General features: G+C 48.3%; 4 protein-coding genes and 2 long non-coding RNA genes across 13 annotated transcripts; 2 read left to right on the plus strand and 4 right to left on the minus strand.

Annotated features, from left to right (window-relative positions):
• Positions 1-1,267: 1,267 nt before the first annotated feature.
• Positions 1,268-8,171, minus strand: C23H22orf39 (chromosome 23 C22orf39 homolog). Of its 3 annotated transcripts, none has more exons than XM_008966645.5 (3): positions 8,037-8,171; positions 7,750-7,917; positions 1,268-2,076 (listed from the first exon to the last, which is right to left on the minus strand). In XM_008966645.5, exons 1-3 carry the CDS (start codon positions 8,169-8,171, stop codon positions 2,026-2,028), a joined length of 354 nt encoding a protein of 117 aa, XP_008964893.1. In that variant the 3' UTR covers positions 1,268-2,025. The 3 variants fall into 3 exon arrangements, with proteins under 3 accessions (XP_008964893.1, XP_014198703.1, XP_008964892.1); XM_014343217.4 differs by having other exon boundaries at positions 1,268-3,690; XM_008966644.6 differs by having other exon boundaries at positions 1,268-4,766.
• Positions 8,172-8,237: 66 nt separating this feature from the next.
• Positions 8,238-8,960, plus strand: LOC134730129 (uncharacterized). Its single transcript, XR_010111805.1, has 2 exons — positions 8,238-8,697; positions 8,814-8,960. It is a non-coding gene; the product is annotated as an uncharacterized LOC134730129 (long non-coding RNA).
• A 1,340-nt stretch (positions 8,961-10,300) lies between these two features.
• UFD1 (ubiquitin recognition factor in ER associated degradation 1) lies at positions 10,301-39,539 on the minus strand. Of its 3 annotated transcripts, XM_003814045.4 has the most exons (12): positions 39,409-39,539; positions 35,802-35,934; positions 35,400-35,432; positions 32,035-32,156; positions 28,199-28,329; positions 25,526-25,598; positions 18,399-18,467; positions 17,181-17,246; positions 16,915-16,962; positions 16,008-16,096; positions 15,087-15,168; positions 10,301-11,115 (listed from the first exon to the last, which is right to left on the minus strand). In XM_003814045.4, exons 1-12 carry the CDS (start codon positions 39,409-39,411, stop codon positions 11,041-11,043), a joined length of 924 nt encoding a protein of 307 aa, XP_003814093.1. In that variant the 5' UTR covers positions 39,412-39,539; the 3' UTR covers positions 10,301-11,040. The 3 variants fall into 3 exon arrangements, with proteins under 3 accessions (XP_003814093.1, XP_034805127.1, XP_054961584.1); XM_034949236.2 differs by lacking the exon at positions 35,802-35,934 and having other exon boundaries at positions 39,409-39,512; XM_055105609.1 differs by lacking the exon at positions 39,409-39,539 and having other exon boundaries at positions 35,828-35,935.
• An 18-nt stretch (positions 39,540-39,557) lies between these two features.
• CDC45 (cell division cycle 45) lies at positions 39,558-80,919 on the plus strand. 4 transcript variants are annotated; one of them, XM_034949235.4, is made up of 21 exons: positions 39,795-39,897; positions 40,152-40,340; positions 40,479-40,538; positions 41,274-41,366; positions 43,000-43,137; positions 44,182-44,325; positions 54,643-54,698; positions 54,823-54,918; positions 56,297-56,345; positions 57,702-57,763; positions 59,413-59,463; positions 65,692-65,811; positions 67,731-67,862; positions 68,111-68,209; positions 68,844-69,005; positions 75,070-75,208; positions 75,286-75,369; positions 76,849-76,967; positions 77,139-77,215; positions 79,155-79,220; positions 80,788-80,919. In XM_034949235.4, exons 2-20 carry the CDS (start codon positions 40,290-40,292, stop codon positions 79,217-79,219), a joined length of 1,797 nt encoding a protein of 598 aa, XP_034805126.1. In that variant the 5' UTR covers positions 39,795-39,897; positions 40,152-40,289; the 3' UTR covers position 79,220; positions 80,788-80,919. The 4 variants fall into 4 exon arrangements, with proteins under 4 accessions (XP_034805121.1, XP_034805123.1, XP_034805124.1 ...); XM_034949230.4 differs by lacking the exon at positions 54,823-54,918 and having other exon boundaries at positions 39,558-39,897; positions 77,091-77,215; XM_034949232.4 differs by lacking the exon at positions 54,823-54,918 and having other exon boundaries at positions 39,558-39,897; positions 77,136-77,215.
• A 2,843-nt stretch (positions 80,920-83,762) lies between these two features.
• Positions 83,763-85,594, minus strand: CLDN5 (claudin 5). Its single transcript, XM_014343226.4, is given in 1 exon segment — positions 83,763-85,594. A coding segment is annotated over 1 exon segment (912 nt). The 5' UTR covers positions 84,814-85,594; the 3' UTR covers positions 83,763-83,901.
• A 27,908-nt stretch (positions 85,595-113,502) lies between these two features.
• Positions 113,503-130,662, minus strand: LOC130541138 (uncharacterized). Its single transcript, XR_008955183.2, has 5 exons — positions 129,953-130,662; positions 128,689-128,803; positions 120,339-120,539; positions 119,891-120,012; positions 113,503-115,903 (listed from the first exon to the last, which is right to left on the minus strand). It is a non-coding gene; the product is annotated as an uncharacterized LOC130541138 (long non-coding RNA).
• Positions 130,663-141,286: the final 10,624 nt, after the last annotated feature.

The raw sequence follows: 141,286 nt of genomic DNA on the forward strand, positions 1-141,286 counted from the left end.
CACTGTAACCTCAAACTCCTGGGCTCAAGCAATTCTCCTGCCTCAGCCTCCTGAGTAGCTAGGACTACAGACAGACACCACCAAGCCCAGCTACCTTTTTTTTTTTTTAAACTTGTAGAGATGGGGTCTTGCTATATTGTCCAAGCTGGTCTTGAACTCCTGGCCTCAAGCAATCCCCTTATGTCAGCCTCCCGAAATGCTGGGATTACAGACATGATCCACGGTGCCTGGCCTGATAGTGTGTTTTTTAAAAATTTTTTTCTAGAAGGAATGGAGGCAGGGTTTTACTATGTTGCCCAAGATGGTCTTGAACTCCTGGGCTCAAGTGATCCTTCCACCTCGGCCTCCAATAGTGCTGGGACTACAGGAGTGAGCCACCATGCCCGGCCAATAGTCTTCTGATGTGAAATTTAGTGCCTTTAATTTTCATGAAGTCCAATTTATCTATTTTTTTCTTTTTAATGTTGATGACTTTGGTGTCATATCCAAGAAACTACTACCAAATCCAACGTTGTGAAGATATTCCCTATATTTAATTTTAAGCTCTTACAATTTCGGTCAATTTTGAGTTAACTTTTGTATATGACGTTTGGTAAGGGTCCAACTTCACTCTTGGATATCCAGTTTCCAGGCATCAACCATTTGTTGAAAAGACTGTCCTTTCCATAGCCTGGGCGATCCTCTTACCTCAGCCTTCCAAGTAGCTGAGACTACTGCTTTTTTCAAAAAAAAAAAAAAACTTCGTTTTAAAACTCTTATCAGTCCTGGATAAAAATGTTGCCTAAGGATTCTAAGTCCTTTGGCCCCACCTGAGACAAATGCTAACTGGAACCACTTTTCATGACCTCCACTGCTGCCTCTGAGGTCCACGTCATCGTCAGTTTTTGCCTGTTCTATTGCAGTGGCCAACTGATCTAACCACCCCACCCCTTCTCCGCACAGCAGCCAGAGGTCTCTAGAACAAGGTCAGGTCAGGTCTTCGGCTACCTGCCACCCAGAGAATCTCATACCCAGATTCCTGATCACAGCTCACAGCACCCGCTCTGGTCAAAACATGGTGTCAGGTCCCTCTGCCTTTGTGGGTCCCTTTCTCTGCCTGACAGGAGTTGAGCCTCTTCACCCAGGTCTGGGCTCAGACACTGAGGCCTTCCCCACCTCCCCGCCCAAGGTAAGTGTCCAGCACAGGTGCTTGATAGCAGTGTTTTTTTAAAACAGTAGGTTTCATCTGTTAGGTTGTAAAATCAGTTCGGTAGGTCATGGCCGACAGTTTGTTTTCAACTTTTTATTTTGAAGTAATTATAGATTCACAGGAGGTTGCATAGGAGGTTGTCTAGGGAGGTCCTGGGTACCCTTGCCCCAGCCTCCCGCAATGTTAACACCTTGTACACTACAGCACAGCATCAGGACGCAGAAATTGACATTGGTACAGTCTACAGAACATACTCGGTTTCCCCAGTTACATCTGTACTCCTTTGTGTACCTAACTCTACACAATTTTAACTTCATGTATAGCCCTGTGTAACCACCAGTCAGGCTGACAGATGGTTTTCAACACCACAGGACTCCCTCGTATGAACCACCCCCTCACCATCCCTAACCTAAACCCCTGGTAACCTTTAATCTGTTTTCCATCTCTATAATTACATTATTTCACCAATGTTACATAAATGGAATCCTGCTACATGTATGTTTTCAAGATTGGCTGTTTTTGCTCTGAAGAATTTCCTTGAGTTTCATCTGAGTTGCTGTGTGTACAGCAGTTACTGAAAATGGCACTATATCACATACAGTACGGATACATATTGTTTTGTATTTCAACAATAATATGCTATATATAACAGTCTATGCCAGATAATAATGTAAAATACTTATTATTAATATGGGGTTTTATCCAAAACATTTATTTTTATTTTTAAAACATTTATTTAGAGACGGGGTCTTGCTCTGTTGCCCAGGCTGGAGTGCAGTGGCACGATCATAGCTGACTGCAACCTCAAACTCCTATCCTCAAGTGATTCTTCTGCCTCAGCCTCCCAAGTAGCTGAGATTACAGGTGTGAGCCACCACACCTAGCACCTGTCCAAAAAGTTTGAAAGATATTGCTCTTATTACAGTATTTGTTTTCTTCATACCACCACCATAAAATACCAAACTGCTTCAGAAATTACCACCATTTTATTTTTCTTTATTTTGAGACAGGATATCGCTCTGTCACCCAGATTGAAGTGCAGTGGGGCACAATCATGGCTCACTGCAGCCTCAAACTCCTGGGCTCAAACGATCCTCCTATCTCAGCCTCCGAAGTAGCTGGAACTACAAATGCATGCCACCATGCATAGCTCATTTATTTTTTGTAGAGATGGGGTCTTGTTACGTTGCCCAGGCTGGTCTCGAACTCCTGGGCTCAAGCAATCCTCCCACCTCAGCCTCCCAAAGTGCTGGGATAACAGCTGTGAGCCACCACATCCAGCCACCGTTTTAAATTCCTATTTATTGATGTTTAATGTCTGTCTTTTACCCAAACTACAACAGAAACTCTTTGAAGACAACTTGTCTGTTTCAAAACTGTGGTCTTATAAGCCTCAAACCCTGTCCAACATGTGGACACTCAGATGTTGTGAAGGAATTGACACAGAAACAAATGCAGGAACATCCTGTCCAGAGAGATTATCTGTTGATGTGGAACTTGAGTAGTGAAGGAGGCGGCAAAATATGATAGTCACACTACAGAGGCAGGACTTAATGCTTCCTAACAGAGCATGCAGCCGCACAATGCTAAACAAGCAGGTGGCAGGGAGCGTGGCTGCACTGAGGGGAGGCCCCTCATGGACTGGGGTGCTGGCTGGCATGCCCTGGCTTTTGCTGCACTCTCCAGCTCCGCCCCAGGAACCTGAAGGCAGCTGCTGCAATCCCAGGCATCACATGCAGGCTGCAAATTCATTTTATTATTTTATCTTTGACACAGAGTCTCACTCTGTCGCCCAGGCTGGAGTACAGTGGCACGATCTCAGCTCACTGCAACCTCTGCCTCTGGGGTTCAAGCAATTCTCCTGTCTCAGCTTCCCGAGTAGCTGGGATCACAGGCACGTGCCACCATGCCCAGTTAATGTTTGTATTTTTAATAGAGATGGGGGGTTTCAACCATGTTGGCTAGGCTGGTCTCAAACTCCAGACCTCAAGTGATCCACCCACCTTGGCCTCCCAAAGTGCTGGGATTACAGCAGACTGCAAATTCAGATGCCCCGTCCCTGTGTTTAAGAGTAAGAAAAACCTTGTAGATCTCTAGCAGTCTTCCTCTCTTCCCTCACTGGGTGGAAATGCTCATTATTAAACCAGCCACAGCCATGCTGGAGGCACCCTGGTTGCCTTAGACACATCAGTACTCCCCTGATGATGGGGGAACGCTGGCTCCTCTTTAGATGCTCCTGCTCTTGGGATCCCGTGAGCACAACCCCCACCCCCACCCCCACTGTTCACAGACACAGACAGGGGCTCTTAGGGAGCACAGGAGAAAACACACTCAAGCAGGGAAATACTGTTCTTTAATGGACACCCTTCTGACGTGATAGATTATTCTGCCCCAAAGAACAAATTAAAAGATATTCAACTTGCTGCCTGTGTCCAGGAAGAGAGCAGGGAGGGTGCTGGGCACAGACCCAGCCTAGCCCTCAGCATCACACAACAGGGCCACTATAGGATGAGAAACCATTCTATTAGTAATAAACAGACCTCTTCAAGAAATAGTGTTTTTGGTGGTTCATACATTTTAAAACACTTAACAAGAGAATAAGCATACAAATTTCTAATACTGTCCAGGTACAACACTGTTACACACAAAATCTAACAAATGTGAACTTAATTTTCAGCTTCTATTTGAAATCAGATGAAATGGCTTTTGATACATTAACCACCAGGGGAAATTTTGAGGGAAGGAGTCCTTAATTCCATATGTCTTGGACTTGGATTTCTTCAGCTGAGTCCACAAACCCTCTTCATGCAAGGTTGTGTGTTCTGTAGCTGTGTGCATTTCTTAAAAACCAGAGTCTCCAGGGGCCGACCTGGGAGCCTAAGAAGTGAAGCCTGCTGGTGCAGAGGGGCCAGCAAGCCCTACCTGCTCGGCACACCTGCCTGCATGTGCAGTGGAACTGAGCGAGTGGAGCAGAGTGTGAGCACTCACAATGCTCACCAAACCTGGGACGTGGCAGGCAGTTTCCTAAGGACTAGGAAAGACATTCACAGTGGCACAACTGTTTAGCTACCTCATTATGACCCACCTGTGTGTCCACACAGGTCAGGGCTACCCTTCAGTTTACCTGAGAAGCCTAGACCTCAGGACCGCCATCTCCTATGCTACCATGCCCAGCCTGACCTGGCTGCTCACAAGTACCTGCCATAATGCTTGGCCTCCTGGAAGCTCTAAAGCGGTGCAATTGTCCTGCAGAACATCGCAGTGTCAGGGTATCCTGCATGCAGGTGGGGGGTGGGCAAGTAGGGCTAGCAATGTCCTGCTCCATGTTCCTGCGAGCAAGAGCTCACAGGGACCCACCAGACTGTGTAGGCTGGTCACAGTCCCCAGGGCTGTGCAACAGCAACTTGAAACAGACTGAGGAAGCTGCACAGGCCAATGGCAGGGATGCTTGTCACTCGTCCTTCTCCTGCGGCAGAGGGAGATGCCAGTCTGGAGGGGGGCTCTGCCTCGGGGCCCACACCAGGATGTGCTTCCGTGCAGCCCGGACTCGTGCCCGCTCGCTCTCACAGAGGGATTGCTGTGCAAATAAGACTCTAGTCACTCCCCAGGCTCTGAGCACCCTCAAGACCCCTGTACCTCCCCCCTCTCATCACCCTCTGAAACACAGATGGACAGGCAGGGCCTATGGTACACACCACTCTGCAGCACAGCTGCTTCCACCTACTATACCTTGGCGATTCTTCCATATTAGCGCACAGAGATGGAGATCATTTTTTTTCTCACAAGCTACTGTGAAAAACTACTGAATAGGTCATAATAATTTGAGGAATTTTTAAATATCTTCTCCTGGACCTCAGGGCTCAATGGCTCTGGTTGACCTCGTGAGTCTGGGGCATATTCACCTGCTGAGAGTGAGCCTGGGGGTGCTGGGTGGAGAGGAGAGAAGAGTCTGAGAGAGCAGCTGTGGGGAGCTGCAGGGAGGAGCGTGTTAGGGAGAAGGGAGGAAGACGGGGAAGAAATACATGTCCTGGGTATCCTGGAAGGGTGGGAAGAGTCCAGAGGACAGACCACCCGCCTGAGTGGTGCCACAAGTGCCACTTAACCCATCAGCTTCTCTTGGCTACTGTCTCCCAATACAGACACAAGTCAGTGTATCACAACATGGGTGACCTTTGCTGTCGGCCCTTGGTAGGTATCAGGTGCTATGTGAGCCTCTTTACACAGATAACTTAATCTGTCTACATGTCTGTCTTTGTTCAAGCTCTATTGCCTCAAATAAAATATTTTGATCGTGTTTAAAAAGCTATCAGAAATGTAGTACAGAATATTAAAGATTCCCAAATGTCCATTCCCAATGCGGCAGTTAACAGCTTCCCTGATGTCTTTTTTTGGTCCACATTTTAGAGCTAACATGTTTCCCTAAAGATAGGATAATCTTTTGCTGGCTAGTCTACTTCCTGCTTTCTTTTCACTAAACAATACACTGTAGGCACTTTTCCATACCCAGGGAGATGACCGACCATTCTTTTCAAAGGCTATCTGGTATTTCACTTTGTGGAAAAAGCTATTTGGTCAAATGTCTATTAGTGAAATTTAGGTTGTTTTCAGCTTTTGCAGTATCAAAAACATAATTAGCATTCTGAACTTTTAACTGTACACTGTTATCCAATTACTTCCCTGGGATAAAGTTCCAGAAGTAAAACTTAAGGTCAAAAGGTATGTATCTGACATTTACATAATCAGAACACCTGACACCCCCACCAACACTGCACAACTACCCAGAATTCTTCAAACCTCTATCAACACCACTTTCTGCTGTTACTGTCATTTAGACTTATATACCTGACACCTGGCCATTTGATTTTTTCTTTTTTTTTCTTGAGAGGGAGTCTTACTCTGTTGCCCAGGCTGGAGTGCAGTGACACGATCTCGGCTCATTGCAACCTCCGCCTCCCAGGTTCAAGCAATTCTCCTATCTCAGCCTCCCGAGTAGCTGAGATTACAGGTGTTTGCCACTATGCGTGGCTAATTTTCGTATTTTTAGTAGAGATGGGGTTTTGCCATGTTGCCAGGCTGGTCTCAAACTCCTGACCTCAGGTGATCTGCCCACCTCGGCCTCCCAAAGTGCTAGGATTACAGGCATGAGCCACCATGCCCAGGCTTTTCTCCTTTTTTATTATTTTTATAAAGATGGAGTCTCACCATGTTGCCCATGGCTGGTCTCAAGCTCCTGGGCTCAAGCGATCCCCTTGCCTCGGCCTCCCAAAGTGCCGAGATTACAGGTGCCCACCACCATGCCCAGCTGGCTTTCTTTTTTAATGAATTGCTTCTTTGTGTCCTTTGGCCATTTTTCCATTCTGAAATAATCCCTATATTTCTTATTGATATATATATAACAGCTCTTTATACACACACACGCACATATATATACATTAAAGTTATCAATCTCTTGCTATATAAGCTGTCAGCTTTCTTACTTTTTTTGACTTTGACATATTATGGAATAGTCATCATTTTCTTTTATACAGCAGTCTGGTTTCCACATCAGTTCATCTCTTTCAGATCACTGTATACACTTAATAATGTTGAAGTGTTGATCAGTCCCATTGATTCTCATTCCTTGGCACTCCCCATGAGCCTCGCACCTTTCGGCTGGCTTCTCTCCATCTCCTCTCCCACAAGGGGTCCACCGTAGCACTGTATTCTACACTACAGTGTGGGTGCCAGGAGGGCAGAGACTCTTCTTATCACTCGTGCATCCCCAAGAGCACCCAATGTGGTACATATTTGCTGGACGAAAAAACAACTAGGACCACCTCCTTACCGGTCTCTCTGCTCCTGTAATATATTCTCTACACCCTAGCAAACAGATTGAACTTTTTTTACCCTCTCTCTTTTTTTTCCCCCTGAGACAGGTCTCCCTCTGTTATCCAGGCTGGTGTGCAGTGGTGTGACCATAGCTCACTGCAGCTTTGAACTCCTGGGCTTAGGCGATCCTCCCGCCTCACCCTCCCAAGTAGCTGGGACCACAGGTGCACGCCACCACACTTTGCTAACAGACTGATCTTTTAAAGATATAAATCGAATTATGCCTCCCAGCACACTTTAGACTAAACTCTAAACTCCGTATCAAGGCCCGCCAGGTCCCTGGTATACCGCTCTCCAACCATCCACCTACCCTCTGCTTCAGGAACCCAGGCCTTATCTGTTTCTCAGCGGTGTCTACCGGGGCTGGATGAAGGCTGGCTCCTGGTCACTCAGGACTCAGCAACATCACCTCCTGCGTAGGCCAGCTGATGACCCTAACACCGGACGGCTGCCCTCTTCCCTCTCTAAACCACTCTACACCCTCCTCGCTGGTCTCCTCCTTTGTCTTTCACGCCCTCTGAAAGTCCTGTTGATATGCTAATTTACACAATCTCTCAAAAGAAAGGAAGCGTGAGGAGGATAGGGACCCCGTCAGTCCCCGGCTAGGTCGCGGGGCATGGGGCGTGGAGGGGTGGGGAAAGCTGGGCCCTGCAAGGCGCTCCGAAGCGCCGCCCCGCTCCCTCCCGGCGCACCTGGGCCTCGGCGCTCCGGCGCTCCTCCCAGTCGCGGCAGCTGGCCAGGTCGCGCTGCCACTGTTCGCAGGCCGGCCGCTCGCCGTGGACGTAGTAGTGGTGTAGGAAGTGCCTGGCGCTGCGGCAGAGCTTCCACTCGGCGCGGTAGGCCTCGCAGGGGCGCGGCGGCTGCGGCGAGAGGCGGCGCCTGAGCGGGGCCCGGCGGCCGCGCCCTACGCCCCGAGCCAGTCCCGTTCCCTCCCTCCGGAAGACCCCGGTGGTTCCCGGCTCCGATCCAGCACACTCACCTGCCAGCTGCTGCCGTCCGCCATGTCTGGGCGACCGGCGCGCCAAGCCCGCCCCTCAGTCCGCCAGCCAATGAAGAATGAAGAAAACGGCACCTCGTGATCGACTGACAGAAGAACTAATGAGCACCGACACATTCAATTACGTCTTCGCCCCCTTCTTCGAGAAGCGCCGACAAACAGGACGAGCAACCAATAGCAACCGAGGGCGGCTGCGGCGTGCGCGGAGGGCCGGGGTCGCAGGGTAAATCCGGGGCGAGGCCTGGCGCGGAGCCTACGCGACCACCGCGACGACAGCGCCATTCACTCAGGGCCAGGCGGGCATCCTGGGCCGCGCAGCTACCTTACGTCAGCCGCCTCTCAAATCACACGGCTCTGGCCAGTTCTTTTCAGCAGCTTTATGAGATTTTCTCAAATCTCAACAATCCGGTATATTTTCAAAAGTACATACTGAGCATCAAGGTGGTGCAGCGAACCTCCCAGATCTGCAGCTCCAGCAGTCTTGCTTGAGCGTCCACTCAGGATGGAGGTGAACTCGCAAAGTAACTGAGATTGGTTGGGCATGACATATGGTGGATCTAGGGTTGAATGACCTCCCCAGGGAACGCAGGCTTGAAGTGGAGGCTGAGAATGCAATCCGAGTACAGCCATAGGCCGGTCAAAGGTATGGAGGCGGTGTGTAGCAGGGGTGAGCGGGGTAGGAGTGGCTTGGATGTCTGTAGTTCTATTCTAAGGGTGCGGGAGACATGTAACATTTACCTTATTCGTTTTTCGAGACAGGGTCTTGCTGTGTCACCCAGGCTTAGTGCAGTGGCGTGGCGTGTTCATGGCTTACTGCAACCTCAAACTCCTGGACTCCGAACAGCTGGGACCAAAAGCATGCACAGCCTCACCAGGCTAATTTTTAATTTTTTTTTTTTTTTTTTTTTTTTTTTTTTTTGTAAAGATGGGGTCTTGCTAAGTTACCCAGGCTAGTTTGGCCTCAAGCGACCCTCTCACTTTGGCCTCCCAAAGTGCTAGGATTATAGGCGGAGCGCCAGTGCCTGGCTGGGACGTTTATAAAAAGGAGCAATGCACAAGAGGCAACAAAGGCAAGTAAAGAGGAGGCTGGTGGGCTTGCAGAAACGCCCTGCAGTACCTATGCTGCGGTTCTCCCACTTCACTGATAACAAATCCTCAGTATCCACTGATACAAATCCTGGGACTGCTGGGCCAGTCCCAGGAATGACACTGGGACAGACTCCCTGGAGGTGGATCAGAAAGCTGCAGTTTTACCAGGGGTCCTGCTGTTGAGGCAGCCAGCTCAAGGACCAAGCCCAAATAAGACACTGAGAGGAAGGCTGCAGGCCAGGGTGCAGGAGTAATGACCAGGATCAGTGCTCCAACTGGCCCCACTGTGTCATTAAAAGGCTCTGCAATGGAATCCATCCTGGTCCAGGCAGGGGAGTGTGCCTCCAGCAAAGGACCAGGCGTTTCACTGCATACACAGCAGGTGTTGCTTAGTGAAGACAAAAACCCAGAGCCAGAGGTACTGTAACATTCTTCATTATGCATAAAGTGACAATCTGTTAGCTGATGTGATCCTGCAAATGAAGGCTGTCTACCCACCAAGCGTTTCTCCCTCTGCTAGTAAAACTGAGACTTTGTCAGTGGAGGCTCAGGTAAGTCCCCACAGTGCTCATGCCTTCCAAAACCACGCCCATTTCCAGTGATGATGGTTTGTGCCACAGGCCAAATACTGAACATCATGACACTCATAGACACTCTTCACTGAAGACGTGGATAGACCCTGGGGCCACCATTCTCTCCTCTCTGGAGTGTTGGAGGGGCCCTGACCAGGGCAGGACCCCCATGCCTGGAAGCAGGGTTAGCCCTGGCTCATGGGGGACCCTGCTGGGCTTAGCCATTGCCACCTAGGGATCAGGCAGCCTTGTTTCTTCCTACTTTCTCCAGGAGAAGCCCCAGAGGGACAATTTTCTAATGGTGAGATGGAACACGGAGCACCTGCCAACAGGCCTTCAGTTATGGTCAGAGGCCCAACCACCAGTCTGTGTTAGTACCTAATCAAACATTTAGATTTAGGCTTTAGTTATTGCCTGTTTTTACTTGAAATTCTTGGCTTAGAATTATTCCCAATGGGGCCAGGCACAGTGGCTCATGGGAACAAATTTAAAATAATCAGATTAGCATGTCAAAAGATCTCACGTTATAGAAAGTGAAGATCTAAGACCAAATAAATACGGATAAAAAATAAAGACAGGCCAGCAGAAGCTTGGATGATTTAATAAATTAAAATTGGGAGTTGGGGAGTAGGGAAGAAGGAGAGGAACATCGCTTTAGCATTTGTTCATTCTAACATTCACATGTTTGCTTCTCCATGGAGTTGTTTCACTATGAACAGATTCACTAAGGAGCCAGTTATGTCCATATGAAATGAGAATAAAAGTGCAAACTCATTCAGATCAGGTTCTTCTGAGTGGTGTTTTTGAAAAAAATATGTAAAATAAAAATAGAAACATTCTTTGTCAAATACTTAAATTGCAGCCACAGTAGTGGGACAGCCACTACTTATAGAACACATGTCTATTTAAAGCCTTTTTTTAGGCCAAAGACTGACACCTATGCAATTGACGTAGGAAAAGAAAGGATAAATGAAGAAAAAGAAAGAACACTTCATGTTAGACAATTTAGTCACCTTCATAGGTTTTGACAGAATTAGGGATGCAGAATTGCTCCTGCTGAGGCAGTGGGAGCTCCCCTCAAGCTGAAAGCGTGAAGAGGTGAGGAGGCAGCTATCTACTTTGTCTTTCCCCAAATCAAGCATACAACTACAAAGTCCTGCTGCTCCACTTCCAAGTCAAACTTGATAATTCTTAGGTAACTCTAAATAAATCTTAAGTAACAGAGTATTCTCTGATGAGGCTCGTCCCTGTCAGTGCCAGTAACTAAAAGCCAAGATGTTGCAAATGATTCTTTTATTATTTTCCAATCAGCCAACAGTCCTCACTTAGGGCTTTCTTCCCTTTTTACGCAACGATTGTCCTTCTCCAGAGAAAGCGACGAATCTGCCTCCAGCTTCATCCTAGGTTTGAAGAGAAGATACTATTTTCAGAAACTCCCTGGAGGTTTACAATAAATGCCTTACTCTATGGACTCACGTACCATCCACATTACTCATAAGAAATATCTCAGGCTGGACACGATAGCTGACACCTGTAATCCCAGCACTTTGGGAGGCCTAGGTGGGAGGATCACTTGAGCCCAGGAGTTCAAGACCAGCCTGGGCAACATAGTGAGATCCCATCTCTACCAAAAATAGCTTGGTGTGGTATGTGCCTATGGTCCCAGCTACTTGGGAGGCTGAGACGGGAGGATGGTTTGAGCCAGGGCCATAGTGAGCTATGACTGTGCCACTGCTCCAGCCTGGATGGCAGAGCAACAGAGCAAGACCCTGCCTCAAAAAAAAAAAAAAAAATCTGTAAGTTCATCACCCAAAAACATTTCAGGTCACTTTTCTGTACATGCTTAAAGAATTGTTTTCCCACTTAATTCTGAAATCTCATGCCAATAAACTTCCTGTCTAGTATACTCCCAAGGCTACAGAACTGAATTCTGTAAAAAAGAATTCCATCATGTAGGAGGGCCAGTTTTCTACCAGTGGACATTGCTGTGGTAAGCAGCTTAATGTATTTGCACACAACTCTGATTTTTTAGAGCTCAAATTCCTGGGTCAAAGTGTGTACACACTTTTAATGCTTTTAACATATAGAGACCAACCAGCCCTCAGAAACATTCCACTAAGCTATCCTTCCATCAGCAGAAAGAGGGATTGTTTTTTCCCAAGCCTTTGAAAACTGCACATATTTTTTTTCACATGCTTTTATTGCTAGTCAGTCTGAGGCATTATCTCAACTTTTCCCTAGGAAGAAGAGGATTCTGGAATGTTCAACACACATCCCTGCACCTGGCTCCCCACTAACTGTAGCATGTTATACCTGCAATAGAGCACTGTTTAGTATTTATGTGGTCACATTCATGTAAATTTGAGTCACAGCTGCATTTAGTCTTCCTTTGCCGCACAGCCTTCCATTTATCCTGGTGTCAATAGCTGTGTTTGGCTTCTTCCTCTATTCAATCACAGCCTGCATTGCGTGGAGTTCATCTGTTTTGACAAACCTGTGTCTCCTGGGCCTTCACCCTGCCGTACCTGGACTGGCCCTTCTCTAGGTGCCGTACATGTTAGTGGGGGCTCCTTATTTCCTGGATTCTATGACTTTCTTATTTCTACCTTATTCCTTCATTTTAGTGAGGGACACCTCCTAGGAGCTTCCTGAGAAAAGATGCATGAGGATTATCTTCCTGTGAGTTCCTTTTTTCTACTCTCATATTTCATTGATAGGCTGGTTGGTATGTTAGTCTGCTAGGGCTGCCATATAAAATGCCAAAGATAGGGTGGCTCAAACAACAGAAATTTATTCTTCATAGTTTTGGAGGCTAGAAGTGCAGGATCAAGGTGTCAGCAGGTTTGGTTTCCTCTGATACCCTTTTCCTTGGCTTGCAGATGGCTGCCTTCTTGCTGTGTCCTCACATGGCCCTTCCTATGTCCAAATTTCCTCTTCTTAAAAGGACACCAGATTGAATTACGGCCAACTCTAATGGTCTTATTTTAACTTAATTGCTTCTTTAAATGGCCCTATCTGAGTTACTGGGGGTTAGGGCTTCAACACAGAAACACTGGAGGGACACAATCCAGCTCATAAGAGTTGGTACAGAATTTTAGGTTGGAAAAAATTTCCCCTCAGAATTTTGAGTATATTGCTCCACTATCTTCTAGTTTCCTCTGTGTCCTGCTAAGATGATGTCCCTTTTTTTGGGAGACAGGGACTTACTGTTACCCAGGCTGGAGTGCAGTGGTGTGATCTCAGCTCACAGCAGCCTCCACCTCCCAAGGCTCAAGTGATGCTCCCAACTCAGCATTAAAGTAGCTTGGCTAATTTTTAAAATTTTCTGTAGAGACAGGGTCTCCCTATATTGCCCAGGCTGGTCTCAAACTCCTGGGCTCAGATGATCTTCCCGCATCAGCCTCCCAAAGTGTTGGGATTACAGGTGTGAGCCATGGCGCTTGGCTGATGATGTCCTTAATGCATGGTGATACCTCTGTTCTCTCTCTAGAAGCTTTAGGATCTTTCTTTGCCTCAAAGTGGGGCTATTTTCATTCATTTTGCTGGAACTCAGTGAGCCCTTCAAATCTGCAAAATTGTGCCCATCTTTGGGGAAACTATTTCCCTGATGATTTCTGCTCCTTTGGTTTCTGTGGCTGTTCTTCCCACAAATCCTCTATTATTTAGATGCTGGAATGGAAAGCTTTCTGACTGTGGCCTTCACTTCAGAGATAGTAGTCTAGAGACCTACTGGAGTCGAGCCTCCAGCCTTCTGGGATGGGGGAGGGAGGGTAATGCAGCTCTAACTGCTTAGTAACAGAATTCTGTCTTTAGTCCCTCATTTCTAGAGGTGCCTTTTGAGAATTCCACAATCTACACAGAACTGCTTCTAGGCTTTCTATGGTCTACTAAGGTACCTGGGGCTTCCAAAGCCTTGTAGTTGCCTCCTCTTCCACTGTCTTTCTTACCTCATGACCTTTAGCCACAGCCTTAGTGGGGCTGCAGGATGGAGTAGAGCTAAATATGTCTTCAATCCCATCTTTAAACATATACTTCTTAAATACGTATTTATGGTCAAACAGGCCTGCTGTGCCCACTGGCCTCCCCTGCCTTCTGTAAATTTGCAACAGTCAGGTCACAGTCAGCCTGGGGGACGTCCCATGCTAAGGTCTTAGGTCGGAGTCAGGCACTGGCTTTTAGTGAGAAAGGCAGCCTGTAGCTGGTGAAGCCTGGATGGTGCCTGAAGGAGGAGCTGGAGGGTGAGGTCTGACTGGCCACTATGTTTGCTCCTCTGAGCCTGAAAGGTCCCAATGCCCAATGCTGTTTCAACTTGAACATTTGAGCCCAGAAGTGGTTGTGAGTAGGACCAGGTGTGCAAACTTCACAGTGGTCTCTGTCCCCAACCACCCCAAGTGCTAGAGAAAAGAGTTCAGTAATTGGGATGGCTCCCATGTAGCAGCTGGTCCTGCATGGGTGGCTCAGTACATCTGCCCTCCGCCCTAATCCTGGATCCTCAAGGGTCCAATCCTTTGAGAAAAGAAACCAGGAGAGCGATGGGTCTGAAGCGCTGGTGTTGTAGAAATCCTCATCACACAGAGGTGACTGCGTTCCAGTTGCTGCCAGGCCTGGCCACACTCCCACAAAGTGCCCATGTCTACAGGATGCTCAGCCCTTGCCTTCCTCTGTCCCACCACCACCCTGCTCAGCTAGAAGGTGCTGCCTATATTTGAAGTTCAAGGTCTCTGTTGGAAGACGAAGCCCACCCAGGGCACACAGTTCTGTGATAACAGAGCCTGGAGTCGGCTCTAGAGCAAGACAGAGCTCCTGACCCCCATGCTGCAAGTCTTCTGTTTCATACACCCCACACCAGCTCTACAGAAAAAAACAGGACACCAGGGAGCAGAGGGACCCTAGGAAAGGGAAAACATGACAGACACCCTCATGTGGTTTGGCTGCGTCCCCACTCAAATCTCATCGTGAATTACCACGTGTTGTGGGAGGGACCAGGTGGGAGGTAACTGAGTCAGTGGGAGGTAACTGAGTCATGAGGGCGGGTCTTTTCCGTGCTGTTATCGTGATAGTGAATAAGTCTCATGAGATCTGATGGTTTTATAAGTAGGTGTTTCCCTACACCAGCTTTTTCTCTGCCTGCTACCATCCATGTAAGATGTGACTTGCCCCCTGCCATGATTGTGAGGCCTCCCCAGCCATGTGAACTGTAAGTCCATTAAACCTCTTTCTTTTGTAAATTGCCCAGTCTCGGGTACATCTTTACCAGCAGCTTGGAAACAGACTAATGCACACCCCTACTCAGAATGCCAAGAACTTCAGTCATCACTAGCAAATAAATCTCCTCATTACCAACCAAGGAAATACAAGGAAATACACTCACCTCTTCAACCTTTTTGACAAGGGGACGTGAATTTCTGATGAAAGTTATCTTACCAAGTTTAAATTCATAATTGGGAATTCCTCTGTAAGAAGAGACAGAGACAGAGAAATGTTATTTCCAGGAAAAAAGGACTAAAATTCATTTTTGACCGTCAAGAGGAACGCAGAAAAGATGCTGCTGCACCCCACCTGGGCCCTTTGGTGCTTCCTGGCATCCTCCCAGGAGGGAAGCAGAAAGTAACTGACTTCTTGGTTTGGTATCAATATTGGGTATAGGGCCAGGGGCTTTAGGCTCTGTACCTGTCTATGGAGAGGGGTCATCTGAAGGATTGGGAAGCCCTCACTGTCACTGTCCTGAGCTTCACAGAACCCCCTGAGGTGGCTAGACTCTCACTCCAGTATTCTGATTTCACACACACAACAGACAACTGACACACCTCAGCCCTGCCCCTGCCATCATGGCCACCAGAGGAAGGGTCTGCTGTGGGTCCCCGGACCCAGCAACAGAAGCACATCTGAGGTAGCTCCTCAGGGAACTTTCAGGGGAACTGAGATAATGTGACCTGATTAATAATTCAAAGTCACAAAACAGGAAAATAGGCAGATCACCAAATAGGGACCAGAAAGGTTTTGAGTAAGAGACAGATCTGATCAGACGCGCATCTTAGGAAAGCCAGTGGGGGCAAGAAGAGGCTGAATTGGGGGTATGGAGAGAGGCTGGACCACAGTGGTACTGGGGGTGGCACTGTGGAAGGAGGGACATGTTGTGCTCCACCCCACCAAGGAGAGCAGCTAAGGGTTTTAGTCCCTTGGGAGACTACTGACCCAGGCTTTGTCTCCAGAACTGGGGTGAGGCTGCCCGACCCCAGCAGGCTGGCACAGATCCTCCTCCTGTCCTGGAGGAGAGCCAGGACAGACCTACCTTTTAATATCTCCAGGCTTGATTGGGGAGGGGCTGGGCTCTACCCCTTTCTTCTTTCCATCCAGTCTATTGCCAGATCCAGAGAAAGCCTAGACAGGAAGTAGGTGAGTCATATAATAAGCCCAAGTGTGAGGACGATATGTCCTTTGCTTGGAGATCACTGCAGGGATGTGAGCTGGGGGTGCTGTGCAGACCCCTTCAGGACTGAAGCCCTGACTCCTCAACTGCTGGGGTGCTGGCAGCTAAGAACTCTGCCCAGTTCCTCAGGGGGTGGCCATGAGCTGAAGACAGCCACTTGGCCAAGGGCAGCCAGCAGTCAGTATTGGGTTAAAAGACCTGATCCCTGCCTCTGCAGGGCCACCCAGTTCAAGCTCTATGGGTGGACTAAGGCTACTGTTGTGACTGCCCCATAGCTCAGCTTCCCATCATTCTGCCCTCTCTGCTGCTTCCTGGCACCTCCTGCCACCTCAGTGCCCACACATGAACCACCTCCACCTGTTTCCCATGGAGCCTTGCCAGTGGTTATGCTAAGGGTCATGTTTGCAACCTACATGGTACAGGCAAAGAAAAAAGGAAACATGATTTACAAGAGAGAGAAAGCAAATGTGGTAACTTTTGGTGAACCTAAGGGAACAGTATATGTCTACTGTACTATTTAAACTCTTCGGTAGGTTAGAAATTCTTAAAAATCTGGGCTGCCTTATGGGGCTGTTGGGAAGATTCCAGGAGAGAGTGGATACAAAAGGGTTTGGTAACTGAGCGAGTGGCAGATTTGCATGTGCACAGGTACCCAGAGGCCTAACCCCTGCTGATGTCCATCGAGCATCATGGAGAACACCTTGAGTGAGTGCTCTAATTTCAAGGAGCAGAGGGCACAGCAATATAAGTCAAGTGGTCTGGTACTCACGCGGAAGCCCAGCTCTCCAGCATAGCCACTGTGGTCGGCTTCACCTTCCTGATAGGGAAAAAGAAAAACAGGTGAGCTCCTCAGCGGGGACACCCAGCTTCCCTCTCACCCCCACCCCCGGCTAGGACGTCCCCCGGAAGCATGGCTGGAAGGGACGCAGAGGATATGACTACACCAACACTAGCAGAGGCCACCCACGAGCCACTGCCAGGAACTCAAAAGCAGCATGCAGCAGGACAGCAAAGGACACTGAGGATAACACTTACTGTCGACTCCTCATGCTGGACTTGTCTTTCGGGTTCTTTGTAGCCCAGGGGAGCATCAAAGTCCACCTGTGTTTCCAGGATTTTAAAAGTAAAATATTGAGACATGACCACCCTTGGCTTCCTTTTTTGTTTTTAATTGAGACAACTGTAGATTCACATGCAGTTTTAAGAAATAATACAAAAGATGCCTTGTACACTTGCCCAGTTTTCCCAACGGTAGCATCTTACAAAATTACAGTAAAGTATTGCTGCCAGGATATCAACACTGGCACAACCCACTGCTCTTATTCAGATTTCCCCAGTTTTACATGTTTTTGTTCATGGGTATCTTTAGTTCTACACAATGTAATCACTGTGTGGGGCATGTATCCACCACAGTTGAGATGTAGAACAGTTTCACCACCACTAGGATTGCCCATGTTGTCTTTTTATAACCATACCCAGCTGTCTCCCAGCCCCCTCCACCAGTCCTAAGCCCTGGCAACCACTGGTCTGTCTTCCATTTCGAAAGTTCTGTCACTTTGAGGATGTTATATAACGAAGTAACTTTTTGGGATTGGTTTTTTTTGCTCAGCAGTATTCCCTAGTAATACAACCAGGATGCTGTGTGCATCAGCACTTCATTCCTACTCAGAAGGTGCAGTACGCTTCCTTAGCTCTTAAGCATATTCACTCCTCGGCTAGGCGCGGTGGCCCACACCTGTAATCTCAGCACTTTGGGAGGCCAAGGCGGGTGGATTACCTGAGGTCAGGAGTTTGAGACCAGCTTGGCCAACATGGTAAAACCCCGTCTCTACTAAAATACAAAACTAGCCGGGCGTGGTGGCACATGCCTGTAATCCCAGCTACTCGGGAGGCTGAGGCAGGAGAATCGCTTGAACCTGGGAGGTGGAGGTTGTAGTGAGCCAAGATCGCACCACTGCACTCCAGCCTGGGCAACAGGAGTGAAACTAAGTCTCAAAAAAAAAAAGAATATTCATTCCTCAACGGGTCAGAGCTAACCATGGCAGCACTGGCAGCAAACTCTGTTGCCCCAACTGGCCCTGAGATAGATCACAAGGTCACAGTCTCCTCATGATGTTCTGACAGCATCTTCCTCCTCTTTACCCAGAGTCCCAGGGGCTGTTTGATGCCCTCCTGACACCCTGGCCTGCAGTGGTCACCAGCTGCCCATCCTCCCAGGGCCCAGGCTCACTGTAACTGGACAGAGCCACTCACGTTCATGTCACACTCAATGATGGACACTGCCTTGTCGGGTTTGGTCTCCATCACACGCAGTTCGTAGATCTGTGGGGCAAACACAGAAATCAGTTGGATGGTTTCCTGGCAGCACTGGAGCTGTCGCTGTCCATGTTACCGTGGCTCTACTGGCTCCTGCGAATGACACAGCATTCATGCCCATGACACAACCTACAGCTGCACTTCTTGCTGTGACAACACTGCCATAAGGGACAGGCTGCCCTGTGCCCATCGCTGAAGAGATGCTGTTCCCCAGATATGGTTCAAATTAGACAAGGTAGTTATACAGCTAACTGCAAAAGACACTAACAACCTTTAACCTGGAAAGTTCACTTCTGGAACTTTACTATTTATTTTATTTATTTATTTTTAGACAGAATCTCGCTCTATCGCCCAGGCTGGAGTGCAGTGGTGCGATCTTGGCTCACTGCGACCTCCGCCTCCAGGGTTCAAGCACTTCTCCTGCCGCAGCCTCCCTAGTAGCTGGGACTATAGGCATGTGCCACTACACCTGGCTAATTTTTGTATTGTTGTAGAGACGGGGTTTCACCATGTTGGCCAGGCTGGTCTCGAACTCCTGACCTCAGGTGATCCGCCCACCTCGGCCACACAAAGAACTGGGATTACAGACGTAAGCCACCGCACTCGGCCTTCGAAATTTATTCTAAGTAAATAACTAGCTATACCCAATGAGAAAATTCTAAGAATGCTCATACCAACGTCACTAATACCACTGTACAGATGCTCCTTGACTTACGATGGAACCAAGTCCCATAAACTTATAAGTTAAAAATGTATTAATATTCCTAACCTACCAAACATCATAGTGCAGCCTGCCTTAACCATTCTCAGAACACATACATTAGCCTACAGTTGGGCAAAATCATCTACTATAAAGCTTATTTTATAATAAAATGTTGAATAACTCATGTAATTTATTGAATACTGTACTGAAGATCAAAAACAGAATGGTTGTATAGGTATTCAAAGTATGGTTTTTACTGAATGTGTATCATGTTTGCATCATAATAAAGTTGAAAAATTCTAGGTAGAACCATGGTCAGGGACTGTCTGTATACTCAAAATGCAGCTGAATTATATTTCTTCATATGTAAATTTACAGTTATACAATGGTATGCTACGCAGCCAAGAGGAAAATAATTGTAAAACCAGTCATGTTGCTTGTGTCTAAGATGACCTCACCTATGTAAAAAAGGCACATAAAAAATGTCCAGAAGCAGGGCCGTGCGTGGTGGCTCACGCCTGTAATCCCAGCACTCTGGGAGGCCGAGGAGGGCAGATCACGAGGTCAGGCAAATGAGACCATCCTTGCTAACATGGTGAAAACCCGTCTCTACTAAAAAATACAAAAAATTAGCTGGGAGTGGTGGCAGGTGCCTGTAGTCCCAGCTATTCGGGAGGCTGAGGCAGGAGAATGGTGTGAACCCAGGAGGTGGAGCTTGCAGTAAGCTGAGATCGCGCCACTGCACTCCAGCCTGGGCAACAGAGCGAGACTCTATGTCAAAAACAAACAAACAAACAAACAAGCAAACAAACAAACTCCAGAAGCATAGAAATTAAAAGTGGCCCTATCTACTTTTTCCTGCATCATTTCAGGTTCTTTGCTTTTATCTAAAGTCTGTCTTGCTTTTTTTTTTTTTTTTTTTTTCGAGATGGAGGCTCGCTCTGGCACCCAAGCTGGAGTGCAATGGTACGGTCTTGGCTCACTGCAACCTCCGCCTCCCGGGTTCCAGCGATTCTCTTGCCTCAGCCTCCCAAGTAACTGGGACTACAGGTGCATGCCACCACACCCAGCTAATTTTTGTGTTTTTAGTAGAGATGGTGTTTCACTATGTTGGCCAGGCTGGTCTTGAACTCCTGACGTTGTGATCCACCCGCCTCAGCCTCCCAAAGTGCTGGGATTACAGGCATGGGCCACCATGCCCGGCCAGTATGTCTTGCTTTTACAACCATTTTAAAAAGTCTGGATAGTCCCACCATTTAAAAAAAAAACCTAAGCAGGGCCAAATCTACTTTTAAAAGTGTCATAATTATTGAATAGACAAGGAATAAAAAAAGGATCTGTCATTGTGTGGATATACTACCACTTATCCACTGAGCATCCGGCCTGTTTCCAATCATTTTGCTATGTTAATGACACTACTATAAACATTCAAACATGTCTCCTAGGGCTTGGCTCATGCTTCTCTACCGTTTTCATGTTTTCAAATTGCAGGCCACAAACAATCAGTGGGTCATAAAACCAACAGGGCTGCAAGCAGAACTGAAAAGGAAAGAATTGGAAGACACTACCCTAGAAGTACTATTGCATTTAGTAAGGATAAATATTCCTGTGACATTTTCCATTTACTTTTATGTATTGGCATAATATTAAATACTTTTTTTTAAAACTATGGGACCAATTTTCTAGGTTGGTGCTCCTCAAACTACCTGGGAAGACCTAGTTTTTAAAAATGTGCAGTCTGCTGGACTGCCATGTGGTCCTCCTGCACAGAAGCAAGACACAACACACACCAGACGCCCAGAGCTCACCAAGACAAGTAATGGTTCTGTGGCCATGTGTGTGGAGGTTATGACAATGCCAAATTACTATACGTTTCTAAACATTCACTTTAGATTCCTGCTTCCTCGAGGCCCTGGCAACCACCATTCTTTTTTTTTTTTTCCTTGAGGCAGGGTCTTGCTCAGTCCCCCAGGCTGGAGTGCAGTGCCATGACCCTGACTCACTGCAGACTCAACTGATCCTCCCGCTTCAGCCTCCTGAATAGCTGTAACTAGGCACATGCCACCACCTCAGCTAATTTAAAAATTTTTTCATTAATTTTTTGTAGTGACAGGATCACACTGTTACCCAGGCTACTCTCAAACTCCCGGGCTCAAACAATCCTCCAACCTTGGCCTCCCAAAGTGCTGGGATGCCAGGTGTGAGCCACGGTGTCCAGGTGATTCTACTTTCTGTCTCCCATGAGTTTGACTACTCTAAGTACTCATGTAAGCGGAATGTAGTATTTGTCTGTCTGCATCTGGTTTATTTCACTGAGCAGAATGTTCATCCATGTGGTAGCATGTGTCAGAATTCCCTTCCTTTTTAATGTTGAATAATATTACATTGTATGTGTGTACCACATATTATTTACCCATTCATCTGCAATTTATTTTTGACTATGGTGTGAGTTAGGAACTCAATTTGTTTTTTCATCTTAGGAATAGTCAATATCCCAGATTCCGCAACCCCAGTATCTCCTTTGCCTGGTGATATCAATGCTGCCTCAGTGGTGGACCAAGATTCTTTGTATATAAAGCTTTCTTCCACTGGCCTACTTGTCTACTCCAGAACCAATGCCATATGGTGTCTTAACTACTGGAGCTTTATTACACTCAGCTGCCATATAGAATCTTCCTTATATATGACCAGATTCTTTTGTCAATATTTTATCTACAATCTATGTATCTGTATCAAGTGACAATGATCTGTAGTTTACCTTTCTCCTATCCTTGTGTGGTTTTGGTGATCAAGGTTATACCGACCTCAGAGAATGAGTTGGGGGATATGTCCTTTCTCTATTTTTAGAATATCCAAGAGCAATTTATTGCTTGAGTGTGAGGAAGAACTTGCATATATAACCATCTGGGCCTGTGTTTCCTGGATTAAGATTTTTCTGATTGAATTACTTGACTGGCTATACAATTATTTAGGCTGTTTTTTTTTTTTCTTTAGTCAAACTTCAATTACACTTTTCTCTAGGAAATAATTTATCAATGTCAAATAAGTTGGCTCATTTCTTAGTATAAAATTTTTCAGTTTTATCTTTCAAGGTATTTGCTTTATCTAAGTCATTTTATATGTTTTTAAACATTCAATATGCATGTAGACTTTTCAGGGTTTGCTTTTTTTTTGTTTGAGGCAAGGTCTTGCTTTATCACCTAGGCTGGAGTGCAGTGGCACGGTCACTGTTCACTGCAACTTCTGCCTCCCGGACTCAAGTGATCCTCCCACTTCAGCCTCCCAGGTAGCTGGGACTACAGGTGCATGCCACCATGCCCAGCTAATTTTTGTATTTTTTGTCGAGATGGGGTTTTGCCATGTTGCCCAGTCTGGTCTCAAACTCCTGGACTTAAGTGATCTGCCCACCTCAGCCTCCCAAATTGCTGGGATTACAGGTGTGAGCTACCACACCCAGCTTCAGCTATCTTTTTTATTAACTTTATTGAATTGTAAACAGAGAACACTTTAATTCTAAACAACTCTCTCAAGAGAGTAAGTCTAGGCCAGGCGCGGTGGCTCACATCTATAATCCCAGCACTTTGGGAGGCTGAGGCTGATGGCTCACCTGAGGTCAGGAGTTGGAGACCAGCCTGGCCAACATGGTGAAACCTCGTCTCTACTAAAAATACAAAAGTAGCCGCAAGTGGTGGCACATGCCTGTAGTCCCAGCTACTCAGGTGGCTGAGATGAGACAGGAGAATTGCTCGAACCCAGGAGGTGGTAGCTGCAGTGAACCAAGATCGCGCCACTGCACTCCAGCCAGGGTGAGACAAAGAGAGACTCTCTCAAAAAAAAAGAGAGTAAGTCTAAAGACTTACTCTTTTCCAACATTTTAGATGTCATTTTTTAAGCTTCATACATTAAACATTATTACTGCTTTATATGGCAACATTTACCCTGGATTCATATTTGCCAATTTATTTATTCCCTATTCCTTCTTGCTTTCCTTCTAGGATAATGCTTATTCCTAAAGTACATGCTTTTAAAATTCCATTGGTAAATAACCTCTCTCAGATTTGGTTCATCTGAAAATATTTTCACTTTGCCCTTATTCTTTAAGGAAGGTTTTGATGATAGTTACTTGATACTGGCTGTAACTGTTGCTATTCAAAGACCTGCTACTTGCTGTTCTTCTGAAGGTACTGTGTTTTCTCCCTGCTTACCTCTCTGTATTTGGTATTTTCTACCTGTAGCTTATTCTGTTTGTTATACATTATAAATTTCCTGTCATGATGGGCTGACCACCAATTCTAAATCAATTTCAGTTACCATCTCTTCAGATTATTGCAATTCCTCCATTCTTTCCTACTGGGATTGCAATGGGCATGTTTGACTTTCTCAGTGTCTTCAACATCTCAAGCTCTCATATGTTCCATCCCCTTGCTCCTCTGTGTGAAATTCTGTTATTTCTTCAGATTCATCTTTCATTAACTCTTTTATAGCTGTTGTTTAACATTGTTTTTCAAATCTTTCTGGTTATTTTTGATAGCCTTTTGTTGCTCGCTATTATAATTCCATTTTAAAAAATATCTTTGAACATTTTATATCTAATTATTTTACATTTGTATCTAGAAATTCTAATGCTGATTTCCTTAGGGATCTAATTTTTATTGTCTCTGCTTTGGTGTAGTTTAATTATGTGTTCTTTGCTTGTTCAATTGACAGCAATCCCAAAGACGTAACTAAACTGGAGTGCTTTTTCCAGAGAGGATCTGTTTATTTCTCCTGAGACAATGACAACACCCACCTCTGTGGGTATTTTACTGCTTTTAAGGGTTCCAGTTCAATCCTGATCTCTGACTCAGATCTCCCACTAGAGCACTGATATGGCCATCTGCCCTCAGGGCAACCCAGCTTAGAGTGTTTAAAATTCTCTATAAGCACAACAGTACATTAATCAGAAGGGCCCATTAGAGGATCTAGTTTTCCCTACTTCTAAAAGTGGAAGTTCAAACCTGTGTTTCAATTTTACATACACTCTTATATAATGTACCCTCCCTTACAGTGCAAAGTATCAGTACTATCCTTTATCATCAGTTTAGGAGTTATATTTAGTATTACTACTTTAACATTAAAAACAATAACATTAAACTGCCTGTAATTAATTATAAAAGCTTAGAGTATTCAGTTAAGGTAAACGATACCTAAAATGTTCTCCACAAAGCTAAAGGGAACAAGATTATTTCTTAGTTTGTTAAAAGGAAAAAAGAAAGTGTGATTCGAAACCCAAGGAACTGAAAAATAAGGTCAGATGCCTCAAATATGAGGAAACTGCCAGAGAATAAGCTGGATCCCTGCACTGACACCAAGGGAGTAACTGGCTAAACCACAGGCAGCTGTGACACAGCTGTGAAGGCCCAGTCCCCGAGGGGACCAGAGAGTGCTGTGAAGGAGCTAAGTGCTAGCTTCAGGGAAAGCCCAGCCAAGCCAGGCTGTGGTCACTCCTGAACACTAAGGCTAGCCCTGGCAACAGCTCTGTGGGAGGGTCAATTGTCAACAGTCACAGTGAACAGGGGCACCCATATTACTGTGCTCCATGCCTGTGGTGGGACAGCCTGATGGCAGGATTGCCAACTATTACATCCTCCTGCAGGCATATTCCCATAGGTAATAGGAAAGTGAATGCTTTCTTGAATTTTGGAGTAAGTCCTGTCATTTCACTTTACGGTTAAATTGTCTAGATCCAGACACCTAAACAGCATAAAATCAGGGATGAAAACAGAGGCATTCAGACCTGAGAGACTTGTGTCAGAAAGGTCAAGCCTAGAGAAGCTGCTAAGTGAAAACGGAAGCTGAAGAAAACAGGAGGTGGAGGAGGATGTGGGCTCCCAGGAGGAGAGGTGAGCCTAGGAGGTGTTGCCCTAAGGCAGAGCCAGGCTTTGCTTCTCAGATGCCACACAGCACTTGGCCCCACTGAAGGGCCTGTCAGCTTCTGTGGGGCAGGTATCCCAAGGACAAGGACCCAGCAGGGTTGTTATTGTGTCTCCACAGCCCTGCAAAGGGCTTAGCTCAGATTAGAGGTGCAGTGGGGACCTTTCAAACCAAGACAGAACCAGCAGCCTTGCCACCAAGGTACACAGAGGTATGACTAATAAGTCTATCAATGTTCCCCTGTAAATGCAATCTATCCTCAAAACAGAGTTACCAAATGAATCAGGGCTCTAAATATGAACCCGGGAAAACTTAATAACCAAACAGTAGGCAGTAATTAGGTGATAAGATCCAGGCATACGCTGCTTAAAAAGAAGCCCCATTCAAACATTAGAATGGACACTGCAAGTGGCTCTTGTCAGGAATGACCTGCATGAACTGGGCTCACCTTTTCATTATAGTTGATGGCAATCACATCCCCGGTGGTCAGACAGGCAAAGTTCCTAAGTGCGTTTTCTAATCTGCAGACACATTCTGTCAAGGCAACATGGCAAGATGGATACCTTAATCTGAAACAAGTTTCCATGAGGGGTTAGATGATTACTGGTAGGTAGAGACTGTACCATGATGGTACTTGAAACACGAAGCTTTTAATACAATAAAGTACTACTTGGCAATAAAGAAGGATGGAACTCCTAATATGCAATAATATGGATGAAATGCCAAGCTGGGGTAACAAATGCCAAGCTGGGGGAAGGGGAAATAACCAACCACAAAAGGGCAGTGAGATTCCATCCACATGGAACCCTGAGAAAGACAGATCTATGAGGATGGGAGGTAGCTGAGAGGTTTCTGGGCCAGGGGATCAGGTGGGGACTGACAGGAAAGGACCTTTTGGGGACATGGAAATGTTCTGATTATATGGGTGTATACATTTTCAAACTGGCTGAACTGTGTGCATTTTATTGTATACAAATTATACCATGGGATTTTTAAAAATCCTATGGGAGTACTAAAGAACAAAAAAGATTTAATGAGTCAGATAGGTCCTCTCAAAAGTTCCTCAAAATCAAAGATGCTTTCATTTATACTTGTTGTTTCTATCTTTTGAGCTGATAACTTTAGTTAATAGAAATTAAAATAAAGAAACCAGCAAATACTTTTTATAACAGTAAAACTGTAGAACCCAAATGCCCACACAAGGAAATGTCTATTCATGTGGAATATTTTACCATGTCTTCCTCATCAATTTGCTGAAGGACTTTACATAAAAAGGTCACATGAAATGTGGCTCCAGAGCCTGCCACTGTGAGTCCAACTTGAGGGTGAAAGGGTGAGGCTATCTAGGTTCACCTCGCTTGGTCAAACAGCTTTCCAGAACCAGAGCAACTTTGTGAAAAGCGCCTTATGTGGTGGATGCTTTCTTTGCTCCCAAATATGAAGTGCCACGGTACGAAGTGCCCTTCCCTCCACTCCTCTAGTGACCCTGCCAGGGCATCTTCTCTGACTTCCACTGCAGCAGCTGGAGGAGCAGAGCCAGAGCCCTCAGGCTGAGAACACGAGGCCTCTGCAGGCAGGGCGGGCTCCCCATATGGCCTCTGCGTACTCTGGCGCCTGCTGCAGCACCAGCTTCCCACTTTCTCTGCTCGGTGCCAAGACTGCTTTCATCCAGACCTCAGCCAGACCAGAAAACACCAGGCTCTCAACTGATGGAAGTGACGCCCTTTCTCCACACACTAACAAGTTAATTGTGCTGACAAAATAGCATCTGAGATCAACCTGATAAGTCTGCATTGGGGCAGGGCGCGGTGGCTCATGCACGTAATCCCAGGACTTTGGGAGGCTGAGGCAGGTGGAGCGCCTGAGGTCAGGAGTTCGAGACCAGCTTAGGCAACATGGTGAAACTCCGTCTCTACTAAAAATACAAAAATTAGCCGGGTGTGGTGGTGCACACCTGTAATCCCAGCTACTCAGGAGGCTGAGGCAGGAGAATCACTTGAATCTGGGAGGCAGAGTTTGCAGTGAGCTGAGACCGTGCCACTGCACTCCAACCTGAGCAGCAGAGTGAGACTCCGTCTCAAAAAAAAGTCTGCATTGCAACACATGTAAAAACCCTGAGAAAATGGGCATGGCCCATTCCTGGTCACTGACAGCCAAACAAGCATGTCTAGGTCAGAGCTCTGAAGGACAAGTTAACTAGCTCTTCCCATAGGACATCCCCCTGCCTGTGGGACAGGAGGCTCAACAAGGCCATCGTGTCCAGAACATAGGCAGCAAAGAATATACATGGCCCATATGCATCCAGAGCACACCCAGCAGTGCCTTGCTCCTAAGAAAACATGCGGAGAGAGCGCTACCGGGAAGGGAGGCAGCTTTTCTTAACTTCCTATCTGTCTGTGTTGTTCAACTGTTTGTTTTTTTTTCAAGTATGCATTAAAAAAAAATAAAAAAAAAGAAGTAGAATGGAGTGGCCACTCTTATGCCATGATCGTAACAGGAAAAATCAGGGCCATGGAGCTAGAGATCTTGATTGGTGCACACAGCACCGTCCCGTACCTGCACTGCCTACTTCCTGATGCTGTCAACACATACACCTGGCTTAAGTTCAGAGGTGAACAAAAAGAATCCACTAGAACCTGATACCTCTGCTTTCTGCTTGGTGACATAGAAACTGCAGTCATTGCTACCTATTGGCCTGGAGTGAATCAGCTCTCAGGCTGGCATGCAGTGAGGTTGACGGGCCAGTGCACAGCTGGGCGGAGGTACTAGGGAGCCACAGAAGGGGCTGGAGCTGAAGGCAGATAAGCTGCTCCCTCCTTCCACTGGACATACTGTGCATCCTGGCTTTGTGCCAGGTGACACAGACCAACTGAAAGAAGGGCTTCATTGTGGTCTCCAGGAAGTGTCTGGAAAGTGACAGAGGTGGCCCAGACAGCACCCAGTGCACTTGGCCAGGGCCACGCAGATGTGCTAGCTGAACCCCATTATTCTCAAATCACAACTTGAATCACAAATGTGTGATCCCCAAAGCAGGCACAGATTCAATACAGTACATGATGTTTAACAACCGCCAGCACACTCTCCTTTGTCTAGAAGAACTCCACTTATTTGAAAAAGATACACGGCTTTGGGGTTGGTGATGTCCAGGAAGTCAGGGCTCTGAGGTTGGAATTTGGAGTAGGTGGCCACTTGAAGGTTGACGCTCTCCACCTGGACCAGGCCGCCTTCTTCCAAGAGTAAGTTCTGCATCATCTGAAAGGAAGAAGAGGCTACATGAGACTCCTAGAGATGAAGCAGCCTCCACAACCACTGCCCCCTATACACTGGGCAGGCCCGTCTTACTTGGGTCCTTGGAAGAGGAACCTGAGGCAAGATAAGTAATTCGTGATACTATGTCAGGAAGGAGGGAAAAATCAAGTGATGTGGAAGGAAGAAGGCCAATAAAGGGGTGCTACTGAAGCTGTATAGCTCACAGTGTGAACGCATCTCTGCAGGGCTGCCCGGATTACTCACTAGCTCCAGGCTTCCCAGGGGCAGAGCATTTTCCTGGAATAGTCACTCACTGTACTTCCAAGCTGTCCCACAAGCAAATTATAAGGCCCTGCGTCAAGTAGGGCTGCACCTGAGGTAGGACAAAAGCAGCACAAGGCAAGGCTGACCTGGCAATGGAATGGCCCACCACAGCTGAGGCTGCAAGATGGTGACAGACCCCAGAGGTCTCTGCTAAGGAGGTTATAAAAATCTAACAAAGCCTCCACATGTCTCTATTAAACAACCCAGCCAGGTAGACAACGGCTGAGAAGTGAGACGGAAAGAGATAAACAATGCCCATGAGTACTGGGTGTGCAGGGAGTCCAGACTCAGGTCAGAGGCTCTATGTCTCTTGCAATGAAATTTTGCTTGTCTTATTTGAAACCGTCTTAAAAGGGGTGTCAGACATATACACCAGTAGAAAGAGCCGTAGAAGAGAGCTCCCACGCACCGAGCCCTGACGGTTGGACAGTGCTCACGTCGTGGCTCAGTCCATCGATCAGCACTACCTCACACCCAGTCCCAAGCCACACTAGATGCCCTGAAGCAAATCCCAGGTATCACATCCCTTCAAGAATGTTTCATCGGGAGTGGCAGTGAGAAGGTGACTTTAACAGCCAAGGGAAAAGGGGGCTGAGGGCTGTGTCACAAATGAGAGGGAGCTCATGAGGAGGGAGAGGCATGCTGAGGCCGAGGCTGTGCCTGGGAAGCCGTGCCTAGGCCATGAGTGAAGCCTGAGTGGTGGGCCCTATGGATAGGCTTGCAGAGGACCCCATGCACTCACGCTGACAGCTGCTTGTCAGGCTAGTAAAGGCAGAAATAGAGGGTGGTCACTCTACCAAATGCCACAGGCAGGCACAGAAGGATGCAGAGGTGACTGGCTTTGGTAACGGGGGTCTGGCATCCCCAGGAGTGATGTTCTAACAGGAAGTATTCTAAGGCTCAGAGTTAGCCAGTCGCAGGCCAGACGCACTGTCCCTGGGTAGATTTTTGTGGGAAATTTGTCAGCGAGGGGAAGGATACTGGGCTGCAATCGCAAGCCTGAGGGAAGGCTGGCCAGGGGTGGGGGGTCGCTTCCTCAGCCAGAGGCAGGACACTGCCATAGGTGATGTGAGGAGGAGAGGCAGAGAGGTCAGACTAGGGCTTGAGGTGAGAAATGGGCTGCTGGAAGAGGCCTGAGAGCACTAAGCAGGCAGGGGGAGCTGATGCCTGGCCCTCCCCATGCAGCATTTTAGAGCATACAGCACAACGGGCAGCCGAGTAACCACATGTCACAAACAGCTAGTCCAGGGCTCGGATCTAGGTCAGCAGACGAAGCCTTGGCTACAAGGAAAAAGGCCAGTACCTATTCCAGGCTGGCTCGCCCTGAAGAAGCTTGGGAGCATGGGTGGGATGGAGTCCACCAGCCAGCCCAGAAAAAGCACTGGCTCACATGCCCTCCAAGACAGCAGATGGGGTATACCTGTCACCCGCCTGCCCATGCCAGGAGCTGGAAGGCCAGCTCAGGGGAAGAGGTGGCCTGATGGCTTCACACCCCAAACCAGCTCCAGGCTACCTAAAGAGGCTTTCCAGGGGAGAAAGGGTTCAATTAGTTTCCTGGTCTAAAGCAGTCCAACAGCTTGGACAAGAGGCCACCCAAACTTCAAGTCTATGGGTTAAAGGAGAACCTTCGAGGTACAGTGTATCCCCAGCATCACCACCTCCTCTTATAGGTGAGCCACAGAAGGGACTGGGGAAGTAGTCACTGCCTGACACTTCAGCTACCTAGAGTGGCTTCAGTGACCAGGTGTTCTACCGGATGAGCACAATGTGGCCTCAGGCCCTTGGGGGCACCTGCAGACAAACACAAGAATAGCAAGGGGCTGAGCAGCAAATACTGGGGAGGGCACGTGAGCCAATCTGGGCTTTGAGGCATAAAAGCCCCCCAACAGGCCAGGCTGGGCAGGCCTGGTCAGCTGAGGTGAGGAGGCAGCATGGGAAGGCCAGGCACTAGGAGGTGCAATGGGAGTGCAGGGCTCTTGTCGGGGAGACACTGGCCAGGCCCAGACCCTGGGAAGGACCCTGGGACCCAGGCTGAAGAGGACGCCACTACCATGGCAGCATGGGCAAGGTCACCTGCTACAGCAGGAAAGAGACCTTCAGAATTTTGATTCATATTATTGTTGTTTTTTTTTTTTTGAGATGGAGTCTCGCTCTGTCGCCCAGGCTGGAATGCAATGGCATGATCTCGGCTCACTGCAACCTAAGCCTCCTGGGTTTAAGCCATTCTCTTGCCTCAGTCTCCCAAGTAGCTAGGACTACAGGCACGTGCCACCACACCCGGCTAGTCTTTGTATTTTTAGTAGAAACGGGGTTTCACCATGTTGGCCAGGCTAGTCTCGAACTCCTGACCTCAAGTGATCTGCCCACTTTCGCCTTCCGAAGTGCTGGGATTAGAGGCGTGAGCCACCGTACCTGGCCAGAATTTCAATTCATATTTAATCTCAGAAAATATTAGTTAAGGCCATCCCTTCTGAACGTCTGGCGGCCACCATGATAGGGCATCAGCAGGAGAGGTGGGCTGTGCTTCAGACCACCTCCCTGGTGGCAGCCAAGCAAGCACTCCTGAGAGTTTCCAGCCCACAGCTCACTGCAGGGTCTCTCAGTATGCCTGATGTAATCCAAGCACAAAGAGAAGGACAAGCAGGTCCCTTTGTGAACTTCCCTAATGTGCCAGAGCTGGGGAGAGGAGTGAGGAGAAGAAGGAGCCAAGTGGGCCACAGCTACCTGTGTGGAACTCTCACTGCTGCAGGCTCCTCCCTACAGCACTGGCACCGTTCTGCTCACTTCTCTGAGGGGTACAGCCTTGAGGGCAGGCTCTGGTGGCTCACACGCCCTGGATATCCCAGCCCAGATCTGCAATGACATCCTTCAAGTCAACTTTCCAAAGAGAGCCTGCTTGTAAGGAAAAAGACGTCACTCCTATGGCAGCTCAGTTGAGAGATTTGGGAGACTAAGTCAGAGGTAACTAAAAACATGTATGCTGTGACAGACTACTAAAAGTAGGGGAAAAGCATAAAAACCTCAAACACCCTACTTACTAGACCACCTAAAAAATACTGTTGCTCCATTATTTTTAAAAACGCCTCACCCAGGAAATCACAGATGAACAGTTCAGCTGTGGTTTCTGGACAACCAGCTGCGCAACTATCAAAGAAAAGGCCACTCCCACAGCACAGTGGCCCACAGGTGCGTCCAGAGCCCACCAGCCCGCATAAGGCACAGTGCACTGCTCTGGATCCCTTCTCTCTCGCTGGGTCGGCTCAGGCTAAGACGCTGAGCAGGAGGAGTAGGCGGGGCCACCTGCTCCAGGGCCAGGACTCTCGAGTGCAGGGGATGTCTCTGCCTAAGTGGCTGCTCTCTAGAGACCCTGGCAGCCCCACTCACCCAGTGTGGGAGGTAGCAGATGCCCTCATCAGCCACAAACTCCAGCACGCCACAATGCGTCATGCGGTCCGAATTCTTATTGGTCAGTTTGAACAGCATGGGATAGGTAATGTTAAGTCGGCCTGAAAATAAGAGAGAGACTATGAGGCACAACTCCTATGAAGGGACACCTGTTCGGCCCATGCCTTCCCATAGAAGGAGCCTCCCCACAATCCTGCCCTCAACCCCACACTCCTCTGGCAGATGAATCCCCCTCTGTGAGAGCACAGTGCACGGCTCAAGGAGGAACCTGGCAACTTGGTAACACAGCACTGGCATAGACTTGTGATTTTCTGAAGTCAACATTTTAAAAAGTGATGTGTTCATTCATTTATTCATAAATAATTTCAGTGCCCACCATGCCCTGGACAAAATCCCGACCTTCAAAGGTTTCTAGTTTGAAGGTAGAAACCTTCCAACAAAGAAAACAACCACAACCAGATGCTGCAGGTGCTGTGGGAAGAGCTGGCAGGAGGGGGCAGAGCTACTGGGCTAGGCTCCTGGAGGCCGAGTTCTTTAGGCTGGGCACTGGGCGGGCAGACCTGGGAGGAAATCCAGGCAGAGGTGGCAGCCTGAGCAAAGGCGTGGAAGGGAAGAGGAGCCCAGGCAGTTCAGAAATGGTGGATAATTAGGCAAGACAGGCCGGGGACAGGTGTGCGAGTGGTTGGGAAGGGGAGGGGCACCACACGGGGTAGAACCTAGGGCCTGGGCCCAGCGGGCAGTGTGAGCTCTCAGCAGGGTCATGACATAGGACGCCCCCTCTCTCTGATGGACCTTGAGGTGTGGGCTGAAAGCAAGGCCAGAGGCAAGTAAGCTGGACTGGTGACGTGCTGACCCAAGAGGTGCACAGGCACATAAAGGAAGGGCTGGCAAAAAGAGGCAGGAAAACCCAGGAGACACAGGGCCCCCGGGAGAAGACCGAGAAGGAACTGATGGTAGTGATGGTGTTTGCCATGTGTAAGGCCCTTGTTCAGTCTTCCCGGAACAGTCAGGTAGGTACTATCATTATCCCCTTTTATCTATGGGGAAACTAAGGCCCACAGGTTAAGTAACACGCCCAAGACCTCACAGCACACAAGTGGTGATGCCAGGATTCAAACCAAGGCTGCTGGCTTAAGTCCAGGGATTCAACCATCAAAGCAGAATTTAGCTTGTTAGTTCAGACAAATATTCCAATAAAAATCACACTTAGTGTTAGGAAGTAACGCAGATTCCATTTGAGATCTCCCTAAAAATTCTAATAAAGCAAATCAAGTTAAAAGCTTGGGCAGGAAGCTACAGAGAACCTCTGAGAGTAGCATGGAGGTACAGTAGGGGTGGGCACTCCCTCCTATCACCAAGGGTGACTCTCACACTGGCAGTAAAGGGGCCAGGACCTCTGTCCCGGTCCACCTCTCAGCTGCAAAGCCATGGAGCTGACATACAGCTGGTCCACAGTAAACTGGACTGGGCTCAGCCAAGGGTCTGAGATTGTTGCAAGTGAAAGAGACTCCAGTGTCCCTCAGTCCACTGACTCTCAAACTGCATTTTGTGACTTAGAGGCTCCCAGTGCCCTGGGGCTCCCAGTCCCTCTGTACCCCCTCACTTCCTCAAAAAAAAGCAGAGAACCTCATTTTATGAATTAGAGGACTTCCTATAAGATTTAGACAGAAAGAGTTTCTCCCATCACTTAAAAGATTTGAACAACACTGATCTGAGCTACACCTCAATGACCCAGCCCGAGTCTCTTCTGGACACCTGTGCCAAGGGTCACCCCTGGTGTCTGGCTCCTGGGTCAGCATGACTTGAAAGGAAGACCTTTTTAGGGAGCCTGTTCTCTCCTCTGTAATGACAGGGTCTTCGTGAGAACTGTGAACTCCATAGCTCTGTTGACCTACTGGTTGAGCTGAGGCCTCCACTGGGTATAGCCACAGCCAGTGCTGGCTCAGGGGCTACCTCCACCTTGTGGTTGGAATCGGATAGCTTAGGTTGTCACAGACACTACAGTACTTCTGATGCACAGACACTGTAGATATCCCCAATTAAAGAAGAGGACATTGAGGTTCAGAGAGGTCAAGTTGCTACTCTGGAGTCAGGCTGGGCAAAGAGCCCGAGGTGAGTCACACCACAGCCAACATCTGTTCTCTGCTTGCTGCCACCAGAGGCCCCCAAAACCAAGCATGAACCTGTCCTCCTGGCCAACCCCAGTCTCCTGCCTCACACAGGAAGAATTCACACCAGAAACACTCTTTAAGTCTGGAAGGCGATGACTGCATCCTTGATTGGGTTGTCCATGATAGGGATTTTCTGTGCCTGTGTAGTATGGGGCTAGGGCATGGGTTTCCAGGTTGCTCTCGTGGGATAAGGGGTCAGAGAAAAGGGAGGAAGAATGTGGCCACTCTTAGAACCCCTGTGGGCCTATCTCACTCCTGGTAAGAGGCAGGAGCCCAGCAAGAGGAGTGGCTTCTGGATGGAAGACAATAGCTCAGTTTTTGATATGCTGAGGATGCGTTGGTGCACTGGAGATTAGAAATGGGGGTCTGGGCCGGGCATGGTGGTTCACGCCTATAATCCCATAACTTTGGGAGGCCGAGGCAGGCAGATCACCTGAGGTCAGGAGTTCAAGACCAGCCTGCCCAACATGGCGGAACCCCATCTCTACTAAAAATACAAAAAATTAGCCGGGCATGGTGGCGGGTGCCTGTAATCCCAGCTACTCGGGAGGCTGAGGCAGGAGGATCACTTGAACCTGGGAGGCAGAGGTTGCAGTGAGCCAAGATTGCGCCACTGCACTCCAGCCTGAGCGCTAAGAGCAAAACTCTGTCTCAAAAAAAAATAAATAAATAAATAAAAGAAAAGAAATGGGGGTCTGGAGCTCAGGAAAGATGCTTGGTGAGGGGATGAGGAACCTGCTCACAGCGCCCTCTTGTGAGCTGACCAATTCTTCCTTTAGGAAAAAAATCTAGTGAGCCCAGCCAATGGCATCAGCTGCCCTGGCACGGTGCAAAGCACTTGATACTTGTACCTTCACTTAATTCTGACAGAATACTGAGAACAGTTGGGGGGTGGGTGGAGGTGGTGATCAGGAAGGGAAAGGGAACCCCCTTCACAGAGGAGGAACCTGAAGCACCCAGGGCAGTGATGAAGCTGAGGTTCAGGGGGCCCTGGCCTCGCCCTAGGTACCTGTGACCCAGGTTCTCCCAGCCCAGCGCATGCCCTCCAGGGACAATGCACAACCAGATGCTGACAAAGGGCACTGGTGTCTGGATGTACTGAGGAGCCCATGCTGACTCTTGGTGTCCATATGTACATTATCTAAGTCCTTAAGTCACTCAGAAGATACTTACTGAGTTGGTCCAGGGCTGAGGGCGGCATAATTACTGTGGAAAGAACATTTAAGAAATATTAAAAAATAAAAATAAAAAGGACAGACCAAAGGCAAGATGCAGTTTCTTTATATCTAACAAAAAGCCTTAAACTGTTTTTAGGGTAGCCAGAATGTCCCAGTGATCTTTCATGAAGAATCTTACTTGATGTAATTTATTTTGGGAACTGAATGGTTATCAGCCATAAACCTAACCATAATTAGCACCCCACCCCAACAGAGCAAGTCGGGGATAAATCCCAGCACCATTTTCACAGTAACGCTAGCTTCTGACTCCCACATGCAAAGTAAGTACTGTTGAAGGCTACAGCATTGCAGACTTAGGGCAGGAAAAGTTACTATTCAAATAAAAACAAGCACATACTCTTCCCTCCTTTCTCCACATCTGACCTGTCATTAGGCCCTGCTAGCATGGACACAGAGAAGCAGCGGTACTGTGTGGAGAAGCGGTTTTGGAAGACCCTGGGAATAGGGTGGTCGAACATGTTGAAAGAGAACTAGAAGGAGGAAAGAGAAACAAGTATTAAAACAAAGGTACATTTCTTCATGTCAAAAGCCAAAACATGTCAGAGTAATTAATGCTACTAAACATTGTCAGAGAACACAATGTACTGAAATCTTCAATGTAATCTTACTAAATACAAAACAGGCCATGCCAAGCCTGTCCTGAACCTTTTTCAGGGCTGTGCTCCCATCTTCATCCTCAGGATCAAGGCCCAACCTCTTGCATACCTCAGAGACTTGTACTGACAGCCCCACAGACTCCTGCCTGGGCTAGTTCCTCTGCCTTGAACACTTTTCCTATTATCATTAATCTAAACAATATTTGTTAATTGAAACATCTCTTTATTGAGTGCCTACTGTCTGCCAGGCTCTGATACGAGCACAAGGGAAGCACCACTCCAGTGATGTCTGTCCACTAACAAAATAGATACCACCCCTGTCCTGGTGAAAATGACACTCAAAGCAAGAGAGATATACACTCAAAGCAACGGACACACACACATGTGTGTCTGGCAGTTCTGAAGACAAGCAGCAGGGTAAGTAGACACAGGGCTCCTGGGAATGCTATTTTAAATAGGTGGTTAGGAAGGGACTCTGCACAAAGACCTGAATGCTATGAGAGGGAGCCAGGCAAAAAAGAGGGAAAGACATTCCAGGCAGCAGGAAGAACAGGTACCCAGTGGTTGCACCCCTTCCCCTGGGTTCCAATTACCATCCTTTCCTTTCCCTAGGAAGCCTCTCTTGCTCTGCTGAGGGTCAGGTCTAGTGCCTCTCCAGTGTGCTCTCATAGCACAAAGTAGGTACACGTTACACTATGTTATGATGCTTTCTTACAGCAACAAGCAAAGCTAAAACATGATGCCATTAAAAAGATAAGATCCTAGATCTTAAACTGTAGACTAAGATGAGGCTTAGCAAACATGTATCAATTTGAAGGTTTTCTCAAAGTACAGTATTCCTCCCACCCCCACCCCCATATCCACAGGGGATACATTCCAACATCCCCAGTGGACGCCTGAAACCACAGATAATACTGAAATCTATACATACTATGTTTTTTCTTATACATATCTACAATTTTCTTATACATATCTACAATAAAGTTTAATTTATAGGCTGGGTGCGGTGGCTCAGGCCTATAATCCCAGCACTTTGGGAGGCAGAGGCAGGTGGATTACCTGAGGTCAGGAGTTTGAGACCAGCCTGGCCAACATAGTGAAACCCTCTCTCTACTAAAAATACAAAAATTAGCCGGGCGTGGTGGTACACGCCTGTAATCCCAGCTACTCAGGAGGCTGAGGCAGAAGAATCGCTTGAACCCAGGAGGCGGAAGTTGCAGTGAGCCGAGATCGTGCCACTGCACTCCAGCCTGGGCAACAGAGCAAGACTCCATCTCAAAAAAAAAAAAAAAAAGTTTAATTTATAAATTAGGCACAGTAAGAGATTAACAATTAATAATAAAACAATTACAACAATATACTGTAATAAAAGTTATGTGAATGTGGTTTCTATTTTAATATTTTTGGACCATGGTTGACCTCGGGTAACTGAAACCACCTAAAATCTCACAGGAGGATATATATTCAAAAGAACTGGAGGCAGAATCAAGAAGAGATTTTTGTACACCCCGTATACATAGCACAATTATTCATAATAGCTAAAAGGTGGAAGCAACTCAAGTGTCCAATGACAGATGAATGAATAAACAAATTGTGGTATGGTATATACATACAATGAAATATTATTCAGCTTTTAAAAGGAAAGAAATCCTGTCACATGGATGAACCTTGAGGATATCATGCCAAGTGAAGTTAAGTCAGTCATTAAAGGACTTATATTTTATGAGTCCGCTTCTAGGAAGTACCTAGAGTAGGCAAATTCATGGAGACAAAGTGGAACAGAGATTGACAGGGGCTGTGAGGAGCAGGAAATGGAGAGCTATTGTTTAATGTGAGCAGAGTTTCACTTTTGCAAGATGAAAAAGTTCTGAAAATCTGTTGCTCGTGAATGTACTCAACACTATTGAACTATAGACTGAAAAACGGTTAAGATGATAAAAATTTGGTTTTTTTAACCACAACTAAAAAAAAATCTGTATTAGAGAAAATTTCTTGACTTGATTCCAAATATATATTTAGTAGAAGGAATGCCACCTACTGACAAAGCAGTTTACTAGCAACTCCAAAATTAGCAAGCTGAATTAGCCATCTCCCAAAATGCAAACATAGCATGTTCCCGCCTAAAATCTGGGATGGTTCTTTACTCCCTGGCACTCTAACACAGTAATTTCCAATCTTTTGTCTTTCTTCTTTTAAGCAGCATAACTGTTCAACTAAATCTTGGCCAGAACCATAACACATGAAATAGCGTTTCTGGGTGAACAAGGCCAGAACAGGGTAGGGGCTTGCTTCCCTTGAGTGCTTCTCACTAGTCAACCTATGTAAGCCATTTCTTCTCTTTGAATATAAAAGGTAAATCCGCACAAAGGGGCAACATACTTAACAACCTGCCTGCAGTTTACCCATGAACCCGACCTTCTGCCCCTTCTTTGCTGCTCCCGATTCCATCTCTCACTTTCCTTTTCAATCCCGAGACCTAGCACACTGCCTGGAACATATCAGGTATTCTTGAGTGGATGAACTCAAGAATAGAAATAAGCCAGGGTTTGACAGTGACACACTTGGGATAAAATCTAACAATCATTCCTTGTCTTTACTAAAATAAACAGGTGACAGGAAGACAATACCATAGAGTGCTTTGCAGCCAGACAGACTTGGCTTCAACTCTCCACTCCCTACTTCTGTGACTCGAATAAGTACCTCTGTAAACGTTAGTTTTCTCATGTTTAAAATCATCATCATCCTTGCTTCCAAAGGGATTGTAGGGATTAAAAGAAATAAGCCGCGATGAGGGAGTACAGGTGTTAAAAGCTGTGTAACAGGAAATGTACCAGCAGGTATTAGCTTCCATCGTTATCATTACCGAACACAACACCGCTGTACAGATTCGAAGGCACGAACCCGTAGGCACGGAGCTCACGGAGCTGGGGCAAGAGCTGGGTGTCCCCCAAGAGCGGGGATGCCCGCTACGGATTCTCCCTGGGGAGCGCCTGATTCTGTTCCCATCCCCAGCAACCTTGCAACTAACTTTGGGTTTATGGAAACCTGTTGCGCGTCCAGCACTTGGGAAACCCGTGAATGGACACAAACCTTCCTTTCTTTCGTCAAGGAGGGCAAGTCCGGCTGAGACGGAATGCGAGCCACGTTCAGGACCGGCGGACGCGACCACAGGCGGTTAGTGGTCAAGGGTCCTGCTTGTGCCCGGTGCGGCCGATGAGCCTGCAGGCCGGACTCAGGCCCGGGTGACTCGGCACCTCCGCCGCCGTCCCGCCCCGCCCTGCCCCGCCGGGCCCTACCTCAGGCCCCCGGCCAAGGCCCAGCCCCCGCCCGCTGCCCGTCAGCGCTTACCATGATGGACACCACCTGGCAGACTCCGCTCCTCTCAGGCAATGCAACGAAGAAACCCCGCCGACCGCTCTCCCAGCCGCCGCTGCCGCTGCCGCCGCGCCAAGCCGGTACGCCCCAGAGGCTCACCGGAAGTGCCGGACCCGAGACCCGGAGGGGGGGTGCCCGGGACAAAGCGTCGGCTGCAAAAGAGAAAAGGCCAGGCGAAGACGCTAGGCTCTAAAACACCCTCAGTAGAAGCACTAAAATGCCCTTTCGTGATTTATTTCCCCTTTTATAGGTACTTTTAAAAGTTATTTTAAATTACGTGTTGACAGTATTCCCCTCCAGACGAATTTAGTAGGGCCCATTGTCCTTACGACTACACTACCCACAATGCACTACCCAGACGGCCTCTGCTTCAGCCATCGAGGACTCGGGCGGAACTAAGCTACAAATCCTTCTTCAAACCACACCAAAAACCTATTGCAAACGTAAATGCTGCCCCATTGGGTATGTGACTGAGTTTAATGTATGGTTAGAAGTATACTTTCCCTGAGGGTTCCCAGTGGGAGGCAGTAGGCTTCTCTTCCCAAAGTAAAGATGTCCGCCCAGCGTCGCGTTTCTGGGTAAAAGCGAGTCAGAGTTGAAGGGGGCAACAGTGTTTGCGTTCGGCCTCAGAGGTGACGCTTCTTTGGGGGCGGGCTGGAGTTTTCTGGCCGTGAATGGCAGAGCGCTAATGGCCGCCTCCAATGTGGCCCAATCAGAAAGAAAGGAAGGCTGGGAACTAAGAAGCTATTGGTTGGTGATCCCTGGACCAATCGGAGGAGCCGTGATTTGGCGGGAGTCTTGACCGCCGCTCTTGGTACCTCAGCGCGAGCGCCAGGCGTCCGGCCGCCGTGGCTATGTTCGTGTCCGATTTCCGCAAAGAGTTCTACGAGGTGGTCCAGAGCCAGGTGACGCCCAGTCCGGGACCCCCGCCGAGGCCTTGCCGGTGGGGAAGGGATGAGGGGGAGCGACCGTGGGTGACCGGGAGGCAGGGGAGGGCCGGGGTTCGGGTCGCCGCGTTCAGCCGGTCTGCTCTTCCCCGATAGAGGGTCCTTCTCTTCGTGGCCTCGGACGTGGATGCTCTGTGTGCGTGCAAGATCCTTCAGGTGAGTTCTGCGGACCCTAGGAGGGCGGGGCCGGCGCGAGAGGTGAGGGTGCTGCGTGGGGGCGCAGGGCGGGCAGAGTGTCAGGATGGGTGCTGAGGGCTTAGGGTGGGAGAGGGAGCAGGGCAGGAGGTGAGCAGCAAGTGAGAGGAGAGAGACTCGGAGGAGAGGTTGCCTCCCTGTCCCAACGGTGTGGGGTGGGATAAAGGATTAAGTAAAAGGTAAAGAGACTAGTTTGTATTTTTGCAATAAGCTATTAATATTAATAGGTGAACACAGCAGTTGCATTTGGGGGAAACTTTGGATCTGTAGTGGCCTCTCAAATGGGGGATTTGAGAGAGAGGAATCTGTGACAACTGTGGGTAAAGTCGTGTCATAGGTGTTGCTGGGAATATGGGAGCCCCTAGTCTATTAGGGAAGATCGTTAGTTTGGTTTTGAATAGGGCATAGTATTTACGTTGTTTTGGTCAGGCCCTTGGATCAGGAACTTTTCAGAAGGCCTGGAAGTTAAATCGGCATTTCTCCCCGATGTTTTACTTTGGTAATTTGCAAAATTCACAGAATGGTATGGTAAACGCTCATATCCCTAGCACCTAGCTTTTCCCGTAAGCATTTCACTAACTTTAATGTTATCCCGTGTCTTTTGTCTCTCAACCCGTCTAATCTTCCTCAGTTTCTTTTCAAGGTAAATTGCTAATGTCCTAAATAAGATAGGCTTTGAAAACACTCTCTCTCCAGGCCTTGTTCCAGTGTGACCACGTGCAATATACGCTGGTTCCAGTTTCTGGGTGGCAAGAACTTGAAACTGCATTTCTTGAGCATAAAGAACAGGTATTGAAGATGCGTTTTAGAATAACGTGGCTTTTTACTCAATTGTAATTTCTTGACACAGCATTCTATTTCCACGATAGATTAAGTGTGTATTTAAGTATCAGCTACATTAGGCAATATGGAAGAGAAAAACATGCTGTATATACTGGTGACTTACCACGCCCAAGTTGTAGAAGCAAAATTGACAGCAAAAAAAGATAATGAATGTGGATAGCCCCAACTTTGAACTTGTTTTGCAGAAATTTGATTGTAAGGTGCTTGGAATCTAGCAGTTTTAATATGGTCTAGTTAAAATTATTTTATTTTATTTTGGTTTATTTATTTATTTTTATTTTTTTTGAAACGGAGTCTCGCTGTGTCACCCAGGCTGGAGTGCAGTGGCACGATCTCGGCTCACTGCAAGCTCTGTCTCCTGGGTTCATGCCATTCTTCTGCCTCAGCCTCCTGAGTAGCTGGGACTACAGGCACCCGCCACCACACCCGGCTAATGTTTTTGTATTTTTAGTAGAGACGGAGTTTCACCATGTTAGTCAGGATGGTCTTGATCTCCTGACTTTGTGATCCGCCCACCTCCGAAAGTGCTGGGATTACAGGCATGAGCCACCACGCCCAGCCTTTATTTATTTATTTTTGAGACGGAATCTCGCTTTGTCACTCAGGCTGGAGTGTCATGGTGCAATCTTGGCTCACTGCAACCTCTGCCTTCTGGGTTCAAGCGATTCTCCTGCCTCAGCCTCCTAACTAGCTGGGATTACAAGTGCCCACCACCACGCCTGGCTAATTTTTGTATTTCTAGTAGAGACGGGGTTTCGCCACATTGGCCAGGCTGGTCTCGAACTCCTGACCTCAAGTGATCCACCTGCCTCAGCCTCCCAAAGTGCTGGAATTAGTTAAAATTATTTTAGAATACACTACTATTTTATGTTATTTCTCTGAGAAAATGCATCCTGGTTTCCAACTTAAAATCCAGGAACAAATTTAAACAATAGATGCCAGGATTCCTCCCACCTCTGCATGGGACCAAATGAGAGATGGGACATTGTACACCCCACAGAGAGGGGATGGGACATGGAAGAGGGTCCCTGGAGTCCCTAGCCATATCTAGGATTGTTTTGGCAGAGACAAATCCTCTCCTGATGTTCCTGTTATTATGTCAAGGACCCGCACCAGCTTGGTATTTATAAGGAAAGAAAGTGCTATAGTGATAGAGTGTGATAAAGGACTTAATATTTAAGTACCCATAAAGTATTTGCTAAAAACTTAAACCTGTACGATGCCATTAGCCTGGAGAGGCACGCAGCATAGTACTGTGAGGTCTGGAGAGACCCAATCACGTGCTCGAAGTCTTGTTCTGCTCCTCATTAGTTTCTTGAGCCTGTCCATGAGACTTGGGCTTGCTGAGTCTCAGCGTGCTCCTGGGGAAAACTGGGAGCCCCAGGGCCCACCCTGCTGTGTCACCATGCTAAAGCACTTAGCATGCCAGCCTGGCCATTTTTTGGAGTCCCTTGCCACGTGGGCCTCGCCACATGTCAGGGACTGAGTGAGTTTAAGCAGAACAACTCAGAGGCTTAGTGATGAAGGAAAAGGGGCCTCCTCGATATAGCTACTTTACAATATCTTCCCTTTTTTTCAGTTTCATTATTTTATTCTCATAAACTGTGGAGCTAATGTAGACCTATTGGATATTCTTCAACCTGATGAAGACACTATATTCTTTGTGTGTGACACCCATAGGCCAGTCAATGTCGTCAATGTATACAACGATACCCAGGTACTTTTTGTGCTATGCCCTCAAACTCTCTGTACTTTTTATTGCCATGTACAATGTCTCACCTGGTGTTCTTGGTAAGGTGTGTGTCTGACTACCCTGTGGGACTGGGAACAGCCTGAACACAAGAACTTGGTCTTTGTCATCTTTTTTTTTTTTTTTTTAAGGAGAAGCTGGAGTACACTGGCACAATCATGGCTCACTGCAGCCTCAAACTCCTGGGTTCAACTGATCCTTCCTGCCTCAGCCTCCTTAGTAGGTGGGACTACAGGCACATGCCACCACGCCCAGCAAATATTTGTTTTTATTTTTGTTGAAATGGAGTCTTGGCCGGGCGCGGTGGCTCACGCCTGTAATCCCAGCACTTTGGGAGGCCGAGGCAGGCGGATTACGAGGTCAGAAGATTGAGACCATCCTGGCTAACATGGTGAAACCTCGTCTCTACTAAAAATACAAAAAATTAGCCAGGCATAGTGTCGGACGCTTGTAGTCCCAGCTACTCAGGAGGCTGAGGCAGGAGAATGGCATGAACCCGGGAGGCAGAGCTTGCAGTGAGCCGAGATCGTGCCACTACACTCCAGCTTGGGCGACAGAGCGAGAGTCCGTCTCCAAAAAAAAAAGAAAAAAAGAAAAGAAAAATCAGCCTGGAGTTGCTTTTAGACAGGAGTTTTAGTCACCACTTAGGGGTTACACATCTTCATGTCCTATATCAGACAGAGGCCAAGTTGTGGGGCGTTCATTTTATTGGTGTATGACGTAAGAGGATGCTGTGTTTCCAGACTTAAGTAGACTAGATGGTTCTCAAAGAATTGTTTTCAGATTTTCATAATTTCTGCATACCACGTATGGTGTAACTCTGGTGCCTCACTGGTAATGAAAACAAGAAAATTCCTTAGAAGCCTGGAACTCTTGTTAAATAGGTAGCTATTTGTATGAACAGGAAACTGAGTCAGCTTATTAGGAAATGATAAGATTCTGCAGAAGAACATATTGTATAGTTTTCCGTAGAAAGAGGAGAGGCTTAATTCCTTTTTGTTTTGAACTTAGATCAAATTACTCATTAAACAAGATGATGACCTTGAAGTTCCCGCCTATGAAGACATCTTCAGGGATGAAGAGGAGGATGAAGAGCATTCAGGAAATGACAGCGATGGGTCAGAGCCTTCTGAGAAGCGCACACGGTTAGAAGAGGTGAGTTTGGGTCTCTCACAGCCATCCCAGAGGAACTTGTACTCCCAGAGGTCGGAGGTCATCCTGAAGCCTGCCAGGCCGAGGTGTAACTGAGGGCAGTGGGAAGTGGAGAAGTTAGCAGGCATGGATGCTGACCCTGGGCTCTGCTGTCCCCTGGTTATGTGGCCTCAGGCAGGTTACTGGACTTCCCTAAATAGTGGCTTATCTGTCCAATAGGATCCTGTCAGAAGAAATGAAATTTAGGACAGCTCAGCTCTGCGGCTAGATAGCAAAAAAATAATGTAGAGAAGCAATAAATAGTGTAACCCCCACCCCTTCCTTTTCTACTGTCTTCTAGCATCACTTACTGTGCAGTCACTGCAGAGGAGCAATGTGGGTCTGCATCCCTTGGCCAGGCCCAGTCCCAGACAATTACTGCAGGGGAGGTATCTTGTATGTGAAGATACCAATGGTTTTCACCATGTGGACCTTGGGTCTGAACTGCTTAGTGATCTGGGGCTGGGCCCAGTGGCCTACCCAACACTACGGCTTCTGCAAGATGTAAAATGACAGGCAGAAGGTGGTTGTTCCCATAGCACAGAGGGCCATGTGATGCTTTTGAAGATGCCCTTTGGCTCCTGATCTTGGTGTGTGACCTAGAATTTGCCCCCGTAATGTTCTCGGGTCTTTCCTTCATCCTCAGCCTGACATTTCCCGGTAATGTGCTTTTGGGAAGCCTTTTTGAGCCATATTTGAGATGTTCAAGACATTCTCCATTTGGGGAAGGGGCAATGCCCTTCAAACTGAGGCATGCTTCTCTCTTCTTTCTCACCTTTGTCACTTTCACTAGGTTTGGGTGTCTCATAGGGAACCTCTTGGACCCACTGTTATATTTTCTTACCTCTTGCCCAGCTCTTTGTTCTATTTTTTGGAAGACTTTTTTTTTCTTTTTTTTTTCCCCAGACAGGGTCTCTCTCTGTTTCCCAGGCTGGCCTCAAACTTCGGGCTCACTCGATCTTGCCACTTCAGCCTCCCAAGTAGCTGAGACTAAGCACATGCCACTACACTCAGCTTGGTCTTTATCTTCTAATCTTTGATTTGTGAGGGGTCCTTTTTGTTCTCTGAATTTTTTTTTATATAGCATTCTTTTAACTATCGATGAGCTGCATTTCATTGGTTCCCAAATGTCAGTATCCAGTGGGATTTCCCGGGAAACATTCATGTTCTACAGATAAGTCTTGGAATTTTCCACTCTGACTAATAAACAAATATTTTTTAAGCACTTACTATGTGCCAGGTACCAGTTAGGCCCTGGGGTGCGGGGATGAGAGCAAAGTCCTGCCTTTGCAAAGCTTTCCATTGGGGGAGACAGATACTGATCATGTAAATGAGCACGATTACGGAAAGCTTTCAGGTACCAAACATGAGTTAGCAGGGGATGGAGCCAAGAGGATTCCTGGGCAGAGCATCCATAGACACTGCAGCTCTGAGGTGGGAAGGAAAGTTTCAAGGAAGGCTTGGCCAGCAGTGCCAAAGGAACAGGCAAATGAGAACAGACCAGTGGGTTTGGCAACAAAGAGAAGGTAGGTTGTCTTGATGAGATACAGGAAAATAATCAGCGTTTCCTTTTACATACTTAACACATCAATTTGGAATTTGTGTTTGTAAATGTTTAACATAATATTCATGGATTATAATAGGCATAATTTCCCACCAACTTTTTATTTTGAAATTTTTTGAAATGTATACAGTGGTTGAAAGGATAGTACAGTGAATATCTATATACCTTCAATCTAGAGTCAACAGTGGATCATGACTGTAGGTGGTCTCAGCTACTTGAGAGGCCAAGGCAGGAGGATTGATGAAGCCCAGGAATTCGAGAACAGCCTGGGCAACATGAAGAGACCCTGTCTCAAAAAAAACAAAAACAGTTTTTCACATTTGCTTTCTTTCTGTGTATTCTTTTTTCTGTATTATTTGAGAATAGATTGCAGAAACTGATATTCTTTTTTATTTTTTATTTTGTTTTTTCTTGAGATGGAGTCTCACTCTGTCACTGAGGCTGGGGTGCAGTGGCACGATCTCGGCTCCCTTCAACCTCTGTCTTCTGGGTTCAAGCGATTCGCCTGCCTCAGCCTCCCAAGTAGCTAGGATTACAGGCATGCACTGCCACACCCAGCCAGAAACCATGATATTCTACACAGTCTTTCATAAGCAGCTCCTAAGAATAAGGACATTCTTCCCCATAAACACAATGCCATTGTCATACATAAGAAATGAATAATATCCTAATGTCATGTAATGTTCAGCCCATATTCAGGTCTCTTTAATTGTCCTCAAAATATATTTTGCAGCTATTTTTATTTCTGAACTATTCTCCAATCAAGATTAAGACATTTAGCTATTCCTCTTTACTGTCTTAACCTAGAACCATACCTTACCTCTTTTTTTTCTTTTGTTTTGTTTTTAATGACATTGAAGGCCAGTTCTCTTTTCTAATATTTACTACTACTTGTTTCTTCATGGAGTACTTTAACTTGCTTCTCTATCCCTGCATTTTCTATGATCTGTAAATTAGGTCTAGAGCATTGATTTTAATAACATTAAGCATTCTTGAGAAGAATACTTTTTATATAATTAAAACCTGTGCATGATTTATAACTAAGTATGTGTATATTAGAGGTATATATATATTTTTTTGAGATGGAGTCTTGCTCTGTCGCCCAGGCTGGAGTGCAGTGGTACGATCTCGGCTCACTGCAAGCTCCCGGGTTCATGCCATTCTCCTGCCTCAGACTCCCAAGTAGCTGGGACTACAGGTGCCTGCCACCACGCCCAGCTAGTTTTTTATATTTTTAGTAGAGACGGGGTTTCACCGTGTTAGCCAGGATGGTGTCGATCTCCTGACCTCATGATCCTCCCACCTCGGCCTCCCAAAGTGCTGGGATTACAGGCGTGAGCCACCGTGCCCGGCTGCTTTTTAGAGGTATATTCTTAGAAATATTTTTACCAGCCTGGTGTGGTGACTCAAGCCTGTAATCCCAGCAGTTTGGGAGGCCAAGGCGGGTGGATCACCTGAGGTCAGGAGTTTGAGACCAGCCTGACCAACATGGAGAAACCCTGTCTCTACTAAATACAAAAATTAGCCAGGAGCAATGGCAGATGCCGGTAATTCCAGCTACTCGAGAGGCTGAGGGAGGAGAATTGCTTGAACCTGGGAGGCGGAGGTTGTAGTGGGCCAAGATCACGCCACTGCACTCCAGCCTGGGCGACAGAGCAATACTCTCGTCTCAAAAAAAAAAAAAAAAAAAAAGAAATATTTATACCAGACTGGACAACATAGCAAGACACTGTCTCTACAGAAAAATAAAATAAAAATTAGCCAGGCATGGTAGCATGGTCACATAGGCCCGGCTACTTGGGAGGCTAGAGTGGGAGGATGCCTTGAGACCAGGAGGTTGGTTGAGGCTGCAGTGATCCATGATCACATCACTGCACTCCAGCCTGGGCAACAGAGCAGGACCTCATCTCTTAAAAAGAAAAGAATGAAATATTTTTATTAATAGGGGTGCACATTCAAAGAGGTTTAGAGACAATAGGTTATAAATAATTGTTTTAAGGAGTTCTGCTATAGGCCGGGCGTGGTGGCTCACGCCTGTAATCCCAGCACTTTGGGAGGCCGAGGTGGGTGGATCACGAGGTCAGGAGATTGAGACCATCCTGCTAACACGGTGAAACCCCATCTCTACTAAAAATACAAAAAATTTCCCAGGCATGGTGGCAGGAGCCTGTAGTCCCAGCTACTCAGGAGGCTGAGGCAGGAGGATGGTGTGAATCCAGGAAGCAGAGCTTGCAGTGAGCTGAGATCCACCACTGCACTCCAGCCTGGGCAACAGAGCAAGACTCCGTCTCAAAAAAAAAAAAAAAAAAAAAAAAAGAGTTCTGCTGTAAAGAAAAGAGGAGACATGGGGTCGAGAATCATTTTTACTTGTCTTTTAAAGGTTGGATGTTAGAGCTGGACCCCAGCAAAGATGAGATTCCGCTATAAAAATAACCATAATTATACTTAATCTACAGGTGCTATAATATCGTGGCTCAGGTCACGGGTTTCAAATTTTGTATCTGCTATAACAGCTTTGTGACTGTAGGCAAGTGACTTAACCTCTGTGTGCCATTGTAAAATAAGGAGAATAACTAGACTTAATTGTTTTGGTTCCTACTGATGTTTAACAAATTACTCCAGAACCTAGCAGCTTAAAACAACCTTTTCCTTATGCTCATGGATTCTGTAGGTTAGGAATTTGGGCAGAGCCCAGTGAGGATGACATCTTTTTGATCTGTGATATCTGGGCCCTCAGGTGGGGACTCAATGGCTAAGAACTGGAAGCATGGCTCACACATCTGCTGGGAGGGCTCCAAACCAGGACTACTGAGCCAAGCACCTGCAGGGTCTCTCCATTGAATGTGACTTCCTTACAACATGACTGCTCAGGCTTCCAGCATGAATATTCCAGTCACCCGGGCAGCCACTGCATGGCTCTCCCGACCAGCCTTGGAGTACCTCAGCATCCTGTAGCCACAAGGGAGGGGACAGGACCCCACCATGCATTGTGGCAGGGTCAAAGAAATCTCAGGCTGTGGGAATTTTGTTACTTTATTGAGGCATAATGTCTACACAATTCACTAGGTGGTACAATTCAATGAGATTTAACAAATGTATAAAGATGCAACCACCATCCCACCATGATAGAGAACAATTCCATTACCCGCAAAAAGTTTCCTCACCAGGACCATGGCTTTTTTTTTAATTAAAGTTTTTCTTTTGAGATAATTACAGACTCACATGTAGTTGTAAGAAGTAATATAGAGAGATCACTTATATACTTTGCCCAGCTTCCCCCAATGGTAAAATCCTGTAGTATAATATCACGGTCAGGATGGGAGGCTAAGGCAGGCAGATCACTTGAGCCCAGGAGTTGGAGACCAGCCTGGGCAACATGGCAAAACCCTGTCTCTACAAAAACTACAAAAATTAGCCAGGTGTGGTGGTGCACACCTATGGTCCCAGCTACTCGGGAGGCTGAGGTGGGAGAATCACCTGAGCCCAGTAAGTCGAGGCTGCAGTGAGCTGTGAGCACACAACTGCATTCCAGCCTGGGCAACAGTGTGAGACTATCTCTAAAGAAAAGAAAGTCTCCTTTCTAAATTTATAAATCATGTAATTTTTCAGTTGGCACTCTAAAGGTTAGAAATCATTGTGAAAGTTCTGCCAGAAACTGAATATGTCTATTCCATTTATGCATTCAAAAACTGCCAAAGTAACCCATGGGTATTGCTTTAAAAAAAAAAAAAAGATACAGAACATTTCCATCACTGTAAGGATCCCTCTGTTGCCCTTTTATAGCCACACCCACTTGTCTGCTGCCTGGTAACCACTAGAGAGCTCCATTTCTGTAATTTCATTTCAACAATATTATGGAAATGGAAATGGAATTATACAGTATGTAGCCTTTTGGGATTGGCTTTTTTTCGCTCTGCATAATTCTTGGAGATTCATCCATGTTTGCTTGTATCAATGGCTCATTCCTTTTTCGTCCATCAGCATTGTGCAGTTTTCAGTGTATAAATTTTCTGTTTTTGTTAGATTTATACCTGCATAAAAACAAACAATATTTATTATTTCTGTGTGCTAGCCATAAATACATGGACACCAAAATTTAAAATACAATATCATTTGCAGTCAGTCAAAAAAATGCATAATCTGCTGTTGTTGGGTAGAGTGTTTTAGAAATGTCACTTACATACTGAGAGTTGGTGGTGGTGTTGAGTTCTGTTTGCTTGCTGCTTTTCTGGCTAGTAATACTTTCAACTCTTCAGAAAGGGACATTGAAGACCCCAACTCTGATTATAGATTTGTTTGTTTCTCCTTCCAGTTCTATCACTTTTTACTTCACGTATTTATAGCTCTCTTGTGCACACACATTTAGGATTGTGGTGTCTTTTTGGTGGATTGACCCTTTTATTCACTTAGTGTCCCACTCTGTCTCTGGTAATTTGCTTTGCTCTGAAGTGTGATTTATCTGATATTAATATTGCCACTCCTGCTCTCCTTTGATTAATGTTTGCACGATATATCTTTTCACATTCTTTAGTTTCATTCTGCCTATATTGTTACATTTGTAGTGAATTTTTTAAAACAGCATACAGTTGGGTCATATTTTTAAATCATGTTTTTTAAAGCCATTCTCTATCTCTTAATTGATAAACTTAGCTTACTTACATTTATTTTAGTTACTGACACGTTAGGGCTTAAGTCTGACATTTTATTTTCTGTTTCCTGGTCTCTGTTTTTTTTATTCAATTTTTTTCTTTTTCTTTTTTCTTTTTATTTTTTTTTGAGATGGAGTTTTGCTCTGTTGCCCAGGCTGGAATGCAGTGGCGCGATCTTGGCTCACTGCAACCTCTGCCTCCCAGGTTCAAGCAATTCTCCTGCCTCAGCCTCCCGAGTAGCTGGGACTACAGGCACGTGCCACCACGCCCAGCTAATTTTTTGTATTTTTAGTAGAGATGGGGTTTCACCTTGTTGGACAGGCTGGCCTCAAACTCCTGACCTCAGGTGATCCGCCCACCTCAGCCTCCCAAAGTGCTGGGATTACAGCCACTGCGTCCAGCCTGTTTTCTTTCTTTTTCTTTCCTCTAGTGTTTGTGAGTGTATCTCCTTGTATAGATTTTTTAGTGGTTGTTTCAGGTTATTACATTACATATCCATAATTTATCACAGTCTGCTGGTATCATCGTTTTACCAGTTGAGTCACATGTAGAAACCTTATCTTCTTTTTTTTTTTTTTTTTTGAGGTGGAGTCTCACTCTGTCACCTAGGCTGGTGTGCAGTGGCACAATCTCAGCTTACTACAACCTCTACCTCTCGGGTTCAAGCAGTACTCCTGCCTCAGCCTCCCGAGTAGCTGGGACCCCAGGTGTGCGCCACCATGCCCGGCTAATTTTTGTATTTTTAGTAGAGATGGATTTCACTCTGTTGGCCAGGTTCGTCTCAAACTCCTGACCTCAAGTGATCCACCTGCCTCAGCCTCCCAAAGTGCTGGAATTACAAGCATGAGCCACTGTGCCTGGCCTTGTCTTCTCTTAATGTCTTTTACTCTGCCCCATTTATAATATAATTTTCTTAAATATTTCCTCCACATATACAGTGTTATAATTTTTGCTTCAGTAATTAAGCATAATTACAAACTCAAGAGGATAAGTAAGGAAAGCCTATTGTATTTACCTCATTTTTGCTTACTGTATTTTTTTCTTCCTTTCCAGTATTCTAAGGTTTCTTTTCCATTTCCTTTCTATTTAAGAGTCTCCTTTAACCGTTGCTTTGGGGGAGAGCTGCTGGAGATAAATTCCCTTAGTTTTCCATCTTTGAGAATTTCTTGATTTTTTTTTTTTATTCCTAAAAGGTACTTTTACTGGATGTAGAATTCTGGGTTAATACTTATTTTCTTTCAGCATTTGGAAAATACTGTGCCACTTACTCTGGCTGCCGTGATTTCTCATGAGAAATCCTCTGTCATTCAGGCTTTTTCCATATCATGAAAGTCTTATTTTTCTTTGGCTGTTTTTGAGATATTTTGGTTTGTTTGAGTGTTCAGAATTTAATTAGGATGTTAGGATGTGTCTTGGTGTGGATTTGTGTCTATCCTATTTGTTTCTCTTATTTTTTTGAGACAGAGTCTTGCCCTGTCGCCCAGGCTGGAATGCAGTGGCACGATCTCAGCTCACTGTAACCTCCACCTCCCATTACCCAGCTTCTTGAATCTGCAGGTTTATGTCTTTTTTTTTTTGAGGCAGAGTCTCACTCTGTCTCCCAGGCTGGAGGACCTGCAACCTCTGCCTCCTGGGTTCAAGCAATTCTGCCTCAGCCTCCTGAGTAGTTGGGATTATAGACATGTGCCACCATGCCTGGCTACTTTTTTTGTATTTTTAGTAGAGATGAGGTTTTTCCATGTTGGCCAGGCTGGTCTCAAACTCCTGGCCTCAAGCAATCTGCCCACCTCGGCCTCCCAAAGTGTTGGGATTACAGGTGTGAACCACCACACCCAGCCAGCAGGTTTATGTCTTTTGCCAAATTTTCAGCCATTATGTCTTCAAGTGTGTTTTCAGTGCACCCTCTTTCTCCTCCTCCAGGGCACTGATGACGTGAATGTTAGCTCTTTTGTTGTAGCCCCACAAGTCCCAGAGGTTCTAGTTTTTTTGGTCTATTTTTTCTCGGTTGTTCAGACTGGTTAATTTCTGTCTTTCTGCCAGTTTACTAATTCTTCCCTCTGTCCCCTTCATTCTGCTCTCGAGCCTATTTGCTGAGTTAATATTCCAGTTGTATTTTTCAGTTCTAAACTTTCTTCTTTATATATATATATTTTTTTTCTTTCTTTCTTCCTTAAACTTTGTTTAGAACACTTGTCTCTTCTTTAGATCTCTTATTTCTTTGCTGAGGCTTCCCGGCTTTCATTTGTTTCAATCGTTTGTCATTGCTCGTTGAAGCATTTTTATGATGGCTGCTTTAAAATCTTGGGCAGATAATTCTAACAACTCTGTCATCTTGGTGTTGGCATCGGTGGGTTTTCTTTTTTCATTCATTTTGAGATCATCCTAGTTCTTGGTATGATGAGTAATTTTCAAATGAAACCAGGAGATTTTTGTATTATGTGATGAGATTTCGTGTCTTCTTTAAGTCTTCTGTTTTAGTTGGCTTTCTCTGACACGGCTCCAGCAAGGAGAGTGAGTGATGCCAGGTAGAGGTAAAAGATCAGGTTCCCCACCTGATGTCTATCACCTGGGGCAGTGAAGGTCCAGGCTTCCCACTTTGCTGCCTCTTACCCTCCTAGCAGGGAGGGGAGGAATTTCTCATTACTAGAAGGTGGGGGTGGAAGTCTGGGTTCTCCCACCATTGGTTCTCCCACCCAGAGGTGGGGTGTGGACTTGTCACCAACCAGCAGGGGTTGCAGTCTCAGTTCCCTCCTTGGCCTCTCTGATACCACCAGACAGAGGGCTTGGGGTGCCTTGCTACAGCTTCGCAAGGATGGGAGCCTAGGCTCCCACTGGGCCTTTGCTGGGGTGGATATGGATGTTCTTGGTGGTATTGGCTAGAGTAGATGGGCTATTGCCTAAAAGCTTTCTGTCTTGGGAGGTTGCTCCTTCCCAGTCCTTTGACTAGACAGAGCAGCTTTTGTGGGGTTTTTTTGTTTTGTTTTGTTTTGTTTTGTTGTCTGCACCTGTTGGTATTTCTAGGTTGCTGGCTTTTCAGCTCCAAGTCTGGCATATATGAACCAGAAGGAAAACTCCAGGAACACTGTGTTGTTCCTCATGTCCCAGAGTCCCTAACTGCTCTGCCTTCACCTCTACCTTTCAGAGTCTTACTTTGTTTTTTTTTTTTTTTTTGTTGTTGTTGTTGTTGTTTGTATGTTTCTGAGGCAGAGTCTTGCTCTGTTACCCAGGCTGGAATGCAGTGGCACAATCTCGGCTCACTGCTACCTCCACCTCCTGGGTTCAGGCGGTTTTCCTCCTCAGCCTCCCAAGTAGCTGGAATTACAGGCATGTGCCACCACGCCCAGCTAATTTTTGTATTTTAAATAGAGACGGGGTTTTACCATGTTGGCCAGGCTGGTCTTTAACTCCTGACCTCATGTGATCCACCCGCCTGTCTCCAAAGTGCTGGGATTACAGGCATGAGCCACTGCGCCCAGCCTTACTTTGTTTGTTTGATCTATGATGTCGAAGGGTTTCCGGTATATTTAATGAATGTATGGGGAAAAACATATCTACTCCATTTTCCCAGAAGCAGGAGTCTCGGGACCATGGATTTCTAAACCTACCACATTATTCCATGCCTTTGTTGTGAAGATTAAACGAGGTTGTGCCTGTAACATTAGAATAGTTCCTAACGCATGGTAGAATATAAGAAATGTTAGCTCTCATCCATCCTGATGTGGACGCTGGTACAAAGTGGGTGTGAGCTTACCTTGGATCCCATAGTGCTGTGGGTGACAGCAGCTAGGGTGGATGAACACAGTTTTGCCTGGAGCAGGTGCTTGGGAAGCCCCTACTCTTTCTGCCCATGGTGTCTGGAGAGCTGGGAGCCAGAAGGGGTCACAGCCATCCCTTGCCTCCATGCCTCTCTTCCGTAGGAACAGGCTGCGCTCGGGGCACTGGTGTGACCGTGTTCTCTCTCAGGGGTCTGGGCCTACTGACTTCTGCCAAAGTGGAACCTTCTTGGGCTGTGGGAATAAATTCCTGGTGCATTTGCTCCACCTTTTGTTCTCTTTGTCCCTGTATCAGGAGATAGTGGAGCAAACCATGCGGAGAAGGCAGCGGCGAGAGTGGGAGGCCCGGAGGTGAGTCTGTGCTTCCAGCTGCTCCCAGCACCAGAAGCCCACTTGCCTGGGGGTCTGTGGTGCCACCCATACCTCTGACTTTCTGTCTCAGGATAATTTATTGAGTTTAGAACCTTTGGGCCAGTGGCTCTGGGAGTGAACCTGTGGCCGCTGCGTTGGAGAAGAGCTCCAGGTTGTTCCCCGGTCCCATGAGTGACAGGACAGCCCCAAGGTCTCCCAGGTACATGCCATCCATTAGAGACCATGGCCCTGGCTCTTTATTTTTATCAAGTTTTTCCAATGTAGATACTTTGATTTACAAATTATTTATAAGAAGTGCTCTAAAATGAAAATATTGGAAAGGTTATTCTAGCTTGAAGTGAGCATGCAGCAGTGCCCTTGAGGTGGGTCCCAGGGGAAGCCCTTGCTGGATCTCTCATGGAAGGTCTCCCAGGCCATCCAGCTGATGTTCCCCCTGTTTCAGCTGAGGGCATGCACTCCTGCCGCTGCTACAGGAGGAAGGCTGCCCCCTCGGATAAGGACAATGTAAGACAGGTGTGGTGGCTCGTGCCTGTATTCCCAACACTTTGGGAGGCCCAGGCAGGAGAATCCAGGAGAGTTCAAGGCTGCAGTGAACTATGATTGTGCCATTGCACTCCAGCCTGGGTGACAGAGCGAGACCTTGTCTCTAAAAACAAACCAAAAAAGGATAATATAAAACCATTTCAGGAAGCATAAGGAAAGAAAAGTGAAAATAATCCATAATCACACTGCCTAATTCAAAGAGATTCTGGGTTTGGGTTTCTATTCCTGGGTTATACATACTTGTGCATATTTTACATGATACATCTGATTTTGCATCTTTCTATTTAATATAACCATTTAAAATAGTTCTGAACAGGCTTTCTAAACAGCCTAGTACTTAATTGGCAATTTCCCTTCTTTTTGAAATGTAGGTTACTTCCAATATTTTGCCATTATAAATAAGGCTTCAGTGAATTACTTTGTGCACACAGCAAGTTTTGTCTTGCTTTTTCCTTTGAATTGTAATTATGGGACAATTTCTCTGAACTGGAATTCTGAACTATACCACTTTACATCATACATTGCCACTGGCAGTTTGTGTTAATTTCCCAACGTTACACATATACATTCTGCTAAAGAGTCAATAAGTGGCCAGGTGTTGTGGCTCATGCCTATAATTCCAATACTTTGGGAAGCCAAGGTGGAAGGACTGCTTGAGCCCAGGAGTTTGAGACCAACCTGGACAACATAGTGAGACTTTGTCTCTATTAAAAAATTTTTTTAAAATTAGCTGGGTGTAGTGGCACATGCCTGTAGCCCCATCTACTTAGGAGGCTGAGTTAGGAGGATCACTTGAGCCCAGGATGTCAAGGCTGCAGTGAGCTGTGATCACACCACTGCTCTTCAGCCTGGGAGACATAGCAAGAACCTGTCTCAACAAAAAAGAAAAAACCAAGAGTCAATATGTGAAAACAAATAGTACCATGATTTAATTTGTATTTCATTGAATACTGAAAAGTTTAGCATTTTTCCAAAATATTTGGCTTCCTGTACTGCTACTTCCTGTTGAAGACCTGCATTTTATGTCATTACAGAAGAGACATCCTCTTTGACTACGAGCAGTATGAATATCATGGGACATCGGTAAGTATGAATAGGTGGAACTCACTATAAAGTTCTGACTCCAGGGGTCAGTGTCTTCAAATGTGAAGAAGAAACGTAGATTTTAGAGCCACAAAAGCCTGGTTTGAATCTGAGCTCCATGTCTTCCCCCTGTGTGACCTTGGGCAGGTGTTGCAAGCTCTCTGAGCCTTAAACATCTCCTCCTCTGTAAAGAGAATAATCCTCATTTCAGAGGTAATTATTAAGATGGTCGTTTGCACCCAATAGGTGATCAAAGAAGAGCAGCGTTTATTTTTGTTCATCAAAAATACAGAATGAGTTTGTACCAGTCTCTGTGCGAGAAGATAAAATGCTATAGACTTATAACGGCCCATCAGTGTGTGTCTTTTACAAAACAGAATTTAGTGTAGAAAACCTACTATGTCAATAGTGTTGAGCAGAGCTCAAGGCCTTAAGGAGCCCTAGAAAATAAGTTTCAATAAAACATCCTGTATTTAGTCTTAGAATGTAATACTGGGACCTTGAACTCTAAGCACCGTATTTCCAGTGTCCCTTTTATTGTCAAGGTTCCATTGTCCTTTGAAGGATCATCCTTTTGCTGTCTCTGCTCAGTCCTTGCTAATGGAAAATTCTAAGCAGTTGGTGGGGAGGGTGCTGATGCTCGCTTAGAGAAGATAACTCCCTCCAGATATATGGGGCCAGTTCCCTTGGAAATTCTCTCCCTGGAGGAAGCCCGCATCTCACGGCAAAGGGGATCTTAGGGTCTTCTGGTCAGACACCAGTCTTCCTCAAGGTCTTTTACCAAATAGAGACCCTCTGCTTACGGGAGTTAAATGCTCCGATGTGGACAGCCCTGTTGGAAAGAGAGGTGCTGAGGGCCCTCCCTCTTTAATATTCAAATAATTGGACCCAGGGCTCTGCCTCACCTGGCCTTCCTGGGAATGTGTTTGAGGACGCCAGCCAAGCAGGAGGAGTGTACGGATGCAGAGCCAGGCAAATGATGGGGTCTCCTGGCCTTTGGGATTCAGTGCCTGCCTTGGGCATCACTGAGGAACACAGGGAGATGCAAAGAGGCCCCAGCCAGTGCTGCACCCAGGCTGCCCCTACCAAGTGAATTCTTCCCTTGCTACAGGATAAAGTATACAGACAGTAATGATTTTAGCTAGCAAAGGAGTTATTTTCAGTCTTCCTCTTCTCAGTTTAGCGTGTACTCATCCCACATGTCTGGCTGGAATCCACCCACATGCCCTGGCCAGGTAGACCCTCCATCCACAGGGGTTTGCCAGGGCCCTTCTGGCTCAAGTCCAGTCTGGCTGCATGGCCCAGCCCCAGCACATGCCCCTCCCATGAGCCTTAGACTTCTCTGCTTCCTTACAGTCAGCCATGGTGATGTTTGAGCTGGCTTGGATGCTGTCCAAGGACCTGAATGACATGCTGTGGTACGTAGCCCCTGCGGCAGCTGTGTGGAAGTATTTGTTGCCTTGGTCAGTGCCACATAAGCAGCTCTGTCCTCCCACAGGGAGGGTGTTTCCTTTGTCCCCACCAGGAGTGTCAGATGCAGCCCCTTTCTGGGTATGTGTGTGATTTTGGTCTTTTTCCTAACTGTGAAGCTCTGGGAGCTTCACACAAACATGGGACTTGGAGTGTCGGAGAATGCAGAGGAAGAGAATACAGTACAGCTTCACCCTCCCCACTCCTGCTGCTCAGCCTGTACTCAGTAAATTCAAGTGACAGGAGTGTGAGGTTTGAAGGAGGCAGCCTTTGCAGTGGCTCACATCCTTAATCCTACATCCGTAATCCCAGTACTTTGGGAGGCCGAGACAGGAGCATCACTTGAGTGCAGGAGTTTGAGACTAGCCTGGGCAATGAAGTGAAACCCTGTCTCAAAAAAAAAAATTGGCCGGGCATGGTGGCTCACCCCTGTAATCCCAGCACTTTGGAAGGTCAGGAATTCGAGACCAGCCTGGCCAACATGGTAAAACCCTGTCTCTACCAAAAATAGAAAAAAAAAATTAGCCGGGCGTGGTGGTGGGTGCCTGTAATCTTAGCTACTCAGGAGGCTGAGGTAGGAGAATCGCTTGAATCCGGAAGGCAGAGGTTGTAGTGAGCCGAGACTGCGCCATTACACTCCACCCTGGGCAACAAGAATGAAACTCTGTCTCAAAAATTAGCCAGGTGTCATAGTGTGTACCTGTAGTCCAAGCTACTCAGGAGGCTGAGGTAGGAAGATTTCCTGAGCCCAGAAGTTCAGGGCTGCAATGAGCTACAATTGTGCCATCGTACTCCAGCCTGGGTGACAGAGTGAGATGCTGTCTGCAGAAAAGGAGGCAGCTCTTGCTAGGCATCCTTGCAGTCCTGGCACACGGTGGCAAAATTTGATGTAGGAAGAACCATCCCTCCTCTGAGTCCGCTGTGCGGGCTGCACCTGGCATGACCGAGCACAGTGGGGCCCAGTCACTCTTGCCGTGGGCTGGCCGTCATGCTGGGGAAGCCAGGCCTTGCCTGGGTCTCAGGTAAAAGATGAGCCTGAAGATGGGAGCCTTGAAGGCCCACCAGAGGCCTAAACACTGCTACTCTACATCCTGCTACTTTAAGCTGCAGGATGAGTAGATGTGAACACAACTAGGGCCCCCTGTGCTGGGGGCATGTGCCATGAGGGGCTCAGAGAGATGAAGTGATACCAGGGTCACCAACAGCTCAGCACAGGCCTCTGCCATGATACTGTATCAACTCCACTCCGAGTGTTGGGGTCAGGAGTGCAGGACAAGAGCAGAGCGTGGCCTAGGAGTGGGTGGGAGTGCTGGCTCCTATTATAGCTGCCATGGCTGTCCTGGGAGGTTTTCCTCCTCTGAGTACCTAAAGCTCCCACAGTGGCAGACAGTGCACTGCGAGGCCCCAATTACCCTTCTAACCTCTTCACCTCAAGGAGAGAGGCCACCTGACTGAGGCAAGCCAGGGTCTGGCCCCACTGGCAGGACACTCCCCAGAGTGCTGAGCTTGGGCCCGTTCCATCATCTCACTCCATCCCCCAGGCCTCATTGAGCCCAGGTGGGCTATAGGCCGGCTCCACTGCCTTCTCTTCCTCCAGGTGGGCCATCGTTGGACTAACGGACCAGTGGGTGCAAGACAAGATCACTCAGTAAGGACACACTCCCTTGCCTTGCAGGGTCAGCCCTGTGCTGTGGCCAGGTGCACAGCCTGACCATAGCCACTAAGTTTTTAGCAGGGTTCCTGTAGGGTCCTATTGAGAAGTGAGGACTGGCCCTCCTCCCTGGGCCCAAGCATTTGTCACTGAGGAAGGGCTAACTGAGTACCAGCCGAGTGACCGTGGCCTTGTGTGGTGTCTTCATCTGGCAGGTAGAGCCAGCCTCCCCAGTTCTCTCCCAGTGCCCTGCTTGTGCTGGGTGCTACCAGCAGGGCCAGGCTTAGAGGCAGGTGCTGAGGTGTGGCCCTTGCAGTTGGTGGGGGGTTGGGGGAAGACAACACAGGAGCAGGTTGAGGGCGGGATGAGAGCCCCTAGTGAGGACCCTGAGTATCTTGCCAAGCAGTAGGGGTTTGACCCCAAAGGTAAGGGGAAGGCTCCAAAGGTAAGGGGTCTGGTGTGAAGCAGAACCCCTTTTGCCGTCAGTGGTGGGCTCCCCATCTGATAGACTGACGGCGAGCTGCAAGGCTGCCTCAGAATGCAGATGCTGCAGGGCGAAGTGGGGGTTGGCTTCTTCTTTCATCCCTGCTAATGCACGAAGTGGCCCATCCTTCTCTAGTAGCCATCAGGCAGAATCTCTTAGGGATTGGCATGGACCTAGACCCCAACATGCTGGTCCTCTCCTAGGGGACCCATGTAGATGTCCCCAGGCTGTCACCTGGCGCAGCCCTAGGCACAGCCTCCAATTGGGTGCTGGTCTCCTCATGCAGTTTGAATAGGCCCCATGCCACTATTTCCTGCCTCCCCAGCCCTGCCCCTGTCTGGGTCCTGCAATAAGGCCCACAAGGCAGGAGAAGCCCAAGTTTCAGGCCTGGAGCTACTGCCTGGACAGGTCACCTTGGCATAGCCCACTGCCCTGTTGGGCCCTGAGTCCCTTCGTGTGTTAAGAGTAGCATGGAATTTGTGCACAGATGATGTAGGGGCTAGAAACACCATGGTGCATGCACTGATAGGCACTGTTCCTGGTCTGTAGCAGTCTCTCAGGTGAGGCCCCCACGGTCACTGTCCTGGTTGGTGGCCCTTTGGAACCTAGAGTGGGGCCTTCCTGCTCTCATTTTGCTCAGTGGGACTTCCTGTACAGGATCTGTACCTGAAACTGTCCCTATAAACTTTACAAAATTAATGAGGGCAGGGGGAGGGGAGAAATGAAAATGAACCCAGCTCACAGCACATCAGCATCAGTCACTAGATCGGCGTGCTCTCTGACTGCTTCCTCGTAGCTGCTTGGTGTCTCATTGCCTCCGAAACATGTAGACCCTGTCACAAGATTGTAGTTCCCCTAACTGCTCCATAGATCACAACTTGAACCTTAGGAAACGCTGTTTTCCCTTTGAGATATTTCTTTGGGTCCCACATACTGATGGAGCTACTGACTTAGCTGCTCCGAAGGACCCCACGAGGAGCTGACTAAACCAAGAGTGCAGTTTGTACACCCTGATGATTTCATCCCCCTTGCCCCACCAATCAACTATCCCAATTTTCCAGCCCTCCACAGTCTCCCTAAAAGCCCTAGCCCAGAACTCCTCAAGGAGATGGATTGAAGATCTCCTCCCATCTCCTTACTTGGTGCCCTGCAATCGTGAAACTCTTCCTCTGCTGCAAACTCTGCTGTCTCAGTGTAACAGGTCTGTTACTGCACAGTGGACATATGGACATAGGGACATATAGGACCAGGCGGTCCTATAACACATTTTGGAGGCCGGGCGCGATGGCTCACCCCTGTAATCCCAGCACTTTGGGAGGCAGAGGTGAGTGGATCACCTGAGGTCAGGAGTTCAAGACCAGCCTGGCCAATATGGTGAAACACCGTCTCTACTAAAAATAGAAAAATTAGCTGAACATGATGGCACACACCTGTACTGTAGTCCCAGCTACTCGGGAGGGTGAGACACAGGAATCGCTTGAACCCAGGAGGCGGAGGCTGCAGTGAGCTGAGATCGTGCCACTGCACTCCAGTTTGGGCAACAGAACAAGACTCCGTCTCAAAAAAAACCAAACCAAAACAAACAAAAAATTATGGAGAGCCTACCTGAAGCCCCTTATGGGTATTTGCCTGCGGCTAGGTGCCCCTTCGCTGTTCGGTGGGCAGGACCTAGAGACAAGCCCAAGTGGCCACTGGGCTCCATTGAAATATGGGCTGTTGCTGGTGCCCTGCCTGTTGACGGAGCATTGTCAACCTTTGGTGCATAAACTGCTCGCAGCAAAAACAGTTTCTGGTTTTCAAAGGCATTAGGAAAGTTTTCTCCATGCAACTGGCACCCCTTTCTCTTCTGATTTGCTGGCTTCCTTGGAGGTCTTGTGGCCTCCTCAGAATCTTGTGGCATATTATAACCCTTTCTTAACTGGAAATGACCCAGACACCCAACAAGCATCTAAAGTAATTTTAGGATTTTAAGCTGCATGGAACGTTTGCCTAGAAGCATTCATACAATTTACATTTCATGCATTTTTAAGTTTGCCTAGATTACTTATGAAAACTGAGAGACAAAACTAGTCATCATTTCAAATTATTTTATTGTTAACCTTTTTCTTTTTTTGAAATGGGGTCTTGCTCTGTCTCACAGGCTGGAGTGTGTTGGCATGAACGTAACTCACTGCAGCTTTGACCTCCTGGGATCAAGCAATCCTACCACCTTAGCCTCCCATGTAGCCGGGACTACAGGCATGTGTCACCATGCCTGGCTAATTTTTTTGATTTTTTTATAGAAATGGGGTCTTACTTTGTTGCCCAGGCTGGTCTCAAACTCCTAGGCTCAAGCAATCCTCCCTCCTCAGCTTCCCAAAGTGCTGGGATTACAGATGTGAGTTGCCACACCTGGCCTTCTTAATCATTTTTATAGCCTGTGACCATCAGATGTTCACCTAAGAACCTTAAAGTTAAATGCATGTGTATTTTTGCTGACAACTCAGAAGATTCAGCTGTTATCATTAAACCAGCAATATTCATCTTATTTGTCAAAAAATCATACAAAGATCATTCTGGTTTTGGTTTGTTTTGCAGTCTTAAAACCTTTTATGCAAAGTCCTGACACCCTAAATATCCAGTAGAGACAAATATAAAATCGTTCAGTCAATAAACTCAGAAAAAAGATGTACGCTGATAGTTTTGAAGACGTTTCTATTTTTATTTTACCAATAATTTTAAAGCCAGCTTATTTACTAAAGATCATTTAAGTCACATGAAGTTGAAAAATATTTGAACTTATTTACTTTGTTTACGAGCACTCATTTATTTATAAGCCAATTTGGTACCATGTAGGCACAACACATAACACAACACGTACATACATCTAAATTTATTTTAACCCACATACACACACATACAAAGGTACAGCTTTTACTGCAGAACTCTAGCCATGAGACAGCAGTACAAACTCACCAGTTTATAAAAGAGGGCTGGATCCAAATTATTTCTGACAAAATTGGAACCATTCACATAAATAAACTTTGTTTATCCCAGTAGGTAATTCAGTGAAGGCTGTGAACTAAAATTTTGAATAAAGCAGTTTCTATAGCAGTTTGATTTTAAAAACTTACCCTTTCTTTTTTTCTCCAGTTTCAAGTTTTCAATCATTACATTTTAGCTACAACTGGCTGAGCTGTATAAGCAAAACAAAATCTCCAAGTAGCTCTGAATAATACCATAAACAGTGAGTCTTTTCTCAATACCAGTAGCTTAATAATACCAGATTCAAAGCAGACAGAAAAGAGACAGGGGTGATGGCTCATGCCTGTAATCCCAGCACTTTGTCGGGGGTGGGAGGATTGCAGGAATCCAACCTAGGTAACATAGAACCCCTCTCTATAAAAATAAAAAAAAAATCAGCTGGGCATGGTGGTGCATGCCTGTGGTCCCAGCTACTTGGGAGGCTGAAGTGGGAAGATTACTTGAACCCGGGAGGTCAAAGCTGCAGTGAGCTATGATTGTACCACTGTCCTCCCGCCTGGGCAACAGAGTGAGACCCTGTTTTAAAAAAAGAAAGCAGGCAGAAACTTTCTCATAGTTTTTCCACAGGAATTTCTTCTTTCTGTGGGTAAGTTATCCACTGCACTAACCTGATGAAGATGTACGTCTCTTGTCTTCCCAGTTTCACAAGATGCAGCCCAGTGCCCAGCTTGGAGTAACCAAATCAATATTTCTCATTCCAGCTGAGACGATATACACACAACAAAAATGCAGACACTAATCATTCCACTCCGTGCCCAGATTTGACGTGGCGAGGCTCATACTTGCCCCTGTCAGCCCCCAGCACCTTTGATCTACTCAAAGTTGGGAGGAATTACCTCCAACCAGGAGTTCAGCGGGTGGTCTCTGGGCAAGATGAAAAAGTATATGGTCAACCTGAGTTAGGCCTGCTGAGCTGCTGCTAGCAATTCCTTCAGGGATCCCTTTCACAAACATAAACCTACATAACAAGACAAAGACAAACGAAAGGCCTTCCAAAATCAAGTTCCAAATTTCAGAAGTCAAGAGGATTTCTCCCAAGCAGTGCTCTTTGGTCTCCTTCCAATGCAGAGGAAGTCCCCTCAAACAAGGCCCTTCCTATTACTAGGGAGGGTCGACAAGACCTCAGAAGAGGCCTCGAGACTTCAGAGGGAGCCACAAAACCTTTGAAGAGGCCCCAGGACCTCCAAAGAGGCCAGCAAATCAGAGGAGAAAGGGGTGCTGGTTGCATGGAGAAAACTTACCTAAGATGCCTTTCAAAATCAGAAACTTGCTTTGCTGCGAGCAGTCTATGCACCAAAGGTTGACATTGCCCTGTCAACAGGCAGGGCACAGGTGGCAGCCCATATAATTCAATGGAACCCAGTGGCCGCTTGGGCTTTGGGCTTGTCTCTGGGTCCTTCCCACTGAACAGCGAAGGCGCACCAAGCCGCAGGCAAGCAAATGCCCACAAGGGGCTCGAGGCTAGACTCACCATAATGTGTTATAGGACCAGCAGGTTTGTATGCCTGCTGTGCAGTAACAGACTTGTTACACTGAGACAGCAGATTTTGCAGCAGAGGAAGAGTTTCATGATTGCAGGGCACCGAGCGAGAAGATGGGAGGAGATCCTCAAATCCATCTCCTTGAGGAGTTCTGGGCTGGGCTTTTTTGGTTTTGTTTGTTTGTTTGTTTTTGAGACGGAGTTTTGCTCTTGTTGCCCAGGCTGCAGTGCAATGGCGCTATCTCGGCTCATCGCAACCTCCGCCTCCCAGATTCAAGTGATTCTCCTGCCTCACCCTCCCAAGTAGCTGGGATTACCAGTATGCAGCAACACGCCCGGCTAATTTTGTATTTGTAGTAGAGACGGGGTTTCTTCATGTTGGTCAGGCTGGTCTCAAATTCCTGCCCTCAGGTGATCTGCCCACCTCGGCCTCCCAAAGTGCTGGGATTACAGGCATGAGCCACTGTGCCCGGCCTGGGCTGGGACTTTTAAGGGGACTGGAGGGTGAGGGGCTGGAAAATTGGGATAGTTGATTGGTGGGGCAAGGGGGATGAAATCATCAGGGTGTACAAACTGCACTCTTGGTTTAGTCAGCTCCTCGTGGGGTCCTTCGGAGCAGCTGAGTCAGTAGCTCCATCAGTACACAGGACCCAAAGGAATATCTCAAAGGGAAAACAGCATTTCCTAAGGTTCAAGTTGTGATCTACGGAGCAGTTAGGGGAACTACAATCTTGTGACAGGGTCTACATGCTTCTGAGGCAATAGACACCACGCAGCTACGAGGAAGCAGTCAGAGAGCACGCCGACCTAGTGACTGATGCTGATGTGCTGCGAGCTGGGTTCATTTTCATTTCTCCCCTCCCCCTGCCCTCATTAATTTTGTAAAGTTTATAGGGAACATTTCACCCACTCTGCTGTGGATCCCTGTCACTTACGGAGTCTGTCATCTTGGCTGTATGGGCTGTGGCCTCTGCGGTGCCCATTCTCAGGAGGTGTGAGATCCATGAGGACTGGAGGTGGGCAAGGCTAGAGACCACACCCCCCCGCTCCGTCCAATCATGTTTTCCTGGGTGCTTGGTTTCTATGCAGGCTGCATGTCCTTAGTCCCTGCATGGGAACAGCTCCTGTGATGAGCAGGCCCCTGAGGAAGGCCTTGAGCAGGAATGGAGCCTAGGCTTAGGCTGCCTGGTAAGAGCTGGAGGGAACCAGCCGAGGCTTGTGCTACTTTTTTTTCCAGAATGAAATACGTGACTGATGTTGGTGTCCTGCAGCGCCACGTTTCCCGCCACAACCACAGGAACGAGGATGAGGAGAACACACTCTCCGTGGACTGCACACGGATCTCCTTTGAGTATGAGTATCCTTGTGGCCCAGCCTGAGGGGCACAGGCAGCACCCCTGCCTCCAGGGTTCTGCTCAGCAGGCCTTATTTGCTTTGTCACCCTCTGTGGGTTCTGGCCACATCCCCAGGAGGGAAAGCAGGTGGGGCAGGAAGTTTTGGGGGAAGGGGCTGTGGTGTGCTACCCCAGCTCATCTGTGTGGCTTTGGCTTCTAAATGCCAGAGCTGAGTTTGGAAGTATCACCCTTCTCCAGCACATCCCTGTAAAGTGTTTATTGTGGGCCTGGCTCTGGACATGGTAGCAGTGCGGGCGGTGGTTCATGCAGTCAGGAAAGAAGGGAGCGCCATGTAATCACACAGCGTGATGTGTATTTGAGAAGCACATGGGACATTGGTGGAGTGCTCAGGAAAGACCATGGGGAGACCACATCTCACACAGTCTCAGCCACACTCAGTATGGCAGCTGCTGTACTGAGCACAGGAGGGGCTGGGGGACTGGCTGGGGTCAGGTGTCAGGAGGCCAGAGCAAGCCTTGTGAGCCAAGGGCAGCGGGAGGCTGTGGAGTGACCAGAGTTTGAGTCAGGGTTTTTAAAAGGTCCCTTGGCTGCCCAGTAGAGGTAGGTTGGGGGCAAGGAGATGGTCACTGCTTTCCAAGGCCACACAATAGTGGCTTAGCCCAGACTGCAGCAGTGGCTGTAAGCAGTCAGATAGCATGATGTCAGGGACGGAGCTGCCCTGTCTCTGCACTGTGATGGCTGGGAAGGAGGAAGAGTGAGTGTGGACACGTCAGTAGTCAGGTGGCCATCAGAGCCTGGGGAGTGGGGCGGAGCTGGCTGAACTCCTGGGGAGGGGAGCCGCGGTGCACTGGAGCTGGTCCCATCATGTGTGTGGCAGGGTGGGCTCACTTACCCAGGGACCATGGGAGTGTGTGACTGAGATAGGAGGGAGGGAGTCAGGGAGCTGAGGATGCCGGGGCTTGAGGAAGCTGCTGGAGTGTGGGCAGGGAGCATGGTGGTCTGAAGGCCTGGGAGTTTCCAGGAGTTGGGAGGGGCAGTGGTGGGAACTGAGCATGCCGAGGAAGCAGGCAGGAGCAGGCTCTCATCCTGTAGAGGGGAAATCCACCGTGGGGGACAGTCCACACTCACAACTGCGCTCACGGTGCCAGGGGCAGTGATGGATATGTTTAAGAAAAGGGCTGAGGAGGTCGGGCACTGTGGCTCACGCCTGTAATCCCAGCACTCTGGGAGGCCAAGGCGAGTGGATCACGAGGTCAGGAGATCAAGACCATCCTGGCTAACACGGTGAAACCTCGTCTCTATGAAAAATACAAAAAATTAGCCAGGCATGGTGGCGGGTGCCTATAGTCCCAGCTATTCGGGAGGCTGAGGCAGGAGAATGGCGTGAACCCAGAAGGTGGAGCTTGCAGCGAGCCGAGATCGCGCCACTGCACTCCAGCCTGGGCGACAGAGCGAGACTCCATCTCAAAAAAAAAAAAAAGAAAAAAGGGCTGAGGATGGGGGTGCTTCGTGGATGGGGTCCCAGTGGAGGGCTCTCTGGAGGAATGGGTTGTAGGGAGGGCTGGGCTAGGTGGAGCAGGAGGTGCAGGACGACAAGCTGGTGACGCCCAGCCTCCTACGTCATGTGTGGCCATGACTGCTCCATGTGACCACAGCACCTGGACTCTGCAGACCCCTGTGCTCCAGATTCTCTGCCTGTCAGACAGGGATGGTGGTCTATGCCTGTCACTTCACAGGCTCTCTGTATGGGTCAGCTTAAGCTAAGAAGGTCAAAAGGCTCCAGGTCACCCTTGGGATACCTGGTTTTGCAGGCAGGCCTGGTGAGGAAGGGCCCCGCCATCAGAGTGGCCCACCTGCTGGAGGTACGAGAGTGTTCAGGGCGGCCAGTGGGTGCTTGCATGCTCCTTGACTGCAGGCCCAGCCTCCGCCTGGTGCTCTACCAGCACTGGTCCCTCCATGACAGCCTGTGCAACACCAGCTATACCGCAGCCAGGTTCAAGCTGTGGTCTGTGCATGGACAGAAGCGGCTCCAGGAGTTCCTTGCAGACATGGGGTGAGTGACTGCCTGGGCCTCTGCAGTGCCAGGCCTGGCCACCCCCAAGGGAAAAGCCCCTCTGCTTTGTTGTGACCAACTTAGTTATAAAATGCAGCCTGTTCTGCCATAAGCTCCTTGCCCTAGATCCCAGAATATCCTCTAAATGCTGGTGCGGGGACATCCTCGCTTGCCCTTGGTTTGGGTTTCTTTCCACCCTGTCAGTGTGTGGTGACCTCACTCATGTGGCTTGGGCTTGCTCTTTCCAGTCTTCCCCTGAAGCAGGTGAAGCAGAAGTTCCAGGCCATGGACATCTCCTTGAAGGAGAATTTGCGGGAAATGATTGAAGAGTCTGCAAATAAATTTGGGTAAACACACATTTTTCTGGATTTAGCTTCATTACATCCAGGTTCATTAAAGTGAAGGGTTCTACTTTAACTGTGCTCCTAAAATAATGCAAAAAAAACAACAACCCAAGAATGTACAAATGAGTGTTATCTGAGTCTGGCCATTCCTGAAGTCTTGAGTTCTTTTTGGGTTAAAAATAGGACTTCTTCAAGCTTGTGAGGTTTAGGATCCTAGGATCCTTGGATCCTAGGGCTGCTGTGGGACCTGTGAGGTCGACCCCAGTCTGTTTCACTGGAGACAGCAAATGGGCCACAGGGCCAGGTTCAGGTGAACTCTGCCTGACCAAGTCCATGGGCACTCCTGGAGGCCCCTGGCTTCTCCCACCCCAGCCAGCTGGCATGCTAAGGTGTGGGAGAGGACCCCACACACCCCCTAAGCCAGCCATAAAGCTGTTGACAAGAAGGCACCCGGCCACTCTGGGCTGCAGGGCTGGTATGTCTGGACGTTCTGACCTGCCTCATCCTCTGAGCAGCATGGCTGTGCTGGAAGCATTGACTTGGGCCTGTGAGGGACATTAGCACATCTGTTGGCCTGCCTGGCAGTGAGAGTTTGCCCACAATTTGAGGGTGACAGCTGTGTTTGCTCCCATGACAGGATGAAGGACATGCGCGTGCAGACTTTCAGCATTCATTTTGGGTTCAAGCACAAGTTCCTGGCCAGCGACGTGGTCTTTGCCACCATGTCTTTGATGGAGAGCCCCGAGAAGGATGGCTCAGGCACAGATCACTTCATCCAGGCTCTGGACAGCCTCTCCAGGTAGCAGGAGGGCTGTGGGTTTGCCTCATGGGGCCACCACTGGTTCTCACACTGCCCAGGGAGGTCAGTTACGGGGACCCCAGGGCTGTGGGAGTGACTGTGTCCTGCAGAAACTGCTTGGGTGAACTGGAATCACAGTGCCAGTGTGGTGTGCACCTGACACATTACCTGCCCCTCTTCAGTATTTGTCACTTTCTCTCGAATCTTTTTTGGCTTTTTTTTTCTTTTTGATTTTTAAAATTTTCTCTTTTTTTACCTTTTGTATCTCTTAACAAAAGGCATTATTTGTTATGTATATTCGTTCTTGTGTTTAATCTTATAGTTGTCATTTCTCAATTTTTTAAGTTTCCAATTCTTTCTTATCTCACTTCCTGAGATGTTCTATATTTTTCCATGTCTTCGCTTGTTTTGAAATGGAATGTGACAATTTGGATCTTTTTTTTAGCATGTCTGTCTAATGTCAGACTAAAGACATCAGAGAAAAATATCTCCAAATACACTGAATTTATTTGGGAATTAGAAAAGAAGATTATAGTGTCTGTGATGCACAGCTATGGCAAGCCAAATATGCATGCAAAGAGAGGAGGCTAAGGGGACACTTTTATTGGCAAAAGGAGTTCACGAAAGCTAGCTTGGAAACAATTCATTGGTTTCAGAGACTCAAAGCCAGAGTTGGCGTCAGTTCAATGGTGAAGATGCATTACTGGGCAAGTGTTATATTTTAAGAGCATCTTATCTGAATTGTTGCAGTCCTAAAGAAGGGATTTCTTGTGGGGTTATTTAGAAAGTCTTTGAGTGTTTATTCCAGACATGCAAGCAGGAGCTCTCCTTGGTGCTTTCCCAGCTTGAATTTGTTTGGGCCTGTCAAAAAGTGATTTCATCCTGGGATCTGCAACTTTCACATTAGTGTACTTTCATTATCCAGAGAGGTGTTATTCTGTCCCTTATTCTCTTTTTTTCTAATAGTGACTTTGAGGGGATTTGACTTTGCTACTTCTCTCATGCTTTTTATGTATAAATTTCATTTCCCTGACTTTTTAGGAGGAGGAGGCATGATTCAGACAGCTTTTCTGGCTTCACAGAGCTGCCACTTCTGTTGCTTTTGTGCAGTGGTAAAGATGCATATGTATATATGGGGGCCTGCTTTCTGGGATTTCCTGGTTCTGCTCCCAAGCACACTTTTTTTCCCACCGCTTTATTGAGATACAATTTGCATGCCATACAATTCACCCATTTAAAATGTACAATGTGATGGCTTCTATTTATTTTATTGTTATTTTTTTAGAGACAGGGTCTCGCTCTGTTGCCCAGGGTGGAATGCAATGGCATGATCATAGCTCACAGCAGCCTTGACCTCCCAGTCTCAAGCAATCTTCCTACCTCAGCCTCTTGAGTAGCTGGGACGACAGGTGCATGCCACCACGCCTTGCTAATTTTAAAAATTTTTGTAAAGATGGGGTATCACTATGTGGCCCAGACTGGTCTCAAATTCCTAGGCTCAAGCAATCCTTTCACCTCAGCCTCCCAAAGTGCTGGGAGGAACAGGCATGAGCCACTGTGCCCAGCCTGCAATGACTTTTAGTAGGTTGCAGTTAGGTTTTGCAAGGTTGTGCAGCAATCACCACTATCTAATTTTAGAGCATTTTCGTTGCCCCAGAGAGATCCTCCCAGCCTCTGGCAACCACCAGTCTCCCTTTTGTCTTTATGAATTGGCTGTTCTGAGCATTTCATACAAATGGGATCATATAAGATATGGTTCTTTGTGACCGGGTTCTTTACTTAGCATCATATTTGCAAGGCTCATCTATATTGTAGGATGTATCGGGATTATATGTCTTTTCCCTCGTCCGCCACCTGAGACAGAGTCTCACTCTCGCTCAGGCTGTAGTCCAGTGGCACGCTCTCGGCTCACTGCAACCTTCGCCTCCTGGGTTCAAGCAATTCTCCTGCCTCAGCCTCCCGAGTAGCTGGGATTACAAACGCATGCCACCAAGCCTGGCTAATTTTTGTAGTTTTAATAGAGATGGGGTTTCACCGTGTTGTTCAGGCTGGTCTTGAACTCCTGACCTCTTGATCCACCTGCCTTGGCCTCCCAAAGTGCTGGGATTACAGGCATCAGCCACCATGCCCGGCCAGTGTCTTTTTATTATAAATAATATTCCATTGGATGGATATATTCTATTTCATTTATCCATTCATAAGTTGATGGGCATGTGGTTTGTTTCCACCTATTGACAATTATGACTAATGCTGCTGTGAACTTGCATGTACAAGTTTTTGTGTAGTCATGTCTTTGTTTCTTTTGGTTATATACCTACATGTGGAAATGCTGGGTGACATGGTAACACTAGGTTTCAAGGAACTGCCAGATTTTTGAGGAACTGCCAGACTTTTCCACAGCAGCTGCACCATTTTACATTCCCACCAGGAGGGAGGGTTTCAATTTCTTCACATCCTCACCGACACTTGTTATTGTCCATCTTTTGGATTACAGTCATCCTAGTGAGTATGAAGTGGTATCTCATTATGGTTTTGATTTGCATTTTACTGATGACTCATAGTGTTGAGCATCTTCTCATGTGCTTATTGGTCATTTGTGTATCTTGTTAGGAGAATTGTCTATTCAAGTCCTTTGTCTTTTTTTTTTTTTTTGAGACAGGGTGTCACTCTGTTGCTCAAGCTGGAGTGCAGTGGTGCAGTCATTGCTCACTGCAGCCTCAAACTCCTTGGCTCAAGCCATTCTCCCACCTCAGCCTCCTGAGTAGGTGGGATTACAGGCATGAGCTACCACACCTGCTAATTTTTAAATTTTTAGTAGAGATGAGGTCTTACCATGTTGCTCAGGCTGGTCTCAAACTCCTGGGCTCAAGCAGTCTTCCAGCCTTGGCCTCCCAGAGCACTGGGATTATAGGTATGAACCACCGTACCCAGCCTAAAACTTTTATATATTCTACATACAAATCCCTTATCAGATAAGTAATTTGCAAGTATTTTCTCCCATTCTGTAGGCTCACTTTTCACTTTGGCAGTGTCCTGTGAAGTATAAGATTTGTTAATTTTGATGACATTTAAGTTACCTACTTTTTCTTTTGTTTCTTGTGCTTTTGGTGTCATATCTAAGAAACCATTGCCTAACCCAAGGTCATGAAGATTTCACATTATTTTTTCTACTAACACTTTTATAGTTTTAGCCCTTACATTAGGAGTATGATTCACTGGAGGTTTTTTTTTTTTTTTTTTTTTTGAGACAGGGTCTTACTCTGTCACTTAAGCTGGCATGCAGTGGCATGATTTCCACTCACTGCAACCTCTGCATCCCAGGTAGCTGGGACTACAGGCATGTGCCACTGCACCTGGCTAGTTTTTGTATTCTTTGTAGAGACATGTTGGTCAGGCTGGGCCCCTTACTCTTTACTATAGTCTCCTTACACTTCAGCAAGGCCCCTTGCTCTTTACCATGCTCCCTTATACTTTACCAGGCTCCCTTGTTGTTTAACAGGACCCCTTGCTCATTACCAGGACTCCTTGAACTCCAGGGAGGCTCCTTAAACTTTCCTTTGGCCCACTGCACTCACCTGCTCTTGCATAGGGCAAAACTCTCAGTTTGGGCTGCTGCTCTCCAGTTGCCTGGAGTTTTAAGTCTTCTTAGGTCTCACTACCTCTTGGCTTTCTCTCGCACTGATGTAGATAGTATACCTGTCTGGCTGTTCATGGTCTCTTTTTACCTGCTTACACTTTGGGGTTTGAATTGTTCCCTTGTTCTCTTAATTTGTTGCAAATGTGGGTCCTAGGTTTTTGGTTTTGCAATCTAGTTGCTCTACTTTTATCTAGAAATTTGGGAAAATCCAAAAACTATTTTACCACTGTTGCTGCCATCATCCCAGCATTGATGGGTAGGCTTTAGACATTGTCTACCAACTTCCTGCTATGACAAAGGAGCATTTATCCCACTCTTGTCCACCTTCCCTCCTGTTGGTACAGTTTTGCCACTATTTTTAACTTCTTTGTAACTTTAACATATTTATGTCTTCTTTCATCACTAGTATCTCGTCTCCCTACTTTGTAAGAAAAGGATATTTAAAACACTCTTAGTCCATTTTGTGTTGCTATAAAGGAGTACCTGAGGCTGGGTAATTTATAAAGAGAAAAGGTTTATTTGCCTCATAATTCTGATGGCTGGAACGCTCAAGATTGGGCATCTGCATCTGCATCTGGTGAGGGCCTCAGGCTGCTTCCACTCATGGCAGAAGGGGAGCTGGTGGGTGCAGAGACCATGTGGCAATGGAGGAAGGAAGAGAGAGGAGGAAGGTACTAGGCTCTTTTTAACAACCAACTGTCACGGGAACTAATAGAGTAAGAACTCACTTACACCCCCTAGCCCCAGGGAGAGCATTCATCTATTCATGAGGGGTCTGCACCCATGACCCAACACTTCCCACTAGACCCCACCTCGAAGATCTTGGATCAGATTTCAACATGAGGTTTTGAGGGGACAAATATCCAAGCCGTAGAAACAGCCTTACTTTGCTCTTCAGTGCTGCTCAGTACTTTCTGAAATTTGTGCTTTTACGTTTTCAAGACTGATAACAATCTTGGGTTAGAGAAAAAGATATAAATTGTCTTATCTTTGGTTATAGGTTGATTTTAAAAGTTGAAAGTAAACAAATAGTTTTACTTTATTGTGCTAATAAACTATTCCAGAGACAATCATGTGTAGTAATAGATTACTATCTGGCACAGCTCTTTGTTTTTCCTGCTGTTTTTAATTGCCTCCTTTATCACATCCATTTTTTTCTCCTCCAAACTCCTTCCAGCTGTTTTTCTGTGAGCCCCTTTTTGCTGGAGAGTCTGGGGTTCTGTCTTCCCACCACAGCCTGGACCTACAGCTCTCTAGGCCTGCTTTCCACTGTCCCCATGGATGTCCAAATCTTGGCTGTGCCTCTTAGTTTGGTCCAATGTTTCTTGGGATCTTCATCTTTGTTTCATTTACTCCCTCATTAAATTAGAGCACAGTTCTTAAGTAACATTCAAAGAAAGGGCGCATGTGAGATAAACTTTCTGAGTTCTTATATATCTGACAATATCTTTATTTTACTGTTTCTTTACTACTCCCCCCACAGAAAACATCCGTGTTTTTTATTCTTGCTTTTCAGGCTTCCTGGAATGATGATGCTCTGTCTTATTCTTTTGCCTTACATTTTCCATAGCTTTGTCTTGTTATCTATGTTGAGGAAGTTTTTCTTGACTCCAGACTTGGAGTGGATGTTTTATCTTTTGCAACTGTTTTAATTTCCATCAACATTTCCTAGTTTTTAACTCTTCCTTTTTCATAGCATCCTGTTCTTGGTTTAGGAATGTAAGAGTTGCACACATCTCTCTGAAGATACTAATTAGAATTCAGTTTAACTTTCTTTTGTTCTCCAAATTATCTGTTTCTTCAGGGTTATTTTTTCAGGCCATAGGCATTTCTCAAATGGTCTGATGTCTTTCATATTCAAGAACGGGATTGTGGACCCTTGGCTGGGCCATGGGTATCTGGGCACAGCTCACTGGTCATAAGACATCGTTTCACCTTAGCAGGCAGGAGCCAACTGTGACACTTTGGGACTCCCCACTGTAGGGCCCAGAGGCTTTGCTTGAGGATTCTACTTATTCACAGACGGTACATTTCATGTACTCAGAGGGGAGCCTCCCTTTTTCTGGGGAAGAGTAAAAATCTATCTGTTGGGTTTGAGGGGATCCCTTGTCCAACCTCCAGCCCTTGCCCAAGCCTCCCCTGTGTCAGAGTCCTCCTGGGCCTTCAGGATCTTCCCTTTGTTGGCTTTTAGTCTCCTGTCTTCTGATACTTGCACCCCCTCCACCTCTCATTTGCATTACTGTGGGTTTATACATTTTAAAAAATTCTTTCCTTTCATGTGAAAGACAACTCAGGAGGGAAAGAAGATAAATTCTTACCCCCAAACCTCTTCCTGAACCAGGAACCAAGCAAACTATTTGTGACTTTGGTATTTTATCAAGAGTTCCTGACAAGCACCACCAAAGCCATGTGTCTGCCCTGTTACAGGAGTAACCTGGACAAGCTGTACCATGGCCTGGAACTCGCCAAGAAGCAGCTGCGAGCCACCCAGCAGACCATTGCCAGCTGCCTTTGCACCAACCTCGTCATCTCCCAGGGGCCTTTCCTGTACTGCTCTCTCATGGAGGTCAGGCTTCCCACAGAGCACAGGCTCCTGGTCACAGCACCAGTGGCTTCGTCTGACCATCTGTCTCGCCTCCGCAGGGCACTCCAGATGTCATGCTGTTCTCTAGGCCGGCATCCCTAAGCCTGCTCAGCAAACACCTGCTCAAGTCCTTTGTGTGTTCGGTGAGGGGCCAGGCGGGTGCTGTGGGTACAGGAGGGCAGGTGCTTGGAGAGCTCCCTGGATGGGGAGTTAGATGCTGGCCTTGGGGTGCCTGTGGCTGTTGACCAGCTGCAAGGTCTAGGCACATCCATTACTTTTTCTGAGCTGTCTTTTTCTCAGCTGACCCCTAGGAACCTTCCAGTTCTCTCAAGCTCTGATTCATCACTGGCTGTCTAAGTCACTCAGACGAGTAGGGAGGGGCCCTTGCAGAGTGAACAGGGCTGGGGCTTGTGTCCTATTGTTGCAGGTCACGGAAAGCGGGATGGTTGTAGCACCGACTGGCTTCCCAGCAACAGCTTGTCCACTAGGCTGATTTCCTGTGCCTGGCTTTGTCTTCTGTGTGGCCTAACCCCCTCTTTGCGTTGGCGTGGAACACACTCCTAACTTGGCTGGCTTTAGGGCAGGGGTCCTCACCTAGCCGACATGGGGCTCCTCCCAGATGTGACATGTCAATAATTGAAGTCCTCCTCTGCTTCGAGGATGAGAGTTTATGCTGGGGGCTATTTCAAACGAAATGTGCTAACAGGAAGTTGAACTTTTCTTTTGCCGCTGAACTAACCAGTAAAATGATGACAGATGACATGTGTTCTATCAACCAGGTAATGTCAAAGATAAACTAGGGACAGATCATGGGCCTTGATGTCCTCTAGGCTGTGTTCAAAGATCAGCCTCCTCATTTGCCAGTTGTGTGATGTGAGGTAGATGATCTGACCTGAGCCTCAGTTTCCTCATCCGTGAAATGGGTGAACACATACCCACTTTACAGGATCCATTCATTTACCAGACATGTATTGAACATCCACCACCTGCCCGGCCCTGTTGTGGAGTGACTGCCCATCCTGGTGCACATCCTGGGACACCCCTCAGTCCTAGACACACCAGGAATACTGGTCACCTGGGCTGTAGGGTGTGGGTGCAGCAGGCACAGCAGAGAAGGAAACCCTAAACCTTTATCCTGAAGGAGCGTGCCAGCGAGGAGGGACGAGGAGTGGCAGCTGCGGTTAAGATGAGGGGATGTGCTGCCAGGGGATGGAGCAGGATGAGGCGGGGTGGGCTGGGGCCTCCTGGAGAAGGTGGTAGCTGCCGCAGGACCTGAAGGAGGTGAGGGAGAGGATAGCAGGGCAGGCTCCTTGCAACAAACAGCCAAGGGGCAGTGGGGCTAGGCTGGTAGACAAGGAGGCTCGGGGACACAGCATCACAGCCACAGTACCATGCTGTGGGTACGGGAGGGCAGGTGCTTGGAGAGCTTCCTGGACTGGGAGTTAGACACTGGCCTTGGGCATCTAACTTGGGGTGGCTGGGTGGGGACCAAGGCGTCTCCTGGTGACAGCATCCCTGGAGGCTTTGGGGAGTGGAGTGACTGGGCGCTGTCGGGCTCTGGGCTCTGAGTGTTGAGCTGGGGCCCACCATACCCTGACGGAGGGTGCTCTCCGACTCCATAGACAAAGAACCGGCGCTGCAAACTGCTTCCCCTGGTGATGGCTGCCCCCCTGAGCGTCGAGCATGGCACAGTGACCGTGGTGGGCATCCCCCCAGAGACCGACAGCTCGGACAGGAAGAAGTGAGCAGCTTCCACTCATCCTGGGACTGGAGGGTCGGGGGTGTTGGGGTTGTCAGCTTATTAGCCCTGCTGAGTAGAGTGGTATTTGCCTCTAGTGTCTGTCCTGGGGCGGGGGGTGGGAAGGGTCCATTGCAGGCAGCCTGGCCCCCGACATGTCTTGTGTGTCAGCAGCTTTTTTGGGAGGGCGTTTGAGAAGGCAGCGGAAAGCACCAGCTCCCGGATGCTGCACAACCATTTTGACCTCTCAGGTGAGAGTCTCCTGCCACTCTGCCACACTTTCCCACCTGACCCTTTGAGGCTACTGCAGGCCCTGGAACCAAGCAAGTTGGCATGGCTGGAAGAGCCTGGCCAGCAGCCCTCTTGACCTTCCAGATCTGGCCCTGGGACAGGCTACTCCTGGTGGCTCAGGGAGCTCTGGTGAACCTCAGGCCCCTTAGAGGGAAAAAGTGTTTCCCAGGGAATGACTGGCCTGGCTGTGGCCTTACAGCCAGTGCTAAGGATCACTTTCCCAGCAAGCCTAGGGGACTGGCCACCAGGGCCCATGTGCCCCGATCTCACCTGTCAGAGTTGGGTTGTTTCTGTTTCATGGGGTGAGGGAACAGCAGGGCCCGTGATGACCCAGGACACCAATCCGTGCTGCGCCAGCCACCTCTCCATAGGCCGGGGTGTGTGTCGTGATAGGTGCTACCTGTGAGACGGCTGGGACACCGGCCCCACCTGTGTGTCAGATGAGCCCAGAATGGATGGGCCTGCCCGCCCGCTGCTTCCCCAGCACCAGCATGGAACATGGTTCACATTCGGCTGTGTTGGCGTTCTTATTATTGTTGACAGGTTTTAAAGTAAAACAGACGTATTGATATTTCACCCCGGGTTAGTTTGCTAAAGCTGCCATAACAAAGTGCCACAGACAGGGTGGCTTCAACCACGTGTCTCCTCCCAGTCCTAGAGGCGAGAAGGCCCAGGTCAAGGCGGGGCAGGGCTGGCTTCTCCTCAGGCCTCTCTCCTTGACTCACACAGATGACCACCTTCTCACTGTTTCCTCACGTGGTCTTTCCTCTGCATACCTCCCTGGTGTCTGTGTCCAAACCGTTTCATCTTCCAAGGACACCAGACAGATTGGATTAGAGCCCACCCTAACAACCCCATTTGAACTTAATTACCATAGTCACATTCTAAGGTCCTGGGAGTAAGGGCTTCAACATAGAGATGTTGGGGAGACCGTTCAGCTCATAACATCCTCAGTACTTCCCGCACCTCTGAGAAAGGATATTTTCTTGCCTCGTCACCACGGATTCCTCAACAATGATAGACACTGTCATGGGAGATCCAGCCTTTGTTGAAGTGGCGTCAGCCATCTCAGAGCTGCCTTCCTTGAGCCAGACCCAGCCATGGCTGTGGCACTGTGTGGCATTGGTTCACCCCGCACAGCAGCCCCTGCTAACTCTTTCGTGCCTGTGATGTGGAAGAGGTGGATGGACACCCACTGGCCTGCAGAATATCTGGCCTTCAGTATACAGGGAGGACTCGGGCTGGGAACTGCTTGGTTTCGCTGAGGGTGGAGAGCCAGGGGTGAGGGTGCAGAGTGGGCCATGTCTAGTGCCCACCTGTGTGGGCTGAGTCTGGGGCTCTCGGGGCTGTGGCTGGCAGCATAGATGGCTCCCAGGGCCAGGCCAGCCCCATCCTGGGGCCTGGTTTTGCTTTGTGGTGAGGGTCTGGGTGCTCAGCTGAGCCTGAGGGCCCTGTGAGATATGGGCAGTTTGCACCATGTCCCCTTGTGCGGAAGAGAACACTGAAGCCGAGGAATTGGCCAGAGTGCGGCCAAAAGTGGCCTGCCCCACCCAAGGACTTCCACAACCCACTCTGGGGACGGGGGTTCATGCCAGCTGGGGTGGGCAGGCCCGTGTTTGTCCAGGTCTGTAGGGCCCTTCCCTGTGTCACCTCTATTGTCTTCCCGGGGGGGAGTTCTCCCTGCAGGCCCCAACCCTGACCTCTCTAGCAGTGCAGACAGCAGTTGTGAAGATGAAGTACAGTGAGACAGACACAACCACTGAGTGCAGAATACCACAGGCCGGGAGGAGCCGCGCACTTTGGAATGCGGTGGAGGGCAGGCAGCGGAGGGGAGTTCTGTGCCCTGTCTTGTGTTCCCACTCCTCCCTTCTCACGGCTGTTTTTCTTTCATTACTTCAGTAATTGAGCTGAAAGCTGAGGATCGGAGCAAGTTTCTGGACGCACTAATTTCCCTCCTGTCCTAGGGTGAGTTACAGGGGTTCTGCAGGGGTGGCTGCAGCAGCCCCCTCAGAGCCCGACCCTGATGCCCTGCTCTGTCCTCCCTCAACGGAGGCTTTTACTTGGGTTTCAGACTGAAGCAGGGTTCTTGAGATTGGAGCCAACACATTTTTCCCAAGCACATCTGTCCTTAGGCTGCCAGCAGGGCCACAATGGGGCATTTTGAGGCAGCTAATTTCATTAAGCCCCTGTGATCCCTTCAGAAAGAGCTGGTATTCACCCTCTGCTGACCACACTTGGGCTGGGCATCGCGTGTGACACGTCACACACAGACTCCCTGGTGCTGCCCTCGAAGGCCACTGGAGCCTCCTGTCCCACAGCCTTCGTGTCAGGCGCTGGGCAAGAGCCCACAGAGCAGCCATCCGGGCTTTTGTGTGCTTGGCTCATGAGAAAGCAAAGCTGTTGGCAGCCGCTTAGCTGGGAATTCCAAAGCGCTGGTTCTGCTGGGGCCTTCACCAGCACACAGCTGTCCTGAGGGCCCCATTGGGATTCACTGGCAGGTCACTGTCCCGGGACACCTCCCACTGCCCCATGTGCTACCTCTTTCTTAAGGGTTCCCAGGAAATAGGCCTGCCTTGTGTCTTTGTAACCATCTCTCAGCCCAGGTTCCCCACAGGGAATGCCACATCCAGCCCTGCATCTCCCAGAGCCCTAGCCTGGAGGCTGCGGCTGTGGCAGATGGGCCCTGCCAAGACTCTGTTGCAGGAGGTCCCTCAGGCCAGGCTTGGGGTCCTCCCCACTCTCCCATCCGTCCGTCCATCCATCCATCTGTCCATCCCTCCAGGGGCAAGCACCTGTTCTCCTGTTGGGGCTGGAGTGGGGGTTTCTGCTGACAACAGCATAGGGGGCCTCAGGGACCCCACAGTTCCTCTCAGGGAGGCCTGGGCTACATGGGGCCCATTTTGGGGGAGGGGCTCTGAGTCAGACCCTCGGGGTTTTTGGCAAGTTCTGTAGGGTCATCAGCAGTGACCTTGGGCCAGCCACCTAATCAGGCTCAGCCTGTTTCCTCATCCAAAAATGGGGCCCACTCTCTCCTTAGACGATGAGTGTGAGCATCACAGGACTGCATAGGGTGGGGCAGAGGCAGAGGTGGGGCTCTCCAGCAGTGGAGTGGGTGCTAGAGGCAAACCCCTCCCCTGCAGCCTGCTTGGTGATGATGTTATGCTGCTGTGTGTCCTTCCACTGAGGCGGGGCACAGGTGGCCTGGGCTAGGAGGGCTGAGCAGCAGAGTGCCGAGGGATGGAGGGAGAGCCCCCATGGGAGGGTGCCAGGGGGCTGGCTGAGCAGCTGGGCGGGATCCGTGAGGTGAGAAGGTGCCCGGGCCAGCAGGCAGGAGCTCTGATGTAGGACAGCTCAGCCCAGACAAGGGGTGCTATGAGGACAGCAGGGGCCTCCGAGTCTGGGGTGGCCTCACCCCCACAAGCAGTCCTGGCTACTCAGCAGCACTACCCAGAGGGGACGTCTGGGCAGTTTCTTCAATTCGGTGGCACATCAACATCGTTTGAAACTTGTTTTTTCTTGTTTTCTTTTCTAGAATTTGATTCTTCCGGAATGACCTTCTTATTTATGTAACTGGCTTTCATTTAGATTGTAAGTTATGGACATGATTTGAGATGTAGAAGCCATTTTTTATTAAATAAAATGCTTATTTTAGGCTCTGTCCCCATTGTGGCTCTGGTCTCGAGGCCAGTGCTTGAGTGTGCCCTGAGCCTTCTGTGGGTCCTGGGCCCCAGGAGCCCTCAGCGTCTGGCAGGAAATCAGCATAGGGATTGGCCCCAAGGACAAGATCTCCTTCCTCTGTCCTCCAGGCCCTCCGGGTGGCAGTGGACAGAGGTCAGGACCCCTCGGCATCCCCGCCTCCTCATAGCACCTGCACCGGCCACTGCCTGGTGGTGCCAGCCAGCACCTGGCTCTGTCCACCTACCACTTCCTCCGGTCCACCTGGCCTCAGCCACATAGCAAGTCCACCCTCTCAGCCATCCCTCCACCTGTGGGTCTCACCGTCCAGCACTCTTTTCCAGGTCTTTGAAGGCAGGAGTGATTTGGGTAGGTTTTAAGTCAGTGGGGAAAAGCTCAGAAAGAGTGGCCTGGAAAAGAGCACACAGGTAGGTGGGGCTGGTCTTGGTGCAGCCCTTGGCAAAGGGCAGTGGGCACAAAAGGGTGAGAGCTGGACTGGAGGCTGGGCCCCTCGCCTCACCTCTGGTGGTTTGCACAGCTTCCCGGGACCCTTGAGCTGCCTACCCTGGCCATTTGGGAAAATTCAAAGGCTGTGCAGCTGCCTTTCCATGCCCTTTCTTTCCTTTTTTTGAGACAGAGTCTCGCTCTGTCACCAGACTAGAGTGCAGTTGGTGTGATCTCGGCACACTGCAACCTCTGCCTCCCGAGTTCAAGTGGTTCTCCTGTCTCCGCCTCCCGAGTAGCTGGGATTACAGGCACATACCACCACGCCCAGCTAATTTTTGTATTAGTACAGACGAGTGTCACCATGTTGGCCAGAATGGTCTTGATGTCCTGACCCTGTGATCCGCCCACGTCGGCCTTCCAAAGTGCTGGGATTACAGGCGTGAGCCACCGTGCCCAGCCCCGTGCCTGTCCTTTCTTAGGAAAGGGCTTTCTTAGGAATGCCCTCCCAGGCAGCCTTGGGCCTCAGCTTCTGACCAAACACACCAGACCTGGTACTACCCAGTCCCGGTGGCCAGGTGCGAGAGTGTAAGGACCATTGTTTTTGGCTCTGCCCAGGGCCACAGCTCTGGGATCACACACTCCCAAGCTTGGGGACTATTCTTGGTCCCTGTTGTACAGGCCCAGGTGGGGCACAGGTCAGGCCTGCTGAGGACCTCTGCACCGTGGGGCCCCTCTCCCTGTAACTCATCCCACCGGCTGGTTCCACAGCAGCTCCCAGGAAGCTGCCACACATTCCAGCAGCTGCCCTAAGCCACTCTGAGCCTGCATTCTTGGGTTCTCCCACTGCTCCATGATGGTAGCCTGGCCAGACCTAGGAGACTCCCTGCCACTGGATGTGGCCCAGACATTTCTGGGCAGGGCCCCCAAGTCCAGTTTGGGGCAGATACCAAGTCTCCCTTACGGCTGGGCTTAGAGCTCTTCCCTGCAGCATGCCCCCTTCATCAGCTGCTCTCTTCTGCTTCTAGCTTTATGTCAAAAGTTAAAAATGTGTTAATTCAAAGTGCCTAGAACAAGGCTAAAAACAGTGAGCTCTCAGTGGCTATTTTAGATGGCTCTAGACACCCCCATTCCGAGGTGCCTGGCAGGGGCCAGCACTGACTCCCAGGCCACACAGCCCCTGGAGGAGGAAGGTTACCCAGAGTGCCCCCAGCAGGGGCTGGCACAGGTGCTGGTTGTGAGCACCATTCTGGGCAGGCTGCCAGGCCAGCAGGGTGGGTACAGGCTCTGTAGGGAGCTGCGCTGGGACTGGCAGAGGAGCCAGGACGAGGGGCTAGAGCCAAGCTGTGGTACTCCGGGCAACCAGCTGCCAGCACCTCCTCCCATGGCAACCCTACTGTTGACCGGCGTGTCCTGCATTCACCCCTGTTCCTGCCCCACCCACCATTGGAAAGGGCCTGGTCGGGGATTCTACAGACCTCTGTGGCCACTTGATGGGGCTTGGGACTAGGCAAGCCCTGAGAGGGCAGTGGAAAACCTCGCCCTGTGCTGTGTGGGGCTTGGCCCTTTCTGGGAGAAGCCAGCCGCCTGGCTGCTCACCCCCAGCACTTCCCACACCTCAGGACCCCCACTCACCAGCCTGTGTTGAGGGCGCTTCACCCCGCATCTTCTGGGATCTGCTGCTGCCCCCGCCCCTGTCCCATCCCGGGCCCCAGGGCCCCATGACGCAGCAGCTCTTCTGACCGCAGATCCCGCCTTTCTGGGCTGTAGTAAGTGGTGGCTGTGTCTCCCACCTGGTGGGAAGGTGGCAGGGAGGATGGGGAAAAGGGCCCCAGCCTCCAGCCCTGGGAGGAGGTCTCCACAGGAGTCCTTGGGAGGGCGGGGCTGGTGGGTGATGAATGGGGCTGCTGGACACGGAAGATGGCTGGACAGAGAACAGGACACAGGTGGGAGAGAGTTCAAACCATTTACTAAGCAGATTCTTAGCCTTCCCACTCCCGCCCTCTCTCAAGCTCCAGTGCCCACAAGCCTTGCCTGGGGAGATGCTGGAGTGAGACCGGGAGGTCCAGGCCAAGTCACTGGTCCCTGGGCTCGGGCCCTGCCGATGGAGTAAAGACCAGCTGTACACATCTCTCCGGTGGGGGCCCTGGGCTCTGCATCCGCCCCTCCGAAGTCAGCAGGAGCCTCTGGGAAGTAAGGCAGCAGCCAAGACCCCCAGCGTCTTGGAGGGGAAGCGAAATCCTCAGTCTGACACCCGCTCTGCCTATGGAAACAGCGCCGCGCACAGAAAAGGAAACTGTTCAGTCCGTCTGTTAAGGGCAGGGCCGGGCTAGTGGCAGGAGAAGGCCAGCTGCGGGGGCAGGCAGGAGCCGATCCAGGAGCCGCGTCGGGGCGCAGAGCCGGACGTTCCGAGGAGCCTGCGCGCCGCGCTACCCGGCGGAAGCCGCGGTCCATGCGGGGCTCCCCAGGCTTATCCAACGCCTCGCAGGCGTGGCTGGCAGGAGGGGCCCGGCCGTGCCCAGCGCCCTCAGACGTAGTTCTTCTTGTCGTAGTCGCCGGTGGCCGTGGGCCGCCGCGGCGCTGAGTACTTCACGGGGAAGCTGAGGTCGGGACGGCCGGTGCAGACCCAGGCGCCGCAGCACAAGAGGCAGCCGCCTACCATGAGCAGCGCGGTGGCCGCCCAGCCGATGTACAGCGCTGCGCCCAGCTCGTACTTCTGCGACACGGGCACAGACGGGTCGTAGAACTCGCGGACGACAATGTTGGCGAACCAGCAGAGTGGCACGAGCGCCAGCAGCCCGCAAAACAGGTAGAGCACGCCTCCCGTGAGGGCCACACGCGCCTTGGCCGGGCCCGGGGCCACGCAGGTGGTGCACTGCGCGCCCGCCAGGGTCACGAAGAGCGCAACGAACGCCAGCAGCACGGCGCTCACGGTGAGCGCCCGCGCCGCCTGCACCTCGGTGCTCAGAGCCAGCACCGAGTCGTACACTTTGCACTGCATGTGCCCCGTGCTCTGCACCACGCACGACATCCACAGCCCCTTCCAGGTGGTCTGCGCCGTCACGATGTTGTGGTCCAGGAAGGCGGTCACCTGCCACATGGGCAGCCCGCACGCCAGGATCAGACCCCCCCAGCCCACCAGGCACAGCACCAGGCCCAGGATCTCCAACGCTGCGGACCCCATGGCTAGAGGCGAGACGCGCACCCGAAGGCCCGCAGAACCCCCAAGGCCGTGCTGCGCGGCGCCCTGGGCGGGCCCTGGTGCCTTTGCGCCCGCGCTCCTGGCTCTTGGCCCCAGTCCGTTTGCCCCGCGGGTCTGTCGCACCTCCTAGGTCTGCCAGCTCCTGCCGGGGGGTACCCTCTTTGAAGGTTCGGGGGCGGATTCTGTCCCCCGGGCCCGGCCCCCCGGCCCGAAGCAGCCAATCCGTGCGCGGGTCATCGTCCCGCAGCCAATCACAGAGCCTCTGGCAGCTGAAGTTAGGGAAACAACGGCTCTTGAGGGGTAGCTGAGGGCGCGGGACCGCTCCCCGCCCGGCAGCCGCCCCCAGCCCCACCCGCCGTTGTCCTACTCGCGGCCGAGCGCATTCTGGGCTGGCCTAGGGCGCGCTTCTTGGGCCGCCTCCCTGCATGTCCCGGCCCCGTCACTTCAGAAGGCGCTCGACCCCCAGCCTGCACCACCCAGTCCACTCCCACATCCCCGACTGAGCCGGGTGGTCTCTTCCACTCGAGCCAGCTCCACTTCCCTGACCAAGGTTTGCAGAAGCCCCCCACCCCATCACCGCCGTAGAGGCCCTCGTAGGGGGGCTCTCCAGAAAGCCCGCCCCGGGGTCCAAGCCCCACCCAGGCCCTTTCTTGCACTCTCACTCTCCAGCCCCGCTCTGAGTCCCAGCACTGTCTCTCTCATCCCATGGCAAACAGAGAGGCCAGGCAGGCGTGTGGAGGTCAGGCCCAGGGCCCCAGCCTCACCCCCCATGCCACTCACTGCCTCTCTGGAGCCTGAGTCTCTGGCAAAAAGCGGTGGCACAGGGGCTTTCCCCCTGCCTGGCGACCCCCACTCTCCCAAGCCGCAGGGGCTTCCCAGACCTCTCAATCTTCACAGGGGCTGCTCCTCTTCCTGCGGTACTGCCCGCACCCCATCCTTGGGGGCCCAGTTCAGGTGACACCACTTCAGGAAGTTCCCAGTGACCCAGCACACTGGGTGTACACCCAGGGGCAGTGGTGGCCCCAGGCCTAGCAGCCTGCTCTGGCCTTCAGACAGGAGAGAAAAAAGGGACACGGAGGGGCTGTGCCCTGCCCTCCCACCAGTGGCAATGGTGTCCCTGGCACCCCAGCCCCCAGGCCACCCTCCGGAAGCCAACTTGGAGTTTCCTGGCCAGGAGGAAGAGCCCCCATCCTTGCTGGAGGAGGGAGGCGCGGGATTTCCGGGCATTCTTCTGCACAATGGCCCAGCCATTTCTCGAAAGGTCCACTGGGGTGGACACTCCGGGCCCCCTGAGGCTCAGGTGGGGGCACCAGGCTCCAAAACCCACAGCCCCATGGGGGCACCAGCCCCTTTCTAGTAGTTCTTTCCCCAGTCTCTCTCGGCCCCTTTGTTTCCAGTAAAGTTTGAACTCCAGGCCCTGGACTGAGGCCACTGGGTGCCCAGTTCTTTTATCTGGTCCGTGCTTAGTTCCATTGGACAGGGCCCTCCATAGAAAAAGTATGGCACCGAGGCTGGTCACAGATGTGGGAGGTTTGATGACTTTCTCCCTCCTGGGGCCCAGTTCCCTTCTCCCCCTTCAGATGGCTCTGAGATGGTAAATGAGATAAGGCCAGCGTCTGGCTCACCTAGTGTGGGGAGGTTCTGAAGGCAAGTGTGCCCAGCCCTGAGGCTGGAAGGAAATCGTACCCTCTTTGCTCAGCCCCACGTGGCCTCTCCCCACCAGGTATGGCTCTGAGGACCACTGCCTTCTCCCAGCTATCACTTTAGTCACTGCCTTCCTCCTGCTGCAGATCCGTGGGCCATGCCCCTTCCTCTACAGACCCTCCTGGACATCTCCTCCTCTGTGTACTCCAGGGGTACAGCTGACCCACCCACCCTCTCACTCTTACTACCCCCTAACCCAAGCCCAGGGAACTTCCCCAGATCCCCCTACTCCCAGCCCTTCCATGCCACCATCTTCCTGGGATGACTGCTGCGGCCTCCTCAGGTCATCAGGGACCTGCCCTTGCCCAGCTAGGCCACCCCACCAGGCCCCTCTCCTGGGCCTCACCCTAGCTAAGACCCTCCATGGCTCACATTGCCCATGGACGAAGAGCCGACTCCCAGAGCAGCTGGATTGATGTGTACCTGCATGCGCTAGGACTGGCCAGTCCAGCCACCAGTCTTGGTGCGGCCCTGAGCACACACTCTGCCCCAGCAGACTTACCTGCCTATGGGCCTCACATGGGCCGTCTCTTACCTTGGCCTCTTCTGCCTGCAGCGTGTATCTGTCAGGTTGGGTCCTGCTCATCTTCTAAGATGTGTTGCCGAGGTCATTTCCAGGAACACCTTGCTGCACCGTCCCCCAGCATTGCTTTTAGAAGCTTGAGTTGGACCTGTCCTTTTGCTTGCCGACTTTCCCACCCAGTATCCAGGAATAACCTCCACAGGGTGGCTGTCTTCATGCGTCTGTCCTGCACAGGAGGCTGCCTGTCGCCCTCTAGCCAGCTTGGAGCTGCAGCCAGCCCAAGGCTCTCCCTTCTCACCTGGCTGCCTGTTTTTCTTCTCTCCTAGCTGTCACCCTAGGGTGGCCCCAGGAAGCTCATGTTTCTTTGGCAGCAGCCTCACAGCATCTCAGGGACGTGGCAGAGGAGTCTCAGGCTTCACCTTTCACAATCTGGTTTCTACCCTGACCCCACTATGTTGGTCGAGGCCCCAGGCTGCAGTGGAACAATGCCAATGCAGAGAGGCCCAGAGAGGGCCGCAGGGGCTGACGCTACCCCAGACAAACCCACCTCAGATGGAGGCTGGCCTCTGAGTGGCCCAAGCCAGACTCTGGAGGGGCATGAGGGTGCACCCACCTTTCCTGCTCATGGAGGGTCTGCCCACCTACTTCGTGGCAAGCACTGTCTCTAGGCAGAGCACACAGCACAAGAAGCTCCTGCCCAGAAGGAGCTGACAGGAACCTATCAACCAAGAACTGGGCAGGAAAGACAGTGGTGAAGGCCTCTCTGAAGAGGTGACATTTCACAGGGATCCGGGGAAGAAGTTCCAGGCAGAGCAGAAGCAATAGCCAGTGCAAGATCCCAGAGGTGGGAAGGGGCTCGGCGTCCAAGGGGCAGAAGCGGCCTTGTGTCCACAGTGCTACAGTGGTCCAGGGCCTGCAGGTAGAGATCGGAGGTGTCCTGGTTAGGCAGGGACACAAACCCCTGATCTCTGGTAAAGGGCCCTTGGGGCAGAGCACTGGCCAAGGCCACCTGCTCACCCCTAGCCATTGTTCTGCTTTCCCAGGGGAAGTATGGCAGGATCTCATTAATTGTGTGTGAGAAAAGCCTGAGTCTGCAGAAAAGCCAAGTTTATCTTGAGCAGCTGCTGGCTGACCCTGCCCCAGGGTAATCCCGTGACCTTCCAAGGATAAGCTAAATTTAGGCTCAAGATTCCTAGGGATTTGGGTTTGGGAAACTCCTAGTTAACAGATTTGATTTCAGGGGAAGTGAAGAACAGCGTTTCTTCTATCTTTCAGTTTTGAAACAGTTAAGGATGTGTCCTTCTATTTCCGCAAATGTTTGCAGAGCCTCCAAGCACAGTGTGGCCTGGTGCCCTTTCTTGACACAAGCCAGTACTCCTGCAGGCCGAGAGCAGCAGCTGGGGTCCTCCTGCATCCCTGACCACTGTACCAGGTGCCCGAGCACCCTGTGTGGGGCCCCTGGGCGGCTGTGACGATGTGAGCAGCATCCAGAGTGGACAGTGCCAGACTCGGCGGTTTTGCGGGCATTGTTGTTACTCTTTGTGGTTAAACACAGGCATGGAGTCAGATTCGCTCCCGCAAGCAAGAAACTTTCTGGACTAGTGAGGTGGCCTCTCTGCCTTAGTTCCTCACTGGTAACGAAGCCCCCCAATGGTGGAGGCTGCGAGGCTGCAGGGGAGACCAATGCGAGTCCCAGTTCTCTTCTGCCATTCCTGAGTGCCATCCACCCAGGCTCCCTGGGCCTTCACAGCTCATCCAACCTCAGCCGCACCCCTCAGGGTAGTCATCGCTGGCTGTTAGTCAGAATTGGAGGTCACTGTGGCTTTAACTTCCCCAGCGGGTGAGGGAGGGGGTGTCAGGGAGCTCTGGTGTGATCCACGAAGGGTCAAGGGGTCTACAGAATGGCAACCCAGGCCAAGCGCAGTGGCTCACACCTGTAATTCCATTCAGGAGGCCAAGGTGGGTGGATCACTTGAGGTCAGGAGCTTGAGACTAGCCTGGCCAACACGGTGAAACCCCGTCTCTACTAAAAATACTAAAATTAGCTGGGCATGGTGGCACGCACCTGTAATCCGTTACTCGGGTAGCTGAGGTGGAAGAATCCCTTGAACCTGGGAGGCAGAGGTTGCAGTGAGCCGAGATCATGCGATTGCACTCCATCCTGGGCAACACAGCGAGACTCCATCTCAAAAAAAAAAAAAAAAAAAAAGTCCACCAAAGTACATCATAAACCAAATTTCGTAAAACTGGTGCTAAAGAGAAAGTCTTAAAAGCATGGAGAGGAAAGGCCAGGCGCAGTGGCTCAGGCCTGTAATCCCAGCACTTTGGGAGGCCGAGGCAGGCGGATCACCTCAGGTCAGGAGTTCGAGACCAGCCTGACCAACATGGAGAAACCCCGTCTCTACTAAAAACACAAAAAATTAGCCGGGGGCTTGGTGGCAGGCGCCTGTAATCCCACCTACTCAGGAGGCTGAGGCAGGAGAATGGTGTGAACCCAGGAGGCGGAGCTTGGAGTGAGCCGAGATTGTGTCACTGCACTCCAACCTGGGCAAAAGAGTGAGACGCCCTCTAAAAAACAAAACAAAACAAAAAAAAGCATGGAGAGGAAAAAGACACATGTGTGCAGAGGAATCAAGAAGAAGGAGATTTCTTGTTGGAAACTGCAAGCAAGAAGATAGTGTAGCAATATCTTTAAAGTACTGCAAGAAAAAAATCCCTGTAACCTAAAATTCTTTTTCTTTTTTTTTTAAGACCGGGTTTCACTTTGTCATCGAGGCTGCAGTGCAGCGGCACAAACATGGTTCACTGCAGCCTCAGCCTCTGGGTTCAAGGGATCCTCCCGCTTCAGCCGCCCAAGCACCCAAATAGCTAGGACTACAGGTGTGCGCCACCACACCCGGCTAATTTATTTTATTTTATTTTTGTTTTTTAAATTTTTTGTAGCGATGGGGTTTCACCATGTTGTGCAGGCCGGTCTCAAACTCCTGAGCTCAAGTGATCCATTTGCCAATCCCAGTGCTGGGATTACAGCGTGAGCCACCACGCCCAGCCTTAACCTAAATTCTATACTCACCAAAAATGTATTCCAAAAATGAAGGCAATACCACATCCATGGATGAGCCTGAAAAAAATTAATGAAGGCAGCTGGGTATGGTGGCTCACGCCTGTAATCCCAGCACTTTGGGAGGCTGAGGCAGGTGGATCACCTGAGGTCAGGAGTTTGAGACCAACCTGGCCAACATGGTGAAACCCTGTCTCTACTAAAAATACAAAAATTAGCTGTGTATGGTGGCAGGTGCCTGTAATTCCAGCTACTTGAGAGGCTGAGGCAGGAGGATCGCTTGAACCCAGGAGATGGAGGTTGCAGTGAGCTGAGATTGCACCACTGCACTCCAGCTGGCATGACAGAGCGAGACTCCATCTCAGAAAACAGAAACAAAAAAAATTTTTAAAAGTAAAGACAAAATAGACTTCTGCTTCCTAGAAGACAGATAAACATATGTTTCCCTATTCCTTCCACAAACAAAAACCCTAAATGTTATAAATAAAGCAAACATAAGAAGATGCTAAGTGTTACAAAGAAGGCAGACCAGCTAGAGACTTAGAGCCAAGGACGAAATGGTGGTGTTTCTCTGGGTTGCCTTTTTGTTTTTTTTTCTTATTTTATTTATTTATTTTAGAAACAGGTCTCATTCTGTCACCCAGGCTGGAGTGCAGGGACACAACCATAGCTCACTGCAACTTTGAACTCCTAGGCTCAAGTGATTCTCCCACTTCAGCCTCCCAAGTAGCTGGGACTACAGGTATGCACCACCACCCACCTAATACTTTTAAAAAAATTTTGTAGAGACGGTCTTGCAATGTTGCTCAGGCTGATCTTGTAACTCCTGGTCTCAAGGGATCCTCCTGCCTCAGCCTCCCAAAGCACTGGGATGACAGGCATGAGCCACCATGCCCAGCCTCCTGGGTTATCTTTTTGACTCATGTATCCCAGACTGCATACAGAGGAGCTGGCCACCCAGAAACACCAATGGGTACAGGCAAAAAATAAGTCCCAAGCAAAGCCGGTTCTGTCTAGCCAAAAGATCAGGACAAAGACAGACTAACAAGACAAAAATATTTTAGACAATAACCACTCTACTCAAGCTATACTATTACAGAAAAAAACTGTGGCCCCAACCCTGCCCTCAATAGCAAAGACCAGTGGGGAGCTTAGACTCCTACCCTTGCCAGGCTGTAATGAGATGCTCCAGCCTCCTACTGGGGTGTTAGAGGAGGCCAAGGAGGACTTGGGTGGAAATAGGTCCCCCTCCCTGACCACAGTGTCAGTGGAGACCACATGGGGAGCCTGGACTTCCACTCCTAATGTGGTAATAAGGGCCCCCTCCAGGTCCTCACTATGGTACTGTCAGAGGAACCTAGCAGAGGGTAAGGACGTTCATCATTTTCCAGAGGTGATGAGGCTCTCCCTGCCCACACATGGTGCCAGTGGAGGCCACGTGGGGATCAGCAGCAGGCATTCCTCCCATCCATGCCTGGGGTATCACAAGAGGCCGAGTGGGGAGCAGGAACTCCCAGCCCCACCCAGCAGTCACAAGGATCCCCGTGGCCCCAGGTGTCAATGGAGGTAGGGTGGAGAACCCGGACTTCCACTTCTGCCTGGCAGTAAAGTGTCCCCTGTCATTGCCAGAATGGTGTCAGAGGAAGCCTGCTAAAATACAAGATTTAAATAAGATCCACAGTCTTGTAATAACCAAATTATCCAAGTTTTGATTGAAAATAAGTCATCAGGCCGGGCGGGGTGGCTCACGCCTGTAATCCAGCACTTTGGGAGGCTGAGGCGGGCAGATCATGAGGTCAGGAGATTGAGACCATCCTGGCCAACATGGTGAAATCCCATCTCTACGAAAAATCCAAAAAAATTAGCCAGGCGTGGTGGCACACGCCTCTAGTCGCCGCTACTCAGGAAGCTGAGGCAGGAGAATTGTTTGAACCTGGGAGGCAGAGGCTGCAGTAAGCCGAGATCATGCCACTGCACTCCAGCCTGGGCAACAGATCAAGACCTTGTCTCAAAAAAAAAAAAAAAGTCATCATACCAAGTATCAGTAAGATATTAAACTAAATTGGCCAGGTACAGTGGCTCATGCCTGTAATCCCAGCACTTTGGGAGGCTGAGGTGGGCAGATCGCTTGAGGTCAGGTGTTCGAGACCAGCCTGGCCAATATGGTGAAACCCTGTCTCTACAAAAAATTAGCCAGGCTTGGTGGTGCACCCCTGTAGTCCCAGCTACTCCAGAGGCTGAGGCATGAGATTCGCTTGAGCCCGGGAGGCGGAGGTTGCCGTGAGCTGAGATCGTGCTACTGCACTCCTCCTGGGCAACAGAGCAAGACCCCGCCTCAAAAAAAAAAAAAAAAAGAAAGAAAGAAAATCGACAAAGATGGCAATGTCACAGATGTGAGAATTAGTTCAGATTTCAAAGCAGAAATGATAAAAATGCTTCAGTGAGCAATTACAGATAAGCTTGAAACAAATGAAAATATAGAAAGTCTTACAAAGAAATAAGAACCACATAGAAATTTTAGAACTAGGCCAGCCATGGTGGCTCATGCCTGTAATCCTAGCACTTTGGGAGGCCGAGGTAGATGCATTGCCTGAGCTCAGGAGTTCGAGACCAGCCTGGGCAACATGGTGAAACCCTGTCTCTACTAAAATACAAAAAAATTAGCTGGGCGTGGCGGCGTGCACCTGTAATCCCAGCTACTCAGGAGGCTGAGAGAGGAGAATTTCCAGAACCCAGGAGGCAGAGATTGCAGTGAGCTGAGATCGTGCCACTGTACTCCAGCCTGGGTGACACAGCGAGACTCTGTCTCTGAAAAAAAAAAAAAAAAAAATTTCGAACTAAAATACAGTAACCAAAATTAAAAAAAAAAAGGTCATTGGGGCTGGGCGTGGTGGCTCACGCCTGTAATCCCAGTACTTTGGGAGGCGGAGGCGGGCGGATCACGAGGTCAGGATCCTGGCTAACGAGGTGAAACCCCGTCTCTACTAAAAATACAAAAAAATTAGCTAGGGGTGGTGGAGGGCACCTGTAGTCCCATCTACTCAGGAGGCTGAGGCAGGAGAATGGCGTGAACCTGGGAGGTGGAGCTTGCAGTGAGCCAAGATTGCACCACTGCACTCCAGCCTGGGCGACAGAGCAAGACTCCGTCTCAAAAAATAATAATAATAAAAAGGTCATTGGATATCAGCTGGACAGCAACATGGAAGGGACATAGGAAACTACTGGTGAATTGGAAGCTAGAACAGTGCAATTTTCCCATCTGGGCCAGCCACAGTGGCTCACACCTGTAATCCTAGCACTTTGGGAGGCTGAGGCAGGAGGATTGCTTGAGGCCAGGAGTTAAAGACCAACTGGCCAACACAGTGAGACGTGTCTCTATTAAAAACAAAATTTTAACCCAATTATCCCATCTGAACAAGAGAGAGAAAATCATTGAAAAAATAAGAATAAACAAAGGCTCAGAAAATGTGAGATCATAACAAAAGACCTAACATCCATGTCATGAGAGTGCCAAAAGAAAGGGGGTGGGGTTAACAAAGCATTCAAAGAAATAATAGCTGGAAATTTCCTGAATTTAGCAAAAAGAAAAAGAGAGAGAAAAAAAACCCTACAGATTCAAGAAGTTAAGTGAGGCCGGGTGCGGTGGTTCACACCTTTGGGGGCCAAGATGGGAGGACCACTTGAGCCCAGGAGTTCAAGACCAACCTAGGCAACACAGTGAGACCCCTGTCGAGAGAGAGAGAGGAGAAAAATTAAATTGAACCTTAAACATGATAAACTCAAAGAAATCCACACTAAAACATCTTTTTTTTTTGGAGACAGATTATTGCTGTGTCGCCCAGGTTGGAGTGCAGTGGCACGATCTCGGCTCACTCCAACCTCTGCCTCCTGGGTTCAAGAGATTCTCCTGCCTCAACCTCCCGAGTAGCTGGGACTACAAGCACATGCTGCCATGCCCAGCTCATTTTTTTTGTATTTCAGTAGAGACAGGGTTTCACCGTATTGCCCAGGCTGATCTTGAACTCCTAAGCTCAGGTGATCTGGCCTCCTCAGCCTCCCAAAGTGCTAGGATTACAGGCGGCAGCCACCGCTCCAGGCCCAAAACATCTTAATTGAACTTCTGAAACCTAAAGACAATGCAGCTAGACAGAAAAATGACACCTCACCTATCGGAGAAGAAAATGAATCAAATGACAGAGAATTTCTCTTCAGAAACCAGGGAGACCAGAAGAAAGTAGCACATTTTTTAAGTGCTGAAAGAAAAAAAAAAAACTCAATCCAGAATTCTATGTCTAGTGAGCATACTATTCAAGAAAGGGGGAAAATATTTTTTTTCAAGTGAAGGAAAATGAAGAGAATTTATTGCCAGCAATATATGCTGAAAGAATGCTAAAGGATGTTCCTTAAACAGAAAGGAAATGGTAAAATAAGAGTCTTGGAACATCAGGAAGGAAGAAAGAACATGATAAGCAAAATACTGGTAAATATTAATACAATAGATTTTCTTCCTCCTCTTGAGTTTCCTAAATTATGTTTGATGGCTGAAGCAAAAATTATTACACTGCCTTAAGTGGTTCTCAATGTATGTAGAGGAAATATCTAAGATATATAATTATATTATAAATAGGGGAGGGTAACAAGACATTAAGGGAGGTAAGGTTTTTTGTTTGTTTGTTTGTTTGTTTGTTTTTGAGATGGAGTCTCGCTCTGTCATCCAGGCTGGAGTACAGTGGCACGATCTCGGCTCACTGCAACCTCTGCCTCCCGGGTTCAAGTGATTCTCCTGCCTCAGCCTCCCAAGTAGCTGGGACTACAGGTGCCCGCCACCAGGCCTGGCTAATTTTTGTATTTTTAGTAGAGACAGGGTTTCACCACATTGGCCAGGCTAGTCTCAAACTCCTGACCTCAGGTGCTCCGCCTGCCTCAGTCTCCCAAAGTGCTGGGATTACAGGCATCAGCCACCATGCCCACCTTGGAGGTAAGGTTTTTTTTTTTGTTTTGTGTTTGTTTGTTTGTTTGTTTGCTTTTGAGATGGAATCTTGCTCTGTTGCCCAGGCTGGAGTGCAGTGGTGCAATCTCGGCTCTCTGCAAGCTCCGCCTCTGGGTTCACGCCATTCTCCTGCCTCAGCCTCCCGAGTAGCTGGGACTACAGGCGGCTGCCACCATGCCTGGCTAATTTTTTTTGTATTTTTAGTAGAGACGGGGTTTCACCGTGTTAGCCAGGATGGTCTCAATCTCCTGACCTCGTGATCCACCCGCCTTGGCCTCCCAAAGTGCTGGGATTACAGGCATGAGCCACCACGCCCGGCCGCCAGGAGATAAGGTTTTTTACACTTCATTCCAACTGGTAAAATGTTGACACCTGGAGACTTTGATTATATAATATACATTTTATATATATTTATCCTACAGCAACCACTGAAAAGCTATACAAAGGTATCAAGAAGAAAAAAAAATAACAAATGCTGGTGAGGTTGCAGAGAAAAGAGAACTCTTATACACTCTTGGTGGGAAAGTGCACCCATCTGGTACCATAAACTAGCCCAACTACAATAGAGAACAGCACGGAGGGTTCTCATAAAAACTGCACATAGAAATACCATACCATCTAGCAACTCCATGACTGGGCATTAATCCAAAGGAAGGAAGTCCGTTTATCAAAGACACATCTGCACCCTTATGTTTACCGCAGCACTATTCGCTAGCCAAGACATGGAATCAACCTAGGTGTTCAACAGCAGAGGAATGGATAAAGAAAAGTTGGTACATATACACAATGAATACTATTCAGCCATTAAAAAAAAAAAAAAAGAAATCCTGTCATTCATGGCAACATAAATGGAACTGGAGAACAATATGTTAAGTGAAATGAGCCAGGAACAGAAAGGTTATTTATTTATTTATTTTTCACTTATTTATTTATTTATTGAGACAGAGTCTTGCTCTGTTGCCCAGGCTGGAGTGCAATGGCATGATCTTGGCTCACTGCAACTTCTGCCTCCTGGGTTCAAGCAATTCTCCCACCTCAGCCTCTCAAGAAGCTGGGATTACAGGAGCGTGCCACCATGCCTGGCTAATTTTTGCATTTTTAGTAATGACAGGGTTTCACCGTGTTAGCCAGGTTGGTCTCAAACTCCTTACCTCATGATCTGCCCGCCTCAGCCTCCCAAAGTGCTGGGATTATAGGCATGAGCCACTGTGCCCGGCTGATGTTTTATTTTTTAGAGATGGGGTCTCACAATGTTGCCCAGGCTGGTCTCAAACTTCTGGGTTCAAGTGATCCTCCTGCCTCACCCTCCCAAAGTGCTGGGATTTCAGGGAGGAGCCACCACACACAGGTGAGACAGAAAGTTAAACACCACATGTTCTTATTCATACGTAGCAGCTTAAAAAAGTTGATCTTGGCCGGGTGCAGTGGCTCATGCCTGTAATCCCAGCACTTTGGGAGGCCGAGGCGGGTGGATCACGAGGTCAGGAGATCAAGACCATCCTGGCTAACACGGTGAAACTCCATCTCTACTAAAAATACAAAAAAAAAATAATAATACTAATTAGCCAGGTGTGGTGGCGGGCACCTGTAGTCCCAGCTACTCGGGAGGCTGAGGCAGGAGAATGGTGTGAACCCGGGAGGTGGAGCTTGCGTGAGCTGAGATTGCGCCACTGCACTCCAGCCTGGGAAACAGAGCGAGACTCCATCTCAAAAAACAAACCAGGAGCATTTCCTGGACGAGACTTCTCGGCCTGCGGGGCCAGTTCCTCCTACCAGCTTCCTGCTGCCACCTCGGCTTCCATCAGAGGGACGCTCAGGATGGCGCAGGGGCCCGGAGACACTGTGAAGAGTCCAGGGGAATGAGGAGGGGCTGGGCCGGGCAGCGTCAGGCCCAGCGCAGGTTAGCGCTTCTCACTCCTGAGCAGAGATCAGCTACTGCCACTGCGGGGAGGACAGAAGGACCCAGGCTCCCCAGCCTCCCTCTGCACCAGGAGTGTAGGAAACTATTTAAAAATAATAATAATGCTCTCCCTCTCCCTCTCCCTCTCCCTCTCCCCACGGTCTCCCTCTCCCTCTCCCTCTCCTCACGGTCTCCCTCTCCCTCTCTTTCCATGGTCTCCCTCTGATGCCGAGCCGAAGCTGGACTGTACTGCTGCCATCTCGGCTCACTGCAACCTCCCTGCCTGATTCTCCTGCCTCAGCCTGCCGAGTGCCTGCGATTGCAGGCGCGTGCCGCCACGCCTGACTGGTTTTCGTATTTTTTTGGTGGAGACGGGGTTTCGCTGTGTTGGCCGGGCTGGTCTCCAGCTCCTAACCGCGAGTGGTCTGCCAGCCTCGGCCTCCCGAGGTGCTGGGATTGCAGACGGAGTCTGGTTCACTCAGTGCTCAATGGTGCCCAGGCTGGAGTGCAGTGGCGTGATCTCGGTTCGCTACAACATCCACCTCCCAGCCGCCTGCCTTGGCCTCCCAAAGTGCCGAGATTGCAGCCTCTGCCCGGCTGCCACCCCGTCTGGGAGGTGAGGAGCGTCTCTGCCTGGCCGCCCATCGTCTGGGACATGAGGAGCCCCTCTGCCTGGCTGCCCGCTCTGGAAAGTGAGGAGCGTCTCTGCCCGGCCGCCATCCCATCTAGGAAGTGAGGAGCGCCTCTTCCCAGCCGCCATCCCATCTAGGAAGTGAGGAGCGTCTCTGCCCGGCCGCCCATCATCTGAGATGTGGGGAGCGCCTCTGCCCCGCCGCCCCATCTGGGATGTGGGGAGCGCCTCTGCCCGTCCGCGACCCCGTCTGGGAGGTGAGGAGCGTCTCTGCCCGGCCGCCCCGTCTGAGAAGTGAGGAGACCCTCTGCCTGGCAACCGCCCCGTCTGAGAAGTGAGGAGCCCCTCCGCCCGGCAGCCACCCTGTCTGGGAAGTGAGGAGCGTCTCCGCACGGCAGCCACACAGTCCGGGAGGGAGGTGGGAGGGTCAGCCCCCCGCCCGGCCAGCCACCCCGTCCGGGAGGTGAGGGGCGCCTCTGCCCGGCCGCCCCTACTGAGAAGTGAGGAGCCCCTCTGCCCAGCCAGCCGCCCCGTCCGGGAAGGAGGTGGGGGGGTCAGCCCCCCGCCCGGCCAGCCGCCCCATCCGGGAGGGAGGTGGGGGGGTCAGCCCCCCGCCCGGCCAGCCGCCCCGCCTGGGAGGTGAGGGGCGCCTCTGCCCAGCCGCCCCTACTGGGAAGTGAGGAGCCCCTTTGCCCGGCCACCACCCCGTCTGGGAGGTGTACCCAACAGCTCATTGAGAACGGGCCATGATGACAATGGCGGTTTTGTGGAATAGAAAGGGGGGAAAGGTGGGGAAAAGATTGAGAAATCGGATGGTTGCCGTGTCTGTGTAGAAAGAGGTAGACATGGGAGACTTTTCATTTTGTTCTGTACTAAGAAAAATTCTTATCCTGTTGATCTGTGACCTTACCCCCAACCCTGTGCTCTCTGAAACATGTGCTGTGTCCACTCAGGGTTAAATGGATTAAGGGCGATGCAAGATGTGCTTTGTTAAACAGCTGCTTGAAGGCAGCATGCTCCTTAAGAGTCATCACCACTCCCTAATCTCAAGTACCCAGGGACACAAACACTGCGGAAGGCTGCAGGGTCCTCTGCCTAGGAAAACCAGAGACCTTTGTTCACTTGTTTATCTGCTGAACTTCCCTCCACTATTGTCCTATGACCCTGCCAAATCCCCCTCTGCGAGAAACACCCAAGAATGATCAATAAAAATAAAAATAAAAAACAAACAAAAAAAAACAAAAGGGAGGGGTCACAAAGGATCATAAGGAACCCTTTGGGGATAATGGGTATGTTCACTATCTTGACTGTGGTGATAGCTTCATGGGTGGATACATACATCAAATCTTATCAAATTGTACACTTAAATATGTGCAATAAATGGCTTTATATCTCAATAAAGCCATTTTATTTTTTATGAAAAAAAATAATAAGAAGAAGTATGGAATAGAACTTGCAGATCTAACCCAACCAAGTTTTCATTCTTTTTCCTTTTCCTTTTCTTTTTTTAAATGTCTTTTTCTCTTATATTATGCTCGCCTGACGGAAGATTTTATGTTCCATCCTCACATGGAAATTTAAATGTAATCATGATGGTCACAAATTTAGAAACTGTATTTACTTTATTTTGCCTAAGAATGCTGGGGTAACATTAATTTTTCAGTGGTGCCTTCTGAATCTTAACGTTGATTACCTTTTATTTGAGTCTATTAACTAAACTGTAGTAAGTAATAATAATAAATTCTTGATTTGCATAGGGCTTAACAGTTTACAAAGGGCATGTATTCATTCGTTTAACCGATAAATGTGCGTTGAGCTACACGTTGTGCTATATTTTTTGCTAGCCTTGGGAGATAAAATTAATAAAAGAAAGTATTGGCCGGGTGCTTTGGCTCACTCCTGTAATCCCAGCACTTTGGGAGGCCGAGGCGGGCGGATCACGAGGTCAGAAGTTCGAGACCAGCCTGGCCAACATAGTGAAACCCCGTCTCTACTAAAAATACAGAAATTAACCGGGCATGGTGGCACGTGCCTGTAGTCCTGGCTACTCAGGAGGCTGAGTAAGGAGAATCACTTGAACTTGGGAGGCGGAGGTTGTGGTGGTGAGCCGAGATCTCACCACTGCACTCCAGCCTGCGCAACAGAGCGAGACTCAAAAAAACAACAAAAAAAGAAAGTGTTGATCTCTTCTCTCAGGAAACTTTCAGTCTGGCTTCATAAAATCCTCACACACTCTCATAAAGTATATACCTCTTAAGTCTTCTATAAGCCTGCTACCCCAAAGTGACCACTATCTGAATTTTGTGTTATTCATTTTATGCAATTTTATGAACAATATACATTTTAGTGTTGCCTGTTTCTTTTTTTTGTATATATATGCTAGCATAAGTTTTCATCTGTGCCTTGCTTTTTAATTTATATGTATATTTTCCTATTTTTCCATGTTGCTTTGCATAGCAATAGTGATTTTATGTGCCTTTAGAAGTAGTATTGTATGTATGTTTCCTGGGTTAGACCAGTGTCTTCAACGGTTAGAAGAGCAGGCTCAGACTACCTGTGTAACGTTGGGCAAGTATCTTAACCTCTCTGATTCCTCTGTTACTTAGAGATAATAACATGGCAGTGAAATCCATGTTGTTCTTTGAATGTAATAATAAAGTAGGTAAAGTTATATTAAGAACAATAAAAACATTACAAAAGACAAAAAAAAAACAAACCAAAAAAAGATAAATAAAAAATAAAAAGTAATAAAAATAAAAAACAATAAAAATTAAAAATTAAAAAGTATATTTAAAAAGAGGTAGATCTATATGCACTGACCTGGACATATCTCTAACAGATCTTATTTAGGGAAAAAAATCATTCAAGTTTATCACATCACATATACAATGATACTGTGTAAACTTAAATTCCCACAAAAATGAAACTATGTAATTTTTTTTGTTTTGTTTCATTTTGTTGTTGTTTTTTAGTGAGACAGAGTCTCACTCTGTTACCCAGGCTGGAGTGCAGTGGCATGAACATGGCTCACTGCAGCCTCGACTTCCCGGGTTCAAGCAATCCTCCCACTTCAGCCTCACAAGGAGCTGGGACCACAAGTGTGCACCACCACGCCTGCCTAATTTTTGTATTTTTCTGTAGAGATGGGGTTTTGCCATGTTGCCTAGGCTGGTCTCAAACTCTTAGGCTCAAGCAATCCTCTGCCTTGGCCTCCTAAAGTGCTGGGATTACAGGTGTGAGCCACCTGGCCAAAACTATGCACTTTTTTTTTTTTTTTGAGACAGAGTCTCGTTCTGTCGCCAAGCTGGAGTGCAGTGGCAGGATCTCAATTCACTGCAAGCTCCGCCTCCCGGGTTCAAGCGATTCTACCTCAGCCTCCTGAGTAGCTGGGACTACAGGCGTGTACCACCACACCCAGCTAACTTTTATATTTTTAGTAGAGATGGGGTTTCACCATGTTTGCCAGGCTGGTCTCGAACTCCTGACCTTATGATCCACCCACCTGAGCCTCCCAAAGTGCTGGGATTACAGGCATGAGCCACCGCGCCCAGCCCCAACTATGTACTTTTATGTTTATTTTTATGAATACAAATGGACCGATAAAAGTCTAAGGCATAGATGCCAAATTGATATCTATTATTGCCTATGTGTAGGAGACTCTGGGATTTACTGGGAGAGACATCAGGGATTTTTCACTTTCTTTGTATTCTGTACTTTTTCTATATTTCACGACTTTCTATATTGTTTGAAAGTTTACAACATTAATGTATTTACATCTTACCTACAAAATTATTATTCCTTTAATGAACAGTTGTAGCTTATATATAATTCCTTCAGAATAAATAAATAAAAGAAAGGAAGAACATGAGGGAAAAGCTATACGAAGAGACACACTTGAAAACACTGTAGATAACTCAAAATGTAATTTTTTTTTTTTTTGAGATGGAGTCTCACTCTGTTGCCGCCCAGGCTGGAGTGCTGTGGCGCAATCTCGGCTCACTGCAACCTCCGCCTCCCAGGTTCATGACATTCTCCTGCCTCAGCCTCCCAAGTAGCTGGGATTACAGGCGCCCCCCCACCATGCCCGGCTAATTTTTTGTATTTTTAGTAGAGATGGGATTTCACTGTGTTAGCCAAGATGGTCTCGATCTCCTGACCTTGTGATCTGCCCGCCTCGGTCTCCCAAAGTGCTGGAATTAACAGGTGTGAGCTACCGTGGCTGGCCTCAAAATGTAATTTTAAGGAATATTCAAGTGAGCCACAGGAAAGCAGGGAAAAGTAAAGAGAAATGAACAAAAAGAGACACAACAAACAAAAAAATAAAAATAAAATAGCACTCTTGGGCCAGGCACGGTGGTTCATGCCTATAATCTGAGCACTTTGGGAGGTGGAGGTGGGCAGATTACTTGAGGCCAGGAGTTTGAGACCAGCCTGGCCAACATTGCAAAACCCCATCTCTACTAAACATACAAAAACTAGCCAGGCATGGTGGTGCCCACCTGTAATCCCAGCTACTGGGGTGCCTGAGGCATGAGAATTGCTTGAACCCAGGAGGCCAGGAGGCAGAGGTTGCAGTGAGCTGAGATCACACCACTGCACTTCAGCCTGTGACAGAGCAAGCAAGTAGGCAGGCAGGCAGAGAGAAAGGAAGAAAAGAAGGAGAGACGGAGAGAGGGAGGGTGGAGGGGGGTGGGAGGGAGGAAGGAGGGAAGGAAGGAGGGAAGGAAGGAAGGAAGGAATAATTACTAGAACAAAGACATTACATAATGATGAAAGGGTCAATTCACCAAGAAGACACAGCAATTCTAAATATATAGGCACCAAACAACAGAGCTTCAAAATATGTGAAGCAAAACTGATAAAACTAAATGGAGATATAGCTAAATGAACAATTGTAGTTGAAGCTTCAACATTTCTCTCTCAAAAATTGATAGAAAAAGTAGACAGAAAATCAACAAGAAGACAGAATCTCAACACCATCAACTAACAGGATTTACTCCACATTTACAGAGCACTACCTAACAGCAGTGGATACACATTCTTTTCTAGTGCCCACAGAACCAACCATATCTTGGGCCATATAGAAACCTCAAAATCAATGAAACCAAAAGTTGGTTCTTTGAAAAGTTCAACAAAATTGACAAATCTTTAGCTAGATTGACCTAAAAAGAGGGAGGAAACCCAAATTACCTAAATCTGGAATGAAAGAAGAGATATCACTTGTGGGCTTACACAAATAAGAGTGATTTTATTTATTTATTCTACTTTATTTTATTTTTTTGAGATGGAGTCTCACTCTGTCGCCTAGGCTGGAATACAGTGGTGTGATCTCAGCTCACTGCAACCTCCACCTCCCGGGTTCAGGTGACTCTCCTGCCTCAGCCTCCCGAGTAGCTGGGATTACAGGTGCCCACCAACATGCTGGGCTAATTTTTGTATTTTTAGTAGACACGGGGTTTCACCATGTTGGCCAGGCTGATCTCGAACTCCTGACCTCAGGTGATCCACTGGCCTTGGCCTCCCAAAGGGCTGGGATTACAGATGTGAGCCACAACACCTGACCAAAATAGTGATTTTAGAGGAATACTATGAACAGTTGTATGCCAACAAATTAGTTAACCTAGATGAAATTGACCAATTCTTAGAAACATAGACTACCAAACCTGACTCAAAAAGAAATAGAAAATCTGAATAGATCTATAACAAGCAAATATAATACAAAAAATTAGCCGGGCATGGTGGCAGATGCTTGTAATCCCAGCTACTCGGGAGGTTGAGGCAGGAGAATCACTTGAACCCAGGAGGTGGAGGTTCCAGTGAGTCAAGATCGCACCATTGCACTCCAGTCTGGGCAACAAGAGTGAAACTCCATCTCAAAAACAAACAAGCAAACAAACAACAACAACAAAAAACACAAGCAAATATAACAAACAAACGGATTGAGTTAGGAAAAAGAAAAAAAAGTCCGACAAAGAAAAGTCTAGGACCAGATGGCTTCACTGGTAAATTCTACCAATTTTTTTTTTTTTTTCGATGAAGTCTCGCTCTGTTGCCCGGGCTGGAGTGCAGTGGCGCAATCTCAGCTCACTGCAACCTCCACCTTCCGGGTTCACGCCATTCTCCTGCCTCAGCCTCCCAAGTAGCTGGGATTACAGGTGTCTGCAACCATGCCCGGCTAATTTTTGTATCTTTAGTACAGACAGGGTTTCGCCATGTTGGCCAGGCTGGTCTCGAACTCCTGACTTCATGTGATCCACCCGCCTCGGCCTCCCAGAGTGGTGGGATTACAGGTGTCAGCTATGGCGCCCGGCCCTATCAAATGTTTTAAAAAGAACTAGCACCAATCCATCTCAAACTCTCTTACGAAAAAGAAAAAAAAGAAAGAGGGAATTCAATCCATTCTATGAAACCAATATTACTTTGACACCAAAAGTAAAGCAAAAAAAAAGAAGAAGAAAGGAAAAAGAGAGAGGAAACTACAGACCAATATCCCACATGAATATAGATGCAAACATTCTTAACATTTTATAAAATAAATTCAGCCGTATATAAAAATAATTATACACCATGATCAAGTGGGATTTATTCCTAGAATACAAGCTTGGTTCAACTTCCAAAGATCAATCAATGTATACCAATGTAAGCTAAAGAAGAAAAATCACACGATTATATTAATTGACACAAAAGAAGCATTTGATGAAATTCAACACCCATTCATGATAAAAGCTGCTGGTAACCAGTAATAGAAACTTCCTCAACTTGATAAACAGTGTCTACAAAAAACCTACAGCTAAAAATTATACTTAATAATGGAAAGCTGAATACTTTTCTGTGAAAATTAGGGACAAGGCAAAAATTCTGCCTTCACTACTCTTACTCAGTATAGTGCTGGAAGTTCCAGACATCACAGAAAGGGGAGAAAAGGAAAGAGATAGAGATCAGAAAGGAAAAACCAAAGCTGTTTCTATTTGCAGATGACATAAATCAATTCCCATGGAATCTTTTAAAAAGCCCTAGAACCAACAAATGAGTTTAGCAAGATACAAGGATTCAAGATCAACATATAAAAAACAATTGCTATTTCTATGTACTAGCAATGAGCACATGAAAACCAAAATAAAAAATAATATCATTTGCAATCACTCAAAAAATGAACTAGGTGTAAATCTAACCAAATATGGGTTTGTATGGATAAGGACTTGTATGCTGAAAACTACAAAACCCTGGTGAAAGAAATCAAAGAAGATGTAAATAAATAGAGAGGCATGGCCTGTTAATGGACTGGAAAACTCAACATGGTGAAGATGTGAATAGTTCGATTCCTTTCAAAATTCTAGAAAGATTTCTTGGCCAGGCACGGTGGCTCATGCCTGTAATCCCAGCACTTTGGGAGGCCGAGGAGGGCGGATCATGAGGTCAGGAGTTTGAGACCAGCCTGACCAACATGGTGAAACCCCGACTCTACTAAAAATACAAAAATCAGCTGGGCGTGGTTGTGCGTGCCTGTAGTCCCAGCTACTGGGGAGGCTGAGGCAGGAGAATCACTTGAACCTGGGAGGCAAAGGTTGCAGTGAGCCAAGATCACGCCACTGCACTCCAGCCTGGACAACAAAGCGAGACTCTGTCACAAAAAAAAAAAAAAAAAGAAAAGAAAAAGAAAGATTTCTTATAGATATAGGCAAGATTATTCTAAAATTTATAAGAAAAAGCAAAAGAATTAAAATAGTTAAAACAATTCCAAAAAAGAAGAATAAAGTGGGAAGAGTCACTCTACCAAATTTCAAGATTTGTATAGACTGTTTGGCATTGGTGAAGGGATAGATACATTTGTTCAATGAAACAGCCTAGAGAACCCAGAAACAGCCCCATACAAGTATAGCTGGCTGATTTTTGACAAGCATGTACAAGCAATTCAATGATACAAAGGAATCAAAACCAGGAACTCAAACAGACATTTGTACCTCAATGTTCATAGCAGCATCATTCACAACACCCCAAAGGTGGAAAAACCCAAATGTCCATCAGTGAATAGCAAGATAAACAAATAACCAAACCTAAAAGTGGCATATCCATACAATGGAACTTTATTCAGCCTTAAAAAGAAAGAAGATTCCAGTACATGCCACAACATAGATGAACCTTAAAGACATGATACCAGGTGAAATAAACCAAACACAAAAGGACAAATACCGTATGATTCCACTGACATGAGGGAGAGGCCTGGAGTAGTCAAATTCATGGAGACAGAAAGTGGAATGGGGATTGCCGGGGTGGGGGTGGGGCAGAGTGCAAAATAGGGCTTTTCTGTATCTATTGAAATTTTGTTGCTGTTGTTGTTTTATTCTGTTAATGTCGTGATTCACACTATTTAATTTTATATCAACCCTGTATTTTTGCAATAAACCCAACTTAGTCATGATGATTTATGTTGTTTTTTTCTTTTTTGAGACGGAGTCTCACTCTGTCGCCCAGGCTGGAGCCATCTCGGTTCACTGCAACCTTCACCTCTCGGGTTGAAGAGATTCTCCTGCCTCAGCCTCCGAGTATCTGGGATTACAGGCGCGTGCCACCACTCTGCCTCGCTAATTTCTGTATTTTTAATAGAGACGGGGTTTTACCATGTCGGCCAGACTGGTCTTGAACTGCTGACCTCAGGTGATCCACCTGCCTCGGCCTCCCAAAGTGCTGGGATTACAGGCGTGAGCCACCGCGCCCAGCCGATTTCTGTATTTTTAATAGAGACGGGGTTTTACCATGTTGGCCAGGCTGGTCTTGAACGCCTGACCTCAGGTGATCTGCCTGCCTCGGCCTCCCAAAGTGTTGGGATTACAGGCGCGAGCCACCGCACCTGGTCGATTTATCTTTTTTATACATTATTGGATTCAGTTTGCATCTCTGTTCATGAGTGAAATTTACCAGTAATTTAATTTTTTTGTCCTGTTCTTGTTCAGTTTGTATGTCAAGATTACGTTAGTTTTGTAAAACTGAAGTGAAAGTGTTTCTCACTTTTCTATTCTCTGAAATAATTTGTACAAGGTTGGAATTATCTGTTTTTTGAAAGGCAGAATTTGCTTGCAAAGTTATTTTAACATTTTTGGGGGAGGAGGGGAATATTTTAAATTACTGATTACATTTCTGTAATTGTTGTTAAGACAATTGAGGTTTATTTCTTTTTTATTCCATTAAAAGAAACCTGTGTTTTTCCAAGAAATTATCCAGTTCATCTGTTTTCAAACTTGTTGGCATAAAGTTGATATAAGAGCCTCTTATATTTTCATATACTTGCTGACACACCCATGTTAAATCTGTTTTGTCCTGGTGTTTTTTATTTGTGCATCCTCTCTTCTTCTTGTCAATACTTCCAGAAGCTTGGCTTTATATTTGTATTTCCAACAAATCAATGTTTGACTTTGCTGCCTTAAATTTTATTTAATCTGATATTGACCAAATTAACTATTTTTCTCTTGGTTAGTCTTTGCACAGTATATCTTTCTTTCCCTTGACATTCAATTTTTCTTTTTCTTTCTTTTTCTTTTCTTTTTTTTTTTTTTTTTTTGAGTCAGGGTCTCTGTCACAGAAGCTGGAGTGCAGTGGTGCAATCATAGCTCACTGCAGCCTCCAACTCCTGGGCTTAAGTGATCCTCCCAACTCAGCCTCCCAAGTAGCCAAGACCACAGGTGAAACACCACCACACCAAACTTCTTTTTCTTTTGCAGAGACAGGGTCTCACCATGTTGCCCAGGCTGGTCTTGAACTCCTGCCTCAAGCAATCTTCTGCCTCGGTCTCCCAAAGTGCTGGGATTACAGGTGTGAGCCATCACACCCAGCCCATTTGGGTTTATTTGTGACATTTTCTGCCCAGCTCTCCCACTCATTCCTCCTTTCTTGCATCTTTTGGGTGAGAGAGAGAGAATGTGTCTTTTTTTTTTTTTGAGATGGAGTCTCGCTGTGTCACCAGGCTGGAGTGCAGTGGCAAAATTTCGGCTCACTGCAACCTCTGCCTCCCGGGTTCAAGCAATTCTCCTGCCTCAGCCTCCTGAGTAGCTGGGACTACAGGCACACGCCACCATGCCCAGTTAATTTTTATATTTTTAGTAGAGACAGGGTTTCACCATGTTGGCCAAGCTGGTCTTGAACTCCTGACCTCAAGTGATCCACTCGCCTCAGCCTCCCAAAGTGTTGGGATTACAGGCGTGAGCCACCGCACCCGGCCACGTGTGTGTCTTTTATTCCCTGCTTTCCCTTCTGCCTGTTTGGCACTTATAACTACTGTGCCTATTTCATGGATGCCCTCCAAAGTTAATGTCTGAGGTTAATGTTTTTCCCTCCTCCCATTCCAATGGGTATTCTCCCAATACCAGAGCCTTAGCATGTGTCACCTGCTACCAGCTCACATGCTATTGTTGCCCAGCGCACGTGCTGGGTGTGACTGGTGTGCAGAGTCCAACGGGAGGGCTGGGAGAAGGCCCCCGACCTCCCTGCCCTCTCAGACTGTGGCCGCACCCAGCTTGCCAGACGGAGAGCCCAGGAGCAGGAAGCTGGTGTAAACACAGGGCGGGCACCCACACTGTTCCCAGGAGCCAGTCCTTAGATCCTATCTGGCTCTCACCCTGCCTTTGTCAAGCCCTCAGGACTTGGCACCCAGGTCTGATCTGGGTGGGCGTTTGTCCAAACAAGAAGTGAGCCAGAGCTGGACATCCAGGACCAGACCATACCACACAGAGGGCATGGGGACACTCTCCCAGGGCCTGCAGCCCTTCCCGGGGCTGCTCTTGGCAGCCCAGGCACCCTGGAGGATATGCAGTGCCTCTCTGCCCACCCACACCCCTCTGGGGCTGGCAGGGCCTGGAGTGTGCGTGGGCATGCAGACACATACACATCTAGCCCTTGGCTCTCCTCATTGGACCCCTTCAGACACTCCTTTCTCTTCACACTTTTATGGAAAAGGCACAAGTGGGGATGTCCTGCCCTGTGACTGGCCTTGGCTGGCCTGGCCCCTGTAGCACACGCTGGTGGAAGGAACGTCCGCAGTGCAGAAGGCGCTGCTGCAGACCGTGGGCTCACCCGTTCTCATTCCACCTGCAGGCGGACCAAGCCTGGGGTGGCGGGGACAGGCCCCACAGACTGAAGTGACAGGGGATGGAGAAGGGCTGGGACAGAGGGGACACAGCCACCTACCTGGCAAGCTAAGAGGTCGGGAAGAGTAGCTGCCACTTACGTGGGTTTAGACAAACAAGCAGGAGTTCACCAGGGTGAAGGGAAACGGGAGACCTGGCTAAAAGCAGGAAAAAGTACCAGCATGGGAGGGGGGGCAACAGCAGAACCCCAGGGAGAGTCAGATGGGGTGCAGCGCCGGGAGGCCAGCCAGTTCCCTGGAAGAGAGTTTGCAGGACTAAAGCCTAGAGCCTAGATTGCTGCAAAGTTTCCCAGAAGCGGCTGTTGAACAATAGTCACGGCTGGGCACGGTGGCTCACGCCTGTAATCCCAGCACTTTGGGAGGCCGAGGCGGGCGGATCACGAGGTCAGGAGATTGAGACCATCCTGGCTAACATGGTGAAACCCTGTCTCTACTAAAAATACAACAAAAATTAGCTGGGCATGGTGGCAGGCGCCTGCGGTCCCAGCTACTTGGGAGGCTGAGGCAGGAGAATGGCATGAACCTGGGAGGTGGAGCTTTTAGTGAGCCGAGATTGCGCCACTGCACTCCAGCCTGGGCGACAGAGCAAAACTCTGTCTCAAAAAAAACAACAATAGTCACACGGCCACATCTAGCTGGGAGGAAAGGTGAAATATGTTTTAGCTGGGTGGCCACGACTTGTGAAACATGAGGCCTGTATTTTTGCTGGGGCAGTGAGCATCCTTGGCCACATGCTGGGCTCCAGGGGGACGGCCAGGGGCATTGGCCAGGGAAGGAGCCCAGGAGAGCAAACAGAACCTGCATACTCACTCCCCTCCCTCCCAGTCCCATTTAATCTAACTGTGAAGACAGTGAAAACTAATAAGCCCACAGTAAGAGGGGAAATACTCGAGACTGCCATCAGTTGACCAGAAATTTTGGAAGAGTTTGAAGAATTTTTGGGAGACAGGAAGCAGATAGGATCAGGGCATAGTTAAGGGCACCCAGGCAGAAGCCACGGCCCTGAAGGAGCCCCCGGCAAGGGCAGGGATGGCTGCAGTTGCCAGCTTTAGCCCTGAGAGCAGCTTTGTGAGGCAGGCAGAGCAGTTCCCGGGAGGGCCCACCACAGTGGTCAGGGAGGCAGCAAACTGGCTCCGCCGTGCAGCTTTGGGCGGAAAGGCAGGTCCTGCCAGGAAAGAAACCAAGCAGAGTCAGTTAAAGGAGGTCTCCTGGTGGTCCTAGAGTGTTGTGGGGGAGGTTACAAACAGGTCTCCCACACACCTGGTGGGAGTGTGAGGTGACACAACCACTTGGAAAACAGTTCCCCAGTATCTCACAAAGCAGAACGGGTGCGTAGCCCATGAGCCAGAAAACAAGGACCCGTGTGTGCCAGAGTAGTGATACGAGAATATCCATGGGAGCATTGCCCTTAATCCCTTAATAGTGCTAACTAGAGTGCACACAAGTGTCCATCAACAATAGGCTGGATGAATGCATTGTGGTATATTCACACAGTGGAATACATGCAATGCAGAGCAACACACAGCTTGTATGAATTTTATAAAGGTAACAGCGGGTGAGAGGCACAAGCCCCTGAACTGTCTACTGTATGATTCTGTGGCAGATTGTATTTTCCAAAGATGCCACCAAATGTAGAGACATTCAAAGATATCACCCATTGGACATTCTCTTTTTCATTTTACTTTTGTAAAAATTGCGGGCGGTGGTGATGGTTGTACAACAATGTGAATGTACCTATTGCTACTGAACTGCATACTGAAAATGGCTAAGATGAGGCCGGGTGCGTTGGCTCATGCCTGTAATCCCAGCACTTTGGGAGGCCAAGGCAGGTGGATCACTTGAGGTCAGAAGTTTGAGACTAGCCTGGACAATTTAGCAAGACCCTATCTCTACCAAAAAACAACAACAAAAAACACATTTTTTTTTCATTAGCCAGGTGTGGTGGCACATGTCTGTAGTCCCAGGTGTTCAGGAGGTTGAGGCAGGAGGATCACTTGAGCCACGAGGTCAAGGCTGCAGCGAGCTGTGATTGTGTCATTGCGCTCCTGAGTGAGATCCTGTGTCTAAAAAAAGAATGTGGTAAAATATACGTGACATGCACTTTACTTTTTTTTTTTAACGGAGTTTTGCTCTGTCTCCCAGGCTGCAGTGCAGTGGCGCAATCTTGGTTCACTACAGCCTCCACCTCCCGGGTTTAAGCAATTCTCCTGCCTCAGCCTCCCTAGTAACTGGCATTACAGGTGCACACCACTACACCCAGCTAATTTTGTATTTTTAGTAGAGACGGGATTTTGCCATGCTGACCAGGCTGGTCTCGAACTCCTGACCTAAAATGATCCACCTGCCTCAGCCTCCCAAAGTGCTGGGATTACAGGCATGAGCCACTGCGCCCAGCCTCATCTTAACCATTTTCAGTATGCAGTTCAGTAGCAATAGGTACATTCACATTGTTGTGCAGCCATCACCACCGCCCATCTCCAGAACTCTTTTCATCTTGTAAAACTGATACTCCATACCCGCCAAACACTACCTCCCCAGTACCCTCCTGTTCCAGTCCCTGGCAACTATATCTACTCTCTGTCTCTATGAATTTGACTACTCTAGGTACTTCATGTAAGTGGAATCATACATGAGGTATTTGCCCTTTTGTGACTGACTTGTTTCACTAAGCATAATGGCCTCAAAGTTCATATATTTTGTAGCATGTATCAGTACTTCATGAATTTTTTTTTTTTTTTTGAGACAGAGTCTCACTCTGTTGCCCAGGCTGGAGTGCAGTGGTACAGTCTCAGCTCACTGCAACCCCCACCTCCCAGGTTCAAGCAATTCTTCTGCCTCCGCCTCCCGAGTAGCTGGGACTACAGGTGTGCGCCACCATACTGGGCTTTTTTTTTTTTTTTCGTAGAGATGGGGTTTCTCCATGTTGGCCAGGTCTCAAACTCCCAACCTCGAGTGATCCACCCATCTTGACCTCCCAAAGTGCTGGGATGATACAGGCATGAGACACCACACTCAGCCTTGTTGTTGTTGAGACAGGATCTGGCTCTGTCACCCAGGCTGGAGTGCAGTGGCCTGATCATGGCTCACTGCAGCCTTAACCTTCCAGGTTCAATCAATCCTCCCACCTCAGCCTCCCGAGTAGTTGGGACTACGGGTGCACGCCACCATGCCTTGGTAATTTTTTTGTATTTTTTGTAGAGAAAGTTTTGCCATGTTGCCTGGGCTGGTCTCAAACTACTGGGCTCAAGCATCCACCTGCCTCTGCTTCCCTGAATGCTGGGATTACAGGCGTGAGACACCATGCCTGGCCTTTCATTCCATTTTTTTTTTTTTTTTTTTTGAGACAGAGTTTTGCTCTTACACCCAGGCTGAAGTGAAGTGGCGCGATCTCTGCTCACTGCAACCTCCGCCCCCCAGGTTCAAGTGATTCTCCTGCCTCAGCCTCCTGAGTAGCTGGGATTACAGGCGCCTGCCACCATGCCCTGCTAATTTTTGTATTTTTAGTAGAGATGGGGTTTCACCATGTTGGCCAGGCTGGTCTTGAACTTCTGACCTCAGGTGATCCACCCGCCTCAACCTCTCAAAGTACAGGCATGAGCCACCGCGCCTGGCCCCTTCATTCCTTTTTAAGGCTGAGTAAAATTCCCCTATATGGTTATATTACATTTGTTTATCCATTCATCAACCGAAAGTCCACTTGGGGCCAGGGATGGTAGCTCGCGCCTGTAATCTCAACACTTTGAGAGGCCAAGGTGGGAGGACCACTTGAGCCCAGGAATTCAAGACCAGCCTGGGCAACATAGCAAGACCCCTTCTCTACAAAAAAAATTGGCCAGGCATGATGATGCATGCCTGTAGTCCCAGCCACTTGGGAGGCTGAAGTGGGAGGATCGCTTGAGCCTGGGAAGTTGAGGCTGCAGTTAGCAGTGATCGCACCACTGCACTTGAGTCTGGGTGACAGTGAGACTGCCTCAAAAAATGTTTTTAAAAATACAGTTGTATTGGCTGTTGCAAATGATGGTGTCATGAACATGGGTGTACAAGCATGTGCTGCTCTTATGATACAATGCTGATGTGCTCCCCATCAAAAGCTGGGGCCTATATTCCGTCTCCTTGCACCTGGGAAGGTTGTGACAGAAATGATGCTATGTGACTTCCAGGCTAGATCATAAGAGGTGATACAACTTGCTCCTCATCCTCTTTAGTGGCTCACTCTTGGAGCCCAGTCGCCATGTTGTGAGCAACTCAGACCAGACTTAGAGACCACATGTAGATGTTCCAGCTGGCAGCCAGCATCAACTACCAGATAGAGGGAAAGAGTTTTCCAAGCAACCCCAGCCTCTGTGACTATCTGAGCAAGAACCACCCAGGCGAGCCCAGTCAACCCCAGAGCCATGAGAGATGACAGAAATGACTGTTGCTGTTTCAGGCCACTGAGGTTTGGGGTGTTTGGAGTGCAGCCACTACATGCACCCTACAAAGAAGTCTGCCCTGGGATGGGACCCCCCACATTCCACAGCCACCTCCAAACACAGGACCAGAGACCCCAGGATCAGCAGGCCAAAATGACCATAAAGGAAGCCCAAGCTTGCCACCCTGTCAACCAGGAAGTCCCAGATGGGAGATAGTAATGCAAGAACAAAGGAAAACGTAAGCAACCTTGACGATGTGAAATAATAGTAAAGCTGATGGAAACGGGGAGGTAGAGCAGGAAGATTTCTTCATCTTGCACAGTGGGGTCCGTCATAAAATATCTACAGCAATAGAGGTCTGGGGCAGGTTCAGGCTCCACTAGGTGGCTGTAAGGTGGCTTGTTGGACGGACCCGAGTCACTGGTGTCACTAGTCCCTGAAATCACAGCATCTCCACTGCTCTGACAATGACAGGTTTAGAGGTTAGGCCCCAGCCTGCTGGGTATGCATTTCCTTTAGTGCTGGAGATGGACTCAGAATGCGTATGTGACCCTATGTGGGCCAGCAATTGGCCGGTGCAAGATTGCTGGGGATTCTGGGACCGGGGTCCTTATTTTCAAGATACAGCCATGTGAAAAAATGGCTCCTAGCAACACACGAAGAGGGAAACTCCGCACTCCTATTGCTTGGCAGCCATCCTTCTTCCATCACTAAGGGAACCAGCCTTAGGATAAAACTGAGGGGTGGAGCAATGGAAGGTACTCAGGTCTCTATCACAGTTTTTGTTTGTTTGTTTTTTGAGACAGAGTTTTGCTCTTGTAGCCCAGGCTGGAGTGCAATGGTACGATCTCAGCTCACTGCAACCTCTGCCTCTTGGGTTCGAGCGATTCTCCTGCCTCAGTCTCCCAAGTAGCTGGAATTACAAGCGCCCACCACCACGCCCAGCTAATTTTTTTGTATTTTTAGTAGAGATGGGGTTTCACCATGTTGGCCAGGCTGGTCTCAAACTCCTGACCTCAGGTGATCTGCCTGCCTCAGGCTCCCAAAGTGCTGTGATTACAGGTGTGAGCTACTGCGCCTGGCCCCAGCTAATTTTTATATTTTTAGTAGAGATGGGGTTTCACCATGTTGGCCAGGCTGGTCTTGAACTCCTGACCTCAGGTGATCTGCCTACCTCAGCCTTCCAAAGTACTGGAATTACAGGCATGAGCCACTGCGCCCAGCCTCTATGATGGTTCTGTAAAGCCTGTAAGCTGAACAGCCCTGGAGCCTGCCTTACCTCTGAACATCCACTGGCATGAGCCAATAAATTGCTATATTAAGACTGTTCTAGTTGGATTTTTTTCCTTTTTTTTTTTTTTAGACAGGGTGTCACTCTGTCACCCAGGCTGCAGTGCAGTGGTGTAATCATAGCTCACTGCAGTCTCAAACTCCTGGGCTCAAGCAATCCTCCTCTCTCAGCCTCCTGAGTAGTTTGGACTACAAGCACGTGCCACCACACCTGGTGAATTTTTAAATTTTTCTTTTGTAGAGACAAGGTCGTGCTATGGTCACCCCGGCTAGTTTAGAACTCCTGGCCTCAAGTGATCCTCCCACATCGGCCTCCCAAAGTGCTGGGATTATAGGCATGAGCCACCATGCCCAGCTGTTTCTTTCCTTTTTAAAACATTTTTTATTGAGATACAATTCACATAACATAAAATTAATCATTTTAAAGTTTATACTTCAGTGGCTTTAGTATATTCACTATGCTGTACATGCATCGCCACGATGTAATTCCAGAACATTTCCATTTCCCCAAGAGAAACCGCAAATCTGTTGGCAGTTATTCCCCACTTCTCCCCACCCCATGCCCTAGGTATCCACCAATCTACTTTCTGTCTTCGTGGATTTGCCTATTCTGGACATTTCATAGAACCGGAATCACACAGCATGTGGGCTTTTGTGTCTGGCATCTTTCTCTCCGTGGATTTGCCTGTTCTGGACATTTCATAGAACTGGAATCACACAGCATGTGGGCTTTTGTGTCTGGCATCTTTCTCTCCGTAGATTTTCCTATTCTGGACATTTCATAGAACCGGAATCACACAGCATGTGGGCTTCTGTGTCTGGCGTCTTTCTCTCCGTGGATTTGCCTGTTCTGGACATTTCATAGAACTGGAATCACACAGCATGTGGGCTTTTGTGTCTGGCATCTTTCTCTCCGTAGATTTTCCTATTCTGGACATTTCATAGAACCGGAATCACACAGCATGTGGGCTTTTGTGTCTGGCGTCTTTCTCTCCGTAGATTTGCCTATTCTGGACATTTCATAAAACTGGAATCACACAGTATGTGGGCTTTTGTGTCGGGCGTCTTTCTCTTAGCACAGTGTTTCCAGGTTCATCCACGCTGTAGCCTCATTCAACACCTCATTATCTGTGACGCTAAATAATATTCCTTTATTCTGTTTATCCATTTACCTGTTGGTGGTCATTTGTGTTGTTTCCATTTTTGGGCTATTGTGAATAGTGCTGTTATGAACTTTTTTTTTTTTTTTTTTTTTTTTTTTTTTGAGACAGAGTCTCGCTCTGTTGCCCAGGCTGGAGTGCAACAGCGTGATTTTGGCTCACTGCAACCTCTGCCTCCTGGGTTCACGCCATTCTTCTGCCTCAGCCTCCTGAGTAGCTGGGATTATAGGCGCCCACCACCATGTCCAGCTAATTTTTTGTCTTTTTAGTTGAGATGGGGTTTCACCATGTTGGCCAGGCTGGTCTCAAACTCCTGACCTCAAGTGATCTGCCCACCTTGGCCTCCCAAAATGCTGGGATTACAGGCGTGAGCCACCGCACCTGGCCGATTACTATAGTTTTGTAGTAAGTTTTGAAATGGAGAAGTGAGTCTTCTAACATTGTTCTTGTCCAAGACTGCTTTGGTTCTTCTGTGTCCCTTGCAGTTCCATATGAATTTTAGAATCAGCTTGTCCATTTCTGGAAAAAAAAAAAAGCTGTTGAAACTTTGATAGGTATTGCATTAAATCTGAAGATCTTAATGTTAAGTTTTCTAGTCCATGAATATAGAATATCTTTCCATTTTCTTTCAACAATGTCTTGTAGATTTTTTATAGCAGCCTTGCACTTTTTTAATTAAATTTATTTCTAAGTATTTCAAGACTATTCTTTTGATGCTGTATTTTCTTAATTTGATTTTCAAATTGTTCATTGCCAGTAGATAGAAATGCAACTGGTTTTGTATATTAATCTTGTATCCTGCAACTTTACTAAACTCACTTATTAGCTCTACCAGTTTTTGTGCAGATTCTTTAGGGTTTTGTTTTGTTTTGTTTTGACAGGGTCTCACTCTGCCACCCAGGCTGGAGTGCAGTGGCATGATCATGGCTCACTGTGGCCTTAATCTTCCAGGCTCAGGTGATCCTCCCACCTCAGTCTCCTGAGTAGCTAGAACTACAGGTGTGTGCCACCATGCCCAGCTAATTTTTTGTAGAGATGGGGTTTTGCCAGGTTGCCTGGGCTGGTCTTGAACTCCCGGGCTCAAGCAATCCACCCACCTCAGCCTCCCAAATTGCTGGTATTAAAGGCATAAGCCACCATGCCCAGTTTCTTTAGGGTATTCTTTATACAAGGTCATGTCATCTGCAAATGGAGTTTTACTTCTTTCTCTCCAATCTAGATGGCTTTTTGTTATTTTTTCTTGTCTAGTTGCCCAGCCTAGAATTTCTAGTACAATGTTAAGTAAGTGGCAAGAGTGGCCATCTTTGTCTTGTTCCTAATCTCAGGGGTAAGGCTTTCAGTTTTTTACCATTAAGTATGATGTTAGCTGTGGGCTTTTCATAGATTCCCTTTATCAGACTGTGCAAGTTCCCTCCTATTCCTAGTTTATTGCATGATTTTTATCACTAAAGGGTATCCTGACTTTGTTAAATTTTTTTTTTTTTTTTTTTTTTGAGATGGAGTTTCACTCTTGTTGCCCAGGCTGGAGTGCAATGGTGTGATCTCGGCTCACTGCAACCTCTGCCTCCCCGTTTCAAGTGATTCTCCTGCCTCAGCCTCTTGAGTAGCTGGGATTACAGGCACCCGCCACCACGCCCCACTAATTTTTTGTATTTTTAGTAGAGATGGGGTTTCACCATGTTGGTCACGCTGGTCTCAAACTTGTGACCTCGGGTGATCCACCCGCCTTGGCCTCTCAAAGTGCTGGGATTACAGGCATGAACGAACCACCACACCCTGCCTGTTAAAGGTTTTTGTCAAATTCTTTTGTGCCTATGTAGATGACCTTGTGGTTCTGTCCCTTTATTCTATTAATATGATGTATTACATTGATTAGGTTCTGTGTTTTAAACCAACCTTGCATTCCTGGGATAGATCCTACTTGGTCATGGTGTACAATCCTTTAACATGTTGCTGAATTTGGTTAGTTAGTTGTTTGTTAAGGATTTTTGAATCCAAATTTATAAGGGATATTGGTCTGTATTTTTATTGTGATGTCTTTGTCGGGCTTCACAGCATAAGTCAGTAAGTGTTCCCTCCTCTTCTGTTTTTTGGACACATCTGAGAAGTACTGGTGTTAGCCCCTCTTTAAACATTTGGTGGAATTTGCCAGTAAAGCCGTCTGATCCTAGGCTTTTCTTGCTAGAACTTTCTTTCTTTTTTTTTTAACTAGTAACTCCAAATTCATCAAATTTGGGAAGATTTCAGCCTTTATTTCTTACTAAGAATGAGGCATTTCTCTTGAATGTTTTCCTCATGTTGCTGCAAACCTTTTTTTGTTTGTTTGCCCTTTTTTTTTTTTTTTGAGATAGAGTCTTGCTCTGTTGCCCAGGCTGGAGTGCAGAGGCATGATCTCAGCTCACTGCAACCTCTGCCTCCTGGTTCAAGCGATTCTCCTACCTCAGCTTCCCAAGTAGCTGGGGTTACAGGCATGCACCACCATGCCTGTTTTCTGTTTGTTTGTTTTGTTTTGTTTTTTGTATTTTTAGTAGATACTGGATTTCACTATAAGGCTGGTCTCGAACTCCTGATCTCAGGTGATCCACCCGACTCGGCCTCCCAAAGTGCTGGGATAACAGGCATGAGCCACCATGCCTGGCCTGCTGCAAGCCTTTTAATGTCCAGAGCTATTTTTAAAAAGTTGATTTTTGAGTTTTTTCCCTTTTTTCATTGTTTTTGTGGAGGGGTGAAATTTGTATTTCTTCATCCTCCATCTTCATTGATGTCCTTCCTTAGCTGGGTTTCTGATAGGGCAGACAAAAATGCCCCAACTCCTAAGACACTTATTTAGTTATAAGGATGATGGTTTTCAAACTTTAGTGAACACAATTAACTAGGGGAGACGATTATAAATACACATTCCTAGGTCCCACCACAAATTCCAATGAGTTTGTCTGTGGCCTGGGAACCTGCATTTTGAAAGCACTGGATTACAAGATCTAAAAGTAATGAACAAATTGAGAGGTTGAGAGGAGGAGAGGTTGTCTAAATATGTTAACTTCACATTGATTTCATACAATAGAGCCAAAAGAAACTACACAGTTGAGAAATCAAGATGTGGGTTGTATGCTTTAGAATTACGAAGGCAACCACTGTAAGAACTAGAAACAAAAATAGTTAAGACAGGCCACCTTCAGGGAATGGAGTTGGAGTAAGACAGGGCAATTTTAAATTTTCTTTATAGTTTGAGCTTTCTTTCTCAAATACAGCTGTTATCTTTATAATAAAACAAACACAAAAATGACAAGAAAATCAGTAAAAGGGGACTATTGGCCAACAATTCTGTCTTCCCTTCCCAGTGCCTCTGCCAGCGTACTCATCCATCCACCAGCAGCTATGGCCCAGGGGCGTGCAGCCTGGCTCCTCAGAATGGCACATGGAGCTGGGCTCCTCCCAGGAGCCACATTCCTTCCCACCTCCCCCCGGAGGCAGGCATGGGCAACTGAATGCAAACAAGATGAAGAGGAAGGACACTGTAAACTAAACAATTGTTAGCTGCCAGACGCAGCCACAACCTGGAGTCACAGAGCCCTCCTGGACTCAGGGCCAAAAGAGACCTACACAAGGTCACATAGTGACCCAGTCCTTCCCAGAACCAGTAGTCTTTGGAGCTTAAAAACATAAGCATAGGCCGGGCAGGATGACTCATGCCTGTAATCCCAGCACTTTGGGAGGCCAAGGCAGGCAGATTGCTTGAGCTCAAGAGTTCGAGACCAGCCTGGGGAACACGGTGACACCCCGTCTCTACTGAAGTACAAAAGAAATTAGCCAGCGTGGCGGCGTGTGCCTGTAGTCCCAGCTACTCGGGAGGCTGAGGCAGGAGAATTGCTTGAGCCAGTGAGGCGGAGGTTGCAGTGAGCCGAGATCGTGCCACTGCACTCCAGCCTGGGTGACACAGTGAGACTCTGTCTTTAAAAAATAAAATAAAATAAATAAGCATAAATCTAAAACACTTTGCTTGGAAGCTGGCCTCAGGCTTAGCTTATACCATGAATTCATCTGCCAACTGTTTCAGAGGTCTGGGCAGAAGGGCTGCCCAGCAGGAACCAGAGGTCTGGAACAACCAAGTGGGGATGGCTGATTCTGAGGGAGGGATGGGCATGTGACAGCTGTGCCCTCTGAACTGTGGGGGAATGTGGCTCCCCTGACCCCTGGGCTCTGGGGGGCTGTTTTCTGGGTGAAGGTGATCCAGACCGTTCAGGCCAAAGCCCCAGTGCCAGAGACTCATTGTCCCTCCCACGGTGGAGATGTTCCTCTCTCAAGGCGCCCTGCATTAGCATGGGACGTTCTCCTCCACTCCACTGTGCCTGGAATCCATGTGGGCAGGGAAGAGGAGGGAGGCAGCTGTTAGTGGGAAGTGAGGCTGTGGGACTCCAGCGTTCTGGACAGTCCCAGCCCGAGGTGACACTACTCTGATGTGCTGAGTGGCTGACTTGGTAGGGAGTTAGTGTTTGGAGGTTTTCTCACAATTCCATGAGAATCCAGGGCAGGCCATGATAGTGGGGAAGGCTTTCACATGACGCAGCACTGGAGCTGGACCTGCTGGCTGGGCAAGCTTCAGACACAGGAGGGTGGTGGCATATCCTTTGCTGTAACAGGCAGAAAATATAATGATGTGACATGCCCCACCTCTGGCCCTGCAGGCCTTCTGAAACCAGCTCTAGGAGGCCCAGGGAACCCCACAGGCAACACCAGATTTGACCCCACCAAGGAGGCCATGACAAGTCCCAGTCCACAAGATGAACACTGTGCTCTTTAAAAAGAACTCCTGTCTTAGTTGTTGTTAGTTCCCAGCCAGTGAAGTCACAATGATGGTAGCAACAGGTACCATCACCTGGCACCTGCTGAGTGCCAGGCATGGTTCCCAGGGATGCACACACACAACGCTACCCTGCAGCCCCAGCCATCCATGTACCCCTGTGGAAAGGAAGGCACGGAGACACATCACGGGACTTGAGAGTGGCAGAGTCAGGATCTAGGCGGGCAGTCAGCTCCAGTGGGGGTTCACAGCCCCTCGCTACTCTGCCGTTACCTTCATCCATGAGAATGTGACCAGTCATCTCTGCAGCTGGAGGGGCCAGTAAAGTGCGAGACTCCTAATTCCAGCGCATATTTGCTGAATGAGAGAATGAAAATGTGTACCCACATACCTCAGGTACCTACAACAGACTGTCATTATAACTGCAAGAGACAGAGTGAAATTAATAGACACTGACATGTCCTCAGCAATTCCAACAAAGCAAATAGTGACAAGTACCCAAGTTAGTATGACCTACTAGTCTCCAAATCATAGTAACTGGTGGTCAAACTGAAGAGGCAGGACATTCCACAACAGTGTGGACGCACCAAAGGAATGGGCAAAAACACACAGCTCCCTCTTCTCAAAAGTATGTGTACTGGTTTTCTATGGCTGACATACAAATGACCATAAATTTAGCAACTTAATACATCCTAGCACTTTGGGAGGCCAAGGTGGGAGGATCACTTGAGCCCAGCAATTCGAGGCTGCAGTGAGCTATGGTCAAGCCACTACACTCTAGTCTGGGCGACAGAGTGAGATGTTGTCTCTAACAACAACAACAAAGCCCAGTTCGGGTGGTAAAGGTGGCATTTCATAGCGATGGGAAGGTGCAGGGTGATCCTGGCAGGGCACGTGATGAGAGTGTGGAGGCAGAGCCTGGGAAACCTCCATGTCAATATGATCACAGAAACAAGGAGCGCTCCATCGCAACTGGGGCAAAGTAGAAAACGCACTGAGGGACTGACCTGATGAAGGTGGAGGGTGCGGAATGCAATCCAAAGTAAAGAAGAGATGAGGGTGCAGAAAATTATGGGCAAGAAACAATGCTCTCAGGTTCTAGATTTGTGGTCTTAATTGAATCACAATTTGGAGAGGCTTATTTTGTTTTTATTTTTTTGAGATAGTCTCGCTCTGTCGCCTTGGCTAGAGTGCAATGGTGCCATCTAAGCTCACTGCTACCTCTGCCTCCCTGGTTCAAGCAATTCTCCTGCCTCAGCCCCCTGAGTAGCTGGGATTACAGGCATGCATCACCACGCCCAGCTAATTTTTGTTATTTTTAATAGAGATGGGGTTTTACTATGTTGGCCAGGCTGGTCTTGAACTCCTGACCTCAGATGATCCACCCGCCTTGGCCTCCCAAAGTGCTAGGATTACAGGCATGAACCACTGTGCCTGGCCGGAGAGTCTTAATTTATAAACTTTAAAACTTCAGAACACTAAAAAAAAAAAATTAAATAAAAAAAATATATACATATATCCATTTGGGCCACATGTGGTGGCTCATACCTGTAATTCCAGCACTTTGGGAGGCCAAGGCAGGAGGGTTGCTTGAGCCCAGGAGTTCGAGACCAGCGGGGGCAACATAGCAAGACCCCATCTCCACCAAAAAAAAATACAAAAATTAGCTGGGCGTGGTGGTGTGCACCTGTGGTCCCAGCTACTCTAGGGGCTGAGGTGGGAAGATCATTTGAGCCTGGGAGGCAGATGTTGCAGTGAGCTCAACCTGTCCCCCCGACAACAAAAATTTTGAGAATCTGTCTCAAAAAAAAAAATTTGTTTTGTTGAACCATGGTCTAGAGAATTATTAATAGTAAAGAAAATAGAAGTAAAAACTTATTTTTAATAATTGCTCATTTTTGTTTTCTAAATATAACTCTTTTATTTATTTTATACTATTCATTTATTTATTTTTGAGACAGGGTCTCACTCTGTCACCCAGGCTGGAATGCAGTGGTGGGATCACAGCTCATTGCACCCTTGACCTCCTGGGCTCAATCGATCCTTCTGCCTCAGCCTCCTGAGTGGCTGGGACTACAGGCATATGCCATCACACCCGGCTAATTTTTTTGTTTTGTTTTTTGAGACAGAGTTTTGCTCTTTTTGCCCAGGCTGAAGTGCCATGGCATGATTTCGGCTCACTGCAACCTCCGCCTCCCGGGTTCAAGCCATTCTACTGCCTCAGCCTCCAGAGTAGCTGGGATTACAGGCATGTGCCACCACACCCAGCTAATTTTGTATTTTTAGTAGAGATGGGGTTTCTCCATGTTGGTCAGGCTAGTCTTGAACTCCCAACCTCAGGTGATCCGCCTGCCTCGGCCTCCCAAAGTGCTGGGATTACAGGCGTGAGCCACCACGCCTGGCCAACACCCAGCTAATTAAAAAAGAAAATTTGGGGGATGGGCACGGTGGCTCATGCCTGTAATCCCAGCACTTTGGGAGGCCGAGGCGGGTGGATTACTTGAGGTCAGGAGTTCAGGACCAGCCTGACCACTATGGTGAAACCCCGCTTCTACTAAAAATACAAAAATTAGCTGGGCATGGGGGCACGCACCTGTAGTCCTAGCTACTTGGGAGGCTGAGACAGGAGAACTGCTTGAACTGGGGAGGTGGAGGTTGCAGTGAGCTGAGATCGTGCCACTGCACTCCAGCCTGGGCAACAGAGCGAGCGAGACTCTGTCTCAAAAAAAAAAAAATTTTTTTTTTTGTACAGATGGAGTCTCACTAGGTTGCCCAGGCTGGTCTCAAACTCCTGGCCACAAGCAATACCTCCCACCTTGGTCTCCCAAAGTGCTGGGATTACAGGCGTGAGCCACCTTGCCCAGCCAAATAAACTCTTCTAAAGATTGTTCCCAGGACAAGTTTAGGGCAAATGTTCCACAAACTACTACATGTAAGCACATGTGTGATTACGACTGAACTTTCACCTGATTTGTGAGGCTCCAAAGTAGCCTCAGAAGGAAAGAGCCGGGCCCCTCAAACTGCGGGGAGGTGAGTATTCCACGAGGAGCCAGTTTCTGTCTCGCATGGGTTGATGGCCATGCAGCTTGATTTCCTCTCTGAGTCAAAGGAATCTTGTCAGGGCCAGGCCCGCAGCTGCCCTCCTGTCTTGGAAAACTAAGAACTGCACCCCACCCCTGCAAGTCTGTCCATAGCCCCGGCAATGCCACGTGCTGCCTTCCTTTTCTGCATACTGGTCTTGGCCACCTGCCATCACCATGTGGCCCCAGTCACCTTCCATCACCATGTGGCTTCTCCCATGCCCTGGCCCTTGCCCCTGAGGCATTTAAGCACATCTCCACACCCGCTCAACACTGCAGTGCAGCCATTGCTGTGTGCTTCTGATCTCGGTGAGTTCGCATGCTCAAGAAGTCTTTGGCACAGAGTTTACGACCTCAGGCTCTCCAGTTCAATGGGCCTAGGTTCATCCCAGACCTGTTCTATTTACTAGCTAAGTGCAGTTGTCTTAACCTCAGTGAGCTCATCTAGTTATATACAGAATGGTGATGGCAATACCTACCTTATAACATTGGACTGATCCACCCAACAAGCATACCTTGGGCACCTTCCAGTGTTCTCTGTGTGGGGGTACAGCTGAACTGCCGCAGGGTGACAAAGGAACTAGAGCTGGGGTGGGGGGTGGGGGCTGCTGGGGCTGGCCCAGGCAGGACCTTCAGTGCCTGGCTAGGAGCCTTGGACTCTGTCCTCAGAGCAGTGGGAACCCACCGGAGGGCTTCCGTTGCAGGGTGGGAAGGGTGATGGGGTATGCCAGACTCATCCAAACAAAGCCACAGTCTTTGGGGAGGGGGCAGCAACTGGAGGCAGGGGGACTGCACAGGCAGCTATTTGCAAGGATTCTGCAGGCAAAAGTAGTGTGGGGGGAAATTGGGGATGAACTTGAAACTTAGGTGATGGGTGGGGATGTAAATTCGTTCAACCTTTATGGAAAACAGTACGAAGATTTCTCAAAGAACTGAAAATAGAACTACCATTCGATCTGGCAATCCCGTTGCTGGGTATCTAAAGGAAAAGAAATCATTACGTCAAAAAGACACCTGTATTTGTATGTTTACTGCAGCACTATTCACAATAGCAAAGACAAAGAATCAGCTTGAGTGTCCATGGATGGAAGAATGAAGAAAGAAAACATGGTATATATACACAATGGAATACTATTTGGACATAAAAAAGAATAAAATCATATCTTTTGCAGCAGCATGGATGAAACTGGAGGCCATTATCTTAAGTGAAACAAGCTGGACACAGAAAGACAAATACCATAGGTTCTCACTTGTAAGTGGGAGCTAAATAACATGTACATAAGGACTTAGAGTGTGAAATGATAGACAATGGAGACTTTGAAGGGTGAGGGGTGGGAGAGGGGTGGCTGGTGAGAAGTTACTTAATGGGTACAGATATTTGGGTGTTGGATACCCTAAAAGTCCACACTTCACCAATATACAATCTATGGATGTAACAGAACTGCACCTATACCCCATAAATTCATACAAATAAAAAAGAAATTTAGGTGATAAGAGCTATGGGCCTTGGTTACCAGTTCTGTGCATGTGCATGAGTGTGTGACTTGTGGCATCACACGGTGTCAGGGAGCTGATCGGGGCACTGGGAGAGGTGATAAACTAGAATTTGGAAATGCTGAATTCGAGGTGCCTGTGAGGTAGCAAGTGAGGAAGTCCAGCAGGCAGTGGGCTAGACATCTGGAATTTAGGAGAGATCTTAATGGAAGAAAAAGATTTGGGAATTAGGGTTTTCGGGGGGTAATTGGCAGAGAATTGAGGGAGCAGATGGTGTGGGGTTAATAACATGTGATCATATCTTCTTTTTTTTTAAATAGAGTCTTGCTCTGTTGCCCAGGCTGGAGTGCAGTGGCACAATCTTGGCTCACTGTAACCTCTGCCTCCCAGGTTCAAGCAATTCTCTGCCTCAGCCTCCTGAGTAGCTGAGATTACAGGCTACTCGGGATTACAGGCCTGGCTAATTTTTTGTATTTTTAGTAGAGATGGAGTTTCGCCATCTTGGCCAGGCTGGTCTTGAACTCCTGACCTCATAATCTACCCACCTCAGCCTCCCAAAGTGCTGGGATTACAGGCATGAGCCACTGCACCCGGCCCATATCTTAATTTTTTTTTTTTTTTTTGAGACGGAGTCTCACTCTGTCACCCAGGCTGGAGTGCAGTGGCGCGATCTCGGCTCACTGCAAGCTCTGCCTCCTGGTTTCGTGCCATTCTCCTGCCTCAGCCTCCCGAGTAGCTGGGACTACAGGCACCCACCACCATGCCTGCCTAATTTTTTGTATTTTTAGTAGAGACTGGGTTTCACCATGTTAGCCAGGATGGTCTTGATCTCCTGACCTTGTGATTCACCCGTCTTGGCCTCCCAAAGTGTTGGGATTACAGGCGTGAGCCACTGCGCCCAGCCCCATTTCCATTCTTGTTTCCAAAGGACTGTATCGGCTGTACTATCACCCCTGTAGGGACACTCCCTCAAACACCAAGGACTCCTTGGTATAACAGCTGCACTTTCAGTATCTGCTGATCAAGAAAATATATAATGACAAAAGTGCATTATAAGGTCAGCAATGTAGGTATTATTTTATAATTTTTTTTTTTTTTAAAGACAGGGTCTCGTCATGTCCAAGCTGATCTCAAACTCCTGGGCTCAAGTGATCTGCCTGCGTTGGCCTCCCAAAGTGCTGGGATTACAGGCATGAGCCACTATGCCAGGCCGAGCTCAGCAATATCTTAAGTGAGTCTGTATTTTATTTTTTAATTTTTTAAAATTTATTTTATTTATTTAATTTTTGAGATGGAGTCTCGCTCTGTCTCCCAGGCTGGAGTGCAGTGGCGCGATCTCGGCTCACTGCAAGCTCCACCTCCTGGGTTCACACCATTCTCCTGCCTCAGCCTCCGGAGTAGCTGGGACTACAGGAGCCTGCCACCACACCCGGCTAATTTTTTGTATTTTTAGTAGAGACGAGGTTTCACTGTGTTAGCCAGGATGGTCTCGATTTCCTGACCTCGTGATCCGCCTGCCTCGGCCTCCCAAAGTGCTGGGATTATAGGCGTGAGCCACCGCACCCAGCTGAGTCTGTATTTTATTAACTGCAATGGCATCTATATATATTTGGAAAATACAGTACTGTGTCCACATGCTCTGTGGAAGCTCTGTTATACTAATTTAATGATAAATGCAAATTACTGAGCTATCTCATCTCAGGAGGTATAAATTACTTTCTCTAATTGCTACCTTCAATGAATCTCTGTCAAATTTCCCATATTTCCCTTAACAATACTTTGGGCAGATCCCGTAAGTTCCCAAGCAGTTATTCAAAGTCCAGCTAGTTCAATCTCAAATACAGGGTAAGCCTTTGCCCACTCCCATCACCACGTGGGTTTATGGCTTAGGACACTTTAAGAGAACAGGTGGGATGTGCTGCCTCTGAATTCCCACCACTCTCCTTAGGGTCTCCCTTCTCTGATGTCAGGTCATGGAGAATGAATTAGGGAAAACGGCAAAAGTCTTTCCACGTACAGGGTACACTGGCTGTATTTTTCTCAGGCTAACACTAATTTAATTTTTTTTAAAATTGAGGTATACTTTACTTACAACAAAGTTCACCAATTTTAAGCACACAATTCAATTTTTGACAAATAACTACCACAATTATGATACAAAATATTTTCACTGCCGAGCCCACTTTGTGCTCCATGCAGTCAATCCTTTCCCCCAACACCTAGCCCCTAAGTACTCATCTGCTTTCTCTCACCACAGTGTTGCCTTTCTAGAATTTCACAGTATGCAGCCCTTGGTGTCTGGCTTCTCCTGCTGAGCCTGACAAATGTGAGACTCCTTCTTGCTGTGTGCAGCAGCAGTCTGTTCCTTTATTCTGCCAAGTGTTATTCCACTGTATGGATCTACCTGTTCCACTTTTTGTTTGTTTGTTTGAGACGGAGTCTCGCTCTGTCACCCAGGCTGGAGTACAGTGGTGCGATCTTGGCTCACTGCAACCTCTGTCTCCTCGGTTCAAGCGATTCTCTTGCCTCAGCCTCCTGAGTATCTTGGATTACAGGCATGCACCACCATGCCCGGCTAATTTTTGTATTTTTAGTAGAGACGGGTTTCACCATGTTGGTCAGGCTGGTCTCGAACTCCTGACCTCAGGTGATCTGCCCGCCTTGGCCTCCCAAAGTGCTTGGATTACAGGCATGAGCCACTGTGCCCGGCCTCCACTTTTTGACTATTATTCATAATGCTTCTATGAACATTTTGCTATAGGTAAGTCTTGTGGTGACATGTTTCTATGTCTCTGGTCTAAGTACCTAGCAGTAGGATTGCTGAGCTGAATGGTTAAGCGGTTACAACTTCATGAGAAATTACCAAAATGTTTTCCAAATTGGCCTAATAATTTTGCATTCATTCCTACCTGCTATATGTGAGAATTCTAGTTGCTCCACATCTTCATCAACACTTGCTATTGTTAGTCTTTTTAATTTGGGTCATTCAAGTGGACATGTACTGGTTTAGTGATGTCTCACTGGTGGTTTTGTGTTTCTCTAACAACAGATGATGGCCAAGCATCCTTCAGGTACTTATGTGTCATCTGTATTGTATTTCTTCTTTGGTGAAATATTATTTTGTTTGTAAATCAATCAATCAATCTATCTATCTGTCTATCTATCTATCTATCTATCTATCTATCTACTGAGACAGGGTCTCACTTTGTCACTCAACTGGAGTGCAGAGGTGCGATCACAGCTCACTGCAACCTTTACCTCCTGGACTCAGGCGACTCTCCCACTTCAGCCTCCTGAGCAGCTGGGACTACAGGCATGCACCACCACACCTGGCTAACTTCTTTGTTTTTTTTTGTAGAGATGGGGTTTTGCCATGTTACCCAAGCTGGTCTCAAACTCCTGGGCTCAAGCGATCTGCCCACCTCGGCCTCCCAAAATGCTAAGATACTGCATTCAGCCTGTTTGCAATTTTCTTATAGAGCCAAATGAGTTCTTTATGTATTCTGAGTAGAAATACTTTATGAGATATGTGTTTAGATATTCTCCTAGTCTGTAGCTTGTCTTTCATTGTCTAAATGAGGTCTTATTAAAAATTAATTTTCTCTGGGTTTATTGAAGTATAATTTACATTTAATAACACTCACCCTTTTTAGGCAGAGTTCTGTGAATTCTACCACTACAATCAAGATATAGAATTTTCCCATCACCCTCCCAAAATTTCCCTATACCCTCTTCTAGTCAATCCCCTCCCCTCAAATGCAACCCCTGGCAACCAACCACTGGTCTAATAGTGTCTTTTGAAGTGGTCAAAGTTTAAACTTTGATGCAGTACGATTAATCAATTTTTAAAATTATGTGTCTTAGTCTGTTTGTGCTGCTATAACAAAATACCTGAAACTGGATAATTTGTAAACAGCAAATTCATCACTTACAGTTATAGAGGCTGGGAAGTCCAAGATCAAGGCACCTGCAGGTTTGGTGTCCAGTGATGGCTCGCTCTCTGCTTCCAAGATGGTGCCTTGTTGTGTCCTCTTGAGGAAATGAACACTGTGTACTCACGGTGAAAGAGATGGAAAGGCATAAAAGGGCTAGCTGGTTCCTTCGGGCCCTTTTATAAGGGCACTAATCTATTCATGAAGTTGGAGTCCTCATGATCTAATCCCTCCCTAAAGTGTTAAAATCAGGTAACTTAAGTTCTCCAACTAGCTGTTTTTGATCTCTGTGAGGCCGTTCTGTACACTAACCTTTTTTTTTTTTTTTTTTTTTTTTGAGACGGAGTCTCGCTCTGTCACCCAGGCTGGAGTGCAGTGGCGTGATCTCGGCTCACTGCAACCTCTGCCTCCTGAGTTCAAGCAATTCTCCTGCCTCAGCCTCCTGAGTAGATGGGATTACAGGCAAGTGCCACCACGCCTGGCTAATTTTTGTATTTTTAGTAGAGACGGGGTTCTACCATGTTGGTCAGGCTGGTCTCGAACTCCTGACCTCGTAATCTGCCCGCCTCGGCCTCCTGAAGTGTTGGGATTACAGGCATGAGCCACCGCGCCCAGCCCCACTGACCTTCTTTCATGGGGAGTTCATATAAGTTTTTCCAAAGGCTCTGCAGGGTATCTTCAGTATAGAGTGTTCTGATATGGGAAACGAGCTCTAGCTCAACCTCCTTCACTCCCAACTCCAACTAGCTTTGCCATCAGTGTTACTCCCTATTGCTGTTTGCTCCACAGCCTCTTGCCTAGTGGATGGGGTCTGGCATTGGACAGCACAAGCAATGACAGGGAAGCCCCCTGAAGACCCCTGCCCAGAGGTCTCTGAGTTTTCTAGATTTCTTCAAAGCCAGGTATAAAGGCAGTCTAGCAAGCTCACACTGTCCAAGCAGACATCCAATCAGGGAAGATGCCAGCCTCTCTTTTTTAGGCATCTGAAGTCATTATGGTAACTCTCTTTGAGCTACACCCTGTTGGCTTTAGTAATAGCACCGCACCCTCCCTATTTCTGCACCCAGGAGGCTGCTTAAGGAAACTCTTACCCTTCCTCCCGCCCCATCCCTCCCCTGTTGCCCAGTTATGTAAGCCTGAGGGTAGGGTGGTGGTGGTTCGGAATGGCAGGGCTGGCTCTTCAGCCCTCTAACAATAAGCTCTGGGTGCTGCCATGTTGTGCTGCCTTTACAGTGTGGGATACTGAATGCCTCTGGGTACTCACCTTTGTGCCCTGACTCACTAATTCCAGGGTAACAGGAAAAGGCTCATTAAACGTCCCGTTACACACAGCTCTAATAAAAACAGCAATAATAACATCAAAACACTCACATAGTGCTTGCCAGGCACCAGTCTCTTTCTCTACTTATGTTAACTCATTTCCTCTTCACAACAACCCACCCCGTTAAGCAGGATCAGTAACCCCTTTGCACAGCTGAGGAAACTGAGACATAGAGGAGGTAAACTGCCCAAGGTCACAGGGACAGAGAGCCAGAGAGCTGCAATCCAATCGAGGGAGTTTGGCTGGAGTCCACGCTGCGCTGCTTTCCACATAGGAGAGGCAGAGAAAAGCTGCACCTGCAAGAGCGATGGTTTCGGCTGCGTATTTGGAATAACGAAGTCAGTGGTCAGGAGCAAGGAGAAGGCACACATCTCGGGCCTCATTTCTGTCCCTGAGCGCTCCCCCACACTGCGAGATCATGGCGGTGGAGGGGAGTCCCGCATCCTGACCCCCGGCCGCCGCGCACTGGGGGGCCCTCAACCTCTGGGTTACTTGGGGGCACGCAGTAGCCACCCACGGGGCAGAAAAGACGGGGGCGGTCAACTTTCTCCACTCCAGCCGCCTGGGGTCCCGCCATCCCTCAGCCAGGACGCTTGGCAGCCGCCTCTAGGCTAGGTGGCCACGAGTTGCGTGCGAGAGCGAGGGCTGCGCATGTGCGAGGCGTGCGTGGTGCGTGTGTGGCGCCGTGGGCTTCCGCTCCGACGTGGGGGACACTAGACAGCAACTGCCCCCCAAGTTCTCGTATCAGCTGCGGGAAGGAGAGAATGGTTCTGGTCAACCGAGTGTGGAAGGAGACCAAATGCTCAGCAAATGCACGGACTTGAGTCCTCATGAGCAGGGTGGCCATGGTGCGGAAGCAGCTGGCACGGCCCCCTCAACCCCGGACCCCTGGGGTCCTCACTGCCGACCCGCGCGTTCAGTGCTGCGCATAAATAAGATTTCCAATTAGAAGGCCTAGGTCCCAGCTCTGCTCCACACCGTGGCTTTGGGCCAGGCACGTCATAGCCCTGGAACTCTTTCTTCCCATTGTTGAGATGAAGAGGGTGCACGATATGTTCGACGCAGCAAGGTTAAATGGAAGGAAACGGGGCGGCCGCTTAATGACTGGTTGCACGCGCTTGCGTTGGGTGCTGCAGCCTGGTGCCAGGAAGGTGGGGCAGGGACCTTGTGGTGTAAGGAGTGGCGGTGAAAGTGCCTGGGGTCAGAGAGGAGAGGCAGGGGATGAGTTCTGAGTGGGAGGAGGGGGCAGCTCAGGTTTCGTCAAGTAGATGACCTCTGAACCAGAACTTGAAGGATAAGACGGGAGATGGCCGAGACGGGAGATGGCCCTAGGAGCATCCTGGCACAGCAGGTGCCTGAAAGCCTGCATAGGGCATAGATGTGTCTAGAGAGTTCTGGGAATGATCGCTAGAGCGGTGTTGGGCTCGTAGGGAGGCAAGAGGTGGGCTTGGAGCGGGAGGTGGGAAAGGCATGGGGAATGTCTTGAAAGCCCCCTTCATCTGCAGGTCCTGAAACGCTGCAGAGCGTCTTTAGGCGTGGAATTTACATAAGATGTGTGTTTCAGTAAAGTGACTTACAGGAACCAGACAGGAATTGTAATTATACAAAGGGGATTTCGGAGGAAGGAAGTTAGTCTCAGTCCAGGGAATAATGAGGGCCTGAGCTCAGGAGTGCAGTGGGGAGGGAGAAAGAAGGATTCCAGAGAGATTTTGGGCAGAGTAATTGACAGGCTCCCGATTAGAGCAGAATCTAAGATGATGCCTAGGTTTGGAAAACTGGGTGAATTGAATCATTAAGACACTGAAGTGTCCACCAAGTGCAGACATTGTGCCAGGCACTCAGCATCCAAAGATCAAAAAAGACCTAGTCTCTGCCCTCAGGTGGTTCTACTTGAATAGGGCAGGTGGACACATAACTAGGTAATTGTATCTATACCCTGTGATGTTGAGGATTACAGCTGTCCCTGCCTGACCTGGACCTAGGGGTGAGGGCAGGGGGGCTTCCTAGAGAAGTGGGACCTGAGCTTGGCAGAAATGGGAGTTCACAGGCAGTGTGAGATGGGTCCCCTAGGTACAGTAGGAATGCAAGCAGGAAAGCCAGGGAGTTTGTGATGTGTTTGGAGAACTAGAAGCAGATGCTGGAGTGTAAAACCGGAGCTTGACTTTTATTCTCTAGAGGGTGGGGAGCCATTGCAGAGCCTTAGGCAGAGAAGGGCCTGGTCAGATTTGGGTTTAGGGCAGCTTGCCCTGGTGCCTCGTGGAGAACGGTTGTAAAGGCGAGAAGCTAGGAGAGAGAGGTGGCTGTAGGAAGTGCTGGTGAAAGAGAGTGGAAGCTGGAGCTGACACAGGGAGTTCAGGAAGGAGAGTGGGCTGGGGGATGGTGGGGTGGGGAAGTGCAGGATGAGGAGGGAGGGCTGAGGTGAGGTCAGTGCTGCACACCAGGTGCATGAGGCCTGGGGAGCATCTCCATGGAGGTACCTAATGGCAATTTACTAGCCAAGTCATCTTGACCAGTTCACTTAGCCTTGGCGATTTGCCTCATATTGCAGAATGTGGATGAGAAGACCTACCTCATAATGTTGGAGTGATTCACTCAACGAGTATTTACTGAGTATCTGTTGGTGTTCTGGGTGCCAGGGATTCAGCTGGATGGCCTCAGCAGAAAATACACAGGAAATATGGGTTGAGCTAAAAATCAAGGGCCCAATTAGAACAGATTTGACTATCATCCATATTAACACTCCCAGAAAAGAGGGAGATGAGCAGAGAGAGAGAGAGAGAGACTTTTCCAGTTGCAAGGCAAGAGTAGGCTGCAGGGTCACCTTGTGCTGGCTGGCAGGAGCCAGGGGCTGGCATGTATCCTGTTTGGCCAAACCATCATTAAGTGGCAGTTCAAGAATAGGCCCTCTAAGCTCTTGCACTGGTGTCATAACATCTGGGGATTTCCTGTGTGTCAGTGTTTGTGTGGATAGAGGGAGCTGGTGGTAAGTGTTCAGCCAGGTGCATCCAAGATCCCAGGGTCTCATGGGAGGACCCAGGGCTGGAACTGGCCTCCTCATACTGCTGTACAGCTCTGCCTGGAGCCTGGAGCCTCCTCCTCTGCTGAGTGGTGCTCTCAGCACAAAATGAGTGTTATCAAAGGGGCATGTATTCTGCACTCACTAGCTGCACAAGAGAAGAACAGCGGTTGTTGGTATGCCTTATAACTACTCTTCAGAATACACACCCCTTTGACAACACTCACTTTGTTCTCAACCATAAACAACCACACCCCTTGTTTATGGTTGAGAAGATGAAGGCCTGGTGGAATTAGCTTCTTGCCAGAGACTACACTGTGGCCAGAAGGACTCTGCCTTTTCCTTGGCTATCTGAGCTTCATCTCAGAGGTGTTTAATTGCTCCAGCCAGATCAATGTGAATAGCAAATTAAGCCCACACAGTGGCTCATGCCTGTAATCCCAGCACTTTGGGAGGCCGAGGTAGGCGGATCACTTGAGGTCAGGAGTTTGAGACTAGCCTGGCCAATATATGAAACCCTGTCTCTACTAAAAACAAAAAAATTGGCCAGGTGTGGTGGCACACGCCAGTAGTCCCAGCTACTGAAGCGGAAGCTACAGCGAGTTGAGATCGTGCCACTGCACTCCAGCCTAGGTCACAGAGAGAGACTCCATCTTAATAAATAAATAGCAAATTAATGTTTTAAGTGAAGTAACAATAACGGTTTACTCTGATTTAATTTACAAAAAAATGGAGTTTTTGTTTATAAATTTTCACCAAATTTAAAATCTTCAAAGGCTAATTAAAATGTTAATATTTATTGAGTGCTTCATATGTATTTTCTCATTTGATTTTCACAACATCCCCATGAGTTAGATATGATTATCATTGCCATTTTACTGAAAGTAAGGTTGGAGCAAGGTGGAGTAGGATGGAGTAAGGATGAGGTTAAGGGTGGAGTAAGGTTGGTGTACGGTGGCTAAAGTTGGGGTAAGGTAAAATAAGGTTAGGGTAAGGTGGGATAAGGTTGAGGTAAGGCGGAGTAAGGTTGGGGTAAGGTGGGCTAAGATGAAGTAAGGTTTGGCAAAGTTGGGGTAAGGTTGGAGTAAGATGAGTAAGGGGGTAAGGTTGGAGTAAGCTTGGGGTAAAGTGGGGGTAAGCTTGGGGTAAGGTTGGAGTAAGCTTGGGGTAAAGTGGGGGTAAGCTTGGGGTAAGGTTGGAGTAAGGTTGGGGTAAAGTTGGAGTAAGGATGGGGTAAGGTGGGGTAAGGCTGGGATAAGATAGAGCAAGGTTGGGGTAAAGTGGGGTAAGGTGGGGTAATGCTGGGATAAGATAGAACAAGGTTGGGGTAAAGTGGGGTAAGGTTGGGGTAGGGTGGCCTACAGTTGGAGTAAGGTGAGGTAAAGTTAGGGTAAGGCTGGGGTAAGGTGGAGGGTAACTTTTAAGATGTGATACTGTTTTTGCACGCCTTGTCTTTCCCTTCTTGCTGTTCAGTAAGGAGGAGCTTTTCTCCTCAATTTAACTGAAGTGAGCATTTGCTGGAGAAGTTGAGGGAACACGCACATTGTGCAGCCCTGTTTGTCTGAGCTGAGGCTTGTGTTTGTCCTAGGAAGGGCCATTTGGGAGCTGTTTGAGATGGCATCTCACAGCGAGCAGAGGAGGGCACAGTCAGGGTGGTGATTGGGGTGAAAACTCTGCTCATGAAGAATGATTTGGTATGTGCACAGATGATAGCTTTTCTAAATCCTATTTTGTTTTTCTGAAAAATAAGTGACAGTAACCTGAACACCTTTGAGTTTCTCCAGTGCTGGCTTAGTCTGAGGCTGGGGCCTGCCTGCCATCCCTTTCCCTCTCTCACTGAGTGGCTGCTGCTTGCCCGTCTCTGACCTTTGAGAGTCTCAGGTCTGATGGTGGTGGAGATGGAGCACAGGTGACTGATTCGGGGGACTCGGAGACACACCCCTTGGAGGAGGGACAGGGAGGGTTGGAGGTAGCTGGTTTCATGTGGGCAGAACACAGGACATAGACATCCTCTGTCAACGTTGGTCTTCTCTGTAGTATTTTGTGCAGCGTCCTGGTCAGTAAATCTGGCCAAGTGAGTCATCTGAAAGCGGTCATGTGATCTGGGTTGATAAGTGGATAAAGCATTGGCTTTCATCACTCTCTGGATTTGTTAGTGAACTTTAAAAAAGAAACCTTTCTTGTGCTTTTAAATAATGACTGTGTTTTTTAATCTTACCATTTAAATCTAGTTTTCCTGAAGATGCCTGTGTGCCTTTGGCCAACAGGATCTTTGTCCGAGGTGACAATGAAGATAGTATACCATGAGCCCATACTGCCTGCAGAGTCGTGGCTGCCAAAATTAACAGCTGTGGAATTATTTGTGACCCTGTTAAGGATAAACATATTTGTCCCTTTTCATTTTATGATCAGCAACTGCTAAAGTTCTTGTAATTGCAATTTACTGCCCTCACTGTATTGCTTAGTTTAGAGGTGGACACAGAAAGAATGGAACATTTGTTTTCTTTTGGGTCTGAGCTATGAATTTGGGCTGCATTATCATGCAGGCCTTGGCCCCTCTGTCTCTGCAAGATTGGGCTTTCCTGTTTTTGTCATTCTCGGCTTACTTCGCAGGCATGCTTTGTGTAGAGGAGAAAAATACCCTCCAAAGAACCTCCCAAGGAGGTTACCAGGTACACGGTTCAGCCAAGTGGGTGACTCGATGGGATGCATCTCTTTGTGTTTGTCAGGGCCGGGAAGGGTGTGACAGCATGTGGGGAGAGACTCAGTTCCCAGCCAAATAACTTTACCACCTGAGCTATGAGGCAGTTCCTGCACATCACCACTCCAGCAGGGTCCAGCCTTGCTGCGGCAGAAAGCGAGTGTGTGGGAAAGCAAATGGCTCCACACGACGCTTGCAGTGTTCAGAGGGATGAGTATGAATTGTGTGTATCTCAGGGACCCCTTTGACCCATGAATACATGTATAGAGTATTCTCTATTATGTGGGTGAAGTGTATCTACTTACATACTTAAGTATTTGTGAGTAAAACGAGAAAAAAAAAGATGTGAAGGATGGATAGAGAAAATAAAACAGCAGGGGCTGGATGCTGGGCACATGGGCATCCATTCTACTCTTCTCTCTACTTCTGTGTATATTTGAACATTTTCAAAATAAGAGGTTTTATTTTGTTTTTTGATTTTTTTTTTTTAGATGGAGTCTTACTCTGTCGCCAGGCTGGAGTGCAGTGGTATGATATAGGCTCACTGCAACCTCCGCCTGCTGGGTTCAAGCAATTCTCCTGCCTCAGCCTCCCAAGTAGCTGGAACTACAGGTGCGTGCCACCATGCCCATCTAATTTTTTTTGTATTTTTAGTAGAGACGGGGTGTCAGCATGTTGGCCAGGATGGTCTCCATCTCTTGACCTCGTGATCCACCCGCCTTGGCCTCCCAAAGTGCTGGGATTACAGGCGTGAGCCACCGCGCCTGGCCTTTTCTCTTTCTTTCTTTTTGCGATGGAGTCTCACTCTGTAGCCCAAGCTGGAGTGCAGTGGTGCGATCTTGGCTCACTGCAACCTCTGCCTGTGGGGCTCAAGCGATTTTCGTGCCTCAGCCTCCTGAGTAGCTGGGACTACAGGTATGCGCCACCACACCCAGCTAATTTTTTGTATTTTAGTAGAGATGGGGTATCACCATGTTGCCCAGGGTGGTCTCGAACTCCTGAGCTCAGGCAATCCACCTGCCTTGGCCTCCCAAAGTGCTGGGATTACAGGTGTGAGCCACTGTGCCTGGACAGAATCAAAGGATTCTTTTTTTAAGATGTACAGTATCTGTCTTAGTCTATTGTGCTGCTGTAACAAGATACTTGAGACAGGGTAGTTTATAAACAACAGATATTTATTTCTTACAGTTCTGGAGGCTGGGAAGTCTGAGACCAAGGCACCAGCATTCAGTGTCTGGTGAGGGCCTTCTTGCTGTGTCCGCATGGGGCAGAAGGCAGAAGGGCAGAAGGGCAGAAGGCAGAAGGGCAAAACGGGCCTCGCTGGTTCCTTCAAGCCATTTTACAAGGTAACTGATCCTATTTATCAGGGCTCCCCCTGCAGAACTTAATCACCTCCTAAAGGCCCTGTATCTTAATGCTGTCACATTGGCGGTTAAGTTTCAACACATGAATTTTGGGGGCATCCAGGCCATGACAGTTTTCAAACATTTTTCTGCATATGTAGGACCCATCAAACGCTGTACTCCTGCTCTGGTGCACACACTGAGCTGGGCATCTGGGTTCAACAATGCTTCACTTTCCTGGCACGCAGAGCTGAGGGGCAGGGACAGAGATGAAATCTCTGAGGCACAGTGATGGTATCATGGAAACCTTGAACTGAGGGGAGGGTCGGAGTTGGTTTCACTGAGGAATCGAGGACTGAGCTGAGACCCGAAGGATGACTGGGAACCTCCTGGGTGCTGTGGGACTGGGACTGGGGGAGAGGGAGAGGGAGTCTCAGATGGTGGGAATCCCCTGTGTAGTGGCCCTGGGGCCTGATGGTGGCCAGAGGATGGAGCCCAGAGGGAGGGGAGGATGGTGAGGCAGGGGTGGAAGGTGAGGGGTGTTCCAGGCCCGGTTAGGGGATTGGCCTTGGTATTCGTGCCATGGACAGCCATTGAGGCGTCTAAGCAGGGAGTAGCCACAAATCAGGCTCCTGTTTTCCAGCCACCGTTTATTTGTGGCTTGGAGGATGGATGGCACAGGCAGGCACTGGCATCCAGGTGAGAGATGACAGCTCCCCAGACTGAGGCTGTTGGGGGTGTGTGGTGGCAGGAGTGGGAGCAGAGGTGTGTTTGAGAGAGATGGAGGATGTAGTGGCGGTCTAGGCATGGGTCATTGGGAGGAGGGGTGAGCATAAACGGTGATGGAGCCATTGCAGAGATAGAACGCCAGAACAGGACCTGATGTGGAAGGGAAGCCTTGTGTCTGACTTGGGTGGATCTGGAGGGAGATTTTGCAAAGCAACTTGGTCATGTAGACTTGGGGCTCAGAGGAGGCCCCTGGGAAATGAGTCTGAGGGACTCCTCCACATGCAGACACTACTGAGAGTGTGGAGGAGTTGCTTAGGGAGAGGTATGAGCCCAGGGACCACATGAGGTGGCTCCAGCAGACTCTTGAGCCCCAGCTCGGGTTTTTTCTTTTTAAAATTAAACAAGCCACACTTAGGTGTGCTTGTTGTAAAGATGTGAAGCCATAGCTACTATATACAGATGCAGACACTTGCAGACACTTTTCTAGACAGCACAGCTACACGTATGTACATATGCATATATATTATTTTCCGTTTTATGTAAATGGGATCATACCATCATCCCAGCAACTCATTTTTTTGAAGGTTTGTTTTCTGATTATAAATGTCATGCAAAGGTATAATGGGAGTCCTCTCCTAAAATCCCATTCTCCAGAGATAACATCATAGTTAACATAGTCCTTAAACGTTTTCTTCTATACCTATATAGTATTTTATTATATAGATGAATCATTATTTATAATTATTCCTCTGTGGAAGAACATTTAGGTGCCTGTAAGTTTTCTTCTGTTAAAATATAGCCCTACAGTGAACATTCTTGAGTGTGTGTATTCACTTCTGTGCATTTGTGAGTAGTTTTGCAGGCTGGGCTCCTCCAAGTGGAATTGCTAGGCTAAAGGGCATGTACCTTTTAGAGGTTTTTGTTTGTTTGTTTGTTTGTTTGTTTTTTGAGATGGAGTCTCGCTGTGTCGCCCAAGCTGGAGTGCAGTGGCGCGATCTCAGCTCACTGCAACCTCCGCCTCCTGAGTTCAAACAATTCTCCTGCCTCAGCCTCCCAAGTAGCTGGGATTACAGGCATGCGCCAACAAACCCAGGTGATTTTGTATTTTTAGTAGAGACAGGGTTTCACCATGTTGGTCAGGCTGGTCTTGAACTCCTCCTGACCTGTAGTGACCCACCCGCCTTGGCCTCCCAAAATGTTGGGATTACAGGCATGAGCCACCACGCCTGCCCAACCTTTTAGAGTTTTAACAGATGTTGCCCCGTGGCCTGAGAATGCCTGTTTCCCCACACTCACCAGCACTAGATTTAACCTAATCTGTTGGGTGAAAAAGGTTGTCTTATTGATGCCTTAATTTACATTCTATCCATGACTTGCAACTTTAAGCATCTTTTAAAATGTTTATTGGTTACAGGAAATCTTCATGAGAACATTGTATCCTCTGTGTGTTTTTCTTTTGGGTTTCCTTTATTTTTCCTTAATGGAGTTGAAACAGTTCTTTGCAGGATCTGGCGGTTGATTGACAGCTTCTTAATTCTAAGAATGCCCCCAACTTAAAAGCAGCCCTGGAGAGTCCCCTTCTTCCGTGTCACCCCCAGTGTCTTGTGTGAGTTGTCACCCCCAGTGTCTTGTGTGAGTTGTCACCAGGCCCCACTTGTTTTCCTCTGAAGCATTCTGACAGCTCTGCTCGTGGCTCCTGCGTTTAAGAGACATGCTGGGCAGGGCGCAGTGGCTCACGCCTGTAATCCCAGCACTCTGGGAGGCCGAGATGGGTGGATCACGAGGTCAGGAGATCGAGACCATCCTGCCTAGCATGGTGAAACCCCATCTCTACTAAAAATACAAAAAATTGGCCGGGCATGGTGGCAGGCGCCTGTAGTCCCAGCTCAGGAGGCTGAGGCAGGAGAATGGTGTGAACCTGGGAGATGGAGGTTGCAGTGAGCTGAGACTGCGCCACTGCACTCCAGCGTGGGTGACAGAGCGAGACTCCGTCTCAAAAAAAAAAAAAAAAAAAGAGACATGCTGCAGGCCAGGCATGGTGGCTCATGCCTGTAATCCCAACACTTTGGGAGGCCAAGGCGGGCGGATCACTTGAAGTCGGGAGTTTGAGACCACCCTGGCAAACATGGGGAAACCCTGTCCCTACCAAAAATACAAAACAGCTGGGCGTGGTGCCTGTAATCCCAGTTACTTGGTAGGCTGAGGCAGGAGAATTGCTTGAACGCAAGAGGTGGAGGTTGCAGTGAGTCAAGATCATGTCACTGCACTCCAGCCTGGACAAGAGTGAGATTCTGTCTCAAAAAAAAAAAAAAAGAGAGAGAGAGAGAAACATGCTGCTGCAGAGCACCCCTGCAGTGTTCCCGAGGTGTGAGGTGACAGAGCCCTAGTCTCTGATTCTGTGACAGCTTCAGAGGGTGACACTCTGTGTCGGGCCCAAAAGGGCTCCCCTGGGCTGTCAATGGTGAGCTTCTCTGGTCACCTTTGGGGGGTGCCGTAACCTCACCTCTGCTCAGTTTCTCAGATGGCCAGTCAGGGAAAAGAGTGGCCATCAACATATCATGAAAATGTTCTGTTTGAAAATGCAGAGTACAGTTCCTGGGGACATGGGGATCTCCCAGTGCTCGGTGCTTCAAGACCCTGGGCAGTTCATATTGGACAATGTCACAGGAAGGTGTGAGTCATTCTGGGCAGTTGCTAGTGTGCCGTGCCTGTGGGCTTGGTGCTGGGGAGGCCAGGCGGGCTTGGTGGTGGGGAGGCCAGGCGTGGGAGTGATGCTCCTGACTATGCCTTCTCTCCCAGTCACTCCTTTCTGGGTTTTGTTAGGGGAGGGGGTGTCTAGGGTCCAGGCCATCACCAGAAGCTTGGCCCCCTGCTCTTGCTTCTGCCAAACACTCCACAGTTCAGCTGGAAGTGCCCTCAGGGTTGTCCAAGCTGCCTGCAGTTGGTTGTGCCTCCATCTGGCTCTGGCCCCACCTCCCAGCCTCCGTAGCTGGTTCCTGAGCCCTACTCCTGGGGCCGCCAGCCTCTCCTACTTCCCTCCTCTCTCTCTACTTGCTTTGCAGCAGCTTTACTGAGATATGATTCACATACCCTACAATTCACCCCTCTGAAGAAGAGTTCTTAGTAGAGTTTTCCATCATTTTTAGTCTGTTCACAGAGTTGTGTAACCATCACCATCCAGTTTAGAATATTTGCATAGCCCCAAAAGAAGCCCAGTACTCATGAATCAGTCACTCCCATTTCCCCCTCACCTACCTCCTCTCTCAGCCTCTCCCAGCCTCTCACAACCACCAGTCTACTTTCTGTCCCTATGGATTTGCCCTTTCTGGACATTTCATGTAAGTGGAATCAGATGGTATGTGGCCACTTGTGTTTAGAGTGGCGAGCAGAGCCCAGGCTGCGGCAGACATCCAGACCAAGGCGGTCTGGGCCAGGTGACAGCCTGGCTAGGGTTTGGCGAGGTCAGTTCCTCCTGCCTCCGTGGTGCT

The sequence above is a fragment of the Pan paniscus genome, chromosome 23 (assembly GCF_029289425.2).
Source record: "Pan paniscus chromosome 23, NHGRI_mPanPan1-v2.0_pri, whole genome shotgun sequence".
In the NCBI taxonomy this organism is placed as follows: Eukaryota; Metazoa; Chordata; class Mammalia; order Primates; family Hominidae; genus Pan; species Pan paniscus.

Bases quoted from the DNA above. Each gene is read 5' to 3' on its own strand.
- C23H22orf39 (XM_008966644.6), bottom strand. From the start codon at position 8,171: ATGTGTCGGTGCTCATTAGTTCTTCTGTCAGTCGATCACGAGGTGCCG. The intron at 7,918-8,036 runs GTGAGTGTGCTG...CTCTCGCCGCAG, and splicing joins CGGACGGCAGCAGCTGGCAG to CCGCCGCGCCCCTGCGAGGC. The intron at 4,767-7,749 runs GTGCGCCGGGAG...TTATTTGCACAG, and splicing joins GCCGGAGCGCCGAGGCCCAG to CAATCCCTCTGTGAGAGCGA.
- UFD1 (XM_003814045.4), bottom strand. The intron at 25,599-28,198 runs GTATCTTTTTCA...ATGTGTCTGCAG, and splicing joins ATCACCAACCCCAAAGCCGT to ATTAGAAAACGCACTTAGGA. The intron at 17,247-18,398 runs GTGAGTGGCTCT...CTGGAAACACAG, and splicing joins TCATTGAGTGTGACATGAAC to GTGGACTTTGATGCTCCCCT.
- CDC45 (XM_034949235.4), top strand. From the start codon at position 40,290: ATGTTCGTGTCCGATTTCCGCAAAGAGTTCTACGAGGTGGTCCAGAGC. The intron at 54,919-56,296 runs GTACATGCCATC...ATGTCATTACAG, and splicing joins ACAGCCCCAAGGTCTCCCAG to AAGAGACATCCTCTTTGACT. The intron at 68,210-68,843 runs GTAAACACACAT...CTCCCATGACAG, and splicing joins GAGTCTGCAAATAAATTTGG to GATGAAGGACATGCGCGTGC.